The sequence below is a fragment of the Jaculus jaculus genome, chromosome 2 (assembly GCF_020740685.1).
Source record: "Jaculus jaculus isolate mJacJac1 chromosome 2, mJacJac1.mat.Y.cur, whole genome shotgun sequence".
In the NCBI taxonomy this organism is placed as follows: domain Eukaryota; kingdom Metazoa; phylum Chordata; class Mammalia; order Rodentia; family Dipodidae; genus Jaculus; species Jaculus jaculus.
In genome coordinates this window covers 46,847,784-46,991,962 of record NC_059103.1, presented here as the reverse complement: position 1 = coordinate 46,991,962, position 144,179 = coordinate 46,847,784, and the positions used below count along the sequence as shown (strand labels likewise).

General features: G+C 39.1%; 2 pseudogenes; both read left to right on the top strand.

The window, feature by feature from the left end:
• The first annotated feature begins 48,759 nt into the window (after window positions 1-48,759).
• LOC101614389 lies at window positions 48,760-96,187 on the top strand (annotated as a pseudogene).
• Window positions 96,188-96,408: 221 nt separating this feature from the next.
• On the top strand, window positions 96,409-97,402 carry LOC123458649 (annotated as a pseudogene).
• Window positions 97,403-144,179: the final 46,777 nt, after the last annotated feature.

The following is a 144,179-nucleotide window of genomic DNA, read 5'->3' as shown; positions in this document are numbered from 1 at the left end:
CGGGCCTCAAACCAGGGTCCTTAGGCTTCATAGGCAAGTGCTTAACCTCTAAGCCATCTCTCCAGCCCTTAATCCTATTCCTGATCAAAAGGTTGATAGAGAAGCAATGGCATAGCGATATGGCTTCCTATATATGCTACTTTCTCTCTGGTGGATGCTCATAATTTTTAATGTAACCAAACAGAAAAGTCAATTCAAACTGGATGAGCAAAAACTTACATTGTAAGTAAACACAGAGGGGGCTGGAGAGATGGCTCAGTGGATAAAGTGATTGTCATGAATGCATGGGGACCTGAGTTCTGATCCCTATCACCCAGGTCAAGTGCCAGACATAGCGGCACATGTCTAATCTCAGCGATGGGGAGACAGGAGGATTTGCAGGACTCATTGTCTGGCTCGTTGGCTGAGTTGGTGAGTTATAGCTAGGCTCAGTGAGAGACCCTATCTCAGAAAATAAAGTGAAACATGAAAAGAAAACCAAGAGCAACTTCTGACACACATGCACATGTACTCACACAATGCATTCTCCTGCACATATGCATGTACACAGAAATAGCACACGCATAACCATAAAGGAGGAAAACAAGCACATGCACTGAGACAGGCATCTTTTGACATGGGGCATGTCAGCATTCCCAACTGCAGGATACTCAGTATTCCATTCTCTTCTCATGTCTGCAACTACTATCCAGAGTTAGTTTCACTGTCACATTGATTCTCATGTCTGTAGGTGGCTTTCAGTAGCTGCTTGAAACCCCTGACTATTAAGAATTATCTCAGGGGAGAGGATTTGTAGTGAAATGAGAATTTGTAAGAAAAACAGGAATCTTACTAAAAATTTCCAAATTATGACATTTTGTCTGTTATTGTTATTTGAGTCATACCACATTAATATTCCTAAGCACAATTTTGAAAGAAAGAAAGAAAGGAAATGTGCTTTTCCTGGATTCAGAAAAGCATCTGAAGAAGAGAGTGAAGGAAAAAGAAAAAAAAAAAGGATCCAGGATAGGGAAATAAAGTACAATTTTCTTTTAATGTACTTAACATTTATGCTACATCATAATTTTTTTTATAAGATATGGACATATTTTCTTGTAAACACCAAATATTGGTGCCATCCTTTCCCTTCTCCCTGCCCCTTTTCCAAAGAGGTCTTCCTCATTAGGGATGCAGGTCAACCCCATGGGGATTGTGGGTCATGCATTGGTGTGTGTGGGAGGGAAACACAATGTCTCTGTGCAAAATGTCCCAACTTGTGGCTCTAACAATCTTTCTGCCCCCTCTTCCTTAAGCCATGCTGGGAGCATTTTAAGTCTACTTCAGTGATGGGCATTTAGGAGCCTCTGGATCTCTGTTTTGGTAGGTGTTGAGTGTCCTCAGTATTTTTCACAATCACCCTTGTGCTGATATCAGATTCACTAGGAAAGCAGAACTCTTGCTCATTTCCCTAGTTCCTGTCTGGTTTCAGCTGGGGCTGGGTTGGAGTAAACTGGGTTATTTATCACCTCAGGTCCAGCTCCCATCTGACAAAGAGAAGCAGATTCTCCAAAACAGAGGTAGGAGGATTGCCATGAGTTCGAGGCCACCCTGAGAATACAGAGTGAATTCCAGGTCAGCCTGAGCTAGAGTGAAACCCTACCTCAAAAAACCAACCAACCAACCAACCAAACAAAGGAGAACTAAGCCAGCCCCAGTTAAATTGGATAGCCCTTATTAATTTAGAGAGGATTAAAAGGGTTTAGATACTCTCATAGTCTAAGGTTAGTGGGAGCTTGACAATGGAAAGCAGAATCATTATCTGGATATGGTTCTGACATTTTTTTCCCAATTTCAGATATGGCTTTTTTTCCACTGAGCAGATCTGTTAGCCAATCCAAGAGCAGTTGGTTACCCACCATGGCTTTGCGCCACTACTGCACTTGTGTGAGCATTGCGTCAGGTTGTTTGCTTCTGAGTCATTTAGATTTTGAGCTGCTTGGGCAGATGTTGGCCACTCCCCTCCCCACCCTGTAGCTCATTTAGCGCCTTCCAGCACTAGACGGGCTAATTGTCTGGGGACTGACTCTCCTCCGCATTCCAACAAGATCTCTCCATGGTCCATGCCAACAATGTTTGGTGTCTATATCAGTAGGGTCATACCATTAACTTCTAGTGAGTAATCAAGTGCTCTGACAGAAGTCTGTCTTGTTTGTTTTGGGAGATCTAGTAGGCCTCTGATCAACAGCTCATTGTGGATGTAAACCACATCCTGGTATAGGGAGTTACAGGTCAGCACCAAGGGAAAAGAAAAAAAAAAAAAAAGCCAGAGAAAAAAGAGAAGCAGGAGAAATTTGATGATAGGTTTTGTCTCACTCTTTCCATGGCCCTTTGATGCAGGTGCTTCCTCTAAGGTCCTCTTGAGGGTTTCACCTTTTAGTCTGACTTCCAGGATATACGATTGTATGGTACCAGCTCAATCTGGATTCAGTTTTGTGTGCCTCTACCCTCTCCCTTCCTCCAAGTCCTACCCTCCCTATTGTCCAAGCCTCAAGGTCCAGGTTAGGAACTGCAGATGAGTGAAATTATGTGACAGTTGTCTTTTTGTAATTGTGTGAGTTCACCTAGAATGATCTGTTCCAAGTTTGACCATTTTTCTACAAATTCCAATGTGTCATTGTTTCTTACTGCTGAGTAGAGTTCCATTGTGTAGACATACCACATCTTGGTTATCCATTCTTCCAATGATGGGAACCTGGGTTGATTCTAGGTTTTAGCTATTATGAATTGAGCAGCTATAAACATGGTTGAGCAAACATCTCTGAACTGAGATGTGAAGCTTTTAGCCTCAATGCCAATAAGGGAATAACAGTGTCTGTTGGTAATTCTATATTCATCTTTTTCAGGAGGCTCCATATTGATTTCTATAATGGTTGCACCAGCTCACACTGCCACCCACAGTGAATGAGTGTTTCTATTTCTCCGCATCCTCAGCAGCATTTGTTTTCATTTGATTTTTTTAATGTTTGCTAAGCTTACTGGGGTAAGGTGGAATCTCATAGTTTAATTTTCATTTTCCTAATGGTTAGGGATGTTGAACATTTTCTTTTTTTTTTTTTTTTTTTTTGGTTTTTTGAGTTAGGGTCTCACTCTGGCTCAGGCTGACCTGGAATTCACTATGTAGTCTCAGGGTGGCCTCGAACTCTCGGCGATCCTCCTACCTCTGCCTCCCGAGTGCTGGGATTAAAGGCGTGCGCCACCACGCCCGGCTTGAACATTTTCTTAAGTGTGTGTTAGCCATTTGCAATTCTTCCTCTGAGAATTCCCTTTTAAGTTTTCTGTCCCTCTTTTGAGTCAGTTGTTTGATTTTTTTTTAATTGTTTAGTTTTTTGAGTTCTTTGTAGATTCTAGATATTAGGTTCCTGTCAGTGGTATAGCTGGCAAAGATTTTCTCCCATTCAGTGAGTAATCTATTAGCTCTGCTTATAGTATGTTTGTCACAAGACAGCTACCGAGGAGAGCTGCTGGCGTTTCTGTAATAAGACTAGGCATCCTTGGTGGAGATCTTTCAGTATTCTGACTTTTGTTGGTTTTATTGTATTGTTCTCTACCCATTTTAGGAAGACTCTTTATCTTATTGAGGAGGAAGCAAATGTTTGTCCTTTGGCCTGTTCACCCTCTGAGTCATGTGAACAGTGATATTGGTACCCAATGGCCAGTCAAGATACCAGAGGAAAAGGCCTGATTCCATAGCTCACGCAGGGACCAGGCCTCCCCAAGCAAGGCACAATGGGACCTACCAGGACCAGAGGACTGGGAGGAGTGAGGGAATAGGGATCTGGCCTACTTTGTGCTGTGCCCCTCAGGACACAGACCAGTACAGGCAACCTAGACTGGGGAGGTTGGAGGAGCTCAGGTACAGGGGTCTGGTCTACTCACTCCAGACTGCAGTCCCAGCCCACACACTGTCCATGCAAGGAACTCAGACCCTAGAGCTGGGAGGAGCCTAGAAATGGTCCTGGCTTGCTCACTTCATGCCTGCTGCACCTGCTCACACACTGTCCACACAAGGAACTCAGCAAATAAAGTACAAATTTCTTCATGGGTATTAGAACGTATCAAGTTAGCTGTTAAGATTACATAATGAAACTTTGACATATACACCTAGAGTAATATTAAAATCATGAACTTCTCTTTGTTGTTATAAAAGGCCTGTTTGTGGACTTAGGTTTTTGAAGCATCTGAAAGGTTTTAGAAATGCATTCTTGTTTTTAAGGCAAGGCTTCACTCTAGCCCATGATGAGCTAGAACTCACTTGATAGCCCAGGCTGTGTACACAATCAGTGTCCTTCACAGTGAAACCACAGTGATTTTTCTACATTACTAACACTTAATTCCATTCATGGTAAGATGTGCTTTTACTAGGAAGATCTAAGAAATCCTCAGAGTGAAGACTGTGTCAAGATAAACAGACACACACACACACACACACACACACACACTCTTTGTATAATCACTACTGCAAAAGAGATACTAGAAAGCAGAATTTTAACACTTACCCTTTCTAAAATTCACCATCACCCCTTAATAGAGTCTGAACATAAAATAAAATTAGACTCTACTGTAATCCTGAAGAATTAATGGCCTCATCCTCAAATATATGTTGGGAAGGGGAATAAACTTTTTGTTTAAAACCTAAAATAAAAACTTGACAAAAATTATTATGAAGAAATGAAAGAGGGTAAAAATAAATACTAGAGCAGGAATGATAGCTTCATTCACAAAGGGCTTGCCTCACAAGCATGAGGACCTGAGTTTGATCATATAAACTAGAGGCCCTCTGTGGCTTTGGGCACACAAAGATTGTTCATAGCATTTATTGGCAAAAAAAAAATAGTTTTCAAATGTACTGAATTCCCTTTCTTAAAGCATCATTCTACATTATATTTAAAGGGGGGGGGGAACCAAAGGGAATGGAAAAGTAAGTGGGTAGAAGAAGAGATTCCTTTGCAAACAAACATGACTTTATGTTAAGAGAGCTTTTCAGACCTAAAAGTAAGGGGGTGCATAGTTAGAGCCAGGTGTGATGGTTAAATTATCAAAATTTCTCTATTTTATTTTATGTATATTTTATATTTTATTTACTTATTTTAAAGAGACAGAGAGAAAGAGGTGGAGAGAGAGGGAGAGAGAGAGGGCAAAAATGGGCACACCAGGGTCTCTAGCCACTGCAAACGAACTCTAGACACATGTGCCTCCTTAAGCACCTGGCTTATGTGGGTATTGCAGAATCAAACTGGGGTCCTTTGGCTTTGTAGAAAGCACCTTAACTGCTAAGTCATCTTCTCTAGCCCATTTCTTTATTTTAAATTAAGCTTAAAAAGTGGCTCTAATAGGAGAACCAAAATGACACAAGGAATTCATGAAAGCAATTTGTCTTAACCCTTCAATTTGCATAAATGTGTGCATGTTAATGATGATGGTTATGAAATTCTGATTAACAATTATCCCAAGTCACTGTAGCTCTTCACTCTAATAAAGCATACAATCATAAGTTTCCCCAATACTTAACAATTTCCCTTATTTTGTTCTGAATTTGTATTCTTTTTATTGTCTCAAAATTTCTCTTCCATTTTGTGCCCTTCTCACATCTCATGTCTGCTATGTCTTGTTTCATCTCACTTCTTAAATTCTCTTACAACTGATAGTTTAAATTACCTTTGTATCTGCAAAAGATCACTTTTTAATCTACTCACTATGAAACTTCAGTATTACAACTTCTTTGAAAGTAAAAGGTTGTAACTAGATGGTATGCCTGTGTATACCTAGGTTGTTCTCTATTCTTAGCCTTTTCTTATTAGATGCCTTGTTTAAGAAATAGCTCATCAATTCTTGAAAGTATAGGGATGGAAACATGTGTCTATGGCAGGAAGGAAAAATCAAGATAGAAAAGGAGAGAGAGGAGGATACTGTGTGTGCAAACCAAAGCATGAACTGTTTATACCAGCTGAATGACTCTGAACAAGATGATAGCACATCTTCCTCTGTGGATCCACGATGTTCTCTGTGCAGGAAGCAAAGGGTAATGACAGAAAAACACATGGAAGTGGAAACATCCAAGATCAAATGAGTATGTCTTACATATTTTTCTAAAGTTCATCTTTGCTGATTCTGGCAGTCAACTTACATGATTCATACTCTGAAGCAAGGACTACTCCTGAATTTCTTGGTTTATACACATCCTTCACAAAACAACTAAGGGCTGGAGAGATGGCTTAGCAGTTAAGGTACTTGCCTACAAAACTTAAGGACCCAGGTTCGATTCTCTAGAACCCACTTAAGCCAGATGCACATGCATCTGGAGTTCATCTGCAGTGGCTAGACGTCTGGGGGCATCCATTCTCTCTCTCTCTCTCAAATAAATAAAATATTTTTAAAAAGCAACTGAATAATCAATACCTTTTATCTCATGCTTGAAAATACCAGCCTTTCAATTCATTTAAGCTTCCTACTACAGATGGCTTTTATTTTGAGCCAGCAACTAATACACAGAATTATTATATTTGTATCAATCATCTTGAATAAAAGAGAAAAAAAAAATCACTGCATTAAATGTCTCTCACTTTCCAGAGAAGTGCTGGAACACTTGTGATAGTTTAGGAGAAAAATAAGCCATGTGATGACATTCTACTCTGTTGACTCAGAGGTGGGAAGAAACGATTTTTCAGACAACACAGATTTTCAGTTTTCATTTGTGGATAATATCCTGCTCCCCTAAAGATCCTGGAGAAGAAGTCAATTGTCTGACACCATGGTAGTGTCACCATATACCAGATGGCTTAAATGTGTTGACTGATGGGATAATGAATACAAAAGCACTCAGTATCTTGTTCCCTCTAGTTGTTTTGACAAACTTTAGCATTAATCTAGCTTGTGATTTTCACAAAGATGACAACTTCAGGCGGATATATTTTACTTTTTTATATTTATGTCTATCTAATTAGCAAAATGAAGCTGTCTATGCTGTCAAAAATTGAAGAGACTAAGAAGAGATGTATGTATTAATTAATTTGTGTCACTCTCAAGAGCCAAATGAGTTATATAGAATAAGTCCTGGTTAAAGTGCCAAAGGCTACTAATAGATAGCAAGAATTGTATGAATGCATATTCTGTTTGTTCATTTTCTTTTAAAAGTACTTTTTTTTGGCTAAAAGAGGGGTTACATACATCAAATTCTCCCTAGATTAATAATGGTTATCCCATTTAAACTATGTTGACTTTACTCTTCATTAAAGAACCTCTTCTTTTCTTTTCAGAGGGTAGCGAGACTGGAGGAGATAAATTACCCCTCACACTTTAGCCAAGCCACAGCTGAAACCACAGAGAAATTTGGGAGATGAGCAAGAGTGCTGCTTCCATGCTGAGCCTGACAAGCAGCACCAGGGTGTAGGAGACAGACCCTGAGGATACTCAACACCTACCAAAGTAGAGGTCCAGAGGCTCCTAACAGCTCATCACTGAAGTAGACTTGAAACCCATCCACCATGGCTCAGGGAATTTTGTGGAAGAGGAAGTAAAAAGATTGTAAGAGCCACAGGTTGAGACATCATGCTCAGAGGCATTCTTCTCCCCCCCCCCAATAACTGACAGCTGCTCCCACAAGGTATAAACCACAACCCCATAGGAATCCCTGCAACCCCACTGCGGAGTGTCCCCAACGAATGGAGGCAGGGACGATGGAAAAGAGGTCACCAGGGCTGGAGAGATGGCTTAGTGGTTAAGTGCTTGCCTGTGAAGCCTAAGGACCCCAGTTTGAGGCTCGACTCCCCAGCACCCATGTTAGCCAGATGCACAAGGGGGCGCACGCGTCTGGAGTTCGTTTGCAGTGGCTGGAGGCCCTGGCGCGCCCATTCTCTCTCCCTTTCTCTATCTGCCTCTTTCTGTCCCTCTCTGTCTCTCTCAAATAAATAAACAAAAATAACAACAAAAAATTTAAAAGAGGTCACCAATACATGCTGTATCCATAAGAAATATGTTATTAATAATAATAATAAAAATTTTCAAAAATTATTTTCATTTGCAAGCACAGACAGAGGGGAGAGAGAGAGAGAGCGAGAGCGAGAGCGCATGCCAGACCATCTAGCCACTAGTAAACGAAATCTAGATACATGAACCACTTTGTGCATCTGGCTTTAGATGGATACTGTGAAACTGAACCTGATTTATTAGGCTTTGCAAGCAAGATCCTTAACTACTGAGCCATCTCTACAGGCCCTGTTTACTTTCTTATGGATATCAATTCTGGCTCTATATGAGATAATGTCTTCAAATTGAGTGATATTTTTGAATGTGCCACTTCTTTATTTTGAATGTTTTAGTTAAGAATATAATTGTATTAATAAGCAGACAGTGTAACTTTCTTATGCATTGGCAATTGCTTCCTCTGTTGGTTCCTAAATAGCACAAAACACTGCCTAGATATGTTTAGTAATACCCAGTAAGTAATTTTGGATTTGTTGAAAGAGAGTGGTTGTTGTCTTTTGCTCTGCAGGTAAGGTCACATTTCCAAGTGAGTAATCTATTTATCAAATTATTCCAATAACCCTTGTGTTCTTTTTGAATTTTTTTCTGGCTTTAATTTTTTTTTTTTTTTTTTTTTTGTTTGAGGTAGCATCTCACTCTACCCCAGGCTGACTCAGACTTCACTACGTATTCTCAGGGTGGCCTCAAATTTATGGTGATCCTCCTACCTCTGCCTCCTAAGTGCTGGGATTAAAGGCATGCGCCACCATGCCCAGCTGGCTTTACTTTTTCATGCAGCACACCCATGTTAGTTGTGTTTGGAGTTCAAAGCCAATGGGAAAAATGGGCTTTTCCATCTAATCTTAATTAAAACCTCTTTGCAGCAGTTTAATAAAATAGCTCAACAAAACCACTTTAAGTTTGGCAGGTGTCAAGTGCTCCTGAGGAAGCACAGTGCAGCTCAATTTTAAAAAAGCATTTGAAATTCAAGTTTAGAACATCTTAAGGGTCCCTTCTGAATCCAAACCTTTGCCAGATGGGAAGATTTTAGGAGATCATTTTGGAAGATGGAGAGAGAGAGGGAGGAAAAAAAAATGTCCCAACTATTCTTTCAACCCCTGCTAAGAGAGATTAAAGCAGAGGCTAAATCAACCATAGGGTTCAAAAGAGAAGAACCCTACCCTGATAATTTAGGAAAACTTGTCATTGTAGCGGCAGTGAGCTCTGAGGCAGCATAAAGTTGGGTGAAGGCAGAATCATCTTAGGGCAACTGTGAGCTCCATGTAAATCACTGATTGTTTTAGGAATTTCCTTGTTTTTTTTTTTCTTTTTTTCTGGGCTTAGAAATGTCCTTGTGCCCAATATATATTATGCTCATAGCAATTAGATCATGGTTGTGGTGTTTGTAAAGATCCTTTGAAAATGTAAGTGAAGTTAAAATTATTTAATATAGCCTTGTGTTCCCTGCCAACATTATAAAACTAAAGGTTGTTTCAAGTTTCCTTTCTGCTTTTGTTAACATAGACTCGATATAAGTGCAAAAGATTGTTCAAATTGTTTTCAAATCCTTCAGAAAAAAACTTGCCTGCAAATGAGAGGAATTGAGGAATTCCAATGTGGAAGAGGCCTGAGAATCCTGTTCTGCATTTTGCAGGAAAGTGGGGAGAAGGGAGGATAACCTGGAGTTTTGGCTTGCTTGATCCTATAGCTGCCAGGTTGCAAGGGAAAGACTAGAAATGGGGCTGAGGAGATGGTTCAGTGGTTACAGTCACTTCTTTGCAAAGCCTGGCAACCCAGATTTGAGTCCCCAGTACCCATGTAAAGCCAAATACACAAAGTGGGTCATGCATGTGGGGTTTTCTTTCGCACTGGCAAGAGGTCCTAGAAGATGACAAGTTAGTTCTGTGCTAAAGAGCTTGTCTTGGGTTCCTAAAACATAGAACATATGGGAACAGCTGGACAGTGAAAAAAAAAGAAAAAAGGTAGAAGTGAGAGAAGATATTCCTCAGGTAAGATTTCTAATTTTTTTTTAAAATTTTTATTTATTTATTAGAGAGCGACAGACACAGAGAGAAAGACAGATAGAGGGAGAGAGAGAGAATGGGCGCGCCAGGGCTTCCAGCCTCTGCAAACGAACTCCAGACACGTGCGCCCCCTTGTGCATCTGGCTAACGTGGGACCTGGGGAACCAAGCCTCGAACCGGGGTCCTTAGGCTTCACAGGCAAGCGCTTAACTGCTAAGCCATCTCTCCAGCCCAGATTTCTAATTTTAATATGGATTCAGGGTCCATTATTCTGCATGCAGATGGAGACGTTAGTGATGTCCTAGTATAAGGATCTATGATAATACAGGAATGTTCAGCACCTGAACTGCTTGAATTGGGAAACTTTTAAACAAGAAATAAAATACTTTCTCACAGGCTGGCTTATGAGGCTGTGGACATGGTGATGAGTGAGATTTGTGTTCTTTGAACATAGAGAAGCTGCCTCATATAACTATGTATCCATCCTTGAGAAAAAGGCCGCATGTGAGACGATAGATGGGAAATCAGTCCCTAATGGACTGGCACACATAGAACATTAGAAACACTTGGTCACACTTGAAGTCCTCATGAATGTCAGGAACTAGGAACACAATAGAGAAAGGTGGCGCATTACTGAGGGAACTGGGTATGAGAGAGGTGGTCTTTGATGCCCAGTTCACTTGGTCTGCTGATCCTACTGTGTTCATAGGAAAGCTAAGGAAGACATACATGGATTCAGTGGAGACCTTGGGACTGGTGTGGGGGTTTCATGAGAGTGCTACTTCCATAAAGGGATTTCGCCTTTGTGCCACATCGTCACATCTTTGTGGATCCTGGAACCAGTTCTTTGTACAATCGCCTTACTGGACCTTCACACTGTGATTTAAACCCTGCTTCACATGTTGATCTCAGCAGGTCCTGGAAGCACTTCAACTTCATATGATGGCCTTACTTCACACAGGGGTTTTTAACCCTGTTTCACTTTGGCATGTCTCAGTAGCTCCTGGAACCATGTTGTACTTCATGACCTGCTTCCCTGCAGTTTTCATGTTTCCAAAACCAGTACTAGGTAAATGGCATAGCCAAATTTGTAAATCCACTGGGGAGGGGGGGGAATAAATCTTCACTTTGAATAGGATACTCCACCAGTCTTCCTTCAATCCCTCTCCCTTCAAAAGAAATTGCCTTCCTACTAGCTTGCACTTTCTATTGGGTGGCTTTCACCCTCTGGCATTTTTTCCACTGTACCAATGCAAACTAGTTGGCCCATTTTTAATGGTGGTATTCAACTTAATCAATGCAGCTTAAGTAACCCCAAATCAGTCTCTGTGCCCATAGGTTCAAACTTGCTGGAATTATTCTTGGGATAAACCTCTGTTGTATACCTTCCATGAAACACACTGGCCCATTATTTTTAAATTCAACCTTGCTCAAATTCTTAGGGCATGGGTGAAAGAATGCAGCCAGCCTTTCTGCCTGTATGCAAGTCCCAACAAAGTTCTCTTCTTACCCCTTTGAAAGTTCATAGGCCAAGCCTTCACAGACCACAATCATATTTGCATTTAAAATTCCCAAAGTCTCACCAGAACATTCTATTAAGCTCTGCTTCCAGCACCATAAATCTTCTCCAGTCCAAAATACCAAGTCCTTCCATATATTTCCCATGAACATGTTACAAAAGACCAAAAGCCACATGGTCAGATTCATTGCAGTTATGATCCCACTTCTTTATTCCAACTTTCTGTTGCAGTTACCTGGGACATCTCTGTTGCATCTTTGGGACAAACATCCAGCCAGAAACAGCTTATAGGAGGAAAGAGTTTGTATTTCAGGATTCCAAATTTCAGGTTATATTCCATCATGGCAGAAGAAGCTTGCTCAGTCCAGCATCTATCCATGGCAGAAAGGAAAACAAGCAAACAAACAAACAAAAGCAGCAAATACCAACAGCCAAAGCTCAATAGAGCTCTCTACACATCAATAGGGCTGGACTGAAGAGCTGCCACCAGTGACACATCTCTTCCCCAGCAGGACTCCACCCATTGAAGACCAAGTAGGAAGTTTAATCAAAAATACCAAGGCTATGGGGGACATACATTTGCATTCAAACCACCACCGATAGGCTGGGGAGATTGCTCAGTGGTTACAAGGCACTTGCTTGCAAAACCTATTGGTCTGGGTTCAATTACCCAGTACCCATGTAAACCTAGATGCACAAAGAGGTGCATACATCTGGAGCTCATTCTCTCTCTGTTTCTCATCTCTCTCAAATAAGTAAATTAACTTAAAATGGGTTGAGGTTAAAGTAAATTAAGGTTGCATGGTCTAGTTACCAAAATGGGGTAAAAATAAGTCTATTTGCAAAATTCAAGGTTACATGCAGTTTTAGATGCAGTTTTTAATCAAAATTAGTGCCAAAACTAACTAAACTTAAATTCAAGGCACAGCATCAAATATCGAAAATTTCTTAAGTTACGGAGTTGTTTATAGACTATATTATGCAGATTGAAGAAGTTGTCTGGCCAGCAGCTTGGAGGAATGGAACTCCAGATAGTGCACAGAAGCAGTGTGTGCCTGAGCCACGGTTTGTGGTGGGATTATAATCCAGTAGAATTACAGAGAACAAAGCGATCAGTTTCTACTAGTATCAAAGGTCTCATTGATACTACTGTAATATACAGGATCTTACTCTAAACTCACTGAACATTGGTAATACTCTAGACACAGGGAGTATCAATAGGACCTCATTTACATTGCTAAATTTGGTTTTGGTTTAGAGGGCATAACTCTATCATTCCTTGAACCAATATTTGGGTAGACTTTTGTCCATCCAGGAAAGTAAGGTTAAAGTAAAGTGCTGCACATTTTACAAATACTGTTAATCCTTTCTGAAATATTATCCAAAATTAAGCTGCAGGTATGAGGTAGGGAGGTGATCATTCAAACATTTGTTTCATCATTATGAGAAGGGACTTTTCTACAACTTCTCCAAAGTGATTAACCTCATCATTTCCCAACTTATTTACAGAGACCTGTGTTGTTGTAATTATTATTATTTTTTAGCCGCATATCTATTTTGCTAGGTGCTTGCCATGAAAAGCTATGGGCTTGGAACAAAGCCAGATCATGAGAGAGGCTATGTGTATTAATGACAGCAGAGCTGGAGGGGTAAAGATACCTAAACCTTCTGCATCTCAGAGGATTTATCATGAGTGCCAGACACTGGGCATGGAGCTATGGGTTTGATGTGTGTCCTGCTGGGTTTTGGTTTTGTTTTGGTCCAGTCTTTCCTTGTCAATGCCCACATTGCTCCTTTTGAAATGGGAACTTTTACTTTGTGCTTTTACATGTTGGAATTGTGTAATCTGTTTTTCTATTTTACAGTTAACTGATTACCTTGATTGTCAGAGGAGACTTTGGTAATTTAATTGTGTTGGAAATTTTAGAGAGTAAATGGACTTTTGAAGTTGGAGTGAATACTTTTTACATCATGAAATGACCACATGTTTATGAGAACTAGGGGCTGAATGTTGTGGTTTGATATAAAATGTCACCCATAGACTCATATGTTCGAATACTTTCTCCCCAGCTGGTGGTACTGTTTGGGAAGGATGTGGAACCTTTAGGAGGCAAAACTGTGCTGGAAAAAATGGGTTGCAGGGGTTGGGGCTTGAGATTTATATCCTGGCCCCACTTACCATTCATTCTTTGCTTTCTGATTGATTGCAATGTGACTGTTTCCCACTTCTGCCACCATGCTTCCTTGCCACGATAGATTGTATCCTTTCTGAAACGTAAATTCCTTCTGACTTTAAGTTACTCTGGCCAGGTATTTGTTCACAGTAGTGTGAAGGTCAATTTTATAAAAGTAGCAGACTGGAGAGATGGTTCGGTGGTTAAAGACCCCTGCTTTCAAAGCCTAGTGACCCAGATCTGATTGCCCAGTACCCACATAAAGCCAGATGTTCCACATGGCACATGCATCTGGAGTTCATTTGCAGTGTCATGAGGCCCTGGCATGCTTATTTTCTCTCTTTATCCCTGTTTTTCTCTCCTCTTTCTCCCCCCATAAATAAATAATAAATAAATTTGAAAAGTAGAAATGTTAAAAATGAAAGACCTAATATATCAAATATAAGAAAAAAAAATCCAGAGAAAAGTAGCAGTGAAAGACTCTATCAGAAAAAAAAGAACTATCAAGATGAATGACATAGTCAACAAAAGGCTACATTAAAATATCAATTAATTAAAAAATAAGTTTCAATCAGGAGAGATATTTTAGTCGTTAAGGTGCTTGCCTATAAAGCCTAAGGACTCATGTTCAAGTCTCTAGGTCCTATGTAGGCCAAATGCACAGTGATACAAGCAGGCGAGGTCGCACATGTGCACAAGGGGCACATGTCTCTCAAGTTCAATTGCAGTGGCTGGAGGCCCTGGCATGTAAATTCTCTCTCGTTCACACTCTCTCTCTTTTTCTCTTTCTTACTCTCTCACTCTTCCATAACAAAAAAGCAGTCTGGTGGGCTTGCCTTGAAAAAATAATATTTCAGGCTGGAGAGATGGCTTGGCGGTTAAGCACCTCTTGTGAAGCCTAACAATCCTGGTTTGGGGCTTGATTCCCCAGGACCCACGTAAGCCAGATGCACAAGGTGATGCATGCATCTGGAGTTTGTTTGCAGTGACTGGAGGCCCTGATGCGCCCATTCTCTCTCTCTCTCTCTGTCTGCCTCTTTCTCTCTCTGTCTGTCACTCTCAAATAAATACATAAATAAAAATGTTTAAAAAATAATGTTTCAAATATGATCAAGGGACCAAACCAGAGAATACAAAATAGTATACGGGAGTATAGCACCTCACCCACATATGCTAACACATCAGAGTAACACCAGATCTCTCATCAGCAATCCTAAAAGCCAAGAGAAACTAGAATGATATATTTTAAACCATGAAAGTAAATAGCTCCCAACTAACTTTGTGTCCAACAAAGTTATTTTTTACAATTAAAGGAGAAATAAGCATATTTCAAGACAAGGACAAACTGAAGCAGTTCATGCTCATCAAGCCAACACTGGAGAGAGAGAGGAAGAGAGAGAAGAGGCTGAGAGAGAAACACTCAAAAAAACAGAGACACAAAGAGAATACAAATACTTGTTGGGTACTTATGGGGAGGATTTACTAGTAAAATGTGGGAAATCTACACTATAACTTCTGTTGCATTATCAAGGATTCTATACTATGCTGGTATATAAATTTTCTTGATTAGGTGGACTAGAATGTGCTGTCTCTGCTCCTAATTTTCTATTCTTGGGAGTCTAATTTGTATACAGATTGCACCAATTCTTAATTTCAATTGGGCCTTCCTACAAATAAATATGCCACAATCTTGGCACAGCGTCTTTACAAGGAACCTTTACTGGCTTGTCCATCAAGACTTCAATTAGCACCTAAGCACTTCCTCCTAAAAGTTTATTAGTTTGTCTCTGCTATTTACCTGAGCCGCAAACCACATCCAGATAGATTTGAGATGATTCCTCTCAGCATTAGATAATTAACAACTTTTCTGTTAGTAGTAGCAGATGTAGTATGTAGAAGAAATTATTTAGCACAATAATTTTAAATTTCAAAAAGTCTGAAGGAAACTTATAAGGAATTTATACATTTAGTATAATAAAACAATAAGAAAGCATTTCGTGTGAGACAAAGAATACCTACCACTGGTCATTGTATATGATCACAGTAACCATTCTACAACCATTCTTTGGCCTTCTAATGCACACAGGGGAGAATTAAATTGCAAGAAATTAAGGTAAGCTTTATTACAATCATAAAATGTGCTTTTGGCTTTAAGTTAAAAAGAAATAGGGAGAGGGACCATGAAAGGCTATTTTAGTAATATTCAATCAGTATAATTTGCACAGGTCTAATTTAAACATAGAGCTTACTAAGAAAGTTAACAATTGCTACTGCCATAATTTATAAAGAGAAACCCAAGCTCATGTTAGCCAATTATCAAACTATGTCAGTCCTGGCCCAGATTTAAAAACTTATTTTAAAACCCTGCTTATTTGGGGCAACACTCACTGTAAGTAAAACATCCATTTCAAAGCTAGCTAAGCTCTTTAGAACTAGCAAAAACTCTTTATTGTGTTGACCATTTTTCCCAATGCATGAAAATCTTTTATTTCCCTGTTGGTAAACACACAAATCAAGTGAGTTTTCTCTGGTATGTGACACTTATCACTATTCCTCTTTTCAGTTGTGTTTGTACACTATGGAACAGTTTCATTCATGGCACGCTTTAAATACTATGTCTTCTTAACCTGAAATTCTAAGCTGAAAATCCTAACTTCATTGATGATCCCTGATCTCAAAAGTCGACTGACTGACTTTTGGATTTCAGACAGTGATGTGGATTGATTGTGAAATGTCCCTTAGAGGTTTATGTGCTTGAACATTTGATACCTAGCTAGCAGCACTTGGGGTTAGTGTGGTACCTTTAGAAAAGAGAGCCTTGCTAGAGAAAATGGGTTGCTGAGGATAAGTCAGGAAGTTTTGTAAAATTGTTTTATTTATTTATTTTAGAGGGAGAGGGAGGAGCAAAAAAGAGAGGGAGGGAGCTTGTGCACACAAGAGGATGGGTGCACAGGGCTTCTTGGTGCTGCAGACCAACTGTAGATGCATGTTCTACATTGTGCATCTGGCTGAATAATGGGGATTTGAACCCAGACCTGTGAGATTTGCAAGTGTCTCTAACTACTGAGCCAGCTCCCTAGCCCTGACCTTGAATGTTTATAACCTGACCTTTGCTCTTCACTCTCTGCTTCTGGATTATGGATGTGACATGGCTGGCAGTCCTACACTCCTCCCGACATACTTTCCTCCTCCTGATGTTACTAAGTATCCCTTGGAACTTTAAGACGAAATAACTTGTTTTTCTTAAGTATTTTCTCACAGCAAATGAAAAGAAACTACTACAGGCAAAGATTATAAAACACAATGTTTTACTTACCAATTATTTCATTTACAAATAATTTATTTAGTTTCTCACATGTTGGAGATGTTGGAGATCCAAAGATACATATTAGATAAAAATCCATGATTTCACTTAATTGAATGCTCTTCACTGTTTCACTATTTTCATGTTTAATGTTGTTTTCCAAAATTAATTATAATTTCTCTACAAGTGAGAGTTCCTAGAACAATGCAACACATTAAACAGCATCTGCAGATGCCTCTTTTCTTTTTCTTTTTTTTTTTTTGAGGTAAGCCCAACAGACTGGTCTTTGTTATATGAGAGAGCAAGAGAGTGAAAGTGAGTGAGAGAGAGAAAGAGAGAAAGAGAGAGAGAGAGAGAGAGAGAGAGAGAGAGAGAGAGAGAGAAATAGAGAGAGAATTAGCCTAACAGTGGCCTTTAGCCACTGCAATTGAACTTGATGTATGTGCCACCTTGTGCACATGTGTGACCTTGCACACTTATGTCACTTTGTGCGTCTGGCTTACTAGGGATCTGGAGAGTCAAATATGGGTCCTTAAGCTTCACAAGCAAGCACCTTCACTGCTAAGCCATCTCTGTAGCCATCTCTTTGCTTTTTAGTTGTCTGGTTGCTTGCTTCATGAAATCAGCAACTGTGTGTGATTGGAAGGACTACTTTTAGTTAGCAACAGCAGAAAGTGAGTTAACATAAATATCTATCCTCAGTTTCCTTGAGTATAAAAGCTATGTTCACGTGATGCATACATACTTCCATTGCTCACCCTAAATGCATTTCAGATTATTTATTTGAACTGAGATGAAATTAAATTAATTGAGAGTGTTATGATATGGTGAGTGATCTAAATTGCAGACTGTTTCTACAAAATTTTCTTAATATTTTATCTATGTTCATTTTAGTAGGGTTAAAAGAATATTCTCAGCAATAAGTTATTAATTTTCCTTTTATTACTATCATTTAACATAAAAGATATTCCTCATGAAGTATTGTATTGGGTAGCAGTAGCAGGTGAACAAAGCTGGAAGTATGGGCCAGTGAAATCCAATTTCCTGCAGCAAATTGCTGCATGCAGATAACAGTAAATAGGTCACTTAAACAGATAAGATGAGTCATTTAGCCATTGTTCAGAGTTAGCAAAATTCTCTGCACTTTAAGAACAGCCTGGCTCTTGACTCAGATTAGACTGAGTGTAGTTTATCAAGAATTTACTGATTTAGAGAACTAGTTCAATGATTTCTTCCACATTCATAAATGAGAAGACATCTCAGTTTAGACCAAGAAGAACTAAAAGACTCACTTCAACATGCTTTTATTTATTTTTATTCACTTGTTTTCAAAGAGAGAGAGAGAAAGAAAGAAAACAGGGCTCACAAGGGCCTCTAGCTGATGGAAACAAACTCCAGACAATGCACCATTTTGTGCATCCAGCTTTATGTGGGTACTGGAGAAAGAAACCCAGGTTGTTAGGCTTTGCAGGCAAGCACCTGGGCTTCTTAGATGGCTTTCATCAGTCACACAACATACTGCAATGAAATGTCTGCCAGGAATTCTGGGAAAGATACAATGTCATGTAGAAGTTATCAGAGTTTTTAAAATATGCAAAGCCCCCCACTAAGCACTCAATTACTTATTCTCCAGTCATTTTACTTTTATGAATACTTTGCTTCTCTGACTTAATCATAAATTTTTGTGAAGAATGATCATGTTTCTTACACCGTGATCTTATTCTTAAGAATGCTAATATCAAAGGAGTTAATGTATGACTGAGGATGGATAAAGATCAGTACATTGATGAAAATTTGTTGCAACTGGCTTTGTGGAAATTATTAAGTTATCACCCTAGACCAGGAAGTGAACTTTCTGCAAGGTCCATAAAGCATATATGTCAGATTTTGTGAGCTAGTCTTCAGGGCAACCACTCTACTCTGCCGTTTTGGTATGGAAGCAGCAATAGACATTCCATAAACTGTTGGTGTGGCTGTGTTCCAGTAAAATTCTATCTACAGAGCAGGATTTATTCTGCCTATTCCCTTCTTAGCATTTCTTTGAATTTGTTTTGAAAAATCTGCTGCACGAGATAATTATAAGAATAAAGTATTATATAATCGTGTATTTTTAAATGGTGGGCTGAGTCAATGGCTGGATGATGCAGTTTCTGAATAAATTCTGTAATGTGACTTCAAAAGAAGCACCCAGAACATATTCTGTGTCAATTTACAATATTCAAAACGTTTTTCATTGCAATCACTCATAAAAAATAAAGTCATGGAACTGACTTCATAAATGAATAGCATCACCAATCAATTAGACTAAGTCAGTTATGTAACTAGAATATTGTTGCTTATTGCGGTCTTTTGAATGTAAAATGTTTCCCACTGATTCAAGTGTCTGACTACTGAATCTCCAGCTGGTGGTGCTGCTCTGGAAGGTTGTGGGACCTTTAGGAAGTGGGACCTTGCTAGAGAAAGTGTGTCACTGGGGACTGCTTCCAGGTGTTACAGCCAGCCCCCTTATTGCCATTGCCTGTTGATGTATCAGTGTGAAACTGTCCCTTGAAAATGTAAGCTTAAATAAATCCTTTCCTTCCCTGAGTTTCTTCTTGTTGTGTATTTTGTCCTAGCCATGAGAAAGCAATTGATATACCTTTATTAGAAAGAAGAAATAAGGTCAGTTTAGGGTTTGCTTGTCCTCAAACCTTTTCAGACTGGAGGATGGCTGCCAAATATCATCAGGATCCATCCCTACAGGATTTTCCTATGGGCCATGAGAAAGATGTTGTTCTCCTTATACAAGGTATAAATGGTCAGAATACCTATCATCACAAAATAGGATATGACACACAAAGCCAATACTGGCTTGGACTCTGGAAAGAGGTGCATATAATCCCAAATCAAAGCCACTGTGGCAAAGAAGCAGGAGATGGAACAGATGGTGAGATGACCATCAATTCCCTACATACTTGTATTTTCCCAGAAGTACCTTTTGATGACAAGTGCACCCGGAATCTGACCTTCATCAGTAGAAGAATGAAGCAGCAATGGGAAGCCAAATTCACCAAATCCATTGCTACATTTTTTTACCACAGTGTGACCCTGGTCATGGATGCATATAAGCCTGAAATATCCAGGCTCACCACAGAAAGAAAAATAAAATAGTAAATTCTAAAAGTAACTTTCTTTCTGTTGGATCATGCTGAATTACTGGTGGGTAGGTAGGTGGATGGGCGGGTGGGGGGATGGATAATTTAAGATGCATAAAGTATGACATGCTTAAAAGGTCTCTGTTTTGTCCTGAAAATTGAGTCAATTCTGGGTAAATAGGATTTCCTAGCACAGATATGAGAAGTTGTAGCACCGATGTTTAGCTCTAGCTTCCTTGGTCTGCAGGTTGTGTTTTTGATTTGCTTTTCTGGAGAATCATTTTTGCTAAAAGCTATATAGATGCAGTAATGCGTACCTATAACCCCAGAACTTGTGAGGTTGAGATAGGAGGGTCACAAGTTTGAAGCCATCTGGGCAACATAACATACCAAGACCCTGCTTTGTGGGGAGAATTGTCAACTTGTTGCAGACTCTTAATCCTTGCTTCAACAACTGTTTCCTTGATAAGTTTAGGATACAACTTCTTGTGTATGACAGCTTTCTTTCACACACCATTTCTGTGTGTATGTGTATTGGAGACAATTATTTAAAGAAAAGTTTTTAATTTGTGTAAAAAGACCTTCTGCCTGTTACATTTTGTGCTTTTAACTAATTAAATATCCCGGGAATGGCATTTTAAATTTTATATTGTCTATGTTTTCCACTAGTATGTTCTTGTTTAGTTGTTTGTGCCCTTTCCTAACTGTTATTTTCTTTGAAAAAAAATTCAATGAAAGGAAAGAATATGTGAAAAAGTAAAGTCATGAAACGCAAATAGTGGGTCCTATGATAGATATTAGTGTATTTGTTGTAATAAAAAGTCAAATCGACACAAAAGCATGAAATTACTTATGTGATAGACTGACTGTGATGTGCACTCCAGAGGCTCACGGGCTTGAACACTGGGTAACTCTCTGGTGGTGCTGTACTGTTCTGGGAGATTGGGAGAACTTTTGGACATAGGGCCATGGAATTGGGGCTCGAGAACTGTAGGTTTGGTTGACTTTTAGGCCAAGACCCTGACTAATAATGCCATAATGGACTATACCCTCTTCAGCCTGAAGTAAAATAATTCTTTCTTCCATTAAATTTCCCTCAGACCTGTTGTCACAGTAACAAAAATGTAACTGATACATTATAATATGAATTATAAAATAATAAATATTTATAAGTATCTAGGAAATAGGTAATACTCAGTTATACAGATACAATTTTACCTATTCCTTAAAACTATTTATTTATTTATTTATTTATGAGAGAGAGAGATGATAGAGGGAGAATGGGTGCTCTAGGACCTCTAGCCATTGCAAATGAACTCCAGATACTTGCTCTACTTTGTGCATCTGGCTCTGTGTTGGTACTGGGAAATTGAACCTGGATTCTTAGGCTTCACAGGCAAACACCTTAACCACTAAGGCAGCCCTCCAACCCATTTTAATCTATTCTTCACCCGTACAATAGAGTGAAATACTGGCACCTGCTATGAAGCATGCATGGACCTTAGAAATATGACACTGAGCTGGAGAGGCCACTCAGTGGTAAAGTACTTGCTTTGCACCTGCATGCGGGCTCAACTTCAGATCCCCATAATATGCCATGCATGGTGACAGGCACCTGTAATCCCTGCACTGGGCAGACAGACAGGTAGACCTTCCAGGCTGGCTGACTAGCTTGTCTAGACAAATTTGTGAGCTTCAGTTTCAGAAAGAGATCCTGCCTCAACATAAGATGGAGAGTAATATATTTAACATCTACCTCTGGCCTCAAAAGATAGGTGCACATATGTGTACTTGAACACAACATGTACCCACAAATGTGCCAACACATGCACACACACATGCCTGCACATGAACATATAAAAGAGATGCCAAATGGAAGAAAAGAATAACAGATTACAAAGATTGCATCATTATTTGATTCCATTATTAAACAATGCCAAAAACAATCAAATACACATAAATGTAGGGTAAATCATGAGTAGCATAGAACTTAGGTGTACAAGGAGTTGGGGAAGTGATAAATAAATATTATACAGTTTCTTTTTGAAGTAATAAAGATATTACAAATTAACTGTGATGCTGGTTGCCAATATCTGTGAATATATTATTATACCTAATATATTATACTTTTACATGTACAGCATTAATTGTAAACCTGTTAAGTGTATGGATTATATAGGTGAGAATTATATCTCAGTAAAACTATGACTTAATAAAATAAGGACTGCAGTAAGTAAGGATTTTAAAATGTCATAACTTTAAGGCAGAACTGTACAGAAAACATACACACCACAAAGAAAAAACTTGATACACAGGACTACTTTAAAAATAGAATTAAATAAACATATTTCATTAAGGGACCAAAGATTTGTAAAATGTCATGTATAAAATAATAATACTTACAGCATATCTAAAATATCTCAAAATCATAGCTAAAATACAATCTGACAATAAAATGAACCAACAGATGGAAATTTATAAATATGATAGCCAAGGAAACAGTAAAGCTATGAAAAGGTAGTCTTCCAGCTTGTCTAGTACCAGAAGGTACTACATGAGCTACTAGAGGAAAGTAGCCAATAGCCATCTGAGCAACTCGTGGTCTAAGCTACTCAGCAGCAAACAACCTGAAGTGATGCTCACACAAGTGCAATAGTGGCACACAGCCATGGTGGGTAACCAACTGCTCTTGAATTGGCTAATGGATCCTCTCAGAGGAAAGGAACCCATAATTGGAACTGGGAAACAAGTTAGAATCATACCCCAAAATTGAGTTTTCTCTCCAATATCAAGCCTCCACCAATCTTGGGCTATAAGAGGGCCTACACCTATTAAATTCTCTCTAAAGTAATAATGGTTATCCCATTTATCCAGTGCTTACTTCACTCTCTGTTGGAGACTGCTTATTTTTTCAGATGGATGCAGAACCTGAGGAGAGAATTAGTTCATTGCACTTCACCAGGCCACAGCTGAAACCATAGAGTAATTGGGGAAATGAGCAAGAGTGCTCCTTTCTTGGTAAACCTGGTGTCAGCACAAGGGTGAAGGAGATAGACACAGAAAACACTCAATTACCAAACCAGAAATCCAGAGACACAGAGGTTCCCAAGACCTTGTCACTGAAGTAGACCTAAAACGAACCCAACATGGCTCAGGGAAATTCACAGAGGAGGGGGCAAGAAGATTGTTAGAGTCACAAGTTGGGACATTATGCACAGAGACATTGCCTCTTCCCCATAACTGATGGCTATCCCCATAATGCATGATCCACAGTCCCCAACGAGGAGGGTCCCTTCAGAGTGGGGAGGACAAGGAGGAGGCTAACCATGGTGCCAACATGTGCTGTTTAAACACTGAGTATGTACATATCTAATAAAGACAAAAAGAGAAAAGATAGTCATCATCATTACTGATAAAGAAAATGGAAATTAATGACATATTCTAACAGTCCTACATACTCAGCAGATTCAGTGCAATTTTCAAATGAATAAATTATCAAGTGTTTGTGAGTGTATTGGCTATTCAGAAGTCTTATGTACTATGTCTATATAACTATATACTAACATTATTTCTATCCATATTCTGTGACCCAATAATTCCACTCTGAGGTAACTGTACTCAGGTATGTTTATCAAGTAGGATATAGGCTCCAAGGATGGCAAGTATGCTAAGACCTGGAAAGTTTGCCAGCCCATGTAGGGCAGGAGAAAGAGTCATGATAACAGCAAAGGCAGAAGGTAAAAGAGACTAGGACAAGAAAACAGTTTGTCCCAATAGTACCTCCACTTCCAACCTACATACCATTTCTCTTAGGCTTTGGATTCAAGAAAGAGGATGTGAACAAACCATTTTCTTAGGATAAAGTCATGGTAATATCAGGAGGGGGGATGTGCCATTGAGAAAGAAATAGGAAATAGAACCAAGAAGGGCCTTGGGTGATATGCTGAGGGAGGGGTTGGGGGAAGGTGTCATTCTCTCTTCTCAGTATGGGATGTGGGAGAAAGGCAAATAGGGGAAGAGATTACTCCAGAACTCTTATAGTTCAATCCTTTTACTCTAGACTGAATGGGCATGCTGGCCCTCAGTAGTGTGAAGAGGCAGAACCTTACCAAAGGGAAATTATGGCTAGCACAGCTCTGTAAATACCATATTCTGATATATGAATATGCTAGAATCACTGCTTAGCTCCTAGACATCAGGAACTGTTGAAGAGCATTGTGTTCTCTCCTCTTCAGTTACATTATAATCCTGTTTACATGTTTCTGTAAAACTAGCTACTCCAAAACTTAGTAGTTTAAGAAACAATCTATTTATTATCTATATTTCTGAATGATGAGCTCAGCTGGTCTGTTTTCACTCATGTCCAATTATGCTTTTGTACTGACAAGAGCTGAGACTGGGAACATTGAAAATATGTCTAAGTAGCTGACTTAAAAGGCTGGAAGTTGCCGGGCATGGTGGTGCACGCCTTTAATCCCAGCACTCAGGAGGCAGAGGAGGATCGCCATGAATTTGAGGGCTAGAGTGAAACCCTACCTTGCCTCGGCCAGCTGGCAGTTGAACAAGGACTCGAGGAGAAGCTAACCTGAATAGGGAGAGGCAAACAGACACAAGAAGGAGACCAAGCTAGGTATTTGTCAAGGTCTCGAAGTTTATTTTTACACATAGGTTTTTATAGGGTTGTAGGGGGAAGGAGTCATAATCAGGCCAGAGATCACAGGGTTACTGGCTAAATGCAATTTCTTTGTTTCTTCATCAATTACCAGCAGCACCAGGAGAGGCTATCACCCAGGCGTAACGGCTCCTTCATTTCTGGTAATAGATCATTAGATGAGGAAATAGAAAGTTAACTTGCTATATGGCAGTTTCTGTCAATATGGCCGAGGTTTGGTTCATAGCTCCCAACACTACCTCAAAAAAAACAAAACAAAACAAAAATAGGCTGGAAGTTGATGCTGGCTGTTAACTGGGAGATGAAGCTATTTATGGGAACAGTTATGCATGACGACTCCATGCACTTTGAGGTTCTGTGACAGTTAAATTCTGGTGTCAACTTGATCAGGTTTAGAATCAAGCAACAGACATGCCTCTTGGGTGTGTGTAAGTGGTTTCCAGGAAGGAGTAGCTGGGGGAGGAAGTCCTGCCTCCAGTGCAGTGGGTCTTTTTGGTGGTAGACTGTAAATAAAGAAGCTCTGAGGGAACACAGTTTTTCTTCTGCCCATGCTACCACTCTTATATGCATGTACCCTGTCTTAGCTGTCCTTTGTGGAAATTGGAACTGAGCTTCATCAGCCTTCCATCACAGACTGAAGACCAGTGGCTCGCCAGGCATCCTCCAGGTCTTCAGTGCCAGATTAAGATTGCTGAGGCATCCAGCCTCATGGACTGAACAGCTCGGATTTTTCTAAGTCTCCAGCCTGCATCCAGTTGCATGGACTGAGCAGCTACTGGATTCCTTGATGTTCAAGCTGCAGACATTTATTGTTGGTCTACGCAGCTTGTAATCTGTAAAATAATCCAGTAAATCCCCTTTATAATACACATTCAATCAGTTCTGTTCCTCAAGAGAACCATAACCAGTGTAGCTTTTCTTTTCTTTTTTTTTCTTTTTTCTTTTGGTTTTCTGAAGTAGGGTCTCACTGTATCCCAGGCTGACCTGGAATTCACTCTGTAGTCTCAGGGTGGCCTCGAACTCACAGCAATCCTCTGTCTCCTGAATGCTGAGATTAAAGGTGTGCGCCACCACACCTGGCCATAGCTTTTCTTCATTGTTCCTTGATTCACAGTGTTTCTTATACCATATTTAGACAGGATAGCTACTAGCCCTACCTTACCCAGATTAAAGAAGGAGGAGAGAGAGAAAGAGAGAGAGAGAGAGAGAGAGAGAGAGAGAGAGAGAGAGAGAGAGAGAGAGAGAAACTGTTGATGAAGGAGAAGCTGTGTCACATTGCCAAAGACAATGAACAGTAGAAGTTATCACTTTGGTCATGGTTGGAAAACATGATTATCTATAATGGTTGAGATAATTTTGGGTTCCTATACTTTCACATAATTTTTGTCCAGAACAGCCCAAGTCCAGTACAACATGCTGTACTGGTCATAGTTCTCCAGGGAAACAGAGCTGATAGAAGGGACATGTATGATAAAGGAGAGGTACTGAATTAGTTTACAGATTACAAGTTGGGTAATGCAACAATAAATGGCTGCAGGCTTGAACATCAAAGAATCCAGTAGCTGTTCAGTTCATGCAACTAGGTACAGGCTGGAGATCTGGAGAACCCATATTTCAAAGCCCTTGCAATCATCTTTTAGAATTCTTCCTGCCTTAGATGATCTAGTTTTTAGATCTTGTATATACCCTTATTCATCATGGTTTTAATAGTTTTCTAGATCAAAAGTCTCCTCTTTTGCTTTTTCTAGGACAAAGCTTCATGCTTGTGGCCATTAGAGATGCTGCATCTTTGGCTTTCATCTTCTGTGTTAACATCTACCTCTGGTGTCAGTTGATGAAGTTTGGCCCACAGGAGATGTGTTATATCATGATCACATCCTTTTGATTGCTGGTGAAGATTTTGTGGTGTGGGGGCTGGGGAGATTTTGGAGGTGTCATGGGAAAAGTTCAATAAAATGCTCTTTGATATCAAGTTTCAGGTCTAGGACAAGGCCAGACTTCAGAAGGTAGCTTCTTTTATTTACTGTGATTCAAGCTCCAGCATGGCCAGGCTATGAAGGATCAGGACTATAGAGCTTTCTGTAGGTAAAGTTCTCCTGCACTGGCAACTCTCATCCTCAAGCTAAATGTGCACAACCAAAGCCTTGCCCTGTAGACATAAAAAATATCTCTAATTTATTGACTTCATATGTTAACAGAATGTTTTCATTGTTAATCTTGGAGAAAGAAGTAGGTACCTTTTGTGTCTGTGACATAAACTGAGAGTTTTATGCAATGGTTAAAGACCAAAATTGGAGACAAAGGGCTTAAGTTCAAGCCTTAGTCTTAAAGCTAACAATGTGGGAATAGTCACTTCCCAAACTGTCATGAAAACTTGATCTGCCTGGCTCATGTCCAGTACTCCATTCTTCTCCCTCACTGGCTGTTTCCAAAGGATCATGATGATGTTAGAGGAGATCAGCAGACTGTGGTAAATAGGGGACTAGGTGATATGCATCCTTCTGGTATGCTTACTGGTTAATATGTTGCCCCTTCAGGGACTGTACTGCTGTGAAGATTAGCATTGTACCAAGATGCTCCTGCTGGATCCATGGCTCCTTAAAGAGAAGAGCATATGGCAAAATTTCAGGCTCCATAGGAGGCCAATGAAGAGAATATTTCTGAAGAGGAAAAAAAAATTTCTCCAAAACTTGATTTGACTTATGAAGTCCGCTGTTACTTAAGTATAAAAACACAATTGGTTATTTTTTATTTCAATATTTTATTCCACTATTTTTAATTTTTAAAAGAAATGCTATAATGTTAAACCATGAGGGAGGGCTGTGACAGACAGAATCTGAAGAAGCAATGGCTAGAGATTCATTGAAATTCAAAGCCCATGATCTTATAATCAGGAAAAACTTCTTGGTTCTGAGAGTCAGGGTAAGGAGAATAGGTTGAAAATATGTATTGATTTAAGGACTAGTCTGACTTAAATAATTATGAAGCTAAGAAGGAAAAATACCCATGCACCAACATGACTCTTTTCAAAACCAAACAACTAAAACAATGGAAAAAAATACCAATTTTTTTTTTTAAAACACAGACTCTAAATACTAATTTTCTATAACAGATCTATAAGATTTTATCAATATAGTTTTACAGACACTGTGATAGATTAAAGCCTAGAAAAGTCAATGTGCCCCCGTCCTGCAGGCAGTGCCTTTGTGTTCCTAGTGAGACATTCAGATGTTCTAGCTCTGCGCTCATCTCTGAAACCCGTCCCATGTTCACATACTCAGTGTTCACAGCACAAGCCTGGCTACTCATTTTGGCAAAAGAAGCACTCAGTAATCTATCTTACCATGCTTCTTTGCTTCATGTTTCTTTATCGTTTTAGACCAACTCTATTCCAGCCCATATGATCTTCTTATTGTCCATCTTGTCTGATATCTTCAACCCTGACTCTTCTGGCTTAATACCTTTGGCATTCTCTCCACTTCTCTATGTGCACATGCACATGCAAACTGTAATCTTCGTTAGACCACTGTCAATGTGGTCATCTGTCTCTACACATCACATGAATTCTCAAACCTAGGAAGTTCCCCCCTCTGCTGAACCCAACATGCTACTGCTAGAGTTCAGTTTGTACAACATCATAGGCCCTTTTTTTTATTCTTTTCAGTATAGTTTACCAACCTATTTAGGGAAAAATGGCTCACTTCCTGTTAGATGTTTTATATAGTAATAATAAGCTCTTAATAAATTCCAAGTATTTGACTGTTGGTCAGTTCTATGCTCAAAAATACAAGCCTTGGGCTGGAGAGATGGCTTAGCAATTAAGCACTTGCCTGTGAAGCCTAAGAATCCCAGTTCGAGGCTCGATTCCCCAGGACCTACATTAGCCAGATGCACAAGGGGGCACATGCATCTGGAGTTTGTTTGCAGTGGCTGGAGGCCCTGGCACGCCCATTCTCTCTCTCTCTTTCTCTTTCTGTCTGTTGCCTTCAAATAAATAAAAATAAATAAATAAATACTAGAAAAAAATACAAGCCTTGGGTCTACTGTGCTATTATTACAGAATTTCTCAAAAGAGAACAAAGGTGATTGCAGACAAATTCATAGAATAGATGTGCATTTTGAGAAGGGCAAATCTCTCCATCTCCTTTGCAGAAAACACCACTGTAATAAAGCAACAACTTTAGTCATGTAAGCTCAACATAAATGTGACCTATAAATGTTATTGATGTAACTCAGCATTCAGATTACTCCAAAGATATAAATTGAAGCTAAGAAGGAAAAATACTTATGCACCAACATGACTCCTTTCAAAATCAAACAGCTAAAACAATGGAAAAAAACAATACCAACTTTTTTAAACACAGACTCTAAATACTAATTTTCTATAACAGATGTAAATTGGTAGGCCTTAGCTAGATTGCCTCCAATGCTGTCTTGAGAAGAATGGAAAACAATAGTTAAGTTAATCAGTATAGAAAACTACCTAAGACCAGGCTCAACAGTTGGAAAAATGTCACATGTTTCCTTCAGAGATATATGTATTTGACTCCCACTTCATGTGCTAATATTATATGTGGTTTAAAGTACTTTATTTATGAGAGATAAATGGGGAGGGGGAGAAGAGGAACAAAGAGATTGAGCATGCCAGGGCCTCCTACCACTGCAAATGAACTCCAGATGCATGTGCCATTTTGTGCATCTGGCTTTATGTAGGTACTGTGGTACTAAATCCAGGCTGATAGGCTTTGTAAGCAAGAGCCTTTAACACTGAATCATCTCCCCAGCCCAAGATATGAGCTTTAACTTAATCTCTCAATGTCATTATTCAGAAAAGAGATTCAATTGAACAATTAAATATTTTTGTTTCAGTCATTTTGAATCATATCTTCAAATAAGATTAGTCTCTAGAACTGTAGTAGGGAATCTGTTATTGGCTACTCCTTTCTGTTTTTCTAAAATTGTTATTCTCTGTTTTGTCTTACTTTCCACAGTGCTCTTTGGTTGTTGCTGCTGATAAGTGGCAAACGCATACATCCATGTTTCAGATTATAACCACTTTTTTTTTTTTTTGAGAATCTTATGTGGCCTTCAAAGTAAACTGAAACACAGAAACAAATTTCATTTACAGATATGAACATTGCATTCTAAGGAGAATAAGCAATTTGCTCATGGGTTGTTGGAACACTGGGGTGGACAGTTGAGTCCCTGATCCTTGTTTCTCTCTCTTGGTTATGATCTCACTTTGAACATTAACTATAGTTGAAGCTTGTGACTGGAGCACTCTGCCTCATAGCTTTGCTCTTTCCTTACTACTAAAAAAAGAACTCTTCTCTCAAGTTTTTTTTTTTTCTATTTAGATGGAACACTGTTCTCCGAAAATTGAATCCCAATATAAGAGGATCTGTGATGTGTGACTTAAAAAGTTTACTAAGTCATCTGAGAAAATATTCAATAAGAGGATATCAGAGTAAATTCATTTGGCCATGTATATTCAAGAAAGAAGGAAACTTGGGAATAAGAACGGCTTATGAGTTTTCCCTTTCCTTCAATGTATGTTTTATAATCAACATGTCTTTCATTTACAGCCTGTTTTAAAATCAGTCAGTGCACAGTGGTAGAAGTTGAGTATGTATGAGTAGAGATCTATAGTGGTTTGAGTCAGATCTTTCCCATAAACTCATGTGTTTTGAATGTTTTGTCCCCAGCTGGTGGCAGTTTGGCAGGTGGCTACCTCCTTGCTAGGAGAGGTATGCTGTTGAAGGCTGACTGAGGGGTATTATAGACATCCCCCCCCCTTGCCAGTGTACAGCCCACTCCCCTGCTGCTGCCTTCCAATCGCTGTGGCAGAACTGCTCATGCCATGCTTTTCCCTACCATCCTGAATCTTCCTCTGAGACTGTAAGCCAAAACAAAAAGTTTCCTCCTATCAGCTGCTTTTGGTCAAGGTACTTTGTCACAGTAGCAAGAAGGTGACTACGGAAGACCCAACAATGTGAAAAGAATAGGTCTTTAGGATTAGATAACTACCTAGACGTGAATGTATGTATACATTTAAATTAAAAGCACAGTTTATAATTCAGTAGAATGTAGTCCAGTCTGGTTTCTGTATGCCAGGATGATGAGCTCCTGTAGAAAGTAGAGAAAAATGGATAAAGATTATTATCAGGATGGAGTTGTTACAATGGGCTTGAGCTGAACTTTGGGTCTATGGGAAGAGCGATGCTGGTACTGAGAGCAAGAGTTAGGGCACTGAAAGGAGTTGCAAAGCTTCTGTCAAAGCCTAGGTAAACGAACTTTTTCTAATCTTCTTCCTCTTGCCCTGAGAGAGAAGAATTAAGATGTGAAAGAAAGATGGAGGCAGCATAACTCTGCTCTCATCAAGCCTATGTTTGATAGTAGTAAGGAATAAATGTCACTACATAGGGAGAACCCTGAGTGTCCCATGTGTTAAACTGCAATTCCCAAAGTCCTGCCATTCAATTTTGATCTCTTCCCTCCAGCCCTACCTTTGTGCCAGTCCCTGGGATACTTTGAACCTTGAAGCAATTCAGAACAACCTTTCAGTGTGCCCCAGAGAGCAGCTAAATCCTAGCACATCTGTGCATTGTAGAGAAACTGAAGCAGAAGCAAACCATTTTCCTTTCTTGCAAGGAAGGCAGCCCCATTGTTTCTCCTTCATCAGACTCTTTGAATGTACTTTGCTTCATAGCCCAGATTGTCCTTGGTGGTTCTGGTTTCTGAGTGTTTCTAGTTCTTGGTGTGTTACTCAAACAATTGAAGAGGTACACACAAACAGTGAAACAGCAAAACCTTTTATTTAGAGAGCCAGTACAGAATACGCTGCAGGGGCATCCTGCTTGAGTCTGGGTGCCTGGGAGGAGCCAGTTATTGTTTGATGCTTTCTTTCAGGGGGTTCAATAAGAGCAGGAGTAGGTTGCTAGGCACAGAGTACGAATGTCCTTTCTGTTTTAATTGATGATTTATGTAAGCCTTAATTTACCATGAAAGTACTTTCTTGTGATGCATCTGATTTTAATCATATGCATGTCCAATCATGCAGAGGGGTAAGATGATAAATAGATTTTTTTCCTCCTAAAAGTTCACTCAGAGGATGCAATTTGCCTTACTGTACATGTACCTGAAACTCACCCTGGCTGGACTGGCCCCCTGCCTCGTTTATGGTCCAGGGTATGTTTGAATAGGAACAAGGCATTGCTACAGCATTGTCAAGGAGGGGCTGATAATTTCACTGTTAGAAGTGTGGTGTACATGCAGCTAGATGCAGGTGAGAGTCCCAGGTTGCCAGCTACGTTATTAGGGAAAGGGTGTGTGAACAGCCCAAGCCAAGCAGAGTCCCAGGTTGCTAAGCTCTTCTTATGCTTGCCTGCTGCCGCATGATTAGTTTGTGGAGATGGAACAACTACAAACACTTTGAGAAATGCAGAGGTATAACTAAGGAGACGTGGATAAAACCGGCCTACACATTCAACTGCTATGGGTCTTCGGTTTCTAATTTTGCTTGCAAATTTAGACTTGGACCACTTCTTTCTCTTTCTGGTTTTTTTTTTTTTTTTTTTTTTTAGTTGAGTAATAGAATCCACTGTTGACTATTTTGTCTTTATGAAAGAACTGAGCAGAAAGTATAGATCCATATGCTTTTCCTCATTGTCTCCTGTACTTTTCCTTATTACTAACATGTTACATCAGTAGAGCAAAATCTTTACAACTTTTAAAATAAATATTGGTAAATTATTATTACAAAGCTGCTCATTTACATTAGAATCCACATTCTGTGCTACACAGTTGTTTAGGGTTTGACTAATGTTTAGTGACACCTATGCACCATCATAGTATCAGACACTATTAAAAGATCCAGGGCCTTGGACTGGAGATACGGCTTAGTGGTTAAGGCATTTTCCTTCAAAGCCAAAGGACCCAGGTTCAATTCCACAGGACCCAGATAAGCCAGATGCACAAGGTGGCTCATGTGTCTGGAGTTCATTTGCACTGGCTAGAGGCCCTGTCTTGTCCATTCTCTCTATCTCAAATAAATAAATAAATAAAAGTTAAAAAGTTTTCAGTACCTAAATAACCTCTGTGCAGTACCTACACATCTTTAATTCTCCCTTGATTCTCTCTCTCTTTTTTTTTTTAAATATTTATTTGAGAGCAATAGACAGAGAGAGAAAGAGCCAGACAGAGAGAGAGAATGGGCATGTCAGGGCCTCCAGCCACTGCAAATGAACTCCAGATGCGTGCGCTCCCTTGTGCATCTGGCTAATGTGGGTTCTGGGGAATCAAGCCTCCAACTGGGGTCCTTAGGCTTCACAGGCAAGCACTTAACCACTGAGCCAGCTCTCCAGCCCCATGATTCTCTTTCAAAAGATAAAATTCTGCTTATGACCAGCACTCTTTGATGCTTTATAGTCAGATTTTTATAAAAGAGAATGAGAGTTGAATATTATTCAATATAATAACTGACCAGGACAGCTTTTGCTAGTTTCACAGACTTCCTTCTGCCCCATCATTTCATTGTGCTAAAAATAACAGCAAAATTTTCTTTAATCCAAATAAAAAGATACTTTGGTAATTTAATTATTTACATCTATTTAATATATTTAACTCTGCTTAGAGGGTGCAAAGGTTTAGAACTGCTAGCAACTGGCTCAAAACAACATGCATTATATTGAATGTTAGGCAAAAGACTAAAGGGGTAAGAATCTTAATAAGTTGTGTGTGTGTGTGTGTGTGTGTGTGTGTGTGTGTGATGCATGCAGACATGTGTGCACATGTGTGTGCCATGGTGCACATGTGGATGTCAGAGGACATCTTCAGGTATTGGTCTTGTCTTTTATTTTTTCTTCGAGGAAGTATCTCCCTTTCACTGCTGTGTTGTCTGGGCTAGATGGTGTGTGATCTTCTGGGTGATTCAATTCTGTCTCCACCTTCCATAGTGCTATAGGAGCACAAGATTTATATATATGCATTTCCAAGTACAAGCTTCCTATGTGTACTGTGAATCCAAACTCAGGCACTCAGGCACTTGCACAACAAGTGCTTTATCTACTAAGCCATCTCCCCAGCCATTAATAAGTGATTTTTTAGGACATATTCCAAACTGACTGAAGTAAAACTGAGTGTAGTAGGTGACCTTGGTATAAACAGTAGCAATACAGGCGAAATATAAAAGTTTATTTAAAAGTAAAGGAGTTCCAAGAGTATGAAATAGGTTTGAGGTAGTACAACTGTTTAGTGAATGATGAGTCTTAAAGAATTAATGGCTATTATCTTTTTGCTCATAGCCAGTGTGCTTATAGCCTTTTAGCTGCCAACGTAGAAGGTCTCCAGGTTCTTGGACTTACATCTACACATTCTAGAAATCTGAGCTTGGGAGTAATGGGATTTGCCCACAGTCTAAGAAGACCCACTTGGGAAGTTCTAAAGACATCTGGGATGGGACACACATGGACATGAAACCCAAACCGGATGGCAGAACTTGGGTAAGTTGTTCACCTCCCTCAGATGTCACATAGAGGTGACATTCATATGCACAGGAGACCTCTGAAGTACAAGAAGGGCTGTGTTCATTTGCTTCATGCACTGTGTTCTCTTGTCACCATCACTCAGGACAAGAAGCCGGCAAACCCCTGGCACTTGGACGGACGCTTCCTCAGAGCAGCGAGCAGTGAGCAGTGAGCAGTGAGCAGTGAGCAGCTCTAGTGTTCATACCAGCCATTGCTTTTTTTTTTTTTTTTTTTTTAATACATGCTGAGAAAAGGTTCTATCACTGAACTTCATCCCCATCCCAGGAAGGTCTGTTAACCATAAAAAACTTATAACTCATTTCAATGTTCACTTTCCCTGGGATTGTACCATTTAGTAAGAATCAATCATGTTAATTAAGAGCAGAAAAGCCTGACTCTTAGGTTTCATTTCTAATATCTCATTGCTCCAACTGTTTCAGTACCATATTGAATAAGAGTGGAGAAAGTGGACAGCATTGACTTGTTCATGATTTTAGTGGAAATGCTTCAAGATTTTCATTTAGTACCAGGTGGGTCATAGGTTGGTTGTATATAGCCTTTCTGAGTGTTGATATATGTTCTTGATATTCCTAATTTCTTCAGGACTTTTATCATTAAAGGATATTTGATTTTGTCACAGCACCAATTGAGATGGTCATGTGATTACTGCTCTTAACACACACACACTCTCTCTCAATCTCTCTCTCTCTCTCTTTCTCTCTCTCTCTCTCTCTTTCTCTCTCTCTCTCTCTCTCTTTCTCTCTCTCTCTCTCTCTCTTTCTCTCTCTCTCTCTCTCTCTCTATATATATATATATATATATAAACATACTTGCCTTTCTGGAATAAGAACAATTTGGTAAAGATCAATAATCTTCTAGAAGTATTCATGTACTGTTTGCAAGTATTTTACTGAGGAGACTTTTATTTTATTATTTATTTATTTATTTGAGAGGGAGAATGTACATGACAGGGCTTCCAGCCACTGCAAATGAACTCCAGATGCATGCACCACCTTTTGTGTCTGGCTTATATGGGTCCTGGGGAATTGAACTGAGTTCTTTGGCTTTGCAGGCAAGTGTCTGAAGCACTAAGCCATCTCTCCAGTCCTGAGAAGATTTTTTTAACTTTTGTTCATTAGAAGATTGGACAGTAATTTTCCTTTCTTGTATCTTTGTCCAGATTTGTTATCAGAACAATACTGATTTCATAAAAGCAGTCTGGTAGCAACAATAGAAATAAATGAAAGGGATACAAATAGGAAGGGAAAAAAAATCAAAGTATCCTTATTTGTAAATGATATAATTTTATATATGAGACCCTTAAAACTGTATTAGAAAACGTCAAGCTGAAAATAAATTTCAGCAAAGTGCCAGGATACAAAACTAATGCACAGGAATATCTAGTTACCAACAGCAAACATGCTGAGAATGAAATCAGGGAAACAATCTCATTGACAATTTCCTTAAAAATATCTATGAGTAAACCTAACCAAGGAAGTGAATGATCTCTATAATGAAAATTTTAAAGCACTCAAGAAAGAAGTGGTAGAAGATATTAATATATGGAAAGAAAAAAATATATATGGAAAGATCTTCATCTTCATGGATTGTTATCAAAAACAATTTACAGATTTAATGTTATTATCAAAATTGAAATTCAATTCTTCACTGAAATAGAAGAAAGCAATGTTAAAATTCACTTGGGGCACAAAAGACTTTGGATAGTCAAAGAAATATCAACAAACAAACAAAATATAGCAGGAGGTATCACTATACTTGGTATAAAGGTTTAAAACCGATGTTTAGTATGAAATAAAACATGTAGTAGATCAACAAAAGATAGTGACATTAATCTGTACAGCTATAGCTACTTAACTTTTGACACACACACATACACAAATGCCCAAAGTACTCATTGGAGAAAAGACCATTTGTTAGAAACTGGAGATATAGCTGTAGAGATATGTTCTTCTCTCTCACCCAACACAAAGATCAACCACAATAGGTTGAATATCTTAAAATGAAACCTAAAACTCTTAAGCTGCTAGAGGAAAAAACACATAGGAACAAGCAATGGCTTTCTGGCTGCCCAGTAACTAAGGGTAACAATTGTTAAACAGGGCCTCAAGAACTTAAAAAAAAATACTTTTATACAGTAAAGGAAACAAATAGCCAAGTGAGGAGATAGCCTACATAATGAGAGAAAATCTTTGCAAAGTGTACATCTAACAGAGAATTAATACCTAGCATATACAAAGAACTCACAAAATGAAGCACCAAAGCAAATAGCCCAAACCAGAAAATGGGCCAAAGAACCAAATAGAATATTCTCAAAAGAAGAAATACAGATGGCCGATAAACATTTAAAAAAGTGTTCAATATCATTAGCCATCAAGAGAATGCAAATTAAATCTACCTTGAGATTTCATCTCTCCTCGGTCAGAACAGCTTATAATGCCAGTGGGGATGTGGGGAAAGAGGATTCACTCTTTGTAGGAATGTATGTAACACAGTGTATATATTTCTCATAAAGCTAAAAACAAAAAACAAAAAAAACAGTACATGACTCCTGGGCATATACCCAAGTAACTCTACATTCTCCTACAGAGATACCTTTTCATTAATGCTTATTAGTAAACTCTTCACAATAGCATGGAAATGGAACTAGCCCTGATGTCCAGAAACTGAGGAATGCATAATTAAAATGTGGTGCAATTAAATTTTTTTTTTAATTTTTAAATTTTTATTATTTATTTGAGAGCGACAGACACAGAGAGAAAGACAGATAGAGGGAGAGAGAGAGAATGGGAGCGCCAGGGCTTCCAGCCTCTGCAAACGAACTCCAGACGCGTGCTCCCCCTTGTGCATCTGGCTAACGTGGGTCCTGGGGAACCGAGCTTTGAACCGGGGTCCTTAGGCTTCACAGGCAAGCGCTTAATTGCTAAGCCATCTCTCGAGCCCTGGTGCAATTAAATTTTATTCAGTCATCAAGAAAAATGAAATGATGAAAATATCTGGAAACTAGAACTGGAAATTATTTTATTGTGTGAAATAACTCAGGTGCAGCAAGACAAACAGTATAGGTTCTCTCCCTAGCTTATAACCTTTCTATATGCATGTCATTGTGGACATGACAGTATGTGGACGCCAGGCAACTAGAAAGGTGTCCATGAAAAGTGAAAAATGAGGTTTCTAGGGATAATAAGGGTGGTAGATCTTAAACTATATAGAAGTCCAAGGAAGAATGCCACGTGTGGTAGAGTCAAAGCAGAATAGCCAGGCAGGGGCATGGGGCAAAGGAAGAGGTATGGGAGTATTAGCCAAAACTAAGTATGTGTACTAATATAGAATAAAAAATTTTAAATTGATTCATACTTTTCCTGGTAGAAAGAAATTAGCATAACTTCCCCACTGGGCTTGGTTTAGGATGGGGAGACTCATTAGAGTATTCATTTGACAGAGAAAGGGCAGTTGTTTCATCAGGCACATGAATAGTAATTTGTATATTTTCATTGGTAGTAGTATGTCCAAAACCAAGATGGCAGTTGTCAAGATTCTCACTCTGCCAACCAGCAATATGATGCACTTTCAAACAACAATTCATAATATGCACACATTTAAGCAAATGTAGAAAATAGAAGGACTCTGGAAACTGTGAAACACGATGGTAAGGGTGTTGGATGAAGTTTTCAGAAACAGAACTTGAAACTTAATGTATTACTAGCATTATATTGTCTGAGAGCTGGCAGCAATGCCAAGAATCCTGGTTGAATCATCTCTCTTATACAACTTTATACATTTTATCAATTTTATCATTAATAGTAATATTGCTTAATTAATTTTAGAGTTATTTACAAAGCAAATATCATTTTGCTACTTTGTAAGGCTAAATTATAATAAATAGCCAATTCTAGTCAATGGTATATTAATTAACATGCTTAGTAGAGGCATTGATTGATTTTTTTAATCAATTCATTTTATTGACAATGTTATACACATCTTATAATATATATCGATCATATTCTCCTACCATTTCCTCCTCTTGACCACCATCCCTATTCGCTTCCAGTGAATCCCTTCATCTTCCCAGCAAGTCCCTCTTCCCCTTTGATGTCTATTTTTTCCCCTTTGTGTGTGGGTGTGACCCATTGAGATTAATTATGATTGCCTGAACAGCATGGGAGGGGGATTATGATTGTTTCCCCAGAGTACATGGATCCTGACCACGAGTTCACCACTTCAGAAGAGACGTCACCTTAACATTGGCCAGAACATCTCAGCTCACTGTCCTCAGACCAGCTGCTACAACATGGATTAATGAACTCTGCATCAAAACTTGCGGTTCTATAGCCTCCTCAGTTTGGCCTTGTGAGACACACACCTGGACAAAAGTTAAAACCAAAGGAAATATTTGGTAGGAAGGCAAGATGAATGCTGCAGTCTGCTTCCTTCTTGCTGCACAGACACCTGACCAGAGGCAGCTTATGGGAAGAAGGGCTGACAAAACCCAGGGGAGTGCCAGCCATGGTGGAAGAAGCTGGCCCACAGCAGAGACACCACCAACAGTCAGGGCCTCAAAGCCACCAGAACTCAGACGGGAAGAGCTAGGGCTCCTAACTGCCCGACCACACCCCTTAGGGCTGAGCATAAGGTCTACCCCCAGGCACATCTTAGGGCTGGATTCCAAGATCCATCTCAGTGGCATACCTCTTCCCCAGTAGGGCCCTGCCCATCTAAGACTCAGTCAAACCTGAGTGAATGGGCCCACACATTTAAACCAGGACAATGAGTTTGGAGAATTCAAAATTGGATTTCTAAGCGGCTGTAGAAATGATGGCTAGCGATGATCATAACAAGGAGGCACCTGCAGATATTTGTAGTTCTCAGCGACTGTTAACAATGACCAGACACATTTGAGATGTGGGGTTCAGTTTCTCACTTCAATGCTTATGTGAAAGCATGTTATAGATGCAATTTTCTCTCCAGTATATCAAATGTCCTAGCAGAGTGGATTTTTTTGTTTTGTTTTGTTTTTCAAGGTTGGGTCTCACTCTAGCTCAGGTTGACTTGGAATTCACTATGTAGTCTCAGGGTGGCCTTGAACTCATGGCGATCCCCTACCTCTGCCTCCTGAATGCTGGCATTAAAGGTGTGTGCCACCATACCTAGCTTTTCTGAGAGGATTTTGTAGGGCCAAAAAAAAAAAAAATCAGTTTTTGTGATTATGTTAATGTCTCACATCAGCTTTGCCACTGATGTCAACAGTTCGCAGGTAAAAAGCTCCCTCCTGCATGCACAGGTCTTTGGCTTCAACATTGTCATACAGAAAACCTTCTTCAGGGAAGGAGGCCTTCTCTCATGAACGTAGCTATACATACTTGGCCAACCCTTCTCCCACTAGGAAGAAGTGGTGTCAGGACTATTTTTCTGTTTTCTATTTCTAATCCTGGCAGCAGAATTTTCCATTGGGACACTAATTTTATGTAGGGCTAGCAGTGTTAGGGAAGCTGGGAAATTGTTCCACAAAGCTCCAAACAGATACCCCAATTTGTTTACCACAAACAAACTCTTCTTAGCTACTGTGACTGCTATCACAGCAACAAGATGGAGGATTCATCTACCAACAAAGCGCCACCCAGGGCAAAGGTGAGTAGTTAGCAGAGAGCAGCACTGATAATTACATAGCAACCAGTTGCCAACTTAGAGTGCTGTTTCCAAATTGTGGGTCCATTTCCTGTGCAGAATGGAGAGTAGCATTTAATAGGCATCAGAAGCCCATGTCTGTATTTATCTGGAAGGTGGAATAAATAAACAGCTGGAAATTCTCTACAGACTAAGCTGTATGGTATAACCCCACTAGTTTCTTTTCTTTGCCTCAATACTGTAAAACAGCCTCATTAAAAAGAATAAAATTCAGTGCAATCTGAAAAAAAAATATCAGTTTTAGATTTTAAATACAAACATTAAAACAGAGACCCCAGGAAAAAAAAATGGAAATGAAAGTAAATGCATTATAATTCCCTGCTCAATTCATTGTTTAGGTGGGTTGAATTTATACCTGATAGATTTTGTCTGCTACTGATAAAACATCCATGTCCTATTTAGTTCCGAGTTACATTCTTTAAGTGCAAATGAATAGAAACATTTCAGAGAGCTAGGACAAAACACACACGAATATAAAAGATTCATTCACAAAACTTTGACTGGCCATGGACAGCAATGGCTACAACGAGTAAGGTGTACTAATCCCAGAGGTTGCTAACATTAGTAAAACAGTCTCCCCATTCTCAGAGCTATTTTTTAAATAAAAATAATACATGCAGAATAAATGTAAAACAAAGTTCTTAGGGAATTCTTCAATGACAGTATCACAGTTTTCTGGGTAATTTTGATGCCACTTAAAATGTGTTATATTCAACTATGTTGAGAAAGATGAGACTAATATTATCTACAGGTTGAGAATGTGATCTCAGAAGCAAAATCAAAAGAACAAAATAGCCTCAAAAGCTCAGTCAAATGTTTGCATCTTGATTATGCCTTTCCTCCATTGCTAGCTTCTTAGACAGAAGCATTAATGCAGGCATAAAGAAATGCATAGCAATTGCCCAGGCTGTGTCTGGTCCACATCATTAGCTTTCTTGGGCTTTGATAATACGTTGCTACTGTGGTGACTTAACAGAAATTTATAGTCAACTAGTTCTAGAGACTGTGAGTTAAAGTCAAGATGTTCATTAAGACTTTTTCTATGCCTACTCACATAACCTTCACAATGACTCAATGTACCAACAGCAAATTACTTTGGTGCTGATGTTTGTTTTTATTAATGTGACTTTGATAATGAGGACATTGAATTAGTCTGAAATATCGAAGGTTTCACAGTTCATAAATATAGCTTTGAGTTCATCCCAGGTTGGTTGAATTAAATGCCTGAGTTATTAAGTAACATAGGGTATCACTGAGTAGCAGAAATGGAGGAGGAGGAATTAAATAGGTGATAGGATATATGGTAGGGAAGTGGAATGATAACGGAGAGGAAGATAGAAAGAACACTCTCTATGCTATGATGGAAGGGAGAGTGACATGTTTAAGCAAGGCAAAGAACCAGCGCACAGGAAACATGGATATTAGAGCTGGGGCTAATATGAAGGAATAGGCAGGGTTTGTACACAGAGCTCTGGAAGATTCAGGCTGCAGTTTGTTCACTTTTAAGTGATGGTGTGTTTCAAGAAAATTATAAGAAAAACCTCCAAAGGAAAACATGGAGGGAAAACCTCAGTGAAGAGAGAATATTTCAGGGAGAATTTCGAAGCATGCGTGGAACTAGCTTAATGGGACCAGCAATGAGATAATGTGGAAGGTGACATGGAGAGAAACAGCAATAAAGAAAATTTTGTGCTGGGAGTGGAGGCACACGCTTTTAATCCCCATGAGTTTGAGGCCGCCTTGAAACTACATAGTGAATCCCAGGTCAGCCTGAGCTATAGTGAAACCTTACCTTGAAAAACAAAAAACAACAACAACAAAAACAAAATTGTGCTTTTTTTTTTTTTTTTCCTAAGTAGGGTTTCACTGTAGCCCAGGCTGACCTGGAATTCACTATATAGTCTCAGGGTGGCCTCAAACTCATGGTGATCTCCTACCTCTGCCTCCCAAAGAGTGCTGGAATTAAAGGCATGTGCTACTACGCCTGACAAAAGCTATTTTTTTTTAAATGTACGCATTTTTGTATAAACACATTTCTGTCTTTTGGACCCATATTTGTTTTACTTTCATTCTTTTGGACATATGTTTGTTTGTTGTTCACTTAGAATCATCTTTTTTCTTTTCTCTCTCCTCTCAATGTGAAGTTGAAATATCACTTTCATCTCTTTGCTTACCCAGTTACCCATTTCTCTCATTCATTCAGTAAAATCACTCTGGCAGTGCAGACTCCATTTAAAAATCCTTCCTGGTTTCTCATGATTTTCATTCCCTTAATCCCAAATCCCAGCTTTTTCAAGGTAACTATAATTGTTCCAAAGACCTTGAAGCTCTACTCTACCAGCCTCTCACTGAAAGGCTCCCTAAGGGCTACACCATCCAGAGACCCTAGCTTCCTTTCACTGGGTACGAGTGGTCACTATCACTCCTTTTTTTGAATGTGGGGATTTATTCAAACGTAGTTTTATCCAGTAGCATGAATGGCAGGCTCAGAGTAATTACGTACTTACTGAATGAATCTAAGGACAGTGAAAGTGATTGAGCCTGTTTACTAATAACCGTGGTCATGAGGGTATTCACCTTCATTAGGTTTGCATTGGAAAAGAAAGTCTGTAAGGCCTTGCCATGGAAAATTTCCTAGTGACATGACATAATTTTGGAGGTGACAGACTGGTAATCCTTCCTCCAGTGTTCATTGAATGTGGATGATGATCCACTCAGCCTAGAAATAGACAGTGATGCTTCAAGATGAGCTGAGCTGATGGGCCATTGTTTTTCTATCCTGTTGAGTCACAAATAGGTTATCATACAATTCTGACAGCTAATTTCTTAAACTCAATGATGCCGAGCTTCTACAAAGTAGCCTCAAACAGTCACTTTTAAACTTTTCTGCACATTAGAATTCCCAGAAGATTTTTTTTTTTAAAGGATAAAACAACAACAAAAAACTTCCTAGTATGTCTGAACTTAGTGAAATGAGAATGTGTAGTGATAGGACTCTTGTATTTGCATTTAAAGTTTCTTTTTTATTAAAATATGTTATTATTTTTTATTTATTTGAGAGAGGAGGGCAGCTAGATAGATATGTAGAGAGAATGGGCATGCCAGGGCCTCCAGCACTGCGAATGAACTCCAGAAGCATGTACCACCTGTGCATTGGCTGACATAGGTACTGGGGAATCAAACCTGGGTCCTTAGGCTTTGTAGGCAAGTGCCTTAACAGCTAAGCCGTCTCTTCAGCCCATTGTATTTGCATTTTAAAAACTCATTTCCCAGTGTGATCTGGTCGTGGAGAAGAGTCTGTTTAAGAAAGACTAGTTCACAGGGAAAGGAGGAGGAAGACCTTTAGAAATTCACAAAGGCAGTGATTGCATGCTTGCAAAGTACAGAGAGGGCTGGAGAGATGGCTTAGCGGTTAAGCGCTTGCCTGTGAAGCCTAAGGACCCCGGTTCGAGGCTCGGTTCCCCAGGTCCCACGTTAGCCAGATGCACAAGGGGGCGCATGCATCTGGAGTTCGTTTGCAGAGGCTGGAAGCCCTGGCGCGCCCATTCTCTCTCTCTCCCTCTATCTGTCTTTCTCTCTGTGTCTGTCTTTCTCAAACCAATAAATAAAAAAAAAATAAAAAAATGTTTAAAAAAAAAAAGAAAAGAAAAGTACAGAGAAAAAGATGGGCAACCAATCAGATCGAGCCAGGAAGAACATTATTTCAGCCATGCTTCTTGGCAGAGAGTAGTGAAGCAGAAGCCTCCTCTAAAAGGAAGCCAGGAGGCCCTGATGGAGAGAGATTGGTAGTCCTGGCATTAGTACACACTGTAAATGCATCTGTGGATTTTGGTGAGACCATTATTCTCTGGTGGATGGGTTAGCAGTGAGAGAAAAAATTCACTTTCTTACCCAATAGGGCTTGGAAGATAGTGGATGGGTACTATATCAAGAGGGAATTTATTGCTTATAACTAAACTACTCTGATCCCCTGAAAACAAGGGAAACCCACATGTCAGGAACCCTAAATTTAATGTGTCACAGTCCCATGGTGAAAGCCAGTTGTGGAGAGTAGAAGATGAGGCAGAAAGGAGCTACAAAGTACATACTGCAGGAGGCTCTGCTTAGGACTCTTGGTGGATGTGAGCAGAGCTCACCAATGAAGAGTAACAGTGGAGTTTGATCATCCAGACCCTAAGTCAGCAAATAGATCAGCGTCTGTCCTTCCCTGCTATACAACCCAAGTACTCTGAAGCGCATCCTTCCAGCCAAGTGATTGAGGCATAGCAGGCCTCCAGAGTGGGAAGACAGCTCCTCTACCTGTCTAGGCCTCAGGGCTGAGGTTGCTTCCCCCACAAACACACTAGGAACATGCCCCCACCCCTGCAAGAACATTAGCCACTCAGAAAGCACGGCCTGGGGAATCTCAGGAGTGTGGGAAACCTGTCTGTGCAACAGATTCAAGAGGTAAATAAACAGTAGCCAGCAGAGGGCTGAGGCATGCAAAGAAAGGGAGCTGCTGAAAGCAGCTATAGTAGGCAGTGAGTCCTTGCTCACTGCTGCTCAACACCCGCACAAGCTATGAAATGCTGAATCTAGAGGACTCAAAGTCGACTGATCCCGTGTTAGTGCCGGCAACTGCTGGTCTCCAATGTTCTAGTGCTCAGGAAGAACTTAACACAAAATTTCATGCTGCTTTTTCTAGTTCTTTCATTTTGTCCTTGTGCTCACTGTTTTTTCTTCATTCACTAAACTTTCAGTAGTGCTTTATTTCACCATATTTGATGTTTTTATTTTTTAATTCCCTCTCATACATTCATCTAACGTTGCAGAGTGTTTTCTTTTAGACAGTCTCTATTTTTCTTTCTTGCTTTTATTTATTTATTTATTTATTTATTTATTTATTTATTTATTTATTTATTTATTTGAGAGCGACAGACACAGAGAGAAAGACAGATAGAGGGAGAGAGAGAGAGAATGGGCGCGCCAGGGCTTCCAGCCTCTGCAAACGAACTCCAGACGCGTGCGCCCCCTTGTGCATCTGGCTAACGTGGGACCTGGGAAACCGAGCCTCGAACCAGGGTCCTTAGGCTTCACAGGCAAGCGCTTAACCGCTAAGCCATCTCTCCAGCCCTCTTGCTTTTTTTTTTTTTATTATATTCTTATTCCTTCTTTTCCTCCTTTTATTAACTCGACTATAATTTTAGTAGTATTTTGACTCAATTTGATTCTCTTCATTTCCATTACCCTTTCTTAGTGCTCCTCCCTCTCCCACTAGCTTCCTAACTAATTCCCTTACTACTTTCATTGCTTTTTGTGACCCATGAAGTTAAATTCGGGTTGCTTTCATTATTATGAGTGGAGAATTATTTAGCCATGGGCTTCTGGATAGGTTTATAGCACCAGACATAAATTTCTTGGGGAAAAAAAATACTTAAGACATCCCTACAGAATAGTTAATCCTACCAATCTTACCAGAAACCCATATAATCTTTTATCAAATCATGTTCTAGGCCAAAGAACAAATTTTAATAATTTCTTGAGTTTTAACTGGGTGTAGTGTAATAAAACTAGACATCAATGGCAAGAGCTATACAAGTACTTAGGGTTTGAACAATGCAGTCTTCAATGTTATCATTCAATAAATTATGGATAAAATTTAAAAATTGATATAATCAAATGATAATGAAAGCAGACTTTACATGAGTATTGGACTATAGATAAAATAGTTCTAAGAGGAAAGTTTATGGCTATGAATACTTACAGTAAAACTTAGAGATAGTTCACAAAAATAACCTCTTGATGCATCTCAAGGTCTTTAAAAACATAAACAAGATTTCAATTAACAAGATAAATTTAATTAAACAAGATAAACTAAAATGATGTAGATGGAAAGAACTAATAAAGATCAAGGAGAAATACATGGATTGGTGAGTAAAAGAATAATAAATGCAATCATTCAAAAAAGAAGTTATTCTTTGAAAAGAATAAACAATTTTAACCAACCCCAGAAAACTAAATAAAAGAAAGAGAGCACCTAAATTAAGCTTAGAGATAAAAATGGTGATGTTTGGACAGATACAGTTGAGATACAGAGGATCATTAAGGAATATTTTGAAAATTGGTATTCCCAAAAGGCAGAAAATGTAGAATAAATGAATACATTTCTAGACACATGTAACCTAACAGAAGTAAATCAAGAAGTTAAAAACAACTGAAACAAATCCTAACAAGTAACAAAATTGAAGCTGTAGTAAAAAGTTCATCCACAAAAGCCCAGAACTCAATATATTTACTGATGAAGTCTATCAAACCATTAAGAAAGAGCTAACATCAATCCTCTTCAAATTGTCTCACCAAACAGAAAGAAATTCAAACTACCAAACCCATTCTACAAAGCTGGCATTATACTGAGGCAAAAACCAGGTAAGTATATAACAAAAAGAGAAAACAATAGACAATTTCTTGGATGATTATAGAAATATGTAAAAAGTCTCAATAAAATAGAATTCAAAGCTGGAGAGATGACTCAGCAGTTAAGGCACTTGCTTGCAAAGCCCAAGGACTCAGGTTCAATTCCTTGGTACCCACATAAGCCAGATGCACAAGGTGGCACATGTGTCAGGAGTTTGTTTGCAGTGGTTGGAGGCCCTAGTGTGCCAATTCTCATTTTCTCTTTCTGTCTCTCTTCTATCTCTCTCTGCTTGCAAATCAATCACAAATAATATTTTAAAAAGAATTCAAAATTACATTAAGAAAATCGTATATCATGATGAAACTGTTTTCATCTCAGGAGTATAAGTTTGGTTTAACATGCACAAATAAAACAATGTAATATAGCACATAAATATACTTAAGGACAGATCATCCCAATAAATGAGGGAAAGGCCTTTGACAGAGTTCAATAACCCATCATGGTAAAAGATGTGAACGAATTACTAATAGAATGAGCATATCTTAGCATAATAGAAGCTATGCTTGATTAAACTGATAGCATACATTATACTAAGTGGCATATAATGAAAATACGTCCTTAAACAAAAATAAGTGCACCCAACATCTCTGCTCTTATTAATATGGTGCTTGAAGGCTTAGATAAAGTAGTAATAAAAGAGAAAGAAATGAAAGGGATACAAATAAGAAATCACATAATCACTATTTGCTGATGACAAGATCCTGTATGTGGTAGTTTGAATGTATGTCTCCCATAGACTCAGGCGTTTTACTAAAGCTTGTAACTTGTGTCTCCAGCCACATGGCTGGGGGAGGTTTCACTGGGGGTGAATTCTGGGGTTCAGCCCTAAGTTTTAGGGGCTAATCTGATTTCTAGCCAAAAGGTATGCATAGAGGTTTGAGCTCTGTCAGGGTTCCAGCTGCTTGCTGCAGGTTTTTGCTTGCTGTTTTTGGGTTTTATGGGTGGGTGGTCTCTGCATGGATGTATGGAAACAGTGTCTCTTGCCACTGATGGAACTTTTCCCTGTATCTGTGAGCTTGAAATAAATCCCTTCTTCCCATAATCTGTACCTGGTTTGGGTGTTCATCCCAGCAATGTGAAGCTGTCAACAGCACTATATTTAAAATAATTTAGGGGGCCTGGAGAAATGGCTTAGCAGTTAAGGCACTTGCCCACAAAGTCTAAAGACCCAAGTTCAATTTCCCAGTACTCAAGTAAGCCAGATGCACAGGCTGGTATATGCATTCAGATTTTATTTGCAGTGGCTGGAGGCCCTGCATGCCCATTCTTTCTCTCTCTGTCCCTCTCAAATAAATGAAGAAAAAAGTAAAGATTCTAGTGACTCTACCAGAAAACTTTCATCACTTATACATATACTTTCAGCAAAGTATCAGGATACAATACCACTAATGAACTTGCCAAGAAGAGTTAGGTAAAAATTCAATTCCCAACAGCTTCAAAATTACCTAAGAATAAATTTAACCTACAATGCAACATTAAGCCACAGAATAAAAAAAAAAAATCAAAGAACATACTAGAAGATGGAAAGATCTACCATGTTCATATATTGGAACAATTAAAATTGTAAAAATGACCATATGGATTATAGTATATAGTCTTTGTTACATTGAGATATGTTGCATCTACCTCTAGCCTCTTTAGGATTATTACTATGAAGGGATGTTGGACTTTGTCCAAAGTCATTTTTAAATCTATTGAGATGATTATGTGTCTTCTGACCTTAAGTCTAGTTATGTGTTATATTATATTGGTAGAGAAATCTACATAGTTAATGCAATCCCCGTCAATATTTCAATTATATCTTTTTTGTTTATTTTTATTCATTTGAGAGTGACACACAGAGAGGAGGAGGGGAAAGAGAGAGAATGGGCACGCCAGGGCCTCCAGCCACTGCAAGCGAACTCCAGATGTGTGTGCCCCCTTGTGCATCTGGCTAACGTGGGTCCTGGGGAATTGAGCCTCGAACCGGGGTCCTTAGGCTCCACAGGCAAGTGCTTAACTGCTAAGCCATCTCTCCAGCCCCTCAATTATATCTTTCACAGACTAGAAAAGAATAACCCTAAAGCTCATATGTAAGTGCAAAGGTAATCTTAATACCTGGGGATGTTCCATGGCTACAAACACTGTATGGTACGGACACAAAAATTGACGTATAGACTAATAGAATAGAAGGCCTGTAAGTCAACACACCTTGTTCCTGGGAGGGAGGTGGTGCCATGGCTTGAGAGTTCACAGGTTCTTTCTCTTCGCACAATGAACAACCAGAGTGCAGGAGCTACAGGAAAGCAAGCAGATTTTATTCAGGCAAAAGCAAAAGTAAGCAGACACTCCCTTCAGGATAGGGAGGGACCCCTGAGCAGGGTGGCTGCTGATCTCTCTTTGACTATGGTTTATATCTAGGATCATAACCACTTCTGCAGCCCACATCATCTATGTCTCTATAGGGTCTCACCTGCACATGCATTCTTAGTTACTAGTGGGTTGGATGCGCTGCTTCTGTCCACAAGCACAGAAGTGAACTTCTGGTTGGATCCTTGCACCTTGGGCTCTGAGCACAGAAACACTGGCTCAAATAGTGGTCTTGACTGTGGACCCTGAGCATAGGGAGCACACTACAGAGACATTTACTTGTTAGTAGTCTTGGGTGTCGGCTATTAGGGAGGGATAGAATCTTCTCTCTGCTTCTAAGAACAAGACACTCACTGTGCTCTCCCCTTTGCTCAAATTTCTCCCCTCACTGCTTCTCACCCTTATCTCTCTTCCTCAAAGTAACTGTAACAACCCGATTTTTTGATAAATCTGTCAAAAATACTCATAGGAAAGAACGACATACTTTACAAGAAATGATACTGGGTAAAATCATCCACATGCCAAAGGCTTTCATCCTAAATAGAAATCAATCCAAAGTGGACCAAAGACCTTAGTGAAAGACTTGAAGCTTTGAAATTGCTAGGGGAAAATATAGAGCAAACACTTCAAGGTATAAACATAGGCAAAGACTTTCTGAAAATGCATCTAATAACACAGGAAATAATCTCATGTATTGACAAATGTTATCACATGCAATTTTAAAATTTCTGTACAGTGAAGGAAATAATTACTCAAGTGAAAAAGATAGCTTTGAGAGAGAGGAAAAGATTTTGCAATTATGCATGACATAGATGGTTAATGTAAAATATATAAATATTTGTAAAAATCAAACAGCAGGGCTGGAGAGATTGCTTAGTGGTTAAACGCTTGCCTGTGAAGCCTATGGACCCCGGTTCGAGGCTCAACTCCCTTGGACCCATGTTAGCCAGATGCACAAGGGGTTGTATGCGTCTGGAGTTTGTTTGCAGCAGCTGGAGGCCCTAGCACGTCTATTCTCTCTCTCTCTCTCTGCTTCTTTCTCTCTCTGTCTGTTTCTCTCAAATAAATAAATAAACAAAAAAATTAAAAAATAAAATAAAAAATAACTTTAAACAATGAAAAAATCAAACAGCAAACTTCTAGTCAATAAGTCAGCTAACTAACAAAATAAAAATTTCTCAAAAGAAGAAAAACAAAAGAATCTGAATATTCAAAATTATCTTGAGCAAAAAGAATACTAATGAAAGTGTCACCATACCTAATTTCAAGTTATACTACAGAACTATAGTAATAAAAACAGTGTGGTACTGGCTGCAAAAAAAGATGTGTAGGGCTGGAGATATGGCTTAGTGGTTAAGCACTTGCCTGTGAAGCCTAAGGACACTGGTTCTAGGCTCTATTACCCAGGACCCACGCTAGCCAGATGCACACGGAGGCACATCCATCTGGAGTTCGTTTGTAGTGGCTGGAGGCCCTGGCATGCCCATTCTCTCTCTATCTGCCTCATTCTCTCTCTCTGCCACTATCAAATAAATAAATAAATAAATAAATGAATGAACAAAAATATTTTTTTTAAAAAAGATGTGTAGATCAGTGGAATAGAATAGAGAATCCAGGTATAAGTCTATGTAAGTATAGCCACTTGATTTTTGGCAAGGAAGCTAAAAAAAACATACTTTAGAGAAAAGACAGCACCTTCAACAAATGGTGCTAGGAAAGTGATTATTTGAATGTAAAAGAATGAACCTAGATCTTATCTCACCCTCAAAATCAACCTCAAATGTATTAAGGATTGAAATGTAAGCCTTGAGGCTGAAATGGCTAGAGGAAAAAATGGGGCTTACACTTTAAGATATAGGACTTTCTAAATAGATCCCCAGTTGCCCAGAAAATAAGGAAATGGATCAACAAATGGGACTTCATGAAACTGAAGAGCTATTGTACAGGAAAAGACATTGTCAACAAAATCAAGAGGCATCATAAAAAATGAGAGAAGGGCTGGAGAGATGGCTTAGTGGTTAAGTGCTTGCCTGGGAAGCCTAAGGACCCTGGTTTGAGGCTCGATTTCCTAGGACCCAAGTAAGCCCGATGCACAAGGGGGCTCATGCATCTGGAGTTCGTTTGCAGTGGCTGGAAGCCCTGGCATACCCATTCTTTCTCAATCTATCTGCCTCTTTCTCTCTCTGTCACTCTCAAATAAATAAATAAAAATAAAAATAAATAGAGGGGGGGGGGAGAGACTCTTCCCCAGCTATGTATATGTAAAGGAATTAATATAAGAATATACAAAAATCTCAAAATACTAAATGTCAAGGCCACAAACACCCCCATGAGACAGCAAGCTATAGCACTTAACCAAAGGTTCTTAAAAGAAGAAATATAAACTGTCAATAAATAGCTTTAAAAGTATTCAACAGGGCTGGAGAGATGGCTTAGCGGTTGAGCGCTTGCCTGTGAAGCCGAAGGACCTCGGTTCGAGGCTCGGTTCCCCAGGTCCCACGTTAGCCAGATGCACAAGAGGATGCACGCGTCTGGAGTTCGTTTGCAGAGGCTGGAAGCCCTGGCGCGCCCATTCTCTCTCTCTCCCTCTATCTGTCTTTCTCTCTGTGTCTGTCGCTTTCAAATAAATAAATAAAAAAAAAATTAAAAAAAAAGTTTTCAACATTCTTAGCCACCAGAGAAGTAAAAATTAAAACTACTTTGAGATTCCATCTCATGCCAGTCAGAATGAAAATTGTCATCCATGCCAAATAAAAAATGGGAACCCTTCTTCACTGCTGGCGAGTGTAAGCCTGTACAGCCACTAGGGAACCAGGGTGGCAGTTCAGCACAAAGCTGAAAGGAGGTCTGCTGTGTGGCCCAGCTATACCATTTCTGGGCTTATACCCAAAGAACTCTGTAGCCTACTATCAGGATACCTTCACGTCCACTTTCATTGCTTCTCTATTCACAATGGCTAGGAAATGGAATTAACCCAGATGCCCATCAGCTGATGAATGGATAATAAAAATGTACATATATACAATGAAATTTTATTCAACTATAAGAAAAAATAAGATTGGGAAATATGCAGGAAAAATGGATGGAATTGTTTTAAAAAAATTCCATGGAGTGAGGTAACTCAGGCCCAAAATAACAAATGCCTCATCTTCTCTTTCTCTTTTGCAGGTCCAAGCTTCAGATCTCTAGACCTGGCACTGGACTGGGAGTGTCTACAGACACCATGAAGTTAGCAAAGGACTAGGAGCAGGGGAGAAAAGGCCTTTGGGCAAGAAGTTGTTGTAATACAAGTGTTGAAGGAAGTTAGCAATAAATGCTAGAGAAGGGAAGAGTTTGCCTTCTATCTTTGTCTGCCTAAGTCTAGATGCACCAAGGAAGAAAAACACTAGCTCGGATCTCCTTACCTGAGTTTTTAAAAATTTATTTATTTTTATTTTTATTTATTGAAGTAGGGTCTTGTTCTAACCCAGGCTGACCTGGAGATCACTCTGTAGTCTCAGGATGGCCTCAAATTCACAGTGATTCTCCTATCTCAGCTTCCTCAATAAGTGCTGGGATTAAAGGCATGCTCCAAACATGTCTGGCCTTACCTGAGTTTTCATGAAGAAAACTTACAGGCAGAAAGAAAGACTGAAATCTGTCAATACTCCTGGACAGACTTTTGTCACATGTTACTTTCCAACTTGAATTGGTTCTATTATTCTTTTGTGAGTGTGTGAATGAGTGCACACATGTAGTTGGAGGCCAGAAAACCACCTCAGATGTCATTTCTAAGGTTCTATTCACCTTTTTGGAGACAAGGTCTCTCATTGGCTTGAAACTCCCCAATATGTCTAGACTGGTTGGCCAAAGAGCCCCAGGGATCTGCCTGCTAGTTGACCTCCCCAGAATTGGGATTACAAGTGTGAACCTCCACACCTGGTGTTTTTATATGGTTCTGGTGTTGTAACTCAGGTCTTTACACTTGTGAGGCCAGAACTGTACCAACTAAGTTATTTCTTGCACCCTCTCTTTGTTGTTTAAGAAAAAGTCATTTACAACTCATTGTTCTGTGCACTCAAAAGACTTTACCATATGCTAGTACATCTTTCCTGAATGCTATTAAAGTCCCCTGTAAATCACTTATTACTATCTTTCCCTAAGAATTGTCCAAGTTTCTTCCTTATAGAAAAAAGGAGTATGTAGCCTTTCTAAATTATGCTGGGCTAATGATAAGCCACACTATGTGATTTCCTCCATGTGTGTAACAACTTTTTTACTTCAATTAATTTATCTGTGTCATTTTATTCTAGTGGACCTTCAGAAATGACTTCAGTTTTGCCAAGAATAGAATTCCATGAGCTTTCCATTACTACAATTAAATACCTGAGACAATCAACTTAAAATGCAGAAAGGAGAGAGACAGAAAGAGAGAGAAAGAGAAATGGGGGGTGCTCAGTTGTAAAGTACTTGCCTCCCAAGCATGAGAACCTGGGTTTGATCCCTGGGGCCCATGTAAAAATGCTGGGTTTGATGGTGTGTACCCATATTCCAGCAGTGGAAGCAGGATAAGCCCTGAAGCTTGCTGGCCAGCAAGGCTAGCCTAATTGGTGAGTTCTAGGCCAGTGAGAGGCTGACTCTGTCTCACAAAAGTGGCAGATGTGTTCCTGAGGATGATACTTGAGGTTGTCCTCTGGCTTCCACACACACACATGCACACATGTGCATGCATACCTGCACATACATGGGCATGCAGACACATTAAAAAGGGAAGAAAGATTTGTTCTGCCTCATCATTTCAGAGGTGTCTGTCCACTTTCACTTGTCCCATTGCTTTTCAGCCTGTTGTGACATCTTTGTAGGGACATGTGATAGAGTGAAGCTATTCATTTTCTAGCAGCAAGCAGGAAGCAAGCAGAAGATGAAGGAGCTATAGCCCCTATATTGCTTTCAAAGTGTCACTTCTGATTACATAACTCTCTTGCACTGGGCTCCACATCACAATAGTACTATAGGCTAGAAACAAGGCTCATAACACACTGGCTTTTGGAGGACATTCTAGTTCCAAACTAAAGCAGGTTCTATCAAAAGCAAATTCCTTCTTTCCACATTGGTTAGAACTTCATTAAACCCCATGGAAACTCAGTGGACAAAGAGTCATAAATATCACCGATGTAATAGTGGCACATAGATTATGGGGGGTAATCAATTGCTCACTGATTGGATATGAGGTCCCCTCAATGAGAGGAAACTCATGCCTGTGCTTAAAATCAGGTCAGAGACCTGTGGCTTGTAGGGTCATAGACCCTAGAGGGAAGCTTCTATTGCTATTCGGCTAAAATAAGAGGTTATGCCCATCAAAAAGTCTTCTCAATGTCTATGGTTGTCTCTTTGATCCATGCTACTTTCACCCCTGGCTAGTGAAGCAGCAAGTACCAGGGAGACCCAAGACCCATCAGAATGAGAAGAAAAGAAAAATGACTGTCTAGCATGAGACAAGTCATCTCTATCACATCTTCCAGGGCTCAAGAACATTAAAAAAGGAGTAGATTAAACATTCCAGAGGAAGTGGTTCCTGCAGCTGGCCTCAGAACCACCTTCAGAGAGATGTCAGTAGATACTGAGGAGACTCAAATCTCATCAAAGCAGAAAATCAGAGGCCGCTGAGAGCCTAACACTGAGGTGACTTATACCCTCCAAGACTAAGAGAACAGTGCAGAAGGGAGCAGTGCAGAAGAGGGGTGGAAAGAATGTAAGAGCCACAGGGTGGGAAGGTCCCCTCCCCCTGCATAGAGACTGTTGTATTTGTGACCCCACAGTGATTACCATAACCCCCTGAGGAGGATCCTCAGTAGAATCGGGTAGAGGCAACATGTATATAACCTAATTGGAATAATTCCAATTTGTAATATATTAACATGCTAAAGTTCTAAATAAAAATTCTTTCCTTTATGTGTCTTGACAGTCAGCAGTCTGGAACCAAGAGAAAAAACACAAGCCCAGCTCAAGGCACACAAGATAACTGAATTACAACTGAAGAAATGAAATGTTGAGGGTATATTTTTCCAAGGTAAATTCTTGTTTTATTTTTCAGCCTTGGTCTTTCAAACAAAATTTCAGTCTTTTGGGGTTAGAGTTCATTTACTTTTTGACAGAACAGTCCTTCTTGTTTTTAATAAAAAGGCCACAGCATGCTTCTTTAATGTCAAAGGCTGTTACAAAACAGTATTTGATGAATCAAATGTGAGGGAACAAGAAACACATGGACGAAGTTTCCATCAACTTCCACATGGCTCTAATAACTATGAAAAAAAAAAATGCTTGACAATGAAAGGATGGTTTGCATTTTGGGGAGTTGAATTTTTTTGAGTGTTTAAAGCTACTTATTATGAATTTGAAAAGTGGCTGAAAATATTCATCCTTAACAAAAATAGCCCCAATCAGACTAAAGCCTATCAAAAGTAATATCTACCAGGCTCTGAGAAATGACCATGCAGGAAATAACCATCGCCTTCTCATTGAACTGTCAAAAAATTTGTTGTTTTATTCACATCTGGTAACTCAAAATTTCTAACATTCGTATGCATTTGATTTCTCCTCATTAAACAGAGTTTTGCAACATAGTCTCAACCCACCTGAAATAAAATTAAAATCTCCCTCCATAGTTCCATGATCATAAAACCCTCCTAACCTTGGAAATCACTTCCATCCTTATCCATATAAGTTTTTCAAAGTACTCTGCTACAATTTCTTGACATTTACAAACAAGAATTAGGAATAGATTAACATTTCCAACTTGTTGAATTACTGAATTGGTAAAATTCTTCATGTTGTATCATAATTTAAAATAGAGGAAACAAAGAAGAGATGATATGGTTCTACAATTATTAACCAGCTTAGCAATTATGTTCCTGTTGCTGGGAAACAAACAAACAAACAAACAAACAAACAAACAAACAAACAAAAACATTTGACCAAAAGCAGCTTATGGGAGGACAGGATTTATGTTGGATCACAGTTTGAGAGGAAGTTTAATCATTTCAGAGAAAAGAATGGCAGAATGGGCAGCAGGAGAATCACATCTTTTCACAGTAGTAGGAAGAAAGTGGTCTTAGAGTGAGTTAGCTCTGACATTCAGTGGGTTGACTAATAAATCTGAATGTTTGCCACTCTTGCCTTCATTGACACTCCCCAAGCAAGGTTCTACCTCCCACAGGCTTGACTAGCTAGTAAATAAGTAGAAGGCTTAATCACAAACACTTGAGGCTATGGGGGACATTTTACATCCAAACCCCCACAGTACATAGAAAGTTGATAAAACTATAGAGCTGAAATTCCAAGAGTATGCAAAAAGCATAAGTTTCCACATTCCAAACCATTCTCAGCTGTATGCGGATTAAATGTCCATATGTGCCAGACATGGTGGCTCATGGCTTTAATCCTAGTACTGAGGATGAGGTAGGAGGATCACTGAGATTTTGAGGCTAGTCTGGGCTGCCGAGTGAGTTCCAGGTCACCTTGTGCTGTACTGAGATCCTGCGGCAAAAAATTTAAATGTTCATATGTATGCTTTCAGAAGTTTCCTGATGTACTATATTTACAAAGTCTCCAATGCTTTTGCACACACATACACACACATATACATACACATATTTCCAACATTTTTGCACAAACAGAACCACATTATACATATTGCCATACTTTCCTTTTTTTAAAAAAAAAAAAACTAATTCAATTGTGGAAACTAGAAATTTTGTGTGATTTAAATTCTTTATGTAGTTATAACGTATTTTTGTAAATATCTTGTAAGAATTTTTGATTTTTGTTTAAACGGGGTGCTAAATATGTATCTATTCTATGTGCAGTGCAATAATCTTAATAACACACATAATATTACCAAAATGTAAACAATAAAAAATTCTATAATAAATAATCATGAAAACACATTTTTCAGATTTTTTTGGGTACAGTTACAAATTGAAGTTATACAATAAGAAATTTCCTGCACTGAGAGCAAACTTTTCGTCTTTTGATAGAAAATATCTTAACTTGTACTTTCACTAAATGTGAATGAGAGATCATCTTTTCCACATGTATATCAATACTTTTCAATGCTGAGACCTCATTCTTATTCTTTTCTGAAGTGTTAACATATTTTAATTAATTAATTAATTTTTTTGAGAGAGAGAGAGAGAGAATGGGTGCACCAGGACCTTCAGCCACTGCAAACGAACTCCAGACACATGAGCCCCCTTGTACATCTGGCTAATGTGGGTCCTGGGGAATCAATCCTTGAACCGGGGTCTTTAGGTTTCACAGGCAAGTGCTTAACTGCTAAGCCATCTCTTTAGCCCAACATATTTTCTTTAAATTTAGATTTTATTTGTGATAAAGTAAGGTACATGCAAATGATATGTACATATATATTATATATGTATATATGTACAAATGTATATATGTATATGTATTGACTTTAAGTGTTATTATTAGTAATTTATAGATATTGGAAAGTTAATTTCTTACTTGACATTCTTGCATATTAATATCTTTGTTGAGTTGACATTTGTATTTTTAATGATATCTTTGTTTCCCTTTCCAGTGATCTTTATGACTTTATTTTTATGGTTTGTGATGCTTTTGTTTGTTTAAAACTTGTATTGAAGGTTTTATCCTTAAACATTTAAAGGTTTAAATGGTTTTCATTATAGTTAAAAAGTATTTTTATGTTCTTGTTAATGGTTTATTTGGTTTCATCAACAGTTTATTTTTATTTTTTATAGAATTCATGTGCACATGCCATGGTTTATTGATTCATTGTACAGTTGACGTGCCTTTGAGCAGAAGATCTAAATAACATAGACCCAGTTCCAGTAATAATATTGATGCTGTAGTTAACAGTCTTCACACATAAAAACTCAGGACCCAGTATTATTTACTGCTGAATTCTACCAAATACTTAAGGAAAATATAATGCCAACTCTTCACAAGTTGTTCCCAAAATAGAAAGGAAAGGAAAACTAACAAATTCATTCAACAATACAAATGTTATCATAAAAAAAAAACCAAATTCAAAACCAAAACAAATAGTTCTCAAGATACAAAAGAAAAAAATACAAACTGAATTTACAAATATATTAAGGAAATAATACATTATGAACAAATGGGCTCCATATCAGATGCAAGGTTGGTTCAATATACACAAATCAATAATGTAATATAGCATATTAGTAAAAGTAAGGATTAGAATCACTTGATCACCTCAACAGATGCAGACAGAAATATTGACAAAGGTCAACATGCCTTTATGATAGTCTTTGGGAAAGTAGAAATATGCAGAACATACCTCAAACTAATACATACCAAATATGACAGATATATGCACAACGTTATACTAACTGGGAAAGAACAGAGAATTTCCTCTAAAATCTGGAATGAGACAAGAATGCCCACTCTCATCACTTCTATTTTATATAGTTCTCACAATCTTAGCTAGAGCAATAAGACATAAAAGGGATTAAAAACAGGAAATGAAGAAGTCAAACTATCCCTATTCCTATCTGTAGACAACATGATTTTATACTGGTAAGGTCTGATAGAATCTAATAAAAACATTCAGTAAAGTTTCAGAATACAAAATCAGCATTCAAAACTCAGTACCTTACATATTTGCTAAGAATTAAATCACAGAGAATGAAATTAGAATAATATCCCTAACATAATAACTCCAAAAACTAAATAAATTGGTCAGGCATAAACCTAACCAGGAAGTGATCAATTTCTGAGCCCAGGACTCGTAAGCCAGATGCACAAGGGGGAGCACACACCTGGAGTTTGTTTGCAGTGGCAGAAAGCCCTGGAGTGCCCATTCTCTCTCTACCTGTCTATTTTTTGTATCTCTTTCTTTCTCTCTTTCAAATAAATAAGTAAAAATAAAATATTTAAAAATGGGTATATTATCAAAAGTAGTCCATAAAGTTAATGGTATTTTCATCAATATTCCAATAACATATCCAAGAATTCATATAGAATTATAAAAAATCATGAAAAGTCAAAGCAATCCTCAGGAGAAAGCAGTACCTAACCTCAAATTATCTTACAGATTGCAATAGTAGCTGAGTCTGGCCCTGGCACACAGACATGTGGACCAGCAGAATAGAATATAGCACTCGGGAATAAGTCCATACAGCATTGGCCCCCAAAATTTTGAAGAAGATGTCAAAAACATTAGATGAAAATCAAGACAGTTTATTCAACAAATAGTACTGGCAAAACTGGATGCCCATTGTGGTAGTTTGAATGGATGCTCCCCAGTAGATACAGGGGTTTATTAAAGCTTGTAATTTAGATTTCCAGTGGCCTGGCTGAAGGAGGTGTCCCTGGGAAAGATCCTGGGGTCCATCCTTAAGATATGGGAGTAGATCTGGAAGTCACAGCCTAAGATATCAAAAATGCTTGAACTTGGCCTGGGATCCTGGAGGGGGCTTGCTGGTGTTGGTAGTGCTGGCTTTTGGTTTTTCCCTCTGCATGGACCCATGAAAGTAGGTCAGCTTCTTCTGCCACTGTGGAACTTTCCTTCTACCCGCAAGCTTCAATAAAGACCTTCCTTCACAATTGTGCCTGGTTTGAAAGTTCATCCAGGCAATGCTGAAACAGACTGCAGCACAATTGGAACTACACAGTGGGATGTTGCTTCAAGATGAATCTTACAATGTGTATTTTAATCTTTTGGAACTCTCGCTTTGGAGGAATGGGCATGGACTTGGTACTTGTAACTGAAGTTGCCTTCTAAAGTAGTAAGCAAAATTTTATGGACTATTCTGGTAAGAATTTGAAAATGCTAAGTGCAGAGAATGATATTTGAAGGCTCAGCTTATGAACTTTGTAAGGCACTGGAAAGAGTACAGGAAACCTTGTTGGATCTGGGTTACTGGCATTAGGGCTGGCTGAGTTCTGCTACCCAGGCCCAGAGAGTTTGATCTAAGTTAAATTTGTAACGGACTAAATTGGAGAAATAAAACAAGTTTAAAATTTATTAACACAGAGAACTGGTTTTAGGTTACTGAAGCTGCTATTGTCAAACACATTAGCAATCTTAATGAAGGTGGCCCAACTACTTAACATTGAAACAATGGAGAGAATGCCTGAGGTGGTTTAACCTTAGAAAGACTGGATGGTAGTAATGCACTCTTATGAAAGGAGATCTGTAAAGAAGGAACTTGCTCTTCAAAGTTCCTGATTTATTTCATTCCTGAATTAAGAATATGAAGCATGAGAAATGCATGGAGTGGGTCATGAAGTGCATAAGATTCCGTGAGCTGCTGCTAAGATGTGGCATGTGGCAGGGCATGATGACCTGAAAAAGAGGCTGGCAAAGCCATTGGAATGATGGACTATGGAGATCCAAAGATATTTTGGATATACCAGGACTATGCAAGGGCAACCATGGCATGCTGCTGGCCTTGGATGGAAGTTTTCCCTGGCTATTCATCCCAGCTGAAGGGGCAGAATTGGAAAATCTGTAGACTGTCAGTTACTGGTTATGCTATTGGATTTGAACTGCAGATGTTTGATGTTTACTTTCTGATTGTTGAGTTTATAGTGTTGTAGTTTCTCTCTGTTATGCCTTGTAGCAGTTGGAAAAGTTTACTCTGTGCCTTTACATATTAAAAGTATGTAACTTGTTTTGATTTAATAGGACTTGCAGCTTAGAGACAATCTTTTTTTTTTAATTTATTTGAGAGCGACAGACACAGAGAGAAAGACAGATAGAGGGAGAGAGAGAGAATGGGCACGCCAGGGCTTCCAGCATCTGCAAACGAACTCCAGACGTGTGCACCCCCTTGTGCGTCTGGCTAACGTGGGACCTGGGGAACTGAGCCTCGAACCGGGGTCCTTAGGCTTCACAGGCAAGCTCTTAACCACTAAGCCATCTCTCCAGCCCTAGAGAAAATCTTAAATCTCTGATGAGACTTGGGACTTTGGAACTATTTTAAGTTGGTCAAGACTATAGGGACATTTGAAACTGGACTGAATACAATTTATAATGTGAGATAGTTATGAATCTAGGGGACAGGAGAAGAATGTTGTAGTTTGAATGGATATCCCCCAATAGATACAGGAATTTATTAAAGCTTATAGTTTAGATCTTCAGCCAACTAGCTAGAGGAGGTGTCACTGAGCTGACTTTTGGGGTCCAGGCCTAAGATATGGGGGCAGATATGGAATTTACAATCTAAGATATGCAAAGTGCTTGAGCTCAGCCTGGGTTCCTGGAGTGTGCTTGCTTGTGGTGGTGGTGCTGGCTTTTGGTTTTACTCTGTGTGGACCTGTGCGAGTAGGCTAACTTCTTCTGCTGTTATGGAATGTCCCCTCTATTTGTAAACTTTGATAGATCCCTTCATTCGCAAGTGTATCTAGTTTGGAAGTTCATCCCAGTAACGTAGCTGACAACCATTTACATGATGATGAAATTAGATCCATATCTTCACCCTGCCGAAAATCAATTCAGAGTGGATCAGAGACCTTAATTCAAAAGGTGAAATGCTTAAACTACAAGAAGGAAGCATAGGGAGTTCATTTCAAGATAAAGACATAGGCAAGAACTTTCTGAACAGAACTCCAATAACACAGGAAATAGTCCAAAGAGTTAACAAATGCAAGGAATTAAAATGTTTCAGTACAATAACAGAAACTATCTTGAAAGCGAACAGACAGCATACATAAAAGGAGAGAAATCTTTGCTATACTTCAGACAGGGGCTAATATCCAGAGTTTATAAGGAATTACAAAAATTAAACATATAAACATGATAAAACAGCCAGTTTCAAGTAGGTCAATAAAATCAAGAAACAGTTCTCAAAAGAAGAAATATTCATAACCACTAAGTATTTGAAAAAGTATTTCATATACCTAGCCATGAGGGGTGTTAGTTAAAATCACTTTGTGATTCTATCTCACTCCAGTGAGAATGGCTATCAAGAAAAATGACAACAAGTTCTGGCAAAGATGTTGGGAAAGAGAAACCTTTGTTCATTGATGGCAGAAGTACAAAGTAGTAAAGCCATTATGGACATCAGTGTGGAGATTTCTCAAAAGCAATTAGAAGTTGAACTGCCATGTGACAGAGCTATACCACTTCTGGACACATGCCCTGAGGACTCCATATCCTACTACAGAGATACTTTCACATCTATATTTATTTGGTGCTATATTCACAATAGCAAGGAAATGGAACCTGCCTCAAAGTCCATCAAGGCAGATGAATGGATAATGAAAATGCGGAACATATACATAAAATACTTTTACTCAGCAGTAAAGAAAAAACACATTTTAGGAAAATAGGTGGGTCCAGATAGAATTATGATAAGTGAGAAGAATCAAATACAAATACAAATACAAAAGATACACATGACCTGAAAGCAGAAAGGAGATGGGAGGTAAGGAAAAGATACAAGGGACAAGGGACATGAGGATGAATGAATGGGAAAGAACCAACCAAATCAAATTATGATTGAAAATTTCATAATGATACCTATTAACTCTATGATAGTAAGTAGATCAAACTTTAATAAAGGAAATTATGCCTAGACTCTGGTACTAGCCCCACTATCTTCTAACTGCTCTACTGCCATGTAAACAGTTCCACCTCATATTTCTGCCACTACAGTGTTATGTTCAAGCATATTGGGCCAAGAAATTATGGACTGAAATTTTTGAAGCCATGAGTCAAAATGAATTTCTCCTCCCTTAAGCTTTTTCTGTCAGATGTTTTGTCACAGTGACCCAGAAAGTACTAGTCTTGTGCCCCTTGCACTATCCTGCAGGACTTGTGAGTGTGGCAAATGAGTCTTTGCAGACAATATTAAGGCTCTCAGGAGGAAAAAATAACCCTGGGTCTAATGGAAGCTGTGTTTTCATGAAACAGGCGGAGGAAAATGATACAGGCATAGATGGAGCAGACATGGAAGGAGGAGAATGTCACGTGAGGAAGCAGGCAGAGATGGAAAGCTGTTGTGGGCTGAATTCTATCCCTCCAAGGTTATATGTTAATGTCACAACTCCAGAGTGTAATTATATTTGGAGCTAGGACTGATAAAGGAATAAATAATATTCAGTAATGTCATTAGGTACGACTCATGTCTTTATAAGAAAATGATGCAGACAAATACACAGGAAAGACCATATGAAGATGATATGCAAGTCTGAGTAAAAAACAAAGGATTAGAAAGACCCAATTCTACCACATCCTTGTTTTGGGACTTCCATCTCAGTCAGTTGAGGCAGGAGGATTATCAAGTCTAGTATAGCTTGGTCTAGGTAGCAAGAAAGTGTTTCAAAAACAGTTAAGATAACTAACTACATATTTGAGAGCAGAAATTATATCTGATTAGCAAAGTTCCAACAACAGTGTCTTGTATATGTTCAACAAATATTTTTGACTGAATAAATTAACAAGTGAACTTACTTTTCACAATGTACAAATGAATTAGATGTAACAGAAACACATATTTTAGAAAATGAGCCAGAAAAATTACGTGGGTGATTCAGAATAATTTCCTTAATGTGACAGCTGAAATGAGGCCATTGATTTCTTTATTCTTTTTCCCCCCTCATAGACTGCTCATCTGTTGGTCATAGTGCTCAAAATGGATTTCATTGTATTTCATAGGCATTTAAAGAAATGGCCATAATATTTTCAAGACAACCTCTGATTTCTGGCAGCATGGACCCTTAAATATTACTGTTGGGGATCTGGGAGATAGCACAGTGGGTGAAGTGCTTTATGTTCAAGCCTGAGGACCTCAATTTGGATCCCCAGCATCCATGAAAATATGCTGATCATGATGGAGTACTCATGTAATCCCAGTGCAAGGGAAAACAGACAGGGGATCCCGAGGGTCAGTGGACTGCCTGTCTAGCTGAATCAGTAAGCTCTAGGTTCAGCAAGAGAGTCTCAAGAATAAAATGGAGCATAATTGAGGAAGACACATGCTATTGAACTATCGCTTCCACATGCACAGGAACACATGTGCACACGCACCCCCATATGATCCTGCATACATACAAACCTGTGAGCACAACACACACACACACACACACACACACACACACACACACACACACAAAACAAACACAAAATTACTGTTGACAGGAAAACATCATAAGCAGATACAGTATGTGAAAAAAGAACAAAGCTGTAATGCAAAATAAAAAGAAGGTACTTCTTAGAGACTTTATGATTCTGATTCATGTCAAGTGAAAATCTTCTGTTTTCAAATTTTTGTGTGTGTTTGGTGTGTGTGTGTGTGTGTGTGTGTGTGTGTGTGTGTGTATCATCTCTGTGTGTGCAGGTGCATCTGCACATATTGGTGTGTGCACATACAGGCCAGAGGTCTCTGCTGAGTGTCTTCCTCTACTACTTTCCACTTTAGCTTTTTGTTTAATTCATTTTCATTTACTTATTTGGAAGGAGAGAGAGAAAGAAGAAGAAGATGGAGAAGAAGAAGGAGAAGAAATGGTAGCAGCAGCAGCAGCAGCAGCAACAACAGCAGTAGTTTGGACACGCCAGTGCCTCCTGCCACTGCAAATGAACGCCAGAGGATAGTTCCACAGTTTGTATCTGCTTTTATGTGGATACTGGGGAATCAAACCCAACTGAATCCAGGCCATTAGGCTTTGCAAGCAAGCACTTTAACTACTGAGACATCTTTCCAGCTGCACTTTTTTTTTTAGTTTTTCAAGGTAGGGTCTCACTCTAGCCCAGGCTGACCTGGAATTCACTATGTAGTCACAAGGTAGCTTCAAACTCATGACAGTCATCCTATCTCTGCCTCCTTTAAAGGCACATGGCACCATGCCCAGGAACACAAATTAGCTTTTGAGACAGGGTCTCTCACAGAATTGGAGTTGACCAATTTTGCTAGAGTAGCTAGCCAGCAAGCCCCAGGGATCCTCCTGTCTCTGCCTCCTCAGTTTTGGGATTATACATTTTATGTGGGTGCTGGGGATCTGAACTGAAGTCCTCAAATTTTACAGCAAACACTTTACCCACTGTACCATCTCCCTAGCAATCAAATGGGCCTTTGATGACTTTATTCTTAATTTTTAAATTTTGACAATTTCATACATGCATATATTCTATTTATTGATAATCACTCCCATTATCCTCTCTTATCTTCTCTGACTGGGTTATCAGTACCAGGCATTAATTCCTTCCTGTGAAGTTGGTCTCAAATCTCATGATAAAGTTAGTCACCCCATAACCATCATGCCACTATTGCACCAGAGGGCACATCCTATCTGGTGGTGTCAGGATTATACAATGCAGATTCACTGCTGGGGGAATACTGTGAATGAATTTTCTCTATAAGAAGCCTGCATAGCACCTTCTGGTACTATGGAAACTAGCAGGAAGGAAGCTTTCACCTCAACTCAAACTGCAAGCTAGAATAAAACCTTTCTTAAGTTGCTTTTGTAAGATTCATTGTCATAGTAATGAGACAAGTAATTAATACAGCCGCCAAGGACCTCACTTATAGTGTAGTACATAAATACAATAGTTGACTATTAAAATGGAAGAAATCAGAGCTGTAGATTGTCCTCAACTATAGAGTGGTGCACATAAATTGTACCTACTAAGTAGTGCAATTAAAAAAAAAAAAAAAACATTGTCCCAGCACACAGCGGTGAAGACAATTAATGTCTAATGACTCAGGTTCTATTCCCCAGTACCCATTTAAAGCCAGATGCACAAAGTGGTGCATGCACCTGGAGTTCATTGTGGTGGCTAGAGTCCCTGACATAAACATTTTCATTCTCTCTTTCTCTCTCCTTGCAAATAAATAAATAACTTGGTCCCAGACATCAACAGAGTTTTAATGAGTTTTGAGGAATAATACCAATAGGGATACAAGAATTTCACCTTCATGATAATAAACATTTCTTTTTTCCTCTTTGGTCATTGCATTCCCTACAGCACACATTTAGAATGGTTCAATTCAAAAGATGCAGCAAATAGATAATTGAAAGTCAGTTAGATTCAGAGGAAAGGGAGGTTCTCTAAGAGTGAGTCACACGGAATAGTAAACAGGAGGCAAAGCATACAGTGTGTGGTGGTTTGAATAGATGGCCCCCAATATATTTAGTTGTTTATTTGTTTGTAGATTGCATCTGCAGTCACCTGGCTGGAGGCAGTGTCACTGGTCAGATCTTAAGATGTGGTGGTGGGTTTCAGATTTGAATCTAAAGATATGCAAAGTGTGCCTAGCTGGAGTTCCTGAAGTGTGCTGTGCTGTGTGGCTTTTGGCATTTGGCTTGTGCTTCTTCTTTCTCTGCTTGGACCTGTGAAGGCAGGCCAGCTTCCTCTTCCATTTGTGGAACTTCCCCTGGGTCTGTAGGCTTCAATAAATATCCCTTCCTCCATTACTGTGCCTGGTCTGGAAGTTTATCTCAGCGAACCTGAATCTGTCTGTTACAGAACTTGGTACCAAGGAGTGGGCTGAGATGAACCTGACTATGTGGATGTTGATCGTTTGGAACCTTTGTCTTGGAGGAATAGGCATGGACTTGGTGCTTGCAACTGAAGATGTCTTTTGGAGTGGTAAGCCAGGTTTTATGGACTATTCTGATGAGAGTCTGAGAATTCTAAGTGCAGACAGCATTGAACTTCGAGGCTTTGCTTATGAGCTTTCTAAGGGGAAGGAAAGACTGCAGAGGACTTTGTTGGAACTGGGCTGTTGGCATAAGGGCTGGCTGCATCCTGCTGCCCAGGCCCAGAGAGTTTGATCAAGGTTAAATTTTTAAAGGACTCATGTGCTTGGCTAAAGATATTGGACTGAGAGATTTAAGATTTTAAGCTGGAAAACCTCAAGCAAGTTAAAATTATAGGCACTGAGACTGGTTTTAGGTTACTGAATTTGCTATTGTCAAACACATTAGCAATCTTAAAGGAAGATAGTCCAATTGCTTTACCATGGAAAGGATGCCTGAGGAAAGACTATCATAGAAATGCAAACACTTTTGGAAAGAGTTGACTGGAGAAGTGTTGGGAGCTATGAACCAAACCTCGGCCATGTTGACAGAAACTGCCATATAGCAAGTTAAGTTTCTATTTCCTCATCTAATGATCTATTACCAGAAATGAAGGAGCCATTACGCCTGGGTGACAGCCTCTCCTGGTGCTGCCGGTAATTGATGAAGAAACAAAGAAATTACATTTAACCAGTAACCCTGTGATCTCTGGCCTGGTTATGATTCCTTCCCCCTACAACCCTATAAAAACCTATGTGTAAAAATAAACTTCGAGACCTTGACAAATACCTAGCTTGGTCTCCTTCTTGGGTCTGTTTGCCTCCCCCATTCAGGTTGGCTTCTCCCCGAGTCCTTGTTCAACTCCCCGCTGGCCAGGGCAGAGAAGAAACCTGCTTTTCAAGGTTATGATTTATTTTACCTGTGAATTAAGAATATGGCTGTGTCCTGCACACCTGGTATTGGTTTCAGAAGCATCTAAAATGTGAGGAGTGGTTGTGAATTGCACATGCTTCCAGGAGCTGCCTCTGAGATGTGTCATGAGGTAGGGCCTGATGCCCTGATAGGCTGAAAGAGCCTTTGGAAAGTGTGAGGAGTGGTTGTGAATTGCACACTGTCCCAGAGCTGCTGCTGATATGCAGCATGAGGCAGGGCATGATGCCCTAATAGGCTGAAAGAGCCTTTGGAAGATGGTCCGTGGTTTGCAAGAAGACCTCAAGATGTTTTGGATATAGCAGGACTATTCAAGTGCTACCATAGAGTGCACTGTTTGCCTGAGATGGAAGTGTTCCCTGAGTACTCTGCCCAGCTGGAGGGGCGGAATTGGAAAATCTGGAGTCTGTCAGTCTCTGGTTGTATTGGACTTGAACTGCAAAAGTTTGATGTTTGTTTGATGGTGGTTGAGTTTGCATTGTTTTAGTCTTTCCTTGCTATGCCTTCTACCAGTTGAAAATGTTTACTCTGTGCCTTTATACTTTAGAAATGTTTAACTTGTTTGATTTTACAGGTCTCAATATCTTAAATTGGTCAAGACTGTGGGGTCCTTTGAAATTGAACTGAGTACAATTTACAATGTGTGATAGTTATAAATCTTTTGGGGGCCAGGGACAGAATGTGGTGGTTTGAATAGAATAGATGGTCCCCAATATATTCAGTTCTTTATTGTTTGTAGTTTGCATCTGCTAGCTACCTGGCTGGAGGCAATGTCACTGGATGATCTTAAGGTGTGGTGGTGGGTTTCAGATTTGAATCTAAAGATATGCAAAGTGTGCCTAGCTGGAGTTCCTGAAGTGTGCTGTGCCGTGTGGCTTTTGGCATTTTGCTTGTGCTTCTCTCTCTGCTTGGTCCTGTGAAGGCAGGCCAGCTTCTTCTGCCATTATGGAACTTCCCCTGGGTCTGTAGGCTTCAATAAATATCCCTTCCTCCATAACTGTGCCTGGTCTGGAAGTTTATCTCAGCGAACCTGAATCTGTCTGCTACACAGTGTGAATGAAGTATTTTTCTTGACTTTCAACTCGCAGCAGGATGTGCATATACCCTGAGGCACCATTGGTTTCAACTCAGTTGCATGCTTCATTCCAGCTTCACTAACAGCTGTACCTTTCAGGAACTTGAGCGGCCACTTACATTTGTAATCAGCTTTCTGCTCACAAGAAGAACTGTGTATGAAGAAGATATCACTAGTTTGTATATTCAGCATACCTTTGAGGAAGGAACAGCTGGAAACAGAAAGACTTCACAAATGAGGATAACTTTGAACCCCTAATACTGGTAATCAAGACCAATGGTGCTACTGACAAGCAATACTGGGATGTAAATGGTTGAGTTCACACTGCAATGGGCACTGCACATACCTTGCTAGAAAGATCTCATACTGCTGGACATGAGGAAGCAGCCAGTGAGTTCGGGAGAGGGCTGAACTAACAAGTGTCAAATCAAGAACTGAGTACTGGAGCCTGGTGGGGCAAGGGCATGAACACCTTTTACCTGGCTGTGCTTTTAACAAACATGCATTGACAGATGCCTCTCCCACTTGTGTTCATCACTGTCCTCATATCCGTAATTAGAGACTAAAACAACCTCATAAGTTTGTATAGGTGTTGAATGAAATAAGGCTTATGCAGGGCTAGCACATGATAAATATTTCATAAAAGCTATCAACTTCTATCTTATCTGACATTTTCAAGACTTAAAAAATTTATTATATACTACTTGATCAATTGCAGGACACATATGCACCCTATATGTCTGGTGAACACCATAATAAATGGAGCACTGTGAACTTGATAAGAGACAGAAATTGGCTAGGCAGTTAGGGTAACAGAACCCCCAAAGTGAATGGTTTTGTATTCCTTGACTGAAAGCAGGCAATGTCACTAAGCTTGCAGAAACCTGTATGTTGTACCCTCCAGGAAAGATCTCTAGACTAAGCCTGCATCCTTACTGGGTGACAGAAATTCTGATTTGCACCTAAGATTACTGGCAAATCTGTGAAATCTGGTCATTGTTCATAGTAATCTGCTGACCTGGTCTTCCTCACTCCCCATAAAAAATCCCCGATCTGAGTCTCGAGGTGGGCTTCTCAAGCCCCTCCCCCCCCCCCCCCCCCCCCCCCCGCCCTGCTTGCCTCCCTGGGCAAGAGCTCCACCTTGCTTTCTTTTCTTATGCTCTAGGCTTAAGTCTCCCTTTTTTCTATCTTCCTGAAACTTTAAGCTATAATAAAATCATTCCACACCTTATCCTCTGGTCTGTGGATTTCATTCTTTGAATTCATAGGACAAGGATCTGTGAACATCCCACATTATTGGTACATTGGCTTTTTCAAGGAATCTAAAATTCCTGTATCACAGTGACCACTTAATTTCAAAATTAAAACCACAACTCTATCAGTGGAGCCCACTGTGAGTGCAAATGTAGTCACTGAGGTAACCATGTTGATTTGTACTTAAATGGTTAATTATGATACATATGTGATGCATATATGTCAAAAAGCATGGGCTTGTGTAAACACACATACCACCCCGATATCAAATGTAACAAATGTGGAGATAGCACCCTTACAAAGTTCCAAACTCACTGTACCATCTTAGAATTTCATTTGTATTTATTTGTAGTCAGTCCCTGCTATGCTAATCTGTCCTAGGCAGCTACTGGTTTGACCTATTTCCATACATTTATGTACCCATTTTACAAATCCATGTAAATGGAATTCCTGCTTGTGCCTGGCTGCTCTCACTTAGCTCTGTGTTTCGGTTCATTCACAGTATGTCTATCGACAGCTTGTTTATTTTTACTGTGCCTTGTAGAATATGGCACAGCAGATGACATTTGGATTTTTCTAGCTTGGGCTATTATAAGAAAAGTTGCTATGAATGTTAATGCGTAAATTTTTATGGGAGTTTTCATTGCACAAATATCTAGGAGTGAAAATTCTGTGCATATTGTAGATTTATATATTTTTGAGATTGCCTGTTAGTTTTTTTGTTTGTTTGATTTGTGCCAGGTTTTTTATTTATCATTTCACTCCAATCTGAAGTACATGAAATATCTGTAACTCCATATCTTCACCAATGCTGGGTCTTGCAAGACTAATTTTAGACACTAATTTGTATAAAATCAGTATCACACTATGGCTCTAATTTACATTTCTCCATGATCAATCGTGCTAAACATATTTTCATGTTCTTTTTAGCCAGGAATATGTCTTCTTTTCTGAAGTGTTATTTATTTTTAAAAAATGGTCTTTGATTTCTAATAATTGAGTTGTAAAAGTTGGCTTCATAAATTGTAAATGCAAATCCTTTGTCAGGTATAAACATTGCAGTCATTTTCTCTTGGCTATAACTTGCCTTCTTACTTTCTAGTAGGTCTTTAAAAGAGCAGTGGAGAGCTTGGCTTAGTGGCTCACTCCTTTAATCCCAGCACTCTAAAGGCTGAGGTTAGAGGATCACGGTGAATTTAAAGTCAATGTGGGCTACAGCATGAGTATCAGGTCAGCAGGGGCTAGAGTGAGACCCTACCTCAAAAACAAAAACACATAAATGTAAATTAAAGAGCAGAGGAGGGCTAAGTGTTGGTGGTACGTGCTTATAATCCCAGCACTCAGGTGGCTTGCATAGGAAAATTGCCACAATTTCCATTCCAGTTTTATCAACATAATGAGTTCCAGAATAGCCAGAACTGCATGGTGAAACCCTATTAAGAAAAGAAATAAACAAGGTTTTTTTTTTTTTTTTTTTTTAAAGTTCCTGATTGTTTTTCTTGATGGCTTATGTTTTTATGACCTAAGGAATCTTTGCTTATCTTAAAATTTTAGTATCAATTTGTTTTCTGTTAATTTTTTTTATTGTTTAATCAAATATTTTGTGAGGTAGATATTGACTCCCCTTTCAGAATTATGGGAAAAATATACTGAGGCAACAGTGGTGAAAGTACACATTAAAGCCAGGCATTCCTGTCCAACCTCCTAATGCCTCACAGATATGGTATGAAGTAGTAACAACAACAAATGTAATGCAAGTATTACTAAACCATTGCACCTGGGTGTGCTGACGTAGCTCCAATCCTTTCTAGGACTCTCAGCAGCCTCCATTTCCCTTCACTTGTCAAGGGTTCATGCATCTCAACCTCTCACGCCTTCCTCAGTGTTTAGAACCTATTTCCCTGATCCATTGATGAAGCCACAAAGGCCAGCCCCAGAAGTATTCCCCCCCCCCACTCTCTCGTTCTTTCTATCTCTCAGAATCTTCCTCATTCTATGAGGAAGTTTTAGTAGGGGGTGGTTTTGAAATCAAATTCTCATCAATAAAAAAGATGTTGTCTCTGGACATTAGAAATGCAGCTAATGGAGATGTTTTCTCTTCTCACCGCTCATTGAATTCAGGAAAATTACAGGCTCTATGTGGTGTGGCTACTTACGCATTGTTAAGCAACTCATCCAGAACCCTCTGTGTTACATTTCAGGAATTCCCATTCAGTGTTCTTTGTTGTTGCTGCTACTTTATAACCTATCTGTGAGGCATTAGGAGGTTGGACTTTATCAAAGCACTGAAGAAAGAATTTAGGATCTGGTACTACCAAGAACAATGAGTAATGTATGTGAAGACACAATTTGGGAGGAAGCTTCATTTTATTAAACTGAAAAATAAGGAGCTGAAGAGATGGCTTAGCAGTTAAGGTGCTTACCTACAAAGCCTAACAAGCTGAGTTCAATTCCCCAGTACCCACATAAAGCTAGTTGCACAAAGTGGCCCATGCATATGGAGTTCATTTGTAGCAGATGGAGGCCCTGGCATGCCCATTCTCTCTCTTTTCTCTTTATATCTCTCTGTTTGCAAATAAGTAAATATAAATATTGTTTAAAATATAAAATTGGGGGCTGGAGAGATATCTTAGTGATTAGAGTGCTTGCTTGAGAAGTCTAAGGACCCAGGTTTGATTCCCTAGTACCCATGGAAGCCATCAGCTGCACAAAGTGGTGCATGCGGCTGGGCTTTTTTTTTTTTCGAGGTAGGTTCTCTAGCTCAGGCTGACCTGGAATTCACTATGGAGTCTCAGTGTGGCCTTGAACTCATGGCGATCCTCCTACTTCTGCCTCCCGAGTGCTGGGATTAAAGGCATGCGCCACCACGCCCGGCTGGCTGGGTTTTTTTTTTGCAGTGGCTGGAGGTCCTGGTGTGCCAACTCTCTCTCTAGCTGCCTTTTTCTCTCAAATAAGTAAATAAGTAAAATATTTTAAATTAAAATATGTAAAATGGGAGGGATGTAGAGATGGCTTAATGGTTAAGGTGCTTGCTTGTGAAGCCTAATGACCCAGGTTCAATTCCCTAGTACCCACGTAAGCCAGATGCACAATGTGGTGCATGTGTCTAGTTCATTTGCAATTGCTAGATGACCTGGCATGCTCATTCTCTCTATCTGTATCGTTCTCTCTTAAATAAATAAAATATTAAACCTGTAAAATGGGAAACATAGTTCTATGAAGTAAACAATCACACCCATGTGTTTCCATGTGACTGTGCTTTAGACGTCACTTTGCTCACTAGATGTTCTTGTGATTATTTGTTGTGAGCTTTGTTCATGGCTTGTTTCATCTCTCCTGTGTCCTTTGTAGCTGCTTTGGAAGGATATATGTGAGAAAATAGAGAGACATGCTTACATGAGAGGCATCTACATATTCATATTACACTTATCACCGCACCTGCTTTTATTTTTTATTTTTTTTTGGTTTTTCAAGGTAGGGTCTCACTCTAGTCCAGGCTGACCTGGAATTCACTATGTAGTCTCAGGGTGGCCTCGAGCTCATGGTGATCCTCCTACCTCTGCCTCCTGAGCGCTGGGATTAAAGGCGTGCACCACCACGCCTGGCTCCACACCTGCTTTTATATGAAACATTTAAAATAGTCTGCAAATTCAATGACACAAATAGGATGCAAGTGACTTATTGAGGACTTGATGCTCTATAGTTAAATGACAACATGGCTGAACAGGTCAATTCTGATTTCATACCCAACCAGAAAAGTGTTGATTTATTTATTTAGCTATTTATTTATTTACTTAATACGACAATGGTGGGCAGTCAAATGCAGAAAATCATAGCTGGTTAAATGCTAAAATAACTAATTGATGAGTGCAAATGGGGTATATACATCATACCCTCCTGCACTCAGTACTACCATACCTGATTTGAAGTTAATACTATAGCAGCCTAGTAATAAAATCAGCATGATACTGACACAAAACTATAACATAGGTCAATACATAAATGTTTGTAGAAGCCAGTAAGTAGAAAGAGGCCATGGGTTGGAGGAGAGAGGAGGCTTAAAAGTGGGGGAGGTGGAACACATGATATGAAAGCAGAGGAGGGAATAGAGACTGCTGAAAGGTTTAAACAGAGGAGATAACAAATGGATGGGAGAGAAGGAGAGTTGGGAGAGGCAACCAAAGCTAAAAATATATAGAAAAATGTAAGGAAATCCACTATTTTGTGAGCTAATTGAAAATATAATTATAGAAAATTCTGATTGACTGAGAGATCTGCTCAGTGGAAAGGAAACTATAGCAAGAACTCGGAACCAAGTCAGAATCCTGTGGAGACCAAGATTATGGACTCCAATGAGAAGCTTCTGCTAGTCTATGACCAAAAGTGAAACTATGCCCATCAAAATCCCTCTAAGTTAACAATGCTTATACCCTTTAACATATCCTGATGTCACTCTCCACTGGAGAATCTGTTTTTCTTTTTGAGAAGCAGCAAGAGCTGAGGACAACCAAAATCTACCAACAGGATAAGGGTACCTAACTCCATGTCAACAGATGAACCTCTCCCAGTACAGCAGCTAGGGCCCAGGTGAAAGCAAGAGGAATCAGCGAGATGAGCAAGAACACTGCTTCCACGGTGAGCCTGACAACCTGAGCCACAGGGATGGGGTCAGACACCGAGGATACTCAAAATGTACCAAAGCAGAAATCCAGAGCTTCCGAGAGTTCAACTCTAAAATGGACTTAAGGCACACCCACCAAAGCTCAGGGAATTTTGCGGAAGAGGGGGTAGAAAGAACGTAAGAGCCATAGGGTGGGAGGGAACAGCCAGAAGCATTGCCCCTCCACAATGACTGCTGCTTTCAGAACTCATAACCCATAACTGGTGAATGCCAGAAATCCCACTAAGGGGGGCCCCCAGTAGAGTGGGGGCAGGGGAGAGGGGAATGATAGTGCCAATACTTGATGTATGCATACAAAGTTTAAACTTAAAAAAATAAATTTATTTCTTAAAAAAGAGTTTGAATGAAGGTATTCTGCATGGGTAGATAAAACTGCTCCTCCCAAAGGCCATCATATGAAGTTAAAATTCCAGTGCCAGTGTGAGATGCCTCTGGATGACTTGTTGGTCAGAGAGGCCACAGAGACCAAAAAACCAATAGTTCATTGGCATTACTCTTGGTTGCCCACAAAAACTAGACAGTGTGTCTCTTTTGCTGAAGATGTAACTCACTTCAGTTGTGGGCCACAGTGTAATCAAGCTCAGACTGAGCTGCAACTCTTCTCTTTGCTGGATAGCTTTCCATAGTGCCAGAAGGATGTTTAGGGAGAAAAAAAAGATGTTCATCAGTTTTATCCTGCTATCTGACCTTGCATACTGCACAACCAACTTGCCAGGCAAGAGGTGTCCCTAGGTACAACAATGGCATGACTGTTATGGGTATAACCAAGTACTCTCTGATTGGATTGGAGTCCTGATTCACAAAGGGAATTCATGCTCAGTGTTGTCATAAACCAGGAGGTCATAGGCCTCAAGCAGAGACTGCTACTATTATTATGCCAATTAGGCAAGTTAAGCTTCTTTCTAAATATTCATATTTTGTACCTATAGGTTAGTGCTCCTCTCAGCAAGAACAGAAAAGCTTCCTTTTGAAGGGTGCAGAGGTCAATGCAGAGATGTATATCTCGCCAGACTACTGAGGATAAAAAACTACTGTGTGCTCATTCCTAAATGGGGCATCTATAGCATTCCATCCAAGGCTCAGGGAACACTGTGGAAAAAGTGGTGCGAAGAATATAAGAGCTAAAGGAATGGGAAGATTGCTATGGAAGGATGCCTTCTGTATAAGATATGACCCTACCACTCATGAAGCAGCTGTGGTTTCCTGCATACAATTGGGTCATACCAACATTCCATCATGGAGAGAGGACGGGCTTATGAGGCCCCACTCCTTCTACAGTGCCTGTAAGCAGTTAGTGATTGTTGGGGAAGGAGGAGTCATGTTCTTCAGTGGTGTAGCCATTGGTAATTTGCCCATGCTCCCTTAAATAATCCCTAACCCACGCTCATGCAAGCAACACTAATTAAATTCAGCTAGTCACACATACACACACGCACAAAAAACACCAAAAAAGGAGACTAGTTGGGAAGAAAAAGGTTTTTGGCAGGACTGAGAGGGAGATGAGAGATGGTAGTTGAGGTATGAATGTGTTCAGAACGCAGTCGTTTCTTTCTCTCTTTCTATGTATCTCTCAAGTAAATAAATAAAATTTAAAAACCAGTCCATATATATATGGAATTATCAAAAAAAATTAGAAAATTTGAAAAAAAATAGGCTTTACCCCTGTTTATGGCTAAGCCAAATTTGTTTGTACACTTTTTATGTAAAAATCTTGGTAATAAGGTTTGAATTCATGATTGGATTTGACTTGGAGAAGTTTTAGATGAAAGGATATCAAATAATCTGAACTACAATAAACTTTAAATTAAAAATGACACAGAAATATTATGAGGTGTGCATAAAGAAATCAAGAACCTTTTATAATGTTGTCATGAACATTTACTCAGAAGTGATGGGAGGAAGACACAAAACACATGACTCCTTAAGCTTTTATTCTTAGATGAGTGAAGTGCTAAACTGAGTTGTCAATAACATATTATACTGTGAATAGCTTAGATTAAATCTTAGTCTGCCAATCATTTTTAAAAACTTTTATTCCCAGTAGAACAGGCTCAGTGGTATATTTGCATAGCATGCACAGGGCCTGGATTTAATTTCTATCACCAAAAAATAATTAAAGAAGCCATCAACCGCCCCCAAACTTGTATTAATAAAAACAAACAAAATTTTAGCTACTGTCAACAAATTCTGAATTCTGCTCCTTAGATTTTTGTCCTCAAGTTATAGTAAAATTTCTACCCAATATCAACAGTCAGAAAATTTCCAGTCATTCAGAATGGTGTCCTGAGGGACTCTCATCACATAGTTGTGATGCTAAACTCCACAATGTCTGCATGTGCTCACACACATAGGTGAGGTAGGAATATCTTGCATATTCTTAATAATACATATGTTGTCTGCATTCTTGTGCTGACTATTGATACTGAAAATAACTTATTTATTAACTTGTTAGGTGATGCTATTCAGAAACTGTCTATTTGAAAAACTACTGTGTAGAAATAACTTCTGCAGCTACTATAGGGAAGGAAGCGAGATGACAGAGATGCAGTCACTATTTTCAGAATTTATACCTGAGCATGCCAACTTTTCATTTATTTATTTGGTTATTCATTCATTTGCTGAATAACATTTGTTGTTTTTCTACCATGATGCATTTTAGGGTTTACCCATGAACCTATGGAAATCTTTCCATTATAAATCTATATTGCCATAGTATTATGTTTACTTACCTAAGTTCTATACCAGCAAAGAAGCTCTTTATTCTGATAGTGCCTAATGGGAGCTCACTTTAAGCAACCAAACTAACCATGGGATCAAGAATCCCTGAAATAAATCATTTCTGTATCAAAACTACAGATGAAATGTGAAAAATTCCATTCAAAAGACCTATGAGGTCCCCAAATCAAGACAGTTTTCTGTCAAAGCACTTGATTACCTGCCTGAGGCAAAAGCTAAGACCCTGTTGCTGATGACAGCATATGCTGCTGACCCAGAGCATGGAGAGACCTGGCTGGAATTCAGAAGAAAGCCAGTCCCCAGTCAGCCTGTCTAGTGCTGGAAAGTGTTACATGAGCTACTGGGGAAAATGGCCAAAAATGGTTTGAGCAACCAGAGGTCTAAGCTACTCAGAAGCAAGCACCCTGACATGGTGCAAATGCCAGTGCAATAGTGGCACACAGCCTCAGTGGGTAACCAAAAGTTTTCTAATTGGCCAAGAGATCTCAGTGTAAAGGAACCCATATCTGGAACTAGGAACCAGATCAGATTCTTATGGAGACAAAGAATATATTCTCCAGTGTAAAGTTCTCACTAATATTTGGCTAAAAGAGGGACTTTATCCATCAAATTCTCCCTAAATTAATAATTCTTATCCCATGTAATCTATGCTGACTTCACTCTTCACTGGAGATTCTGTTCTTTTCCAGAAGATAGCAAGACCACAGTGTAAGGTTCAGGAGTGACCAAGACCACAGAGACCACTCTGAGGCCAAGATGGAAGTTTTTATTCAGGGAAATTCAGCAGAACAGTCAATTTTGAGATTACAGATAGTGGGATATATAGGGTTCTTTAGTTGAGGAGAGGTGAGGAAGGGAAATAGCTAGGGTGTGAGACCAGGTGGGAGATAAGGAGGCAAGGAACCTAGACCTGCGGCATTGTTAGGCAAGGAAGGGATAATGACTGGGTGGTTCCCTGAGGAATGTGGATGATCCACTTCCTTGTGTCTCTGTCACCCTTTTGCTGTCCTTGGTGACTCCATTTTGTCCTGACATAACATTCCAGCCCTTTGATAATGATAAGAAATGAAGGTTAATTTTTTTCATGCTGACCATAAGGGCAATGAATTCTTATGGGAGAGACTGGATAATGGGGTCAATGGGTCTCTCTTCAGGGCAAGCGATGAGGAGGCAATTTCATGGTGGCTAGAGGTGGCAGAGTGGTGAGATTGACAGTGCCAGTGTAGAATGTGTTTAAGACTTGGTCCTGAATGAAACAGAGACTTTTCATGTACCATCTCTGTACTGAGCTGGCTTTAGGGAAGTTGTGGGCAGATATCTGTTATAGAGAAGGTGAGGGAGATGGGCTCTGTGTACCTTGTGAGAAGACAGAAGGGAGAATAAGGGAGCCTGTTACTCTTGTCAAAATGCCAGGTGTAAAGGGAGAATGAGCATTCAGAGGTAAGAGATAGAGGGCTTGAGGCAAGAGGAGGTAGAGTGGCATTTTGTGATCAGGGGAAGAATAGGAATGCAAGAGAGCTTAGATTTGAGAGTGCCCATTGGGGTGGCAGTGTACTTATCCCTGGATGAGATAGGATAAGGGCTAAGGAAGGAGGGTGTGGGAGGAATAGCTCTGATTCTGGCTAAGGCATGAAGGAGGAGCTGGGATCAGGGTAGGTAAAATTAATCAGGGGCAGGAAGAGGTTGTAAGTCAGCATCAGACAAGGGAACCTATTAATCTGAATCATTGTTTATATTGTAGTTATATTTTTCCTCACCGGGTGATTAAGACTACATAGGCTGCCAGAATTAACTGTATATTTTGGAGGTCAATAATGACTCTGTAGGAGAGACATTTTAGGGACCTATGAGGAGTTGTATGACTCTCAGAACTGTCATCTGCTAGGATAAATCAAGGTCATGCTGACCAAGTGGCCCTCCTTCTTTTGGAAAGCCTGGAGGACTGATTTTCCTCTGATGTGACTCTCCTATTGCAGATCCATTGACTTTGAAATATTTCTGGGTCTCCAATCCTCTCTGATCAAGAAGACAGGTAACTTACCAGAGGCTAGAAGTTCAAGTGTCCCATTATCTCCTCTGGCCTTTTGACCCGGGAGCAGGAACCAAAATATTGTTTATCCTTTTCACTCCAATGTTTCCAATTGATTTTGGCTTCTATATATGGTTATTACTCACTCAGAGAGACTGAACATATCTGATTAGCAAAACAGATTAGTTAAAAAGGGTATAGAACATATCTAGCTATCAAAGCAGATCTGGTTAGAGAAAAATCATTCAGGTTAATATTTAAGTTTGGTTGTTAGGTGACAGCATAAGCTATATCTGGTACATACAAAGGATACACATTTTATCTTTTAAGTATTGGTCAGTTATAAGCATATGTAGAACATTTTAGTAAGTCAATTGATTTAATATAGAAATTGTGTGCCAGGAAAAAGATAAGACAGTGTAAAAACTTGGCATCTGTGTTTGAAAACAACCTTGGCTAGGCTAGTCTGTACATCAATGAAAATACCAATTACCCCCGCCCCCCAACTGGAAGTAGAACAGCAATTTAAGATTATATTTTAGGGCAGGAAACATGTTTTAAGTATCAATATCTCTATAAGCAATGAACTTAAGATACCAGAAATGAAACAATTAAGTGAAACCTTGACTGAGACTGATTATTCATAGCTCTAGAATAAAATAAAACTTGGTCATTGTTGAGTAAAACAAGCCTTATTTTAACTTGCATTAGAGACAATATGACAGACACAAGGCAATTTCTTAAATTTTTCCCTTTTATCATTGAACAATTTTAAGGCTTAGTGAAAGAAATATTTATGACTGTTACATGAAGCTTAGACAAACTGTATTAACATTGTTTGTATACAGTGGATTTTTTAAGACATGGGGAGCTTTTCTAGTTTTTCTAAGAACAAAATCATAGTAAATCATTTTTCATAAGACTTAGATTATAACCTCAGTCATAATCATGTAGCAAAACCAGCATGAACATGACAAGAACCATCTTAAAATTACAGAGTTTTAGCCAGGCAAGGTGATGCATGCTTATTGATAGATAAACATCATGGACTTTGTACAAGCCAAATTACAATATTCTGATATCTGGAAAAGTCTGATATTAACAAAAAATAGAATTTACATATTTAAGGCACATGAGGCTACGGAGAGTAAGCTATGAACAAAAGAACTGCTAGCAGAATTGAAAATAAACAAGAAATCTATATTATGTAGTAACATTTGGCTTAAACATGAAGGCATGAAAAATTAAATATAATTTTTAAGCTTATCAGAATTGGGTTACAAATATATATACATACATTTTTGAGAGGATTTAGCAGTCTTAAAATTTTTTTTTGTTTATTTTTATTTGTTTATTTGACAAGTACAGACAGAGAAAGGGGCAGAAAAAGAGAGGGAGAGAGAGAGGGAGAGAGAGAATGGGCACCCCAAGGTCTTCAGCCACTGCAAACAAGCTCCAGACACATGCTTCCCCTTGTGCATCTGGCTAACGTGGGTCCTGGGGAATCGAGCCTCAAACTGGGGTCCTTAGGCTTCACAGGCAAGTGCTTAACCCAGCCCAGATTTAGCACTCTTAAAAGCTAAATAAGATGTCCATCCAATCTATAAGTCAGTTTTTGAAATTAATTTAGCTATATTCAACATAAACCCCAAAAATAGAGGAACTGGATTAAATTGTCATGATCTAATAAAAAAAGGAGACAAGTCTCATGGAAAAGAGAGGGAACAGGCATGCCAGAGCCATTTGTCACTGCAAACAGTTTCCAAATGTATGTTCCACTATGTGCATTTGGCTTCGCAAATAAGCACCTTTAACTGCTGGGCAAGAAGAAATATTTTTAATCTCTTCCAAATCAATTTTATAGACCTATATTGAATTCCAAACACACACAAAATTTTATAACACAATCTATAACTATTTGAACCTTAACCAACTCTATAATTATGTCTGTGGTACTTTGTTAAACTTGTTCAGTACTGACATAAGTTAAAACTAAAGTACTAAAACTAATTGTTGGAGTAATTGAGGAATTTTATCTTAAATCACAACATAACTTTGTTTAGAATTTGCTCTTACTGTTCACCATAAAGTAAATAGTTTTCAACTTTGTGACAGGTAAGTACTCTTTAATGTTTCAAATGTGGTCTATTTACCTTATAAATTGGAAAAACAAAGAGTAAATAACTCTTCCAAGAGTTTTTTTTTTTTTTTTTTTTTTTTGAGGCAGGGTTTTAGGTATAATAACCTTATGAGATAATTGAATATTAATGTGTCAATTTTAGCCTTAAGATTTAGTTAAAAGGTTGACAAATAGAGAGGAACCTAGTTAACTTGGTTGGGTAGCCCAAATTCAGTCTTTCATAACCATTATTATGACCAAATTAACAACAACGAGTTAAAGTGAAGTTTACAACCTGAATGCCATAGCAACCTGCTACCAGCCAGGGCCATACTTTGTGAGTCTGATGCAAGCCCTAGGCTAATAGTCATTTTATATCTCAAGAAGTCTGTAATCTGATCAAGCTGGTTGTCTTTAACCTTCTGTTTAAGCTTACTCATATATCCATCTACATACCTTACTCATACCTGCATCTACATACTTTTTCACCTTACAATCCATGTAACCACTCTGTAGCAATCTTTTTCATCAAACATTTAACATCCAACATATAAAGTTTTCTCTCTAGTTTATCTTTTTCAGTCAGTTCATCTCATAACTACCAACAAAAACTTTTATTGTCCTTACCAAAACAGTTTTAATATGACCACGTTTTTCCTCTTTAAAAGGCCTTTTGAAATAACTTTTTTCTTTTCTTTTTCTTTTTTCTTTTTTTCTTTTTTTTCATGGTAGGGTTTCACTCTAGCCCAGGCTGACCTGGAATTCACTATGGAGTCTCAGGGTGGCCTCGGACTCACGGCGACCCTTCTACTTCTGCCTCCCTAGTAATGGGATTAAAGGTGTGCACCACAACGTTTGGCTGAAATAACTTTTTAAAAGAAGGAGTAGATCAGATTTGACTTATGCTCTTTACCCAGAATAAACATATAGATTTTGGAACTTTGTTTTTTATAACGTTCCTGAAACATACCCAGATCCCATGCCTGGCTTTTAAAAATATAATTATTTACTTGAGGAAGATAGATAAAGGGAGAGGGAGATGCATGTACTATGTGGTTTTATGTGGCTACTAGGGAAATGAACATAGGCTGGCCAGTTTCGCAAGCAAGCACCTTTGACCACTGAGCCATCTTCCCAGCCATTCCTGGCATTTTATGTGGGTACAAGAAATTGAACTCATGTCCTTACACTTGCTCAGCAAGCAATCTTGTCTTCTGAGGTACTTCCCTGGTCTCACATTATGTATTATCATAAAAATGTTGGAAATGACAACAAAATGTTCTGCTCTAATAAAGTTATGAGAAATTTCGAGGACATGGGAAGAAAGTATCTTGAAAGAGAGACCCTATTTTTAGCATGCATGTATGTACCCATCTGATGGGAATATGGTATATGTTGTTTTTGCTTGTTTTGAGGTAGAGTCTCACTTTAGCCCAGGCTGACCTGGAATCTATCAAATAGACTCAGGGTGGCCTTGAACTCAGCAATCTTCCTCCTACCTCTGCCTCCCAAACGCTGGGATTAAAAAGTGTGTGCCATCACGCCCGGCTGATAGATATTCTTTATTAAGCTTCCTGTGTGATTTTGAGGTACTATGATAGGTAAACATTGAGCATATTTTCATTTAATAGCACTGTGTTTCTAGATAGTGTTTGAAAGCGGTGCCTGTACAGAAGCAGGGCAAGATATTCATTCTATTTTCTTGTCTGCTCAGACCGTTTTAATCAGGCAAGGGACAGTGGAAGCACAAAGGATAAACTTGGTTTCAACTTTCTTTATGAGGAAAGGCTTTAACTGTTACTAGTAACCAAACCCACCAGGCTCATAATAAAAGCTAATATTTTCCAGATTTTGGAAACAAATGCTTACTGTTTAGGGCATAGTTTTAGTCATTTTTAAAATTTAAACTTTTTATACCTCTTCAAATCTTTTATATAAAACTGCATGAAGCAGCAACAGCAGCTCGTTGTCATGTTAAGCCATTCATCTCATGCACACTTTTAAAAATACTCAGAAGTAAATAAATCAATAATCTTGTGAAATTCTAAAATCTCCATAAGGACTCTCTGAATATTTAGTTGCAACAGAGCATCCTTAAGAGCTCATCCGAGGATAAAAGCTGAGTGTGAGTGACGGGGGTGGGGGGGGGGCTCATGAATAGATTCTGGACACATGTACACTTTAGGTTGGCATCCTTCCTGGGATAGGACAATCTGTTCCCAACTCTTGCCCAGTGGTTACTGTTAGCAATACAAACTCATTAAACTGAATGGTGATCTCAGCCTCAAACCACAACGGATAGATCCCAGTGTCACAGCTTGAAACTTAGATTGCATTGATTCATCTTCATCCCCTGTCCAGATAGTCTACGTGCTGAGAGCCTTTCTCCCATGGACTGAACTTGATTTTGACAATCCCCCTGTTTGTAATCTTAGTGCTTTGAACTTATTCCAAGGCATGAATTTCCATTGACTCTTGTCAGTCATAATGTTTACTTCCAGCTGTTAAAGTTCAGAATCAATGGACATAATTAAGAGCTAGAGAAGGCATCTTCTTTCATCATAGGAATGGTGATGATGTAACTGGAAAAATCATTAATTTGATTACGGGCAACTTTCCAGTCTCATTTGTATAAACTCTGTCTTTCCACCTACTTTGTAAAAGCTACAAAAGGCATAATCATGTGCTTTTCCTCTGTACCACTCATGGAACCCATGCATGGGGCTCAGTATAATGTTAATTGATGCCTGGTGACTTGATTTAATGAGCCTTAGCTTTTCAGGTATATTTTTTGAAAGTTAGTTATTTAAAGAGAAATTTATGATGAGCCACATGTGGGTTGTTATCACTATATGCTTATTGTTAGAAAAACTGTGGTTTGCAAAAGACAAGCCAAAAAAGATTAAGAAAGAGCTCCTTGATGAAAAGATGCTCAGTGCGTGAAGGTGCTTGCTTATAAAACCTGCCATCCAGGGTTCAATTCCCAAGCCACCTATGTAAGCAGGACACAAAAAAAGGGCACAAGTGTCTGGGGTTTGTTTACAGCAACAAGAGACTCTGGTGATGCACTTGCGTGTGTGTGCGGGCACGCGCACACACACACACACAATAAATACTAGAGGAAGACTGGAGAGATGGCTTAGCAGTTAAGGTGCTTGCCTGTAAAGCCTAAGAACCCGTGTTCTACTCCCCAGGTTCCAAGTAAGCCAGATGCACAAGGTGGCACATGAGCAAAAGGTGGCACATGCTTCTGGAGTTCAATTGCAGTGGCTGGAGGCCCTGGCATGCCAATCCTCTCTCCCTCCCTCTCTCTCTCATAAAAATAAAGAAAAAAGAAAAACTAGAAGAAAGAACTTTACCCTCAAGTATTCTGTGGGCTAGGGCAATCCTTGCAAGATGCTCAGATAGCATCACTGGAGAGATGTAAACTTAAGGCTAGAACTGTTTAAGAGAAAAATGTTTTCAGCCCCTGCATGTTCTTTCATGATAGAGTCTTGAAAGGGTTAATCTGTGAATTGGGTCTAGGTAGAAAATGAGTGTGCAGAAATGGAGGAGGATAATTTTAAGAAAAAATATCATTTACTCATCCATGAACTTATTCAATGTTTAACTTATTGTTTGGATAATGTTTGTGCTTCTTTGTATCAAGTGGCTTTTTAAAAAAAATTTATTTATTTATTTATTTGAGAGCGACAGACACAGAGAGAAAGACAGATAGAGGGAGAGAGAGAGAATGGGCGCGCCAGGGCTTCCAGCCTCTGCAAACGAACTCCAGACGCGTGTGCCCCCTTGTGCATCTGGCTAACGTGGGACCTGGGGAACCGAGCCTCAAACTGGGGTCCTTAGGCTTCATAGGCAAGCGCTTAACCGCTAAGCCATCTCTCCAGCCCTCAAGTGGCTTTTAACATGGTAGAAATGAAGATATTATAGCAGTTATCTTCTAGAGGCCTCGATTACATCACATCAACCCTGGCTTGAAACTGCTGTGTGAATTTCCCTGGGAAGGTGTGAACAAACAGAGAACTGATTACACACCAAAGGAATGATTCCACTTCAGTCCAGCTTGGCGAATAAATGGGTCCACTGGGATTGCTCACAGAAGCATGGATGAGGGTTACTTACAATGGTGACAGGCTCAAAGGTGACTGTATCACCTAAACCTTGGAGCACTATGCAGGATGACTCACAAAAGCTGCTTCCCTGGACTTCCTTGTCCCTTGTTGGCAGCTCCAACAAAGAGTCTCCTCTTGCCTAGCAATAGTTTACTACTTCTGAAGCTTTGGGGAGGGTCTTTGTGAGTCTTGTAGCTTTCAAAGATTTCTGAACCCCCTGTTTTATGAGTTTCCTGAGTCTTGTAGTTTTCATTTAGCTTCCCAAGTTTTATGAGTCTTTCTCCTCCCTCCAGAAGGGAACACTTCAATTTGTAGGAAATAGCCACAACAAACCGCACAAGGATCACATGGAAACGACATTTTTAATGTAATTTTGATGAAATATTTACTCAATTTGCTCAATCATGAGATCACCACTACAGTCATACTATGTAGAAGGCATATTAGTTTCTCCCATAAGTAGAAAGGGAAGCTTAAAGTGATATATTTACCATGTTTTTACTGAAAATGATCCATTATGGTAAGAAAATCAACTATAATGCTATGTGGTAAGTTTCTAATTGAGCTATATTTAGTGCATTTGTTATGGTTGACAGATGTGTGAGAAATGTTTGCATGTGAAAGCTGGGGAAAGCTAGACACTAGAAAATGCATTTAATAAGCATTTAAATATGAACAACAGTTTAGGGGATTAAACTGTGGGCAACATACAGAAATTCAGTCATGCTATGGCAGAGAGTAAAGTTGAAGGCAGGAAAGGAGTCGTGAGCAAATTTTCCCAGATCCCTCCATGGTAAGGCTGAGTTCGTTAAGAAACTTGGATCAGAATCAAGACAGGGTGCATGGCAAAAAGCAGGACTGAGGTTGGGTAGACAAAGTCAGAGCTGAGAGTACACATTTTAGAATCAGGAACATAAAGGTAATAATTAGCACCACTGATATGGAAAAAAATTATCCATAGAAAGCTTTTGTACATGCAGGCAAGTCAGCATGCTTAAACACATATCAACCTTTCTACTTAGCTAAGTTACCTACCTCCATCCATTTCAGCACCTACTTTTTATTTTTACTTATTTGAGAGAGAGAAAGAGAAAGAGAGAGAGAGAGAGAGGGAGGTAGAGAGAGAGGGAGAATGGTTGCTCCAAGGCCTCTACTACTGTAAATGACTTTTAGGTACATGCGCTATCTTGTGCCTCTGGCTTACATGGGTACTGGGGAACTGAACCTGGGTCCTTAGGCTTTACAGGCAAGTGCCTTAACCACTGAGAATTTTTCCAGCCCAAAGCACTTACTTTTTTAAACAAGCATAGGAGTATTGTCCACATTGATGATTTATTGTGTTGACTACATGTGATGCATTCCTTTCATAAGACACCAAGCAGCTTCTAGAATTGAGTAGAAACAAGGTTCTGTTATCAATATTATTGAGGAAGGCTAAAGATAGAGTCCTAGAAAATATTAACTTTCTTGCAATACTCAGTAACAAAAAAAAAAAAAAGCAAAAGACAAAAAGTAAGAAAATTGAAAGAGCCCATATGTTAGTGATTCCATAGAGCCTCATGGGCTAGGCATGTTGACATATGTCTGTACTCTCAGTCCTTATGAGCCTGAGACAAGAGGAGCATCACAAGTTTGAGGCTATAGTCGGAGCTACAGAGTGAAACATTTCTCAAAAACAAGTAAACAAAAGCCATAAAGCCTCATGAAATGAAATTTCAAAATATAGAAAGAAAAGAGGGTCAAGTTTCCAGCCAAAGTTCTCACAAGTAAAGAACAGAAATATGAAGAATGAGCCATGAGACGGGAGTGACAGCAAGTCACTCTGTTAGAAGACCTCCAGCTGGGCTTCAAGAACATAAGGTTCATGCATGGACTTTGAGATGACTACGAGGTGACTAAGTAATGACTAAATAATACTCTTATTGAAGCACTGTAGACCATAGCTTAAGTAGGGTAGATGGTAGAGGTGATTGATTCATTAGGATACAGATGTGTGCTGTGAGTATGCTATATTAGAAACATAGATGAACATGCTTGTGTCTTTCTAAAATGTTGAAATTTATTGAATAAAAATAAATTCCCAAGGTATGGCATATTTAATGGTAGCAATCTTCCTGATACTTCTGCTTTCCTTGATGGCCCTGGCTGAGGCAAGCACATGTGTTCTTTTATTTCAGTCTTATAACAATGCTAGCTCTCAAATCATACAAACACACACACATACACACACACACACACACACACACACACACACACACACACATCATACTGTGAATTCCAGTGACTAAATATAAGAGGATACCTGATAGAGAATCTTATAGGGACTGGCTGGAAAGGCTCAGAGCTGCTTGGAAAGGAAAGAATATGAATTAGGAATATATATATATATACATATATATATAACGTTTCAGAGAGGCCTGAGAGACTGAGAGACCAGACTGAGCTGGGAAACTAAGAGAAATGTAAGCATCTGTATTGATTAGATTACTAATGGCAGGAGAGATGGGAAGAGCTTTGCTGCTGGCCTTAGAGTAGAATCAGTCTGCAGGGTCAGAACTGAACTTCAAGGACTGGGCAAAGTAAATGGCAGGACTGGATGCAGAAGAAGACAGGACTGATGGATGACAGTTCCAGACTGTTGAACATGTGGATAGATGACATATTGATGAGCACTGTCATCACTGAAATGCAGGTCTCTGCTTCTTTATGGGGTCCATGTGAAGGAATTATACCCACTCCTCAGTCTAGTATATGTGATAAGTTCTTTGACATGGTTTTCCCAATATAATTTTAATATACCCATGTGTTCCTATAGTCCCAATTCAGCCTGATAAATTTATAGGGTGGTGCCATTTCTATTCGCAGGAATGTCATGTATCAACCGCATGGGTAGTAGCAGGCAGATGATGCCGTTCATGTGTCCATCAAGATATAGAGGGCTGGAGAGATGGTTTAGTGGTTACGCGCTTGCCTGTGAAGCCTAAGGACCCCTGTTTGAGGCTCGATTCCCCAGGACCTACGTTAGCCAGATGCATAAGGGGGCACATGCGTCTGGAATTCATTTGCAGTGGCTGGAGGCCCTGACATGCCCATTCTCTCTCTCTCTGCCTTTCTCTCTGTGTCTGTCACTCTCAAATAGATAAATTAAAAAACGAACAAAAATTTGTTTTAAAATTATGGTAAAAAAGGTATAGAGTTATTCACTACCTTAAAATGGAGTCAAAAGCTTTTTGTGCAAGGCACAGTCTGAAAAGCCACTGCCTCACACAATATATGGAGTAATAGAGCAGGGTACAGCCTGATCTCAATTGTGTGTCAAATGCATTGTAGGACATAAGTGATATCCACAGAAGAATAGAAATTCATGAAGGAAAGATGATATATTTCATGAAAAGCATCCAAAAGAGGATTAAAAGAGTCATCTTTCTCTCTCCCTCTTCCTCACCCTCGTTCTCTCTTTCAAATAAATAAATAAAACATATTTTAAAGTAAGAAATAGAGTCATGCTGCAGAGATGGTGCTTGCTTACAAAGCTTGATGGCCCTGGTTTGTGTACCCAGTACCTATGCATAGCCAGATACACAGTGTGGTGCCTGTGTCTGCAGCTTATTTGTAGTTTATTTGTAGTTCAGGCATGCTCATGTGCTGTGTGTGTGTGTGTGTGTGTGTGTGTGTGCACTCTCTCTCTCTCTCAATCTTAAATAAATAAAAAAATAAAAAGGAAATAAGGTCAAAGGCACAAGTAGATAAATTTTCTGTTAAATGGATGGAAATCTCTTTGATATAGAGAGAAGACAATGAATAGGCCTGCAGTTTGGAGATGTGAAAGCTTTACACCTAATGGCTCCTATTTGCTGAGAAGTTCGAGTCCAAGTGACTGAACATAAGAGGATCACTGACAGAGAACCTTGGAGGGACTGGAAAGGCTCAGGGCTGTTTGGAAAGGAAAAGGCTGTGAATTAGGGATAACAACATTTTGCAGTGCAGTGATATCTGAACATAGTAAGAGAACATTGAATCCATCAATGAGTGTTTTTTTTTTTTTAACCTCTGGGAATGTAGAAGTCTCACTCATGTATAAAGAGACAGAGAAAAAAAAAAGAACCATGAACAATTGACTTGATCCAAGTGGGGAAGGAATTGAGGAAACATCCAAGGTTACTTTTATGGGATGAGACCATGAGTTTAGCCAGAGAAAGGAGTAATTGGTAGCTTGAAGTATGAAATGATAGGAAATATGGTCATGTACAAAATAAGAGAATGAATGACTAGAACATGAGTAGAGAAAATTGAAAAGCATAAGTATTATAACAGTGAAAAAAGGCTTCGTGGGAAAAAAGTAAAAGTAATTCAAGTTGGGTGTATAGGAAAATATTTGGTGGACATTACCTTCATAGAATTTAGACAATTTAAGAGAGCAACATTCTCTGGCTCATCTGAGTGGTTCTTGAAAATTTTAATTTATGTTGTTTTCTTTCAATTTTTTATCATTACATTTAGTATTTGGGAACATAAGTTTCCATAAAATCAAGCCACAGAATATGGCCCCAGAAAGATGCTGAATATTAGGTAGCATTATAAATCTGAGAAAGAATGTTCAGCAGGCAAACACATGGGATACTGTATCAGCACACACGTATATACCACCCCCCCACAGATATACACTTGTTTACACACATACACACAAAAAAATCCATACTGTGCATATCCAAAAGTAATTGACTTGAAATAATAAAATGGTACTATAGTCCAAGAAAGTAATCTTATACAACTTTTCAAAATAAAAATGAACATTCTGACCAGGATTTCCTAAAGCAAAAGAGGAAACATTTAGATTATTTCTGTTATTATAAAAAGATTCAGTAGAGCAGAGTAAACAATCATGAAGATGGAATGACATGAAATCACACAATATTCCATCACTATAAAATATTACTTGTGAAATTAAGAAAAAATTGAAAATATGCAGCTAACTTAGAACAACTTTGAGTCTAGTTAGATGGTAACAGTGAACTTGATTATAAAAAGAAGAGTTGGGAATGGTGGCACATGACTTTAATCTGATCTTTGAAAATATGAATAAGAACTCATAAATCAGTATATGCACAGAATAAATCATCATTATGATGATTAGTTCATATTTTATATGTAATAAAGATGTATGTTAAAATAAGATTAAGAGCTGGGGAGATGGCTCAGTGGCTAAAAGTACTTGCCTGATGGCCTGGGTTTGATTCCCCAGTATCCACTTAAAGCCAGATGCACAAAGTGGTACATGCATCTGGAGTTCATTTGCAGTGGTAGGAGGCCCTGGTGTGTCTATTTTCTCTCTCTCGCTCTTTTTTCTTTCTCTTTCTACTTGCAAATAAAAAAATAAATAAAATAAGATTAAAATGATATAACAAAGTTCAGAGTTAGCCAATATGCAATAAATAAATGAGTATTTCTTATCAATAATGGGAATAGGTATAGCTTTTCTAAATGCTTGTTGAAAATACATATCAAAAGGCTTATGTCTTTAGTATAATATCTGTTATCATTGTGTAAAGGTCCTAATTATAACAATAATAGAAATTTTACCATTAGAATATTTGTATTTTCAAAATGTTCTTTATAATAATGGAAAACTGACAATAATTTTACAGGTTTGACCCTAACTTATTGGGCAAATAAAATAAGACCTATTAATGTAGCCAAATATTCATTTTTCAATGTGAGCTTGTAAAATATCTAGTGGCATATGTTGCTTTGGAGTAATCTTCCAAAATTTTGGGTAATAGTATATAATGGACCCAAAGTCATTATCACAGAAATGCACGAGGAACAACTTTACTGTGATGATGAGATGTTTGTAAATTGCCTGCTCAAGAGTACAATAGAGACTTCCAGGCTGCTGAATTGAAATGAATAGTACTGTACTAACATGTTATCTGCTTGTATTTCTTAATGAGCATATTTTTAGGACAATTGTCCTAAAGTCCCCTTGAATTTTAAATTTGAACAATGGATTTGCTTGGAATGCAAAAAACATCTTATGTTTAAATAAAGAGAGTAAATTTTGGCCAACAAATGGCACCTCATAAGCATCAGGGCTGGGAAGCAATTTTTTTTTCCCAGTAGATAAACAAGGGAGTGTTTATGTCCTCCACAAGAAAGAAATTTCTGAAAATCCCCACGAGGTGGAGGAGGATTAACTTATTCATTTGTTATTGATTGATCTATTCATAGATATACTTAATTTGTTTGTAGTTTCTAGTCCTTGTTTTAGTGTTTAATTTTTGTCTCATTTCTATACATATTTTATTTATTTGAGAGAGAAAGAGCTAGATAAAGAGGGAAAGAAGAGAAGCCGGGTGTGGGTGGTACAAGCCTTTAATACCAGCACTAGAGAGGCTGAGGTAGGAGGATTGCCGTGAGTTCTAGGCCACCCTGAGAATAGAGTGAATTCCAGGTCAGCCTGGGCTGGAGTGAGACTCTACCTCCAAAAGATAAAAAAAAAAAAAAAAAAAAAAAAAAGAAGAGAGAGAGGGAGAGAATGGGCACCCTAGGGCCTCTAGCCACTGCAAACAAACTCCAGATACATGTGTCACCTTGTGCATCCAGGTTTACTTGGGTATGGCAAATCAAGCCTGGGTCCTTTGGCTTTTCTGGCATGTACTTTAACCACTAAGCCATCTCTGCAGCCCTGGTTCATTTTTTAAAAATATTTCATTTGTTTACTTATTTGTTTGTTTATGTATTTGGGGGGCAGATAGAGAATTGGCATGATAGGGCTTCTAGCCACTGCAATGAACTCCAGATGCATGCACCACCTTGTGCATCTGGCTTACATGGGCACTGGGGAATCAAACTTGAGTCCTTAGTCTTTGCAGGCAATCACTTTAACTGCTAAGCCATATCTCCAGCCCATGGTTCATTTTTGTAAAAGGGCATTTGTGATCTTTGGGCAGGGTAAGAGGAAGTACCTTTTAAAGTACTTGTTAAAATATAGATTGGGGACTGGGGATATGGGGCAACAGTTAAAGGTGATAGCTTGGTTCAATTTCCCAAGCCACAAGTGAAAAGGGGCATAAGCATCTGGCATTTTGTTGCAGTAACAAGAGACCCTGGTGTATTTACACATGCACACACACACATGCAAAAAATTAAACCTTGAAAATGAAATAAAATATGCAGATTGTCTAGCATATCAACATATCCCCTTCCTGTTCTCTAGGCACACCTCATCTCTCCAATGCCCAAGAAAACCATCTCAAGACCTGTGATTGTTATTTTCTTCTTTTAACCACATATCAGAGAAAAAAAAAAATCATTGGAGATTTGCGTGGTTTTACACATTTTATGAGAAAGATTGTTCCAGTGTCAGAATGAATAAACCATTTTTATACATGATTTATTATTGCTTTCTCCTGTAAACACCAATAGATAGGACAGAAATATACAAGTAAAGTGGAGTAATCACTTTCTTCTTTAAAGCCTATACATGCTTATATCTTATAGGCTTCTGTACTTTATATGTATTTGCATGTTTGGTACGGGTATATACGACTATAGATGTACAACATCCAGTTTTTAAAACACTGCTCTCTCTCTCTCATCTTGTGTTTATAGATAGAGTCTTAAAGGTATCAAATGGAAAACAAGGAAACATGCCAAAAACAGCTGATGGGAGACATCTGAAAGAAATTAGATATATTTTCAGTAGTACTTTTCCATTCCCTGTGCCCCTGTCTAGAATGTTCTCTGTACACCAAATTTCAGTTTTAGAGAAGTTGCCAGTCATGCAGGACCAATGCACTGCCTGGTGTCTCCTTCACTGATCAAATGCAGCCGGGGGAGGGATGTGTGCCAAACCACCTCTATGACTATACTGATTTTAAGGAGTCTGTGTACACATTCTCTCTCTCTTTCTGTCTCTCCTTCTTCCTCTTTCTCTCTCTCACACACACTTGTTTACAAGCTTTCTGTTAGGTACAGTGGGATGGGAAGAAAGAGTACTCAAAATTCTCAGAGAAATAAATTACCTAGAATCAAAGACATAAGATAAGTATGGGGCTTGCTAAACAGTAACAAAAATGATTACCTATCCACTCAAAGTCTACTTCTGTGTGGATACACATCCCTTTTATTTTATTTTATTTTAATTATGAGAGAGAGAGAGAGAAAGAGGTAGATTGAGAGGAAGAGAGAGAATGGGCACACCACGGCCTTCAGCCCCTGCCAATCATCTCCAGATGCATGTGCCACTTTGTGCATCTGGTTTATGCAGGTCCTGGGGAATTGAACATGGGTTTCTTGGCTTTGCAGACAAGCACCTTAATAGCTAAACCATCTCTTCAGCCCTACACATCCTATTTTATTAACTCTTATTACCTCATCCTCTGCCTGTGAGAGTCACTATTTTTTTTCCAAGCTGACAGCCACAATCTCAGTCAAGAAACAGCCCATATTTGTTTCTCTGGGGAATTAACAACCAAGTGGAATCTCTGTTTACAGTTTGCTTGCATGTGCTCAGTCTCTGGATTCCTAACCTCATCTTCCTTGATTTTATCTGCATGTTTTGCAAATTCTGTTTTGTAAACATCCTTGCCACTTGCTTCAGAGGATCATGAGTCCCAAATAACACTGATGATCGACTGGAAGAGGAAAATTAAGGCACAAGGGTTTCTTCCCTCCTTTTGGCTGGTGGTAAGCTCAAGAGTTACTCTGTCTCTTTTCTAGCCCCAGTTCTTTTGGGTACTGCCTCATTTCTGGCTCTGCCTGTTGTGGATGGGTTCAGCTTCTGGCTACTTATTTTTGGGAGAGAGAGCGAGCGAGCATGCCAGGGCCTTTCAGCCACTGTGAATGAACTACAACAGATGCATGCACTCCCTTGTGTGCATGTGCCGCTTTGCGTGCTTGCATCACTGTGGGACTTGAATATCCAAATATGCGTTCTTAGGCTTCATAGGCAAGTGCCTTATCTGCTAAGCCATATCTCTAGCCTCTGACTTATTCTTTAAGGTGTGTAACACTTCTCAAACAAGTACCCCTAGTAATTTCCTCCACCTATCTACTTGAAGTAGATTTTGTCATATTCTATTTCCAGACACTAAGACAAAGAAAAGCATGGCAGTGGTGAGTACTTGGAGTCAGCTAGCCACAGGGGTATCCAAACTTCCAACTCACATAATACTTATGCCCCCCCCCATGACACCAATAGTACTTTTTCTGCTTAATATTCTTTATCTGCTGTGGCTTCATTAATTAATATCTCAGCTTTGACATAGCTTGGAAAAATACCTAAGATTTGAGAGCGGGAAATTTCTTAGCTGCTTGGTTTGAACTAATTTCATCATCAAGTGTAAATTTTCTCAAATTGTACAATAGCCCCTGAATGAGATAAGTTTGGTTCCAGACACCCCACAGCCCAGCAGTGAGTAGGAGCTCTATGGGTGCTGGAGATACTAGTGGTGACTTCTGTGAGCTGAAAGTCTTAAGCCTCCCCAACTGTGGCTTTCCCTTTTCCCCACACCCTTGCTTGTTTTCCACCCCCCTTCTCCTTCAAGTCCCTGTTCCACATAAGCAGATTCTGAGGAGGCTGCCGTTGAGCTTTTCATTTCTACCATTCCCTCTTCTACCCACACCTTCTGTTCATTTTCCTCTGAAGAGTCTGTGTTGTCAAGGCACCAGAGTGGAGAGTGTTGTTGCAGTTTGGCGTATGTCTTAGGGTGGAGGGTACACCTTAGAACTGTCCCAAGACTGTTGGCAACAAGTTCTGGGGGGAAGCACCAGGACAAAACACTCAGAAATGACTTGCTGCACAAGTCTCCAGACCCTCTGATGACAGCAGTACAATAAACAACGCCACAAGTGAAAATGAAAAGAATGGCAGGATGCAACCTTTAAGAAAGTAAGAGGCATACCAAATAAGCTTCATACTGAGAAGTTTGTCAAGCTATGTTTTTAGCCCTGGTGTACAGTCTAAACTCATCTTTCAAGGAGCCAGACTACTGGTGTGGACAAAGCCCCAGGAGAGCCAATGCATGTCACACCGTACTCTCAGCTATGTCTGTGATTGGCAGAAGAGACACTGCACTTTGATGGTCCAGAGGCCGAGGGCCAACCGAACAGAAGCAAAGCAAAGCATTTGGGCGCTTCCTAAGTTCCATATTACGAGGTGATTCTGGAAACAGTCAGAAATGTTGACATCTACAATAAACATGAAAATTCCCTCTTCTCTGAAGAGGAAGAACAGAGAGCCACTGCTAAGATCAAGATATTGGGGAACATCAAACTCATTGGAGAAATTGACAAGCCTGATCTTATTCATAGTCTATACTTTGTAAGTGTATCAGAACACTTCTGGAAAAGAAGAGAGTTCAACACAAAGATATAGGAGGGAATTTGGAATGCCTCTGTCAGATCATGAGAACAGGGGACCTGGGCTAGACCATGAACAAGCCAAGTCCATAATGGACTGGTATCTTGCCAGGATGGGTTCCTTGATGAATAGTAGGAAATTGCCAGCCAGTATTCACTTCCTCTTGCAGGATGCTGTAGAGTAGCAGAAACACACTGGGTTTCTGGCAATGGGCTAAAGATGATCAAACACATCTGTCAAGATGCAATTAAAGATCTGGCAATGTTTAGTCCAGCTCCTATTGTCAGACAGACTTCTCATGCCACCCAGAATAAAACGAACATGCACTCACTTGGGGGGCCTTGATGACATGTTTCAACAATTGCCAGGTAGCAGAATTGGTACTAATTCAGGGCTTTTCAGGAGATATTTTTACCCACCATGAGATGTAATCAACAAATAATCTCTCTAGGGACAATGGGGAAACATCATATGTCTCATACACAATTACAGTTTGGAGAGATGTGTTGGGGGGCAAGTTTATGAAAAGCTACCATAGATTAAGGTTTGCTCAGAGAGAAAAGCATAAAAATTAAGGGTCAAAACCTCAAGCCCAGATAACTATGATTCTTCCTTGAAAAAAAAAAAAACCCACCAAAACAGACCCCTCATCTTGATGTCAAGACTATTCCACTTCTTAGGCCTGCCAAGACCAGTGAAAAAAGCTACTGCCATCAACCAACTGCTTGAACTAACTGAAGCTGTGAATGAATGATTATCGGAACAAGGGAAATGCAAATGGGCCTGTCAGTGGGGTGAGAAGAAGGAGAATCCCTGAGCACTCTCCTCCTAAGATGTTAAACCAAGTGAACAGCCTGTCACTGGGTGGAAGTGATGAAGAAAAAGCACAAACAAGTTCTTTGATCAGTTTCTTCAAACAAGGAAGCATGATTGCAAGTGACAACTTGCAGACTTTCCTGGACATATTGGACCAGTGCCCCAAATTGGAGGTTGATATCTTCTTGTTGCTAAATCCTACTTAATGCAATTGGCAGTTCCCGCCATCACATCAGAATTGGTGAGCCTTTTGGATCTAGTTCAACCATGGAAGTGTGGCATCCATTTCTCTCTCTTCTTGCTTATCTTCAGCAATTAGCTAAATTACAAGATCGAGAATGACTAATGGAACCTTTTCAAAATGGCAAAGCCAGTGTGCAGAAAATGTTCCCAGAAGTAGAACAGAAAAAAGATCGCATGTTGGAGATGTTTAAGGAAAGGGTCTAAGTTTCTGATTTTCATTCCTCAAACTGAAAAAGGAGCTATTGAAAGAAATTAAGTTGGTTCCATCCCCTCATACTATATACAAGTGGTTAACAAACAGACAACATCTCTCCAAAACTTCATGTATATAAAGGATTTTTGAACATCTAACTGGCCAATTCAGATGCTTACAGTATATTTCTAGTGAAGGAAGCTCATTCAGATTCTTCCTCTGCTCTTTCCAAGGAACTTTTAGAGCAGGAAAAATAAATGCTGCTTTCTTTCAAGACAGTGATGAGAAATTCCTTCAGGATTACACTGATCTATAAATCAGTGCCCTGTATGCTTTGCAGGTTCTGTGTTAAAACAGCGATATCTCCAAAGATATGTCTCTTTTTAACTTACTTCTGTAATGTGGAAATTATCAAAGAGGGAATTTTTTTTTTGCCTTGGAAAGATAATATAACCCAAGAGTTTCTTGGAAACTCTTTGTTCCACTAGCTAACCTGACTATAAGTTGCAGAAGGAAAAGACTTGGGGGAAAGAATGACTAAAGGTCTAGAACAAACCTTAAAATGGAACAAAACATCCTACTGTTATGACATAACTGCATTTGACCTAACCACTCTATTGTTTTGTAAAATTTTTATTGATTGATTGATTTGATAGAGAAATGGGTGTGGGAGAGAAAGAATGGGCATGTCAGGGCTTCCAGCCATTGCAAACAAACTCTAGAGGCTTGCATCCCCCCTTGAGCATCTGGATAATGTGGGTCATGGGGAATTGAACCTGGGTTCTTTGGTTTTGCAGGCAAATGCCTTAACTGCTAACCTATTCTTTCAGCCCACTGCAATGTTTTTACAATATTTAAGGCATAAGAAATTTAAGAAGGGTTTCCTTCTGCACAAACTTGTTCCTTTTTTTTAGTGTAATGTCTTAATCATAACTTACCATCAGATGTTTTAGGAGTATCTTCAATGTTTATATAGTATATTAGCAGTATACAATAATCACACTATATGTTCTCAACCAAGGTAGTCTATTGCAAGGAATTTATTTACTGATAGCTATAAGTTAGAAATTGAATAACATAGAATTACCCTTTGCTCAGTAATACTTGAGTGGTTTCAATAGTTGATTATCCATTTGGCTGTTTCACAAAAATTCCTAACTATTATCCATAGTTGTTGTCATAATAGTTAGTATGCTGCCTGTATTTCTACCTCTTGTATTGGGTCTTATGCTAGATTTAAATAGTCTTGAGCCTGGGAAAGTGCATGTCTTTTTTTAAAACATAAATTGCTTACACAAAAAAGAATGTCCAGTTTTGAGAGATTGTTAATGCTTTTGAAACTGCTTTGTGGGTGTGAAACAAATGGTGAGACTATGAATTGGTCTGTACTTAAGTACCAAATCATATTCATGCCCTGATTTTATATACTTATGTCTATGAAGATACATTGTGATATTGAAAAGTAGCATGGTATTATTTGTCTTGAGTAGCTCATGTGAGATAATATATGTGGAATTATTGTAAATTGCACAACTATACTAACTAATGAGGTACATGAGGTACTTTACAAAGTTATTCAAATGTGCACATTGCATACATTATTTTCAGGAAAATCATGAATGATATTTTTCCAACAAGACTACAGGGCACTAAAGACAAAAGATTGTATATTTTACTTATTTATTTATTTGGAAGATAAAGAGAGAGGGGGGGGGAGAGGGATAGAGAGAAAGAGAGAATGGGCATGCCAGGGCCTCCAGCCACTGCAAAGGCACTCCAGATGTGTGCGCCCCCCTGTGCATCTGGCTAACGTGGGTCCTGGGGAATTGAACCTGGGTCCTTTGGCTTTGCAGGCAAACACCTTAACTGCTAAGCAATCCTTCCAGCCCAAGAGATTATATGTTTAATATGAAGATTAAGGTAAACAGGGTTACTTAAGAATATTATTGGGGAGATTTGGTACTTTACTTAGACCTCGGATAACTTAATGTAAACAAGTGAGCTTCTCAGTATATAGAAAAGCAGTTCTTTCCCAAAAAGGATACAGAAAAGATTCATTTTTAGTTCAATCTAGGATTCTTGGTTACTAACATTACCTTTTGATCTTACAGGTTTTATTCATGTGGAAAATATATCAAAACACTAAAATAAGTTAAATAAAATTACATTTTTTTTCTTGAGGGATTCTATGTATCTTTAAAAAACATTATGTAGTGCTAACATAAATTCTTAAAAGTAAACATATTTTAAGTTAGAAGAAACTTGGAATAGAAGGTTGAAAATCAATGCCTTAAATAAAGTATTTATATAGTCAGCAGGTTGGTTTGGAGGGGTTGGTTACAGATCTGCCAGTCTTGGCTTCAGACTGGAGGATGGCTCCAGGTCTCTTCATCATTCTTTTCATCATTTTTCCTCAGCCAATAATGCTTCCTGGTCTGCTTTCTTTGCAAATTACTATAAGACAAGAGTATGAGCATAAATATATATTGGATATTGAAAATTCATCCCACTTATACTTCTTCATACACTAACACTTCTGCCTCCAGGGCATAGATCAGCCAAGCACCATATAATCCAATTTATCACACATTAGAAAGACAATACCTTATGCCCACTCCATTGGATGGCATCACAGAATTCCATGGAACAGAGTATGATGGTGTAGTTTTAAGGAAGGGATAATATGAAAACTCACAAATACATATTGAAATCACCACAGTTTGTTTTTAATCCATCACCAACTGGTGTATCATATATCAGAAAATTACAGCCTTCTTTGTTTTTTTTGTTTTTTTTTTTAAGATAGGGTTTCATTCTAGCCCAGGCTGACCTGGAATTCACTATGTAGTCTCAGGATGGCCTTGAACTCATGGCGAGCCTCTTACTTCTGCCTCCCAAGTGCTGGGATTAAAGGCATGCACCACCACACCCAGCTCAGCCCTCTTTTTTTTTTTCTTTTTTATTAAAAGAAAATGACTATGGGAATCTGACTTGGTTTCTGGTACCAGGTATGAGTTTCTCCCACTGAGAGGGCCTCATGTTCTGTCAGAGAACAGTTGGTTACCACAGAAGCTGTATGCCATTATTGTACATGTGTGTACTTATCTGGCTGGTTGATTTTGTAGTTCACAGGGTCCCCTGCTTATTCATGATGTTGGTGACTATTTTCTTCCAGCAGCTCACATAGTGCTTTCCAACATTATTGGGGCTAGACATTTCAGTTCCAAGATGATAATCTGATGTCCTGTGACCACATTCTTTTATGTCTTTAGCAATAGGGCCTTACCTTTTAACTGTGCCAGGTAATGGAACATTATGGAAATGACCTACATTGTTTTGGGGAATGCATGGGTCTCCCTGGCCAACAGCCCATTGTAGGGGACAACCTACAATGAGCTGGTCCTGGAGGTTAACCAGCCAGAGTTGGTCTGTTCTTCCCACCCTCCCTTTATTGGTGGTTATTCTTTGTAAAATGGTCAGAATCAGGATTTCTATGGCACTGATTCATGTTATCTTAACTTCTGTGTATTACCCTTCCCACCTCCCTGCCTCCTATCCCTTCAAGATCCCCCACCCCCACTATTCTGCCCTCCCCTAATTTGTCAGGTTAACTCCCCTCCTCCTCTCTCATTATTTCTTCTCTTTATTGGTCTCATTCTAGTTTTATGCCCATATTTCCGGTGCTGACTACCATTGTCACTCAACTCTAACTGATCCCAGTAAGGAACCACAGACGAGAGAGCACGTGTGCTGTTCTGTCTTTCTGTGCTTGCGTGACCTTGCTTAGATTGATTTCTTTTTCTAATTCCATTCATTTACCAGTAAATTTTGTTTCAATTTTCCTTAATGCTGAGTAGAATTCCACTGTGTATATGTACCATGTCTTCATTAACCACTCATCAATTGATGTGCATCTGGGTTGATTCTATTTCCCAGTTATTATGAATAGAACAGCCACAATATGGCTGAGCAAGTACCACTGTAGTAAAAAATGGAGCCTTTAGAGCATATGCCCAGAACTTTTTCAGGAGTCTTCATAGTAATTTCCATAGTGGTTGTACAAGTTTGTTCTCCACCAGCAGTGAGCAAGGGTACCTCTTTCCTCAGGGTCTCACCAGCATTTGTTGTCATTTGACTTTTTGATGAATGTCATCTTGACAGGAGTAAGATGGAATCTCAGCGTTGTTTTGATTTACATTCCTCTGATGACTAAAGATGCTGAATATTTCCTCTAGTGTGTAATGGCCATTTGTATTTCCTCCTTTGAGGAAATCAAGCCAGATTCCCATAGTCAGGGAATGCAGACTTCAGAGAGAAACCTCCACTGCTCTCTGGGGAAGAAAAGTGGACTTGTACACCCAAAATTTCTCAAGTCACCTTGAATATCCCTTTTAATCCAAGCTGCTCTTACTCCTAGTTGGAGAATCTGCTTTATTTTACAGATGGCAGGGAAAATAGAAGAGAGTCAAAGTTCATTGGTAAGACAAGAAGATTGTTGGCTGCCCACCATGAGAATTGCCACCTCTTCCATATCTGTCAGGACCCAGGAGATCTTGCAGTGGAAACAGCCCAAGGAACACAGATCCTACTATAAACTTGATATCAGGGGAAAGAGAATAAAAGGATATAATCTGTTAATAAACAAGCAAATAAATTAAAAAGTAAAATGGTCATTATGATACTTGATAGCCTGTCCAATGCTGCATTAGTTAAAAAGTGATAAATTCATTACTGTGATTTGTACACACATGACAACTGTCATATAGCCATGTAGTTTTTATTCATGAAATGAATGAAAAAAGTATTTCAGCAAATGATAATTTAAAGTATTTTCATTAACTAGTGAGTTTATATAACTACGTGATATGAAATCCACAGTAATTATTATTCATTTAGACAGCCTTTTTGAAAAGTAAAAACAGGAACATTTATTATCTAGTTTACTTGATTTTTTGATGCCTAGCCCATATTTTCCTTAACTGCATGTGGCACTATTTCATATGGCCCCAAGACTCCTATTTGCTTTGATTTTCAAGGGCTCATGCCACTGATGTTTCTGTTTGGCTCCTCCAGTGGCAGGCTGTCCTGGCATAGAACCCACCGCTGTGAAGGACATCAGAGCATGTGGTTCCCAGTTCCAGTTCTCCTTCTTAGAAGCCACATGGATATGGATACATCCATGGTTCTGTGTCTTTCTTCCCTGCAAATGGGGGGAGTCACAGCTGAGCCTCTTCACTCAGAGGATTAGTGGAATGATCAAAGGACATTTTCCATTTGTAAAAGCACTTTGACAGACTAAGCCCTGGATATATTTACAATTTCATAGTAAGTACATGTTTTAATGATTTTAGTAGTAATTAGCTATGATTAACCCAATAGATCAGGAGATAAAAGCTGTTGAGATGTAGTTTATTAAACTTACAGATCTCAAAAGAGGGAGAGTACACATCTTGTCTTGAGGGGCCATATGGGGAATCATCAGAATTAGTCACAAAGCAAAGGGAGAGAGGCAAACTGTGAGGGAGTGCCTTGGTTGTACTTTTATAGGAAGGTGCAGGCTAAATTGGCTTAACAATGGTTACTTTCAGTAAGTCAAGAAATCTCCATAGCATCAGGAATATATATGCCCAGTTTTTCTAGCACCTTGACATGGGTGACTGAGGCAAGTACAGGTGATCTGGATTGTGAAAACCACATGGCTTAGAAGATTGTGAACAGAAACTCTAGATTGGTTGGTTGGCACTTGAAAAGTGCATTCCTGGGAGAAGAGATCCTGTCTAGGGAGGAGAATGATGAGGGTAGCAGGAGGCCAAGATGACTGACTCCCAGATCTTAAGATGACTGGGCTGGAGATCTGGCTCAGAGGTTAAAGGCACTTGCTTGGAAAGCCTGGCTGCCCAGGTTCAATTCCCCAGTACCCAAGTAAAACTAGCTATACAAAGCAGCACATGTGCCTAGAATTCGTTTGCAGTGGCAGGAGGCCCTGGTGCTCCCATTCTCTCTCTCTTTCTGCTTGTGAATATAAATAATTTAAGAACTTTTAAAAATAAGTAAAATAAAAAGACAAAAAATGGAGTGTCTGGTATATGTATTTGGAGATGTTAAAGCATCAAGAAGTTGACAGTAGCTAGAAATACAGTTAATTCTGAACATTGTCATGGAATCCTATTGTGTAACTTTCCCTTGGGGAGACCTGAACAAACATCTGTTCATCCAGGTAGACTACTGATGATAAAAATGAAGAAACAATCTCATCCAAGTCTATCTTGGTGAATCAGTAAGTCTAGTTACTCCTGGGTTCAGGCAATGACTCACTAAAGACAGCTGCATCCCTAGAGCTTGCTGCCTACCTTGTAGACAGCACCACCAGAGTTTTCCCCAGCAACTGTTTATTGCTTATATAACCTTGGGGAGGGGGGTTGTCATGAGTCTTGAAACTTCCCAAGCTTTCTTAAGGCATGTGTTTCATCAGTTTCCTAAGTCTTATAACCTTTCTTGTTCCCTCCAAGGAGGAATGCATTAATTCAGAGGAAATAGTTATCATACTCTTTCTATCACACCTCAATCCATTTTCTCCCTTCTTCTTTTTTTTTTTATAACAAAGTATTTTTATTGATTGATTTATTTGCAAGGAGAGAGAAAGGGGGGGGGGGAGAGAAACAAATAGAACGAACGGATCTCCAGGGCCTCCAGACACTGCAAACAAACTCCAAATGCATGGACTACTTTGCACATCTGGCTTTGCATGGGCGCTGGGGAATCAAACTCAGGTTGTCAGGCTTGCAGACAAATGCCTTAACCGCTGAGCAATCTCTCCATTCCTCTCTCCCTTCTGTAGTTTTCCCTGAGCTTTGGAATTATTGATGTGGAGCAGTCCCTGTGTCACAGAAATAACTTATTTTGAGAAAATGTATTACTTATGAGTCTCTCCAGAAACCACTGTCTACTGATTTTTTTTTTTATGACTGAGGCTGACAACAGCAGTAATTTATTGGAATAAACACAGATGTTTAGAAGGTAATTTTAAAGGCACTTAGCATCCACATAACAACAAAAAAAAATAGCAGTGACTTACTCAGTGGGGTCTAGTATCTCCCCAGCCACAGGTTTTTGCCTTGGCTTACAGTGCTAAACATTAATTTCTTCTTATGGAACGGACATTATATCCAATCACAAAGCAGTTGGTTGTACCAGCAGATCTGCCACTATTGTACCAGTGGGCACAACTGGCCTGGCATGTTGATAGAATGGTGTACATGGTTCAAACCAAACAGGACTGTTGACAACAATTATCTCCTGCAAAGACTACATAACAGTCATGTCTTCCAGCATCATGGAATTCATCCAAAACAAGCAGGCGCTTCCAGCTCATTCCCAGCTTGATTTCTCCATGTCCTGCAGCCAAAGCAAATGTCTTTAGCAAGAAGGCCTTATCATAGTCTGACAAGTAGCCAAAATCTCAATTGCCTTTGTTTTGTAAGGCTTCAAGAGTATTCTTGGCCAATAACTCAGAGGGAGGTAGCCAACCTTGGACACAGGAATCTTCATTCAGCAACCTTATGTCTTTGTTCACCCAGGCAGGATACCATCGGTGTTTAAAATTTTCACTTACTGTTTTAGTAACCTATTCTTTCCTTCAGTTAACCTAGCTAGCCCCTGTTGCCTTGTGTAAGTACCATTGTGCCAGGTTGTCCTCAGCCTTGCTATGCACATCACATCAGTGTTTATGAAATGGGCACCTCTGTCACTCAATTCTCTAGGGGAATCCATGCATTACTGTAAATTAAGGCCCTTGATTATAGCTTCCTCTGCTGCCTGCTTGCCTGGAAATGTTACAAAAGGTGTTTTAGAGGCAGATGAGGGTATATTTGCATCCCTCACCAACAAGAATAGACCCTATAGTCTACAAACCTGTTGTGTGGTAATTTCCTCAAAATTGAAACACTTAATTCTGGATGGACATTCCTTAGGAAGTATACAATTAAAACATAGTGCAGGAAGTAATCAAGTCTCAACATGTCAGGAAGTCCCTGAAGCTTTATTCTCAGTTATTCAAGCAGGAAGAACTACTTGGACAAAGAAACTCTCTTATAAGCCAAGCTGCCTGCATGTCATGCTGTGAACTCTAGAGGTACAGCTTGAGTTGTCACCTATGCCATTGTGGCCTTTATGGTGATACAGCTGCTTTGAGTCATCATGTTCCTGTAAGTAACTGCACACCCGTACTCCTGTAAGTAACCCATGAACTCATTAGTTCACCAACTTGGATGTTGATGTGGTCATTAATGTTCTATTGTTGGTGCCTTGTCAGAGGTGAATAGATGTTTGCTCATGTCTCCTCTGGAAAAGTCTAGAATAAAAAATGGTGCCTGAACAGGGACCAACAGTTGGGAGAGGTGGTTGCATGGCCCCTGCAATGGGTGATGAGATGTGTGATGGAAGTTCATCTGTGTGATGGAGCATTTGCAGAAGTAGTCCTGATATGGTTGCCTCTCCCTCAGTGGAATGGGATGGAGTGCCTTCTTGGTGTAGTGGTTGTTACCTGTTCCTTGGGATGGGTGACAGGACATGCAACCACAGCCAAGTAGTCTGTGAGTGGAGTGTCTGTAGGAGGAGTCCCGGGTGTCCATCTTCTTCTATGTGGTATAAAGTGGCACATCTGCTTGGTGAATGGTGTTCTCTTTGCAAGTATGTGGATTCCCTGAGGCTATAGTACACACAGTGGTCCTTGATAATAGCATGCATGGGACAAGATTGTTGGCAGGTTTTTGCAGCAATCACATGCCACTCCTATCAGTAATAAGACATGCAGATGAGGTCAAGATGGCTGCCCAGAAAGAACTTGCTTGGGTAGAGGAGGGATTGCAGAGGGAAAAGAGCATTCAGCTAGCACCCTTCATGGTTGCCTATGATTTGGCAGTTAAAGTGGATAAAGAGAAGATGATATTACAGTATTGGCTTGTGGTTTCTTATCTCTGATAGGGAAGAAGGGGATATGGAGAGAAAGCAGTACAATTTAGATGTGTACTAGTAGACCCTATTTGAATCCAAGAAAGTGGAGCTCAAGGGATGACTCTAAAAATGAGGAAGCAGAAGATGAAATAACAAATGATGATGAAGGAACTGAGCATGAGACAGGCAATGCATGATGCTCATTTCACTGGGCCAGACAGGACTGTGTTTGCCAGAGAGTTAGGGAGTAAGTGAACTCAGGCAGGACTTTAGGACTGGAATGGAACTTCTGTGGTTTTGCTAGGCCTCATGATGGAACATAATTTTTATGATGTAGGACTGGCCATGGAGGATTTAAGTGACAGATTGGCATTGGTTTTGTGAAGTGAAGTGCTAAGGTGATCCAGTGGGGAATAAGGATAAGAAAATCAGGGGATGGGGACTATCTGAGTTACTTAAAAGTGAGTATGGCAAGATGTATGTTGAGCTGGGGTTTCTAGGGAAAATATTAACACAAAAATTGTGAGCCTTTGGAAGACTTTATAGCATGGATGGCAGTTCAACACTACAGTAGATAATAAGGAGATATCCATGATCCCACTGTGCCATCTTGTGTAAAGGAAGAAGCTCTTGTGGGGTGGGAACCACAATAGTTTCTTCCTTCAAAGGTAGACAAGGAGGCCTGTACATCCATGTATGGAGACAGGAGGCACCCTGTTGAAATACAGACAGACTACTACCCTATAAGTGTGCAGACTATTTGGGCATGGGTGGATGCCAGAGCCAGGTGTGTCTTGGTTCTTGGTGATCTTCAGAAACAGGAGAGGCAGTAGGGGTCAGCTGATGGATATGAAGGTAGAATGATGCAGGTGAAGAGGAATAAGCTTTTGTTAGTGGTGGGAAATTGCCTCCCATCCTGGGTAAGTTGTGTAGTTTTATTGGCTGAAAAGTTATGATGGTAGTAGAGATTTTTCACTTAGGCCAGATGTGACCCCCTAGAAAAGCAAAGGCCACAGTGTTACCCTGGAGTTTATTAAAAACCAAAGTGAGCATGCTTTGGACATCCTTATAACAGCCCAGTGTAGAACATGTGCTATGATCAAGGTTACATTTTGTATATATAGTCCTGATAACTCAGCAAATTTCTCATCTGTTTTACAAGACCCACTATGGTGCCATTTGTTACAAGTTCTGGTAGTGATCTGACTTTCAAGATTATACCCCTTATAATCCTCATGGTCATTCTGTTGATATTTGGACCTTCAATTTTTCTTTTCTTATGAGAGAGAGAGATAGAGAGAGAGAGAGAGAGGGAGAGAGGGAGAGACTTGGTTCACCAGGGCCTCCTGCTACTGCAATCAAACTCCAGGCATGTGTACCACCTTGTGTGCATGCATGACATTATGCATGCATCACCTTGTGTGTCTAGCTTATGTGGGATCTGGGGAGTTGAACATGGGTCCTTAGGCTTCACAGGCAAGTGTCTTAATCACTAAGCCATCTTTCTAGCCTCTCAATTGCTCTTTTAATATGATCTTTGCTCATTTATAGGTAGTTTTTACTCAGGTGGTCATACAGCAGTCTACCTCTATCTATACAGGCCCTTTTGATCATCTGTTAACTGTTGATCACTTTTAACAGGACTGCCAACCATCCCTATGTTACAATGTTAAACTTCCCAATCTCTGAGATAAAATCTGTATTCAGAGGGCAATTGGTCTTCTGACTCACAGGTTTCTCTCTTGGGCCTTTAGATAGCTTCCCACCCTCTGGGAGAGACTCTGACTCTAATTACTTGATGACTCTGTTCAGTTGGAAGTAGTTAAAGACTGACTTGTCATCCTCTTTCCTCTAACAGAAGTTAGAGTGTCTTCTAGAGACAGGGGGAATTAGAGGGATTCAGGTATCTTTGTTATGTAGTTTAGGGTGACTGGGCCATGGATATAAAAAAGAGAAATGTACTTAAGTCTGTACTTGCAATGTCCACTATATTAGAGATCAGAGAAGGATGTACCCTCTCCTCTCTTGACTAAAGGAGATTTAATGATGGATTTATTTATGCCTATACATTGCTAGGTTGGATTTTAAGATTATTCTGTATTTTTCTCCACCCATTATATTGTTGTGATCTCTTTACTACTGTATGCATACACAACTCAAATACTTTAACTCTCATTCCAACTTCTTCTCCACATTCTTTTCTCCTTAGCCACTCCTCTTTCTATTCCATAATGATAATCCTGTATACTTAAGAATCCTTAAAATTTGTGGAACCTAATTTTTTTTTTATTAGTTATATACACAGTATGTATACAGCCATTTTGGTACCATAATTAGTCTCCTCCCTAACCTTCCCGCTCAGAAGGGACCCTCCTTGTTGGGGAATGTGGATAGTGCACTGTGGGGTTAGCCATCAGTTATGGGAAGGAGGCAATGTCTCTGTGAATAATGTTTCAACATGTGGCTCTCACAATCTTTCTGGCCCCCCTTTGGTGAATTTTCCTGAGTCATGTTGGGTTCATTTTAGGTCTACTTCAGTGATGAGGTCTTGGGAACCTAATTTTTTTCCTAGATCTGTTTTCTTTTTCTTTCTAGATCTATTTTTCATGAATCATCTGAGCCTATCCTGGGAGGGAGTTCTCTTTTCTTCTAATTTAAATCTGATCCTGCATTGTGGTTGGTTAAGCTCAGCCTCCCAAACTTGGCTTCATAACTGTCTTCTTTGTGAGCCAGCCTCTAGCTCTCACTCCAGCTCACCTGAGCCTGAAGTTAAAGCCCACCAAAATAAGGGTATAAGTAGATGCTTACTAGGTGGGAGGTCTCTCTTTGCTGGTTGTTTATCTCTCCTGAAGTCCAGGTCCTGGCAAGCCTCCGCTATCTCAGCCCAGGTGGGCTGGGATGAGAGATGTCCTTCTACTCCCATGGGGCTCTCTATCCACTTCTGCCTTCATGTGGCAGGAGCTCACTGTGCTTTCTTCTCTTTCTCTTAATCTAATAAAGTCCTCTAAACCTTAAAAACACAAAAACCAAAGTGCAATTCCATCAGCAGGCATCCTAAGCTGGAGTCTATCCCCTGGCCTTGAGCTCAGCCAAGCAGCACAAACAAGCCTCACCGAGCCTGTCCAGTAGGGCGCTACCCAGTTTCACCAGTGGGTTATCTCTCTAAAAGTCAGTGGCCAGGCAAGCTCCATAAAGGCTATTGCCACTGGTGTTGGTTTCCTGACAGAGCATTCCCAGCTTGAGGTTTCCATGTTCTATAGCCAAAACATGTGGTGTCTTCAGAAATGGGGACTTTCTATATAGCTCTGTTTACTTATTTTTGGTTTAGCTTTTTTTTTTTTGTTTTTTTTTGAGTCAGGGTCTCACTCTGGCCCAGGCTGACCTGGAATTAACTATGTAGTCTCAGGGTTGCCTCTAACTCATGGTGATCCTCCTACCTTTGCCTCCCAAGTGCTGGGATTAAAGGCGTGCGCCACCACACCCAGCTTTTTCTTTTTTGAAGGCCTTAATGTATATCACTAAGTTATGCATTTGATACATGTATGGTTTGTCAATATAGGCACTTAGCTCTGTAAACTTCCCTCTTAGGATTTCCTCCTTGGTTTACTCAGAAACTCAATTATTATGCATTGTTTAATTTCTATCAGTCTGTGTATGCTCCAGAATTTCTTACTGTTGGTTTTCTGTTTATTATATTTTTAAAAGATAAATTCAAGGGACTGTTTCAATTTTATTACATTTGCTAAGTTTTTTTTGTGTGTCCTAATATTGATCTATTTTAAAGAAAGTATCATGTGCTGCTGAGAAGAATGTGTATTCTGCAGTGTTTGGATGGAATGTCCTATACATGTCCGTTAGGTCTATTTGATCTGTGATGTCATTTAATCCAGATGCTTCTCTGATTTTTTTTTTTTTTCTGGGATGGCCACAAATTGGTGAAAGGAGGGTATTGAAGTCACCCACTACTACTGTCCTTCCGTTAATGTGTGACATTACAACTGTGGTGTTGGTTTAATAAAATTGGCTGTGCCTGTGTTTGGCATAGAGATGCTTGAAATTGTCATATCATTTTCTACTGTTTCCCTCATCAAGTGACCTGCTTTATCTCTGCTGACTGATGTAGATTTGATGTCCATCTGGTGACTTATTACAACAGTAACAATTACTTGTTTCCTAGCCTCATTAACTTAAAAATAACATTCCTTCCATTTCTCTAAGGTAGCAGCTGCCTTTTATGGTGAGTTTTACTTCTTAAAGGCAATAAAGAGAAGGGTCTTGCTTTTACTATCAATGTCTTATGATTGGGGAATTTTTGTCTCTCTCCTTGTGGTAATTTCTCTCACTAATTGTGGGAACTTTTCTTCTATCATTTTGAGTTTCTTGTATTAGGGCATGGGGATTTTTGTATCTGAGATTATTTCATTGATTAGATTTTCTGTTTGTTTTATCAGATGTATTCTTGGGCATGTAGTTAAGAAGTTATATCCTCAGTCTAGGAGCTCAAGGTAACTGACATGACCTCTATATGAATCCCAGAGTAGCATACTAACAGCTGGAGTGACACAAGCTGGTAGATATGCTTGCTATGCAAGTTTTATTTCACTAACTCTTGGCAGATAAATGAGCAAGGATTATACTAAGATGTTGATTACTTAGACTTGGGGGGATGGGTGAGTTAGGGTGGGGATTAGTATTAATTTTAATAAAGATGGATATGGAAAAGTATCTAGGAGAGAAAAATTATAATATTGTTAGATTCCATAGATTTTAGAGATTCGTAAGTAAATAGGATTATCATTATAGAATAGGAAAAAGAGGGGCTAAGGAGGAAAGAATGTGGAGAAGGGTTGGAATGAGAACTAAAGTATATGAGTTGTGTGTAAGTACAGTAACAGAGAGATCGCAGTAGTATAATAATGGATTGATAAAAATACTGAATAATCTTAAAATCCAATGGAACAATATGCAAGCACAAATAAATCCATCATGAAATATATATGCAAGATTTTTAACTTTTTAAACATTTTTTTCATATTTTATTTTATTTATTTGACAGAGAGAAAGAGGGAGAGAGAGAGAGAAAAAATGAGAGGAAATGGAGGAGAGAAAGAAACGAGATAGGAAGAGAGAATGGGCATGCCAGAGCTTTTGGTCACTGTAAATGAACTCCAGACACATATACCACCTTGTGCATCTGGCTTATATGGGTCTTGGGGAATTGAACCTGGGTTCTTTGGTTTTGCAGGCAAGTGCCTTAGCTGCTAAGCCATCTCTCCAGCCCTGGATTTTTTTTTTTTAAGCACTAAAAGGTTAAAAAAATAATTAGAAATACCAAAAGTTAACTCTTATCTACAAATGATCCAAAATGGACAAAGTATAATAAACATACATCAAATCAAAAGAGAAATTAATTACATTGGTCAGTATTTCTGCCTTGCTGGAATGGATTTTGAATTTTTTCTCTCCCTGTGATGTTTTGTTTCAGCAACCTGCTCTGACTTGGGCGGTATGATTTTTACCTCCAATTCAAACCTATAAAACCAGATTTGAGGTACATTTACACCGTGGCAATCAGACAAGTTACCCTTTTGGAGTGTGTTTGTAGCCCACCCACACTGACTTGTGAAAACTGCTCCTTCCCTACTGCACCCTCACTTTGGCATGGCTTGACTGGCATTGCTGTTGTGAGATGGAGCCTTGGGGGGTGGAACATGGTAAGTAGGAGCCCTCAGCTTCCCAAAGTTTCAGAAATTCAGGTGCTATGCTAGTATTGAGGGAAGGGGCTTATGGAACGTTGACTGGTGGTACTCCCACAGAGTTCAGCTGGTCTCCCCACTCTTCTTGAGGTTATTTTAATTTTCCAAGGCTGGTGTGTGAAGGGAAGAGCACGTTCCTGCAGTTTTTACTGTTCGCACCAGCAGGGTCATTTGTGTACAACATACCCTAGCTAGAGGACTCACTGGATTCTGGCTAAGCAAGTCAACCCACACTGGTTAGCAGATATGCAAGTTTTCTCCTGCTTCTCTGCAGAGATCTCACCTGGCTTAATAAGTTCTTTCATAAATCTTTATAAAATATATATTCTTTTATAAGATCCTTTATTGAAAAAGAATATATAATGCTTTAGCTTTCCTCTTTCATTTCCCTGAGTTTTGTTGGTGAGGCTCCTAAAATCTGCCATTTTACCCAGAAGTCTTACCTTTTCTCTTAACTCTTGTGAATGCAGTACTATCTGGCTGGGTGGACCGGGCATTAAGCACTGCCCTGTTTTTGAGATGTGTGTGGTTTATATATGCGTGTGTCCAGATGTGCATACCTTGTACTCATGTGTGCAGAGGCAAGAACAGGATGTTAGGTATCCTCATCTATCAGTCTTTATTAGCCTTCCATCTTGTTTCCTTGAGATAGATTCTCTCACTAAACCTGGAGCTCACTGGTGACTGATGAAATACAATAATTCATCTGTCTATTTTCTTCTCAGCTTACAGGCAGGGGCTTACAGGCATCTGAGAGCTCACCCAGAAATTTTTGTGGGTACTAGGGATTGAACTCAGGTTACTACATATGCAGCAAACACTCTTGTGCTAAGTCACCTTCCCCAGCCCCCAGGCACTGCGCTTCACACGCCCATTTCCTTCAATAATACCTGTTTTTTCTCTGTTGTCTTTCAGTCCCTGACATTCATGAGGACCTTAACCACAATAACTAAGTGGTCCTAACAGCTCCTATGAGCCAGTCCATCAGAAAATGAGTTCTCTTGTATTGCCTAACATTATGCAACCTTTAATTCAAAGAATGTTGGATAGCTGTGATAGTTAACATTATCAGCCAAATAGCATCTAAAAGAGGATGCAAATCCCTGGACATTTCTACTAGGGAGTTTCTAGATTAGTTATCTGTGGGGTTACCCACCCAAATCGTGGGCAGTATCTTTCCATGGGATGGGGTTCTGGTCTGAATAAAAAGGAGGAAGTAAGCTAAACACCAGCATTCATCTCTTCTTGCTTTGTGGACTCAATGTGACCAGCCACTACCTGCTTTTGCCACCATAGCTTCCCTGCTGTATTGGAATATATTCTTTGTAACTTTAAATCAAGACAAACACTTAAGTGGCTTCTTATCAGGTATGCTGTTGCAGTGAAGAGAAAAGTAACTAATACCATAGTTAAATTACTCAGTTCCAGCACTGTGAAAGGCACCCAGATGGATCCCATTCGCCAACATGTCAAATATGAACCAAGCTATAAGGGGTTCTTGAAGTCCCTTGTTTAAATCTTTCTCATGGGCTGGGGAGATGGCTCAGCAGTGAAAGACACTTTTTTGTAAAACCTGCTGGCCTGGGTATAATTCCCCAGTACCCACGTAAATAAAGGCAGATGCACAGAGTGGTAAGAGGCCCTTGTGTGCCCATATTCTCAATCTGTCTCTCTTTCTCCTCTTAAATAAGTAAATAAATAAATGGAAAACTAAGATAGGGCTAGAAAGATGGATTATCATTAAGGTGCTTGCTTGTGAAGCCTTATGACCCAGGTTTAATTCTCCAGAACCCATGTAAGCCAGATGCACAAGGTGACACATGCAAATAAGATCACACATGCTCACAATGTGGCACACACATCTGGAGTTCAGTTGCAGTAGCTAGAAGCCCTGACACACCAATTCTCTCTCTCTCACAAACCAATTAAAAAGTTATAGCAAAAACATTAAAAATATATAAAGATCTTTGTCAGTTCAAGGAGTTCATATGCAGAACATCCCTTGGTTATCAGTTTTTCACACTAAACCATTATTAAGGCACTTCTCTATATGTTCAATCATGGCTTTCCTCCTATTTTGTATTAAGTGTTGAACCTGAGAGGTATCCTCTATCATTTCTTCCTTACTCACCCCTGTCCCTTCCTATCAGTTCCATGGCTCATTAGCACAGATCTAACATGTACTCCCGCTCCCTTGTGCCCTTCCAGCTGTTAGAAATGGCAAGCAGGACTTGTTGGGGTCTTCCAGTTAAGACAGTTGAAAGGCCCAGCAATGAGGCCTAGTGGAAGTTCCTGAGCCTAGCTAAAGTTTGGTGACCTGTCTCTGGCCAGCTATGACTCAGCAAGACGCCTAATGGCTTCTGGCCTGCTACTTCCACACAGGAGTTGAAATGACCATTTCAATAGTTACAGTTTACTACTGGCCCTACTTCCCCCCCCCCCCCCCCGCCTAAAATCCCCACCTTTGTCCCCAACATATAGGCAACTGCTCATAGCAATAAAGTGAGTTCCTGCTTTGAAAAGACCCCCGACTCAGTGTGGTTTTTCTCTGGTGGCTAAGAGAGGTCTGAGTCATCCTGATGCTCATCTTCCTCCTTAAACCCTTGGGAGGAACCAGTGGGCCTGGTCCTTCCCTCAGCAGTACCTGCCCCTGCCAGCAGAGCCCTGCAGACAGTGTGGTATAGGAACCATGCCAAGGCAGCAAAGGGGAGAAAAAGCAAAACAAAGCAAAACAACAACAACAACAACAAAAACAGCAAAATATGCTATTCTCCTAAAATGTGAGGTGTATAAGAAATTACTAACAAGCAGCAGAGAAGTAGGAGAGATCTAGAGCATCTAGAGCCCACATATGCAGCCAGGAGTGGCTCCAGCAGCTGTGGCACCTGGTCTGTGGGGTCACAGCTGCAAGGCTCGGCTTGAGCTACAGGAAAAACCAGGTGAGGGGTTTATCCACTCACACCAGAGCTACTCACAAACTCAAGAAACAGGAAGGGAGGACCACAGGGAGGAGGAGCAGCTCATGAGGGAGAGGATCATGTGCACCAGTGGAAGAACTAGAGACACCATCCACAGCCTCCCCTCCCTCCCCCACCAGCTCAAGCACCACTGGCCATCAGAGATCGGGGGAAGGGATCTCACAGCACCCAGTACCAGTGACCAGAGCAGTGATTCAGCAACCCAGTCTGCCTATCTGAACCCACAGTGCAACAGAGACGGACTCAAGCAGAAGCGCACCATAACTGAGACCAAAACAATCCCAAAAGGTAACTGGGATTACATCAGGTCAGCACCTGCCAAATAACCCTGGTATATAGGCTTGAGTCAGAAGTGCTAATTGTAACTTACATGTCAGGATAAATTATATGCTAAATCTGATGGATGGTCAGATTTTCCATAATTAAATAAGCTATGCTTTGGGCTTGTCATTTGTTGCTTTCTAATTTATAATGGCTTTGTTTCCTCTTCTGTTGTTCATTGGGGAAGGGTCTCACTTGGTCACAAGCTGACTTGGAACACTCAACAGACCAAAAATATTAACCTCTTAGGTGACAGGATTAAGGGTGTGGGGCCTCAGGGGCTGTGACTTTGTTAGAGGATCTGGCTGTCATCATAGCTACACTTGCATAAATACTCTGTGCTGTTTTTCACTGAATGTGTACATTGTTTAGTTAAATTGTGGAATTTACCTGTATTTTGTTCCACTCAGCCTACTTGAATACTCTCATAGCAGGCAAACCCAAGAACTAGGGTCACTTTTGTAGATACTCTGAGAGTCTTAAGAGATATACCTAGCACCTTAAGCTCCTACCCTGAAGATATGTAACATCAGATTGATTGATACATCTAATAATACTGCAGATAATTAGAAAATCCAAGCATTAAATTAATCTAAGATGCAAAAATATGTATAACACAAGAAACACCAAAAATCAAGACAATATAAATCCACCAAAAAGTATTAATACATCAGAAATGACCTCCAGTGAGAATGATTTAAAGGAAATACCTGAGAAAGATTTCAAAAGAATAATTATAACTATGTTCAAAGAAGTTAAAGAAGAAATCAAAAGAATGAAAGAGGAAATCAAAGGAATCAAAGACACAGGACACCAATTTAATGAAATAAAGAGGTCAATACAAGATTTAAATAAGGAAATAGAAATAAGAAAGAACAAAACAGTGAGAATTACTAGGAATTAAGAACACAGTCAATGAAACAAAAACTTTGTAGAAAATCTCACCAGTAGAATGAATGGAGAGGACAGAATATCTAAATTAGAAGACCAGGTGGCAGATTTAATACAGTCCAAAAAAGAGAAAGACTAATAGGAAACTATGAATGGGAATTTCAAGATAGTTGGGACACTATGAAAAGATCAAACATAAGAATTTAGGGTAGGCATTTTAAACAAAATCATAGAAGAATACTTCCCCCAAATTTGGAAAGAGATGCCAATGTAGATACAGGAATCCATTAGAACACCAAACAGACAAAACCTGGAAAGAACCTCTCCTTGCCATATTATAATTAAACTACCAAACATATAAACCAAAGAAAAAATATTGAAAGCAGTTAGAGAGAAAAATCAAGTTACCTACAAAGGCAAGCCCACCAGGATCATAGTAGATTACTCATAACAAACTTTCAAATACAGAAGGGTTTGGAGTGATATATTCCAAGTTCTGAAAGATAACAACTGTCAACCAAGGTGACTTTATCCTGTAAAGCTGTCCATTTAAATAGATGGAGAAATAAGGACATTCCTCAACAAAAGCAAGCTAAGGAATATTTGAAGACAAAACCAGATCTACAGAAAATACTTGAAAGAATACTCCATGCTGAAGAAAAAGAAAAGCAAACATATAAGGAACCTGGAAACAACAAACTACACTCAAATACTACTTAATACAAGAGAGCAAAGGTAAAACCAGAAGAACTACAAAAAAATCACAAAAAATACACACATTTCAATAATATCTCTTAATACTGTGACCTCAATGACCCAACCAAAAGACAGACGTTTGCAGACTGGGTTAATAAGCAGGATCCTTCAATTAGTTGCCCCTATGAAATTCACCTTTCTACAAAGGATGGACAGTATCTTAGGGTGAAAGGTTGGAAAATGGTGTTTCAAGGCAATGGTTCTAGAAAAAAAGCAGGGGTTGTTACCCTAATATCTGAAAAGGTAGGCTTCAGTCCAACATTAGTTAGGAAAGATAAGGAAGGTCACTTTATATTGATTAAAAACACACTCCAAAGGGGGACATTACAATCCTAAATATATATGCGCCTAATATGCGGGCTCCCAACTTCATCAAACAAACATTATTAGAACTAAGGTCACAGATAACACCAAACACAGTTGTAGTGTGTGACTTCAACACCCCACTCTCATCAATTGACAGGTCATCCCGGCAAAAAGTAACCAGAGAGGCTTCTGGTTTAAATGAAGTCACAGAAGGAATGGATCTAACAGATATATACAGGACATTCCATCCAAATGCTGCAGAATACACATTCTTTTCAGCAGCACATGGAATATTCTCCAAAATAGACCATATATTAGGACACAAAGCAAGTCTTAACAAATATATGAAAATTAAAATAATTCCTTGCATTCAATCTGAACACAATGGAATAAAACTACAAATCAATAGCAAGGAAAGCAATAGAGCATACACAAAATCATAGAAACTAAACAATACACTACCAAATGATGACTGGGTCAATGAAGAAATCAAGAAGGAAATCTAAAAGTTCACAGAGTCAAATGATAATGTGAACACAACATATCAAAACCTTTGGGACACAATGAAGGAAGTCATAAGAGGTAATTTTATAGGCTTAAGTGCCTATATTAAGAAATTAGAGGGCTGGAGAGATGGCTTAGCAGTTAAGCGCTTGCCTGTGAAGCCTAAGGACCCCAGTTCGAGGCTTGATTCCCCAGGACCCACATTAGCCAGATGCATAATGGGACACATGCAGCTGGAGTTCCTTTGCAGTGGCTGGAGGACCTGGCATGCCCATCCTCTCTTTATCTCTCTATCTGCCTCTTTTTCTGTCACTCTCACATAAATAAATAAAAAGTAAAAAAAAAAAAAAAAAAAAAAAAGAAAGAAATTAGAAAGGTCTCAAGTAAACAACCTAATGCTTCACATTAAAGCCTTGGAAAATGAAGAACAAGGCAAACTGAAAATCAGTAGACGGGAAGAAATGATGAAGAATAGGGCAGAAACTAATGAAATAGAAACAAAAAAAAAATAACAATCCAAAGAATCAATGAAACAAAGATTTGGTTCTTTGAAAGGATAAACAAGATTGATAAACCTTTAGCACATCTGACCAAAAGAAAGAAAGAAGAGACACAAATTAATAAAATTAGAGATGAAAAAGGCAGCAAAACAACAGATGCCAGAGAAATTCAAAAAATCATAGGGATATGCTATAAGAACATATACTGTACTAAGTTTGAAAATCTAAAAGAAATGGATGATTTCCTTGCTTTATATAACCCAACTAAATTAAATAAAGATGAGATTAATCACTTCATTAGACCTATAACAAGTACATAGATACTAGAAATTATCAAGATCTCCCAACTAATAAAAGTCCAGGCCCAGATGGATTCACAGGCAAATTTTACCAGACCTTCAGGGAAGAACTAACACCAATGATTCTTAAATTTTTCGTAAAATAGAAAAAGAAGGAATCCTACCAAACTTCTTCTACAAAGCCAGCATCACCCTGACTGACACCAAAACCAGGCAAAGAGAGAACATAAAAAGAAAATTACAGACCAATATCCCTCATGAACATAGATGCAAAAATTCTCAACAAAATATTGGCAAACAGAATACAAGAATGTATCAGAAAGATCATTCACCCTGACCAAGTAGGCTTTATCCCAGAGATGCAGGGATGGTTCAACATACACAAATCGATAAATGTAATACATTATATAAATACGCTGAAGGACAAAAATTACATGATCATCTCATTAGACACAGAAAAAGCATTTGACAAAATCCAGCATCCCTTTATGATAAAAGTCCTATAGAGACTGGGAATAGAAGGAACATATCTCAATATAATAAAGGCTATTTATGACAAGCCTACAGCCAACATATTACTAAATGGGGAAAAATTGGAAGCTTTTCCACTAAAGTCAGGAACAAGACAAGGGTGTCCACTGTCCCCACTTTTATTTAATATAGTACTGGAAGTCTTAGCCATAGCAATAAGGCAAGAGATGCACATAAAAGGGATACAAATTGGAAAGGCAGAGATCAAGTTATCATTATTTTTAGATGACATGATTCTATATATAAAGGACCCTAAAGACTCTACCAGCAATCTATTAGAGCTGATAAACACCTACAGCCATGTAGCAGGATACAAAATAAATACACAGAAATCAGTAGCAATCCTTATGCTAACAACAAACACACAGAGGATGGAATCAGAGAACCACTCCCATTCACAATTGCATCAAAGAAAATAAAGTACCTTGGAATAAATCTAACCAAGGAAATAAAGGATCTCTGCAATGAAACTTTAAAACACTCAAGCGAGAAATTGCAGAAGACACCCGGAAATGGAAAAACATTTCTTGTTCCTGGATTGGAAGAATCAATATTGGGAAAATGGCAATCTTACCAAAAGCAATGTACACATTTAATGCAATCCCTATCACAATTCCAATGGCATTCTTCATGGAAATAGAAAACACAATCCAAAAATTCATTTGGAATCACAAAAATCCTCGAATACCTAAAATAATACTGAGCAACAAAAATAAGACTGTTGGTATCACCATACCTTATTTTAACCTATACTACTACAGAGCCATAGTAAAAACAAACAAACAAGCATGGTACTGGCACCAAAGCAGATATGTATATCAATGTAACAGAATAGAGGACCCAGATGTAAGTACAGGTAGCTATAGCCATCTGATATTCAACAAAAATGCCAAAAATACTCATTGGAGTAAAGACAACCTCTTCAGCAAATGGTGTAGGGAAAACTGGATACGTATCTGTGGAAGGATTAAAATAGATCCTTTTCTCTGTCCATGCACAAGAATTAAGTCCAAATGGATTAAAGACCTTAATATCAGACCTGAAACTCTGAAAGTGCTACAGGAAAAAGTAAGGGAAACCTTTCAACATATTGGTCTTGGCAAAGACCTTCTGAATAGAACCCCAATTGCTCAAGTAATAAAACCACAGATTAACTGCTGGGATCTCATGAAATTACCAAGATTTTGTATGACAAAGGACACTGTAAATAAAGCAAAGAGAATGGGAATGGGAAATTCAGAATGGGAAAAAATCTTTGCCAGCTATACATCTGATAGAGGATTAATATCTAGGATATACAAAGAACTCAAAAAATTAAATAATAAGAAATCAAACAAACCAATTAAAAATGGGCTATGGAACTAAACAGAGAGTTCTCAAAAGAAGAAATATAGATGTCATATAAACATCTAAAATGTTCTACATCCCTGGTCATGATTAAAACGATGTTGAGATTCTATCTCACTCCTGTCAGATTGGCTACCATCATGAAAACAAATGACCATAACTGCTGGAGAGGATGTGGAAAAAGAGGAACACTTTTACACTGTTGGTGGGAATGCAATCTGGTCCAGCCATTGTGGAAATCGGTGTGGAGGTTCCTAAGATAGCTAAAAGTAGATCTAACATATGACCCAGCTATAGCCCTCCTAGGCTTATGTCCTAAGGACTCATCTCACTACCTTAGAAATACTTGCTCAACCATGTTTATTGCTGCTCTATTCACAATCGTTGCGAAATGGAACCAGCCTAGATGTCCCTCAACTGATGAGTGGATAATGAAGATATGGCACATTTACACAATGGAGTTCTACTCAGTGGTAAAGAAAAATGATGTTATGAAATTTTCAGGAAAATGGATGGATCTGGAAAGGTTTATACTAAGTGAGGTAACCCAGGCCCAGAAAACCAAATGTTGCATGTTCTCTCTCTTTTTTTTTTTTTTTGTATTTTTATTTATTTATTTATTTGAGAGCGACAGACACAGAGAGAAAGACAGATAGAGGGAGAGAGAGAGAATGGGTGCACCAGGGCTTCCAACCTCTGCAAACGAACTCCAGACGCGTGCGCCCCCTTGTGCATCTGGCTAACGTGGCACCTGGGGAACCGAGCCTCGAACCAGGGTCCTTAGGCTTCACAGGCAAGCGCTTAACCGCTAAGCCATCTCTCCAGCCCATGTTCTCTCTCTTATGTGGATCCTAGCTATAGATAATTGGACTTCTATGTGAGTAGGAAGAAAACTCAGTAACAGATGCCAGTAAACTAGAAAGGAGATATAAAGGGAATAGAAAGGAAGGGAGTGGGGATACTTAATAGGATGATATTTTATATATGTAAGTAGAAGAATAGATTAATGGGGGTGAAGAGGCCTAAGTGAGGTCAGGGGAGGAGATTGAGTAAAGGAAAGGTGGATGGAGGGCTAATCAAAATCTAAGAGGATATAAATAAGTTATATGCAAACCTACGTTTTTGGACACTCAGGAGCTGTAGATTGTTACTGGAAAATTTTCAGTGCCAGGGATGGGATACCTTCCAGTGAGTTGTTAGCTAGGGATGCCCCCCCAAACATTATAGGCTCTTGCTGAGGCACTTGAATTCCCACCAGGAATAAATGGTAAGACCCTATTGCTGAAGACTCCACATACTTGAGCTTCAAGGTCACTGAGAAATCCTGCTGGAACTGAGCTGATTCTTGGAGCATGAGTGACTTTCAGGTAGCTGCATCATTGTAAAGCCCATCCTAGCATAGGTAGTGACTCACAACCACTGCATTCTTGCAGATCCTTGCACAACTTGCAGCAGCAGCTCTGTCAAAGTGATGACTCTGGTGGTGATAGGGCTTTGTGAGTCTGATAACTCTCACCCAGTCGTGTATTTTTGTGAGCTTCTGCATCTATGTTTCATTCGTTTTCTAAATCATATGAGCCTTCCTCCTCCCTCTATTAGAGAAAATCTCTGATAAGAGGAAGTTGCTATAAAATATTTTCCTATATCCTCATGGTTAGGGACGTGAGAATCATATCACCTTAACTCATACCTGAGGGTATATCTTCAGCTAATAAATTTCTTAGAGATTATTTACCAACCACACATTAGATAGCTGCCACAGAGTTATTATTTGTATCTGAATTTTAAAATGAAGCTAGAGTCTCCATCTAAGACATATAAGGTAAATAAAAACCAAATTTCAGAGAGGAGAAGCCCTTTATATTCATGTATTTTACCTTAATAGGCACCTTTGTGGAAGTAGCATAGAGAGACCATCACTGAAAAGTAGATCTGTGAAAGTCAGAACAAAGCATGAGTTTGGGGAAATTTCTGGGGCCCATATTGAAGCCCTTGTTTATTTATTTATTTTTAATTTTTTTTTGTTATTTTTATTTATTCATTTGAGAGCTACAGACAGAGAGAAAGAGGCAGAGAAAGAGAGAGAGAGAGAGAGAGAGAGAGAGAGAGAGAGAGAGAGAAAATGGGTGCGCCAGGGCCTCCAGCCACTGCAAATGAACTCCAGATGCATGCGTCCCCTTGTGCATCTGGCTAATGTAGGTCCTGGGGAACCGAGCCTCGAACTGGGGTCTTTAGGTTTCACAAGCAAGCACTTAACTGCTAAGCCATCTCTCAAGCCCAAAGCCCTTGTTTATTAATAGCATGTCAAAGTAGTTTAATGAATACTGATCATGTTACTAAGCTCCTTCTACAGCTGTAAGAGTCCTCAGGATACAGCCCAAGCATATGGAAATAATGTAAAAGGAATTTTACAGTCTTCCTCACCCCTCTGCCAGTGTACCCGTGCAGCTCACAGCTTGTTTTAGTTCAGACTTCAGCCTTGAAGTATTTGAATATGACTCTGCAGATCCACTGCAATGCCATACTCACTCATATGCTTCCTTCCTGAAACCTCAGTAAACTCTCTTCCTTTCTACTCTTCTCATGTTCCTACTCAACTTCAAGTCCTGTTGATTCTTTTGGTCTAGTTTAGCAGTCCCTTCTCTGATGAGCCAATATACAATTAGCCACTTAGAGTTGGCTTCATGACTGATCTGGTCAGCTATATGCACAGCATCTAGAAACAGGTTTAATTGTCTCCTTTCTACTTAATTTCCCCCAAATATTCTTCAAGACCAGTGAAAATAAAATATATTCCTAAACAGTATGTAGTATTAAGTATCAAAACCTTGGCATTGTTGAAGTTAGTAGTGAAATCATCCCAGATAACCGTGCCAATTTCTGGGTCTGGATTAAATGCTTTGCTTTGTGTTTCCATTATTTCCTGGTGTCACTGATTTCCTTTTTTTTTTGTGAGACAAGACAGAATATTACCAAATGTTCAAAGCTATCCTAATGTACATAGTCAGGGCTACAAAGTGAGACCTTGTTCGCTAAAGCCAGAAAAAAAATCCAAACATACTTGAGTTATTATTGTTACCATAGGTCAAACATCTATCTCAAAGTTCAAAGACAAAGAATGACAACACCCAAGCTAAAATCTAGAGTGAAAAGTACATGAAAGTTTAAAGCACTTTTCAAATCGAAGCTCCTTAAAGGAGAGTGGATTGAACCAAAAGCTTCAGTTAACTATATTGGGGTTCACTGTAGGAGTGCAAAAACAGATAGCAGATAGTCTTCCTACCTAAGTGTGTCCCTTGGGGAAAGAACTTTAGGTTTCTTAGCCCATCTCTAAGCTCAGTACCTAGGCTACTTCTACCCAGCTATGTGACAGCTTCCTGCTCATGCCATGCTTTCCCCACCATGATGAATATTCCCCCTGAAACTATGATGTGAAATAAACCCTTTCCTCCCATAAGCTGCTTTTAGTTGGGTGTTTTTGTCCCAGCACTGAGGATGTATCTGCAACCCCCTCCCATTTTCTTGTTCTCTGTGGTGCTTGTCCCACAGACATTCTCTCTCTTCTAGTCACCGCTCAGTCTAGGGCTAAGCCATATGCAAACCATTATGTGTATTTCTTCAAAGTGGAATAAGATCCTGGCAGAATCAGGAAAAGTTAAAAAGCAAGTTATTTGATCCAACTAGAACAGAATTCACAATCCACTGTTTAAGACTGCTCTCTTTGAATTTGAATCTCACTTTGAATTTCAAGGTTTTCATCTCTTCATTGCCTCAATGTACTAAGTAACTTGGAATGGAAGTCTGTGAGATGAACTGGTTTTATGCCAAAGAGGTATTACTATCACCCAGCTTACAAGTGTCCAACTTCTGGACAGCATTTCAGCTCAAACTGACTTTTTGTTCCTCATTTCTAGGAAACAAAGGCTAGACAGTGCACCATTAACTATATCACTGAGTTGTGTGCAGGGCTCCCAGTGATACAGATTAGGAGCAGGGTGGCTTTTCACTGATGGGTAGTTGCTAGAGATTGGCCCACAGAAACAGGGATGCCAGCACCTTGCCTGTCCTGGCAGGACTAGAACTTGCCTCTGATTCAGCCTTCATCCAAGATGGTGGAAGGCAGCAACTCCTCAGCAACTACTTCTTGGCTCTTCTCCAACTTCGTGGGCTTAATCCCCTAAGTGGGCCCTTCCTGAGTCAGTGTTTGTCTTGAAACCACCAGCCAGTTAGGTCTCCCTACACACTTGACCCTGATTATGAGATTCATTCTAATCTTATGTCTGATTCATGTAAATGAGCCAGAAACATGTGTGTAAGAGGACTTATGCAGTTTCCTACTTTTCCTTTCCTCTTCCTTCCTCAGAGCCTTCCTCCCCAGAGAATGACATCTGAAGAGTTTTAAGGTTCATCTCATCCAGTACCTCTTTCTTCAGGTGGGTGAAATAAAAGGACACATTGGTAGTCACACCTACTTAAGTAGATTGGCATGGTATAGTCTAGAACACCCATCGAGTTTTTCAGATGCCCATGAGTTAATGGTAGCATACAAATTATAGCTCTAATGTCTCACAGAGGGCATATGAATATACATAAGAAAGACTTTTGGATATAACTCTTTTTTATTGAGATTTTTCATACTTGAAGGTACTGTAATTTGATCAGATTTTACCCCCCCCACCATTACCTTCTTTTACTCTCCTCCCCCACCTTCTATTCCACAAATCCCTTTTTCTTTACAACTAGTCCCTTTTGTATTTTGTATTTTGCTTTTTTTTTTTTTAACCTCATCCCTTGTCCAATGTAAAATGTTGTTGCGTAATATTGTGTGGGTCTTGTGGAGGTAAGAACAGCTGTTAGCCAGTATGAGGTCATGGATGCCACAGTTACTTCATGCCTACAGGATAGTGTCCCCAAATTAGCCTTCTTTCCTAGCTCTTGTACTCTTTCTGCTCACTCATGTGCAACATTCTCTGAGTCTTGAGGACACACTAGACTTGTCTCCCTTAGTGCTGAGCACAAAACAGCCAAAGGAAGCTTATTTGGCTAATAATAAGAACAACACCAATGTATGGGTCTCCTGTTTCATCTTTAATCTTTTGATTAGGGTCTTCTCTCTCTTGTTGTTAATTTGGCCACACTTTTGTCAATCTGGTTATCTTTTAATTACAACTCCATTTCATTGATGCTTTGAATTTTTTTGCTTCTATTTTTTTTTAATCTATTTCTGCCCTGATATTATTTCTTTCCTTCTGTTCCCTTTGGGTTTAGTTCATTCTTAGTTTTTAAGGACTTCATGAGCATCAATAAGTTCTTTATTTGAGATGTCTTTAATAACATATATTAGTGGTTTTTTTTCAAGGTGGGGTCTAGCCCAGCCTGACCAGGAACTTACACTATAGTCCCAGGATGTTCTTGAGCTCATAATGATCCTCCTACCTCTGCCTCCTGAGTGCTGATATTAAAGGTGTGTGCAACCACACCAGGCCTTTCATAACCTTTTGACTAAAAAGTCAGAAGTTACAAAATGTTTCAACAGGAACCAGTGATTTGATTGCCTGGAAAACGGTGTAAAGCTTACTTGTTCTTTTTGTTTGTTTGTTTGTTTTTCAAAGCTTCTCATCTATTTTGGTTATACTTGGAGGAATTGGGATTACGTTGTGTTTGGTTATTTTAGGAAAATACAGATTGAAGTTTCCTTTTAAAGACAATATTCAATTTTCCTATAACTATGACTTGATCATCCTACATAAGTGCCTTATAATTTCTGAGAGTCACTAATTTTATGTATAAAATCAAAGTCATAATGTTTTCTTTGTTCTCTTTGTAGAAGTACTATGAATGTGAAATGAGAGAAAAACAAAGTCAACTACACATAAATAGGGAAGCCCAGCTTAAATAATGTCCACCCACTATATTTTGATTTGATTTTTGTGACCTGTGACATGGTGGTATAGCATCTAATCTACCACTTCTCATATGGCATTATGGTCAATATACTGGTCATTTATTTTAGTCTCTAAACTTCAGTGGGTGTGGGAGGGGAGGGTGATATGCTTTTTACCTGTGGCCATATAACAGTTGGTATAAAAACTTGATACCATGTGCTCAAAAATAATTGATGACAATTTTCTATACAGGTAAGGTTTAAGCTGAGCATTGGAATTCAAACAGAGGAAAAGTCCAGGATGACAGGTTTGCATGTGAGGAGAAACTAGGATATGCTATTGAACAAATCCCATACATATGTGATTTACTATAGTTTGAAAAACTATCTTGTTATAAAATTTGATGTAAATCTAGGTAAATACTTAGGGCCTGAATATGTTGGCTCAGCTTGTGTGTCACTTTTTTTTTTTTAAGTTGAGAACTTTACTGCATGAATATACAGCATTTTGGCCATATTCCCATATGGTTATACTCTTACGTTCCTTTTCCCCCACCCCCATTCCACCGAAGGCAGCATGTCTCCAAGCAGCCCATTCACAGAAACCCAAAGCATCTCCACCTCTCTTCCCAGCCCATTGGGTCTCCTTGCTTTCATAGCATTCACTTTTATTTCATTGCATCATATACACTGCACTGACTTATCTTGTCTAGTGTGGCTTCTCCTTCTGTGCAGCATTCTAAGACATAAGCTACGCATAGCAGCAGCATTATCTGATTTGCTCAATGCTTTTCTCAAAGCAGGCAGCATAGTGCCTACCCTCCAATACATTCCATCACTATTTGCTTAACCGAATTAAATTTTCACAGTAACATGAAAATATGAAAAATTATAGAATGCCAAGATACTTCATGATGATGCAGTTTTATTTTATTTTATTTATTTTATTTTATTTTATTTTGTCCAGGGAAAGATTGGAAATATTTTTAGACTCTGTGAACCACATGCACTCTGGTCTTTGTTACAGCCATTCAATTTTGTATCAATTCTACCACTGTAACTCAGAAGTAACCATAGCTTGGTATGATGGTGCACACATTTAATCCTGGCACTCAGGAGGCAGAGGTAGGAGGATCATTGTGAGTTCGAGGCTAGCCTGAGACTATATAGTCAATTCCAGGTCAGCCTAAGCTAGAGCAAAGCTCTACCTCAGAAAACAGGTCAGCAACAAAGACAAAATCAGACAAACAAATAAAATGGATGGGGAGATGTCTCAGCAGTTTAGGCTACTTGCCTGCAAAACCATAAGGACCCAGGTTTCATTCCACAGTACCCATGTAAAGCCAAATGTACTACATGGTGCATGTGTCTGTGTCTGGGGTTTGTTTGCAGTGGCTGGAGACATTCTCTCTATCTGTCCCTCTTAAATAAATAAATAAATAAATAAATAAATAAATAAAATATTTTAAAAAAGTAATCATAGACAATATATCAGCATATGGATATGACGTGATAACAAACTTTATTTATACTTATAGGCAGCACATAGACTTTTGTCTACATATACTAAGTAGCCCTAGTGCAGAGCAAGGCCGGTGTCTGAGTCCCTCAGCCTTTGATGACACGATACTTGTGCTCAAGTCCTGGAACATCTGCAAACCTTAGAATCTTCTTCTGTAAAATGGCGTTAGGGGTTGAAGAGATGGCTCCATTGTTAAGCACTTTGTCTGAAAACCCTAATGACCTAGGTTTGATTCCCCAGTACCAATATAAAGCTAGATGCACAAAATGGCACATGCATATGGAGTTCATCTGCAGTGGTTGGATGCTTTGGAATGACCATTCTCTCTATCTCTCTGCTTGCAAATATGTTAAAACAAAATAAAGTAAAATTGAGTTTAATAATGCAATATATCATATCCATCATATCTTAGAATTTAAAAAGATTGCATAAAAAGTACTTTATACAGTGTCTGGCACATACCAAAACACATAATAATGCACATTGCATTTAACTATAAATTCTGGGGTTTCTGTTTGTTTTGCTTTTTTGTGTTTTTTTTTTTTGTTTATTTTGTTTTGTTTTAAGGCAGATCGTACTGTGTAACTCAGTCTAACCTGAAACTCGCCACTTTCATGTCTCTGTCCCCTGATTGCTGGATCACAGGAATGTATCACCAAGCCAAGCTAATAAGTTATTACAAGCTATGAACAAGTTATTTAAATAGATTAATTGGCAAATAGTTTTGCAATGAAAATAAGAATGAAGAAACAGATGTGATCAAGCAATTCTGAAAGAGAAGTTGGCAGTTGCCAGTGTCTAAAGCATGCATTAGTGATTATGGTATCCTGGTGTCATTAGTTCCTTCTGCTTGGAATACCCTTTAATCCATTGCTTATAAACATCCTAGTTAAAGGAAAGGATTTTATTTTACATCTTTGAATTTCAAATTGTTGAACAGTTCATCACATCATTAAATACAACAGAAATGCATGGGCTTTTGAATTCCTGCTTTTTAATAGACAGAGGTTCACACTTTTTCTTTTCTGCAGTGTATTATAGTCTATGAGAAGAGTGGTCATATTTGTGTTTCTTTGCTTTCAGTATTACACTCCCCTTAGTCTTGGCACACTGACTTGTACATATTTGGTAAACTCTTTTAATTAAAAAAATTGACACATAATAAGTATATATTGATTGACTAAGTGCCAATTTTTTTGTGCTTTTTTTCCAAGGTTGGGTCTCAGTCTAGCCCAGGCTGACCTGGCATTCATTATGTAGTCTCAGGTTGGCCTTACCCCTACAGTAATCTTCCTACCTTTGCTTCCTGAGTGCTGAGATTACAGGCATGCATCACCATGCCCATCCAGTGTCATATTTTTATGCATGTGTGGAATGTATAATAAACATAAGAGTCATTAGCATATCTGTCGCCTGAAACATTTATCACTTAGTTGGATTGGGCACATTCAAAATTGTGTCTATTAGCTACATTGACACATACAATTAATTATCATCAATCATAGTTTCCCTACTGGGCTGTCAATCATTAAAAGTTCTTCTTTTCAACTGCATCCATATCTCATTAACCATAAGTCACCTGTACCCCTCGACCATACCCTTACAGTCTCTGGTAAACACTCTATATTTCTATAAAAGTCAAATTTAGCTTCCACATATTACTTAGACATGAAATATTTGTCATTCTGTGTCTAATTTACTTTATTTAACATAATATAATGTCCTTCAATTCCATGCAGTTGCAAAAGACAAAGGTCCAGGTTTTTTTTTTAAGATTTTTAAAATGAATTTGCAGAATTAAATAGATTAATTGGCAAATAGTTTTGCAATGAAAATTAGAATGAAGAATTAAGAGATAGAGAGAATGGTCATTCCAAAGCATCCAACCACTGCAAATGAACTCCATATGCACGTGCCATTTTGTGCATCTAGCTTTATATTGGTACTGGGGAATCAAACCCAGGTCATTAGGCTTTTCAGACAAACTGCTTAAGAAGTGCAAAAAAGAGAGGTAAGAGAGAGAGAGAGAGAGAGAGAGAGAGAGAGAGAGAGAGAGAGAGAGAATGAATGGGATTTTCAGGGTTTCTCAGGGTTTCTAATTACTGCAGATTAACTCCAGATGCATGTAAGACTTTGTGCATCTGGTTTTACACGGGTACTGGGGAATTGAGCCTGGGCAGGCAAGTTTTACAAGACAATACCTTTAACCTCTGAGCCATCTCTCTGGTTCAAAAGTCCATACTTTTTGGTGGCTGAATATTACCCACTGTTGAGTATATGCTATGCTTTCTTTATTGCTTCATCCACCAATGAACACCTTATTTGACTGAATATCATGACTAATACTGTAGTAAACATGGGATGACACTCTCTCTATAATATACTGAGATATTTGTTTGGGCTGTAAATTAGACACAGACATTACTAGAAGATATGGTAGTTAGTTAGACCCTTTGTGTTTAATTTCCATCCTTTTCAGTTTATCATGCATGTTCAGGCTCTGATACAGTTTGCTGCATCCCCAGGAAGTAGTCTGTCACTCTGCTTATGGCACTCAAAAGAATTGCTCATTTTTTCCTTGTCTTGGTACTTTTTGTAGAAAGAATCATGCATACTATGGGCTTTTATTCAGCTGTCTTGTTAATACCATTCTTTATCAATTTCATGCATAAATTCAGTTTTTTTTTAAATTTTCTTGAAAGGACTTCCTGCCAAGATGGCAACCGCCTAGCTGTGCTGCAAATCCCGGGGAAAGAAAGGCAAGACATTAAGGGTTTTCTGGGCCTTCTTGTCAGTGGGAGAGCTCAGAGGTTGGGGGGACAGGGAATTATGGATACCCTCATGGACAGGTGGACCACCCCTGCCACCAAATAGCTGCCGCACGCGCCACCGCACCCCACCCCATGTCCGACTACTGCTGTGGCTGCCAGGCCTGCTTCTGCTGATCGATCCCTATGTGCGGAAGCTTAAACTGCTCTGCCCATTTGCCCACATTACTGCTCCTCCACTGCAGCTCAGCAAGCCCAGTCTCACAGCAACTGCCACACAAGCCCAGACTGTGTCTCTCACTTGTGCCAGCTCAGGTGCCTTCCCCAACCATCCCCTATTCTCCTGTGGCAGGGGAGCGCAGACTATTTCAGGGTCCCAGTGTTCCCAGCCAGAATTTGGGCTGCTTCAGGGCTTGGTACCTCAGTCCCCCTCCAAGCTTGAACACAGGCAGCTTTGGCACATTACTGCTTGACAATTCAGGCAACTTTGGCCCCCTTGTCAGGCAGTAGATAGGTGGCTTTGGCAAGTGGGAGCCAAAGCTCAGGCTGCATGGCAACTGCCCCAGGCTGCCTCAGATTCCCATTGTGCTAGAGCGCACTATGTGCCCATACAATGTCATGGGCAGACCACAGTGCAAAAGAAATAACATGCAAAATCAAATGCAAGAAAATCCAGTTAGATCACACAATCCAACAATGAATAATACATCTAACCAAAACATAGAAAAGTCATTAGGATCAGAACATCAAATTGAAGCTATGAGCAATGCAACTCTGACCAACTTACTGGTAGAACTTGTAGGAAAGCAACAAGAAAAGAAAACTACTGGCCTATTTCCGTAATGAACTTAGATGCAAAGATCCTGAACAAAATCCTCGCAAACCGAATCCAACAACACATCAAAAGCATTATCCACCTTGACCAAGTGGGATTCATCCCAGGAACACAAGGGTGGTTCAACAGACAAAAATCTGTCAATGTAATACACCACATAAACAAGCTTAAACATAAAAACCACATGATCATTTTGATAGATGCAGAAAAGGCCTTTGACAAGATAGAACCTCACTTCATGTTCAAAACATTGGAGAGAATTGGCATGATTGGTACATATCTTAACATAATAAAGGCAATAAACAAAGCTCCCAAGGCCCAAATAATCCTTAATGGAGAGAGACTGGAGGAATTCCCATTAAGATCAGGAACAAGACAGGGTTCTCCTCTCTCACCTCTGCTTTTCAATATAGTACTGGAATTCCTAGCTCAAACAATAAGACAGGAGAAGAAAATAAAAGGGATACAATTTGGAAAGGAAGAAGTTAAGTTAGCTCTAATTGCTGATGACATAATTGTATATGTAAGAGACCTGAGAGACTCCATCCCAAAACTCCTGAAGGTGATTAACTCCTCTGGCAAAGTTGCAGGATACAAAATCAATGCACAAAAATCAGTAGCATTTCTATATGCAAATGACAAAGATACAGAGAAAGAAATAAGGGACATAGTCCCATTCTCAATAACAACAAAAAAATAAAATACCTTGGAATAACATTAACCAAGGAAGTGAAAGATCTATACAATGAAAACATAAAAACACTCAAAAAAGAAGTTGAGGAGGACTTGAGAAAATGGAAAGACCTCCCATGATCCTGGATAGGCAGAATTAACATTGTGAAGATGACAATCCTACCAAAGGCAATATATAGATTTAATGCAATTCCAATTAAAATCCCTACAGTGTTCTCCACATAGATAGAAAAAATGATCTCAAATTTCATATGGCAGAAGGCCTCACATATCCAAACATATCCTCAGCATCACCATACCAGATCTAAAGCTATATTACAAAGCCATAGTAATAAAAACAGCATGGTACTGGCATAAAAACAGGAGTTTAGACCAATGGAATAGACTTGAGGACCCGGACTTGGGTCAAGCAACTATAGCTACTTGATATTCAATAAAGGCCTGAACAATATAGGCTGGAAAAAAGACAGCATCTTCAATAAATGGTGCTGGACAAACTGGATAACCACATGCAGGCAACTGAAACTTGATCCACACATTTCACCATGCACTACACTCAAATCCAAATGGATCAAAGACCTCAATATAAGACCAGAAACTCGAATACTACTGGAAGAAAATTTAGGAAGTACTTTCCATGATATAGAAATGGAAAAAGACTTCCTGAACAAAACCCCAGTAGCTCATGGTCTTAAGCAGTCATTCAACCAATGGGATCACATGAAGCTGAACAGTTTCTTTACAGACAAGCATACAATAAGGAAAGCCAATAGATTACCCATAGAATGGGACAAAATACTTGTGGGTTATCCAACTGATAGAGACCTAATCTCTAGAATCTACAAAGAACTCAAAAATCTAAACAGTAAGAAGTCAAACACCACACTCACAAAATGGGGCAAAGAGCTGAACAGGCAGTTCACAGAGGAAGATATACAACTGTCAAACACACACTTAAGAAAATGTTCATCATCCATAATCATCAGAGAAATGCAAATTTAAACAACTATGAGATTCCACCTTACCCCAATAAGGATAGCAAATATCAAAAAATCAAATGAAAATAAATGCTGGCGAGGATGTGGAGAAGTAGGAACACTCATCCACGGTTGGTGGGAATGTAGGATAGTACCACCACTTTGGAAAGCAACATGGAGACTCCTGAAAAAGCTGACTATAGAGATATCAACAGACTCAGATATTCCCTTACTGGGCATCTACCCTAAAACCTTCAAACCACAGGCCAGAGTGATTTGCTCAACCATGTTTGTAGAGGCTCAATTCGTAATAGCTAAGAATTTTAATTAATCCAGATGTCCATCACTAGAAGAATGGATAACTAAGATGTGGTATATCTACACAATGGAATTCGATACAGCAGTAGGAAAAAATGGCACAAAGAAATTTGAGGAAAAATGGTTGAACCTGGAAGAGATCATTTTCGGTGAACTTACCCAATCACAGAAACAAAATTGCCACATAGTCTCATTCATATACAGCACCTAACCTGAATCTACCCAAGATACCTTACAAACCCAGAAAGCATCTCATGAACTAGACACTAGGATGGATGGGGAAGAAGGAGAGGGCATCGAAGGGATGGAAAACACTAATCTAGGTCCAAATGGCAATGGTACCATAAAATTCTACTTCCTAAAAGGCAGACCAAATGGCTGAACCTTCACCAGGCCCTTATAGGAAACACCTGAACCACAAGACAATGGAGAGTGTAGGATCAAGTCTAACTTAAATCTTCTACATCTTCCCTCCCTCCTTCTCCCTCCCTCTCTCTCTCCTTTCTAACTCTTGTATATTAGTTATCTTTTTCCTCATTTTCTTAGTGGGCACTGACCTGTAACTCCCAGTACTAGCATGGGGCTATCTCCCACAATGAGCTTTTGATCAGAGAAACCTAGAAGGTTTCCTAAAAGATTGACAGATTTTTGTCAGAGTACTTGATGACCCACCAAAAGTTAGTGGTAAGACCCTATTGCTGAAGACACCATATGCAGCTGACGCGTAAAATGGAATGGCATGGCTGGAAGCCAGGAGAGAGTCAGTCCCCAGACAGTCAGTGTGTCTAGTGCCAGAAGGTGCTACATGGGCGACTGGGGGAAAATGACCAATATCTGTCCAAGCAACTCATGGTCCAACCTACTTAGCAGCAAATAACCTGTTGTGATGCCCACACAAGTGCAGTAGTGGCACACAGCCATGGTGGGGAACCAGATGCTCTTGATTTGGCTAACTGATCCCCTCAGTGGTATGGGACCCATAGCTGGAGCTGGGAAAGAAGTCAGACAGAACCATATCCAAACATAAGACCCCTCTCCAATATCAAGCTACCATCAATCATGGGATACAAGAGGGCCTATACCTATTAAATTCTCTATAAAAAAAGTAAGGGTTATGTCATTTGTCCTGGTGCTAGCTTATTCTCCATTGGAGAATCTGCTTCTCTTTTTCAGATAGATGCAGATTCTAAGGAGAGAGCCACCCCATCATACCTCAAAAGGGCCCTGGCTGAAACTAAGGAAAATTGGCAAAACCAGCAAGGGTGCTGTTTTCCTGATGAACCGGATACCAGCACAAGGGAGAAGGAGACCAACACAGAGAAAAATCAACTCCTACCAAATCAGAGAGCCAGAGCCTCAGAGGCCCCCAACACCTCATTACTGAAGCAGACCAAAAATGAACCCAACATGGGTCAGGGAAATTTTGTGGAAGAAGGGGCGGAAAGAATGTCAGAGCCACATTTTGGGTCATGATATGCAGAGACATTTATCATACCAATAACTGTGGGCTAACTCCACAATGCATGACCCATATACCTCAACAAGGATGGGCCAATGGGGAGGGGTTAGGTCATGGATGAGCCTAATAATGAGCCTGTATTTGCTGAATAGAAAACTAATAAAAGAACTTTTTTTCTTATTAAATTAAATTTAACTGACATACCAAAGCACTGAACTTATAAACAGGGCACCATTTCAGTATATGCATACATTGTGTAATGTTTAAATCAGATTAAATATGTTTATCACCACAAACACTCATCATTTCTTTCTGGTGAAAATATCTTAAATTATTTATTTTAGCTTCTTGAAATATATAATTAACTATCACTGACATTATTATCCATACTCAACTGCCATGTAATAGTGCACCATACTTGTTGCTTCCTCCTAAGTACTGATGGAATGATTACACCAATAAGTGAACCACCTTTCTGAATAGGATTTCAACTCGTGCTTGCTAGAGTCTACAGCAATTAGGTATCTATAGATGGCACACTGTAACACAGATGTAGCTCAGTCATGTGGCCTGTTTTTTCTGCAACATCTTCTTTCTGTGATGAAGGACCGTGGTAACGGCTCACTCATCATTCCAATGGAATCTATCTATTCTCCATGCCCCATCCCACAAAACTTCACTCTCTCTTATAAAACCATAAAAATAAATTAAGCATGACTTCATATGTTTTATAATTACTGGGAACAAAATATCTTTGATGAAATATTACTGGCAGAATGTGGAATAAGCAACCATTAATCATTGTAAAGCCAGAACTGCGCTCTGAGTCAGTCTTGTCTATAGGAGAGATGTTTATTTTGAAAAGTTAAATAAAAAATTTAAAAATACAATTTTTAGTACTCTACTTTCTGGAAAGCAATGAGACCTTTTTCCAGTAGTTTTAAAACTTCAGAGAGTTGCAAACAAAACATTATAGCATTCATTTATTTTTAAAATTCATTTATTTTTCATTAAGGTTTTGTGTTTTCCCAGAGAAAGGAAATTTTTAAGAAGACATTATGCAATATTCTTGTAGCATTATTTTTATCATTATAAAAATTACATATTTGTCTTAGATTACTTATAACCTTTAAAGTGGTAAACATGAAAATAAAAATTGCTTATTAGCTTAGCCAAAATTAACTGTCATTAACATTTTTACATGCTTTCTTTTAGTCAGTGTATATGATCCTGTTTCTAATTTTTATTTAATATTTAATATTTAATTTAATATTTGTTAAGATATTAAGACTTTGGGCTTTTGTCTTTAAGTCATATTTCCTTTGTAGTCTTTTACATGCAAAACTGTCATTAATTCCTTTCTATTAGGGAAAGAGAGATTAGATTCTGCAATGAAATGCAAAACCCAAATAACCATTCAGTTGCTTTCAATGCTAATTTCTGAACTCCACAAAAAGGCATCTTGGGCTGGAGAGATGGCTCAGTGGTTAAGGCACTTGCTTGCAAAGCCAAAGGACCCAGGTTTGATTCCCAGCACCTACTTAAGCCAGAAGCATAAGGGGATGCATGTGTTTGGAGTTAATTTACAGTGTCTGGAGACTCTGGAGTGCCCATTCTCTTCCTCCCTCCCCCTTCTCTCTCCAATAAGTAAATAAATAAAATATAGAAAAAGCATCTTAATAGTTTTGACTTAGTATTCAACTGTGGCAATCAATAAAGCAAATAGATATCTTCAAAATTCTTGTAGCTATTAATGAACTTATGATTGAGGGAGGACTAATGATCAAAATCACAGACATCTACTATATATCAGAAAAACTCAGGGCGTGGACTAGAACAATGAACATGTAATTTTCTAGTTCAGCTGGTCAAGGGAAGAAGGAATAAAGAGATACAACTAGAAAGTAAAAAAAACAAACAAAAAAAACCCCAAATTTAAAGTGTTCTAGGGCTGGAGAGATGGCTTAGTGGTTAAGCGCTTGTCTGTGAAGCCTAAGGACCCCGGCTGGAGGCTCAATTCCCCAGGATCCACGTTAGCCAGATGCACAAGGGGGCGCATGCATCTGGAGTTCGTTTGCAGTGGCTGGAAGCCCTGGGACGCCCATTCTCTCTCTCTCTCTCTCTCTCTCTCTCTCTCTCTCTGCCTCTTTTTCTCTCTGTATGTCACTCTCAAATAAATAAAAAAAAATAACAACAAAAAAAATTTAAAATGTGTTCTAAAGTCCAACCTAAAATGACTGTAGAAAGAGGAGTTTGAAATAGTTAAAGAACTATAAGGGAAACATATATTATTAATAAAATAGCACACTTACCAGGTAATGAGGAAGAATCAGATCCTGTTAGCCCTGGATTTGTCTAATATTAAGAATAAAAAAGATTGTCTTTTTCCTTTGAGGGTCTGTAGAAGATCAAGAAAGGCTAGGGTATAGAATAATAAGATTCCTATGGCTGATGAACTTATAAGTGGAGCAATAGCTGGGACTACAGACACAAGTACTGTGACCAGCAAGTTGCCTTCCAAGGCAAATTATGGGATACAATGACAAGAGACAAGGTATTCCAGAACATAGGCCAGTGAGATCATGCCATGTATACAAGGGCTCTTATCCTTGACTTCTGCTTACACAGCCAACATCGTCTTGGCTAACAGTATCTAGGGAATGGAGGATCAACCATGTGTGCTAAAGAAACACTGAAATATCAACAGTTGTCAAGTTTCAAGTGAATTTTACTTTCCACTGTGGGTCTGGGACTTAATGTAGGATGGTATACTAGTTATAGGAAACAAAATAGCTAACTGCCTCTGTTTACACATTTTACTGTAAATAAATTAACTCAGTTAAATGAATATATACATATATTCAGTTTACCAAGAGATGACATACTGTATACCTCACATTATATCATAAACTTTTACTTGTTATGTAAAGACAATTTTTATTATATAATTATAAATGATCATCAAAATAACATATGCTACATGATATGTAATTATAAACCTGTAGTTGATTTATTAATTGTTTGCCTTTTATCTTACATTATATTTGTCTTGTTACAATAAATAATATTGCTACAAATACCATCATCATAAATATTTGCTCACTTTTAGCCCAACTTTATTAAGGGTAGATTCCTATGAAAAGAGTAAGAAGGACAGAGAAGTGAAGGAATATTAAAATTTTAGACAGTTATTAAAGTATGTCAGCAAATTGCTACCAAGAAAATGTCTAACCTTTTATGCTTTCTGAAACAAAATTTCAATACGCCCATTATACCATCCTTCTACGAAAATTACCATCAATAGAAGTGCCTTCTTTTTCTGTAGCTGGCATGTAGTAGGATTTTCATGCATATTGGTTAAATATAAAAGCTTATTATCTCATTGGTGTTTTAATACCTACACCTTTATTAAAATCAAAATTACATATTTTGGGCTGGAGAGATGGCTCAGCGGTTAAGGCACTTGCCTTCAAAGCCTAAGGCCTCAGGTTCGAGTTTCTAGTACCCATTTAAAGCCAGATGCACAAGGTGGCGCATGTGTTTAGAGTTTGTTTGCAGTGGCTATAGGCCCTTGTGCACCCATTCTTTCTGCCTCTCTCTCTCAAATAAATAAATAAGTAAATAAATAAAATATTTTAAAGAATACATATTTTATCCTACAGTGAGCCCATACTTTCTCTTTTTTGAATAAAAATAATTTCATTTTTTAATAAAAGGATGTACACATGGGACTCCTTCCCTGTCCCAATTCTGCTGAGAGTCTTTGGTGGGGTTATTGGTATTCATTATGAGGACCAAGAAGCCTCAGTCAATCTCTGCAGCAATGGGAAAACATGGTGTCTCAGAATATTAAAATAAGTTTTTGATTTTTTTTTGACATAGGGTATTACTCTAGCCCAGGATGATCTGGAACTCACTCTGTAGTTCCAGGCTAGCCTCAAACTCACAACTCCTAACTCTGCTTCCCAAGTGCTGGTATTAAAGAGGTACACCACTACTCCCAACTTCCATCTCTTTTTCATAAACCTAAAATTTCATGTATTTGGCCACAACTTCTTTTCCCTTGATCATCCCTACTGAAGTCCTTGTTCAAGTAAACCTTCTGGGAATCTCTTTTCCATAAGCTCAAAATCTCAGACTTATTATGCAGCCTCACTTTATGCTCTTTCATTAATACATCATCTTATTTGTTTTCGTACACAGTCTGGCAGTGTGATAAGTTATCTTTGGATTTAGACAGTATGTCTAAATCTTAGTTCTGACACTTTCCAACTGTGTAACTTTGAGAAAAAAATTCATCAACTCCATGTATTGTTTGACTCATCTACAAGAAACTTGTTGGTAAGCATTCAAATATTTGCATTCATGCATTCAAAAATGTTGACAGAGTGTAGGTATGGAGTGGGATATTTTTCTCTGATAACAGGATCAAAGGATCATCCAACAAACATAGGTGCCAAGGTGATCCTCTGGATTGTTAGATGCGCCCAGCAAATTGGAAGTCTTACCCTCTGCTCTCAGAAAGCATCGCGCATTGTAACTACCTAGGTTTACATACCGTGGTTACGCTCTTACTGTCACTAACGTGTGGCCTCATTATCTTTCTTTCTTTGTGGCAGGGGTCTACTTGCTGTAACGTCCAGGTGCCCTCTCCCTGTAAGATTTCTCAGTTTGTGACACAGTTGGTTTTAAGATTCCACAGGAGCAGAATTAACAGACCTGGAGAAAATCCCAGCTTCTGACCTCGACTTCATTCACATTGTGCGCTGACTAATCAGGCTGACCAACAACAGAAATCCAGTCCACTCAGCTAATGTGGCCCAGGATGTCTATTTCCAAGCACCATGATATCTATTTCCCAGAATCTGCCCACCCCTAAGGAAAATAATTTGGAAATCACCATCAAGCTTAATGCACTTCTATTTAGGGATCTAATGTCTGGTTAAAAAAAAAAAAACACAAAACAACTTTATCATTTATTTAATACATAAGTGGCTCTTTTTCTAGTTGGATCCTCCAAAGCTTGGCACAGTAAATGCCATCCATTAATCACTTCCGTGAGGTGCAGCCATCCAGTCTGTGAGGAGTGCAGATTGTCCACCCAGGCATATGGCCTAACTTAATAACAACTTGGACATGAAATCCTTTTAAGGGTATTATAATTGGCACTTGTTGTAGGCAGAGACGATGGAGAAAACAAAAGAGATCACTTGTTCCCTTCAATGGATCAGCAAACTATGAAGACAGGAGTGGCTTTGGAGTGCGACATATAGATCAATGGTGGTAGTGGCAAGACCCAGACGACCAGACCAAAGCTCTTTTGAGTTCTCTCTTAAGTGCTGACACACTGCAGATTTGAGCAAAGTGATTCTGTCAACTCATGAGTATAGCTAAAATAAAAGTTAGCATCTTCCCTAAACTCTAGTTCCTTTCACTCTTCATTCCCATCAACGCTGCTGTTCTCCAGGGTTTATGCTCTGAGGGCTGGTTGTCTCTAACCAGTATTCTTTCATCCGTCATATTCACTGGTCAGCACATAGCTAAGCCACTGTCTCTGCACCTCTTATCTCCAGTATGTGCACTCATTCAGTTTGTACTAATCCTTTTTCTAGAGCTTTGTTGAGCACTATTTCAGATAGTAGTCATTCCATCTATGTTCCCTTTTATAAATAAATATCCCAAAATAATACCTCACCTTAACTTTCACTGGATAATAAAACATTTTTTCCTTACATTTGTAGAATTATTTTTGTTTGGTTCTCAGGGACAAATGCCAGATGTCACCAACTTATAAATCTTATCACTAAGTGTCATTTCTCAACGATTTAATTTTTCCTAGAGTACATTGTGTCTTTGCATATAGTCTTCTTATGGGAAGTACCTACTGAGCTTTTTTCAAATTTCTATTTCCATGCTAATTCAAAAGCAAGTATTGGAGTTACCCTGGGGCATATGTGATGCAGGGGGACATAGTATTTTAGAGCCAAGAATTCAGTAGATGCCTGTATCCCATCCATATTGGAGCTCACCAGGATGCCAAATTCATATCTGTTGCTGCAGGGAATGTTGACAGATGACAGGTATCAGCATTGTCTCTGTCTAGGACTGCCATTGTTAGAAGAAAGAACCTTATCCAAGTTCTTGGAGGAAGCTGACATCCAATGGCGAGTTGATGTGAAACAGCCCTTTTTCTGCAGTGCAAGCCTTCATGGTTATCCTGATATAGGACTGAGTGTGATAGAACCATGTTACTTCCTTAGGTACCAATAATATATTAGAATTTTGTTTTTCTGATCTCTCCTGCTATGGACCAGGAGGATAAAATTGAATCTGTATCTTCTAGGCTCTAATTATTCACTCCTGCATGGACCAGATGGCCAGTACACTGTGGGAACTGCTCGCTCCAAGAACTGGCTACCTTCACCCCACAGACTGTCAGAGTTGTATTTGAGCCCTCCAGGGGCTTGCTGGTCTCTTCGGTGCAGACAGGCTGGGATGACATCTTAATTTGTTCTTTGGGGCTGTATGATTAGTGCTACTGTGAACACTCATGGGCATGAATGAGATTCAATTATCTAAAAATGTGTCTATGATACCATCTGTCAAGATTGAAATATTGAGAATCACCACTTTTGTCATTAATATGAATACTTTGTCACAAATTTGAAAATAAAATATTATGCCCCTGCTAATCGTGTGTTTATTAACTTTTTTTTGCAGTTATTTATCTTAGACTGCCATGAGAAGACATACTCCAAACACTCTGTCTTGTGAGAACCATTTTACTTGAGGCTTGACATGTTCTGTTTATCATGCATCTTATTTACTTAACCTTGTTAGCTTGTATAAAATTTCCGCCATATACTTTGTAGGCAGGAGCTACAATGCTCAAATTAAATAAAATGTTCTTCTCTTTTCCATGGAAGCAGCACACTTCAAAGAAATAGAATTTGCATCTTTCTCACTTGTGTCTGTGTATCCATTAAGCTCTTTTTTGAGTACTTGCTGTTGTCCTGTAAGTTTTAGCAGGATGATTAAATAAACAACATCATATATATATATATATATATATATATATATATCTATATATATATATATATATATATATATATATCTGTAATTATTCTCCCTCTGTTAAGTTGGGCTTGTATGAGTATGTTACACCTAAGGGCCAATATTTTGATTTTGACTTTGCAATTCATAGTCAAACTTAAAATATATCAACTTCAGCCGGGCGTGGTAGAGCATGCCTTTAATCCCAGCACTTGGGAGGCAGAGGTAGGAGGATTGCTGTGAGTTCGAGGCCACTCTGAGACTCCATAGTGAATTCCAGGTCAGCCTGGGCTAGAGTGAGACCCTACCTCAAACACCAAAAACAAAAAAAAAAATCAACTTCATAAAGAATTAGTTCAATTAAGCAATCTCAGAGTAAAACTGGTTTTTCAAAAGGCAAGAAAATGGAAACTTTTCTGCACTGCTAGCTCATAGTCAACTGTTGTAGTTAACCTGATTGTTGTTTCAACTTATTGGTTATGTGGGCATGATATTAGTGTTGGAAAAATGCAACAATAAACAAACTATTATAAAAGAATTATAGTGATATGCACTTATATGAACATATAGCATGTGGATAGCATGGTCAGAATTCTAGATTCAATCCCAAAAATTACATAAAACACAATCAAACAAACAAAGTATATTATATTAAAGTTGGAGGCAAAAACAGTTGAGGAGTAAGTTTAAGTATGAATAGGGGCAGGGGATAGGATGGAGGAGGAAGTGGGAGGAGACAACCAAAAATGAGGACATATGAAAATATGTCATGTGGAAACCAACTACATTGTAAGATAACTAAATACCTAATTAAAATGAGTTTAAATGACAGTTCCAAAAATGGATGGATTAAGATGCTCCTAGAAGCCATAGGTTATTAATCAAAAACCTCAGTGCCAGGGTTGAAGTACCTTCCAATGAGTTATTGGTTAGGTAGGTCACAGAGGCCCATAGAACAATACAGTTTACCACCCTTGCTCTTACTCTAGGTAGTAATTGGTTATTTGCTGAAGGCACCAGCCACATGCATTGGGTGTCTGTTGCAAGATAGAGATATCAACAAGCTGGAACTGATCTGGATGTTTCCTCCCAGCTGGCTAGCTTTCATAGTTCCTGAAAATGCTATGCAGGCTGCTGGGGGGATGAACAAATGTTACACAGGTGTGGACCAGTATGCTCCACAACTTAATTGCCAGGCAAAATAAAGATGCTCACTGGGGTATTAGTGGCATGACCATTAAGGCAATAACCAACAGCTTTCTGATTGGATTTGAGGTCTGCTCCACAGGAGAGAATTCATGCCTACTACTATAAACTTGACTAAAAGCCTGTGGCTGGAGAGACCATCAGGCCTACAGGGGAATCTACTACTGTTTTGATAAGTGTGCAGGTCATCCAACTGCCTTCTAAATATTTATGCACTTATCCTCATAGATTAGTTTGGCTTTCAGCCCTGATCAGAGAAGCTTCTTTTTGCAATGTGCAGAGATTAATGCAGAGACACATATATGGTCAAAATGCTGACAGTAAATACTTGTTGTGTGTTCAATCCTAAACCACCACTTCCAAGGCTCAGGAAACATTATGGAAGAGAAAGTAGAAGGACTGTAAGAGGTGGAGAGTGGGGAGAAATACTGGGAAGTACTGTTTTCTGGGCAGAGCATGGCTGTTGTGCTCATGAACTCACAGAAGCTTTGGCTTCATGCACAAAATTGATCCTGTCAGCATTCCATTGTGGAAGAGACCCCACTCTTACCAGAGTAACTATTGGCAGTTAATGGTTGTTTTTTAGAAACATTACTTATTAAGAAGGAGGGAGGTAGAGAATGGGTGCACCAGGACCTCCAGCCACTGCAAACAAACTCCAGATGCATGCACTTCTTTGTGCCTTTGGCTTTATGTGGGTACTGGGGGATCAAACCCAGGTCCTTTGGTATTGCAGGAAAGCTCCTCAACTGCTGAGCTAACTCTCTCCAGCTCAAGAGGAATGTTCTTTTGTATTGTATAGCCAATGGCAAGTTGTATATACTTTATCAAATAACCTCCATCTCTAATCATGTAAATAAACTTAATTTAACTCAGAGGGTAACAAAAACAAAGACAACAAAGTAGGAAGGAGATTAGCTAGGAAGAAGAGTTTTAATAAAGATGGAAAGGGACAAAAGATGCTAGTGGGTTTGAATATAATCAAAACAAACTAGCAGGGCGTGGTGGCACACACCTTTAATCCCAGTACTCAGGAGGCAGAGGTAGGAGGATTGTTGTGAGTTTGAGGCCACCCTGAAACTAAATAGTGAATTCCAGATCAGCCTGGACTAGAGCAAGACATTACCTCAAAAAGCAAAAAACAAACAAACAAACAAAATCCCACTATAACATGTATGAAATTGCCAAAAATAAAATAAAATAAAATAAAATGCACAAGAGTCAATTGCAATGGGATAAAAGAGCCTAGCATTAGGACCTAAGACTTTGGAACTGATAGAGAAAATACTTCAAGATGTAGGCATAGGTAAGCACTATTTGAATAGAACTCCAGTTGCTTAGGAAGTAAGACCAATAATCATCACATAGGACCTCATGAAATTGAAAAACTTTTGTGTAGCAAAGGAAAT